At 40.4% G+C, this 144,179-nt stretch overlaps 1 protein-coding gene across 1 annotated transcript; it reads right to left on the bottom strand.

Moving 5' to 3' along the window:
- Nucleotides 1–39,799: 39,799 nt before the first annotated feature.
- Nucleotides 39,800–125,872, bottom strand: LOC128657557 (ADP-dependent glucokinase). Its single transcript, XM_053711933.1, has 7 exons — nucleotides 125,794–125,872; nucleotides 125,137–125,363; nucleotides 90,038–90,197; nucleotides 88,431–88,621; nucleotides 69,590–69,686; nucleotides 67,310–67,446; nucleotides 39,800–40,737 (listed from the first exon to the last, which is right to left on the bottom strand). Exons 2-7 carry the CDS (start codon nucleotides 125,318–125,320, stop codon nucleotides 40,070–40,072), a joined length of 1,437 nt encoding a protein of 478 aa, XP_053567908.1. The 5' UTR covers nucleotides 125,321–125,363; nucleotides 125,794–125,872; the 3' UTR covers nucleotides 39,800–40,069.
- Between the last annotated feature and the right edge of the window lie 18,307 nt (nucleotides 125,873–144,179).

Here is a 144,179-nt window from a genome sequence, read left to right as displayed (position 1 = left end):
TGGCGGCCCTGCTTACTAATGTGTGCTTTGCGGTTATCATGTCATCATGTTATCAATGTCTAATGATGAGTTTTGTATGTAACATTTTTTCAAACTTTCAATAAAAATTATTTAAAAAAAATATATATATATTTATCCGGGGCGGAGCCAACTACCAAAGGAGCCAGACGTGTACGTGCAGAGCTCCTGGCTCTTATATGTTATATTCAATGTTTTTTAGCATCTAAAATAAATTTTGAAACTCTAAAAAGGGACACTTCCATATATAGCATTACCAGAGTCACTCAATACTATTGGATCGACATTTTTTGGCTCTGGGAGTGCTCCAGAAATTCCGTTCAGATGTGGGCCTTGGATAACTGGAGGCTGGCTGTGATGCAAATCATACAAGATCATTTTGCCAGCCTAGAGCTGGTCCTACAGGAATGTTATGCTAACATTATGGCTGGAGAGGGCAAACCTGCTTGGTCAGCGGACTGTCGTGTCGCCCCTTCTAATTCTAATTGTGCTGATGCGCTGGCCTCTGAGACCTCGCGTAGCCATCTTGATGCCCTAAAACAAAGGGGTGCCCCCACCTATTATGATAGAGACTGGCTACAATATGAATTTGGATCTAGGGGCTCTCCTCCCACGATTCCTGTCTCTGGACCGGCTACTGAACTGCATTGTTACCCAAGAGATCCAACCTTGATACCATCCCTACCTTGAAACACAATGGATGTAGCCTCCGCAGAGACCCGACCAGCTTCCTCAGCAGCCGACCAGGTAGCTAGATGGGACATACTCAGGAAAGCTTGCCCTGCACAGTTCTTCCAAACACAAGAAGAAATATGGCCACAAGCGACATGCCTCATACTGATTGCGCAGCAGCCATGGCCCTACCACTGCTTAGACCCAAGATCTTACACGCTGCCAATAGTTGGTGTGGGGTAATAGGGCAGAAAAATTTTACAGGCAGACTTTGGAGAGAGCGTTATCACTTAAAGGGACAGTCTACAACAGAATTGTTATTGTTTTAAAAGATAGATAATCCCTTGTTTACCCATTCCCTAGTTTTGCATAACCAACACAGTTATATTTATATATTTTTTACCTCTGTGATTATCTTGTATCTAAGCCTCTGCAGACTGCCCCTTTATTTGTTCTTTTGACAGACTTGCAGTTTAGCCAATCAGTGATGGCTCCCAGGTAACTTCACGTGCACGAGCACAGTGTTATCCATATGAAAAACATGAACTAACACCCTCTAGTGGTGAAAAACCTGTTAAAATGCATTCTTAAGAGGCAGCCTTCAAGGTCTAAGAAATTAGCATATGAACCTCCTAACTTAAGCTTTCAACTAAGAATACCAAGAGAACAAAGAAAAATTGGTGATAAAAGTAAATTGGAAAATTGTTTAAAATTGCATGCCCTATCTGAATCCTGAAAGTTTTTTTTGGACTAGACTGTCCCTTTAAGCCCTTTGCACTGTTTCGTTTATAGATTAAAGGGCCATAATACCCAAATGTTTAAACACTTGAAAGTGATGCAGCATAGCTGTAAAAAGCTGACTAGAAAATATCACCTGAACATCTCTATGTAAAAAAGAAAGATATTTTACCTCAAAAGTTCCTCAGTAGCCACATCCCATTGTAAAGGATTTCTAAGCAGCGTATTAGTGATGTCGCGAATATTTCTCCGGCGAATAGTTCCCGGCGAACATAGCATGTTCGCGTTCGCCGCGGACGGCGAACATATGCAATGTTCGGTCCGCCCCCTATTCTTTATCATTGAGTAAACTTTGACCCTGTACCTCACAGCTGCATTCTTAGTGAGAGGAGGGACAGTGTAGCTGCTGCTGATTTAATAGGGAAATTGATAGCTAGGCTAGTGTATTCACTGTCCACTACAGTCCTGAAGGACTCATCTGATCTCTGCTGTAAGGACAGCACCCCAAAAGCCCTTTTTAGGGCTAGAACATCAGTCTGCTTTTTTTTTTTCCCTGTGTAATCGAATTGCAGTCGCCTGCCAGCGTGTGTGTCAGGCTCACAGCGTATACTGTGCCCACTTGCCCAGTGCCACCACTCATATCTGGTGTAACAGTAGTGTACATTTAAAAAAAACTTTTTTGACTGTGAAATAATAGCAGACAGCTGCCAGTACCCAAGATGGCAGCCAATAAGGCAGATGGGGAGGGTTAGAGAGCTATTTTGGGGGGATCAGGGAGGTTGGGGGCTAAGGGGGGATGCTACACCACAGCATATGTAAATATGCTAAAAAATAAAAAATAATTTTTAAAAAAAAACTTTTATTTTAGTACTGGCAGACTTTCTGCCAGTACTTAAGATGGCGGGGACAATTGTGGGGTGGGGGAGGGAAGGGAGCTGTTTGGGAGGGATCAGGGGGTCTGATGTGTCAGGTGGGAGGCTGATCTCTACACTAAAGCTAAAATTAACTACAAACGTGTGATGAGCAGCAGCATTTAGTGGCCTTCTAATTACCAGAAAGCAACGCCAAAGTCATATATGTCTGCTATTTCTGAACAAAGGGGATCCCAGAGAAGCATTTACAACCATTTGTGCCATAATTGCACAAGCTGTTTGTAAATAATTTCAGTGAGAAACCTAAAATTGCGAAAAATTAATGTTTTTTTTAAAATTTGATTGCATTTGGCGGTGAAATGGTGGCATGAAATATGGCATGAAATATACCAAAATGGGCCTAGATCAATACTTTGGGTTGTCTACTACACTACACTTAAGCTAAAATTAACTCTACAAGCTCCCTACATGCTCCCTAATTAACCCCTTCACTGCTGGGCATAAAACACATGTGGTGCGCAGTGGCATTTAGCGGCCTTCTAATTACCAAAAAGCAATGCCAAAGCCATATATCTCTGCTATTTATGAACAAAGGGGATCCCAGAGAAGCATTTACAATCATTTATGCCATAATTGCATAAGTTGTTTGTAAATAATTTCTGTGAGAAACCTAAAGTTTGTGAAAAAGTGAACAATTTTTTTTTTATTTGATCGCATTTGGCGGTGAAATGGTGGCATGAAATATACCAAAATATATATATATATATATACACACACAGGTAGCCCTCAGTTTACGCCTGGGATAGGTTCTAGAAGGTATGGTTGTAAATTGAAACCTAGTTTATAATGTAAATCAATGGGAAGTGAGGGAGATAGGTTCCAGGCCCCTCTCAAAATTGTCATAAGTAACACCTAATACATTATTTTTAAAGCTTTGAAATGAAGACTTTAAATGCTAAACAGCATTATAAACCTAATAAAATAATCACACAACACAGAATATATAATTTAACTAAGTTAAATGAACAAAAACATTTGCTAAACAGCATTATAAACCTAATAAAATAATCACACAACACAGACTTCACTTGCATTTTTATCCAAACGGTTCTTTCTATGCATTCCAATCTGGACTGATTTATATAAATCTGCTCGATAGCTCAGGTCTGGTTAAACTGATTAATTTCAGCTTACTTGGCTTTGCTGCAACACAAGCGGACTGCTCCACCTACTGGCTATTTTATTAAATGCACTGCTTCCCAATGCTTTTCAGTAGCAGTCACATGACTGGAAAAAAAGGTTGTTATTCTGAAACGGTGTAAATTGAACCGTTGTAAAACGAGGGCCACCTGTATAATATATATATGTATATATATATATATAAAATATATATATATATATATATATATATTTATTGTCTTAAAATACCAGCTATTTGTACAATAAATACAACATATTCTGCTATGCGAAGAACAATGGAATGTGAAATATTCATATTCTCATGTTGATTTAGCGCATTTGAGAATATGCAATCGGGTTTTTGCACAAGTAGGGTGTTAGTCTTTTTCCCCCCACTTTTTTTACTCCATTGACTTCTATGGGGAATACATTAACGCGGTCACGATATTCTATCTTCTGCTTTTTGTGCGCTTTGGGTTAGTGCGCAAGCAAAAACTTTTTAATTTCAACTTGTAAAACCAGCACTACCCGACGCGCACAAAAATCTTACTTCTAGCGGAGTTACCACGTGATCGATAAATGCCGCTCCACTCGTAATCTGGTCCATAGTGTTTAAAAACTTGCTGGACTTAGTGCACTGTTCAGAAGTTTCATTGCTTATATTCAACATTAGATATTATAGCTTCTTTTCCTGAAGTGCTCTTTATATTGGGCTTGAGGCGCCATCTTATGGCCTAATAGTGGAACTGCATAGACTGTTTTATTGCTAAACTTTGCTTATTAAAGATTTCCTGTAGGAGAGTTTTCAAGTCCGTCTTTTTATTCTATCTGGACACCTACAGCCTCTCTTTCTAGCTTTTTCTCACGTTTCCATGAAAGTAAATATACCAAAAGCCTCTCCATCCAGCGGATGCAGCTCCAAATCCAAACAGGCTGACAAGAAGCAATGCCACACTGTGAATATACACATGGAAAAATAATCCAATCTTAAAAACCATTGCCAAGCTTAAACATGTACATTCATATTCCATAAAGGCTGATAGAAACACATTTTCTATGGATTTTTTTATTGCTGTTTATAAGACCACCGGTGGCTTTATGTATTTATGAGCAGTATAAACTATTAAGGTTGATTTAAGGGATTGCTTTTATTTTTTATTTGAGTTTACAGCTTTAACATTTTCCAAACTGTTGGGTATGTTCCCTGATCACCTGCCTTTAGACATCAAGACAGCACATTATGTTGGCCTGGAGCGGCAGATTAACACTGCAGATGGGAAACCTCAACAAGTAATCCTCAAATGCCTGAACTATCGGGAAAAGTTTTAATTACTGCGTGCTTACAGAGCACAAAGAGAAGTTAAATATGAAGGTCACTGTCCCTTGTTGTTTCAAGACTTTACTGCAGAGGAGGAAGGAGTTTGCTCCACACTACTCTCACCTTTATGAGCAAGGATGGTAAGTGGCCCTCCTGTCTGCAGACTTCTTTAAGAGTCAAGTTTTTTCACTCACCTCAAGTCGTACAAACTTAGCTACAGAGTAGAAACAAGGAGACGTTTTTTCAACACTACTGCTGCTGCTATGGTGAAGTTTAATTTGATAGCTGTACCATTGCTATGTTTTGTTTCTTGCAGGTATAATTTGGTCCCAGTATGTTGGTTTTACTGTGAAAAGTGAAATCTTTAATTCCAGATTTTGTAGGAACGCAGCATACTTCTGAATTGCAGGGATTATTCCTGGATTCAATTTTAATTTCAAAAGTCTGTTTTTTTGCTTATTCACTATTAACGTTAATTTTGCCCATTAAGCTCAAAAGGCTGTTTATTGGTAATCTCACCTCTTGAGGCCTTCTTGGTTTACTCCCCAGAGTAGACCTGTGCTCTCCTGGATCCCCATACTGCTCCCCAACCCGAAATACTTTTGTCTGTCTGGATTATTGTCCAGGTTGGACAAACAAAAGATGCTCCCCACAAAATGAATTGGTTCTCTATTCACTAGGATAGTGAATTCCTTAATTATCCACAAAGGTACTCCTATATTAAGGCTCATGGTATGCATAACTCTAAAAGCCTTAGGCTCACAAGTCAATTGGTAGCAACATTTACAATACTGCAAAAGTCCTCAAAGTAGTTACACACAGTTATAAGCAGCCATAGAGACTGGGAGTATATATAACCTTTAAAGAAGTGCAAATCTTTCACCAGATCTTTTCCGTGGATGGAACTTGTCAGAGTTAACTACATACATGGTCTGGGTCCCCGCCACTGTAGATCCCTTTGTCCTCCCTTTGAAAAAGTCATGATGGCGAAACGCATCAGTGGCGTCTCTGCTCTCTCTTTTTAATGATCAAAAGCTAACTCTATGATCTATTTAGAAACCTCTTAGAGGCAATTAATAAATATATGAATATATAATTTTCAGACTGGTACGCCAATGATATTATCCAAAGCCATCTTATGCACCTTAATTTAATGGTTTGTATATATGACTATTTAAAAGTTCTGAATCTCATATATCTTAATATACTTGACTCTAATCCGACTTAGATGATTCATAGAGCACGCTTTTGCGTTTTTCATTTTCACTTAAACTTTATTGTTATGTCTAATAAAGGTTAAGTTTGAACTCCTTTCTTGTATTTATATAAATGATAACATTGTTGCAGACACTGAGTGCTATACATTGTACCTTTTTCTCAGCCTCTTGCTGAAAACGTGCCAGAAGAACAAAAACAGACACACCACAGAAAAAATATGGGTGGGGAGCTGTGGACTCTTTGCATCTGAAGAAAAGAAAATGATCAGGTAAGCATAATTTATCCACAGCTGCATTCAATTACTTTTGGGAAAACAATACCCAAGCTATATAGGGCACTGAATGCTAAAACGGGAGGGTACAAAAGGCGGCCCATTATGAGGGCACCAGGCCTGAAACCCCTACTCATAAAAAAAAAACGCTTCGTCCGAAGCAGAGAAAACTTTGAAAAAGGACACTGACCCACAGCAGATCACAAGCCTTGCTAGAGACCACAGAAATTAGACTCGACTGAGCCAAAATGCCTCCGGGAGACACCATCGCCCAGCAGTCGGTCCCCCACAACACACTGACCCACAGCAGATCACAAGCCTTGCTAAAGATCGCAGAAATTAAACTCGACTGAACCAAAACGCCTCCGGGAGACACCATCGCCCAGCAGTCGGTCCCCCACAACACACCCCTTACAAGAGAAGGGATCAACTACCGTAAACTCCCAAAAGCAAGAGAACACAGAGATCCAGACAAGGATACCAGGAAGACCCTAAATAGGGTACGGCAATTTCAAAGTAAAATTAGGAAAAAAACTCCAGGACCAAGTCAAGCTCACAGAGACCAAAAACCAGTCCTGAGAAACAAGGGGAGGCAACGCCCAGACCACAAAGAGAACAAGATTAGGACTGGGATCTGAAAACAGAGAAGAAAGCTTCTCCTATTACAGTGCAACGCACCCTAAGTAACAACTGAAGACGAAGTCCTCAAGTCGCAAGGAACTCAGAATATCAAGATATTCAGAAACCAAAATACATGCCGCAAACCCAGATAGAAAACACCTGCATCAAGCACACGCAATAGTCATACCAGGATGAATTGTAAACAAAAATACAAGTAAAGAGCAGCTGAAGTAGATTTGATAAAAAACACACTTCCCAGCAAAGGGAATCAAACCTGAGTTGTCGAAAGACCTAAGCTGTTGCTCTAACCAAAATACCAGATCAGGGCACCAACACCACCTTCAAACTGCGAAATATCCACTGAACAGTGGACACATCACAGGCTATCCACAAGCCACCAAGCTACTCGCGTAACTTGAACATGAAGAAGCACCGAAACCTCAAAGAGGCTTACCGTACCTCAAAACCCGAGGACTAACCCCAGATCCCAGATTCTACTCCCAACACCAGACCAGTCCAGCAACAGGTAGATCTGACAAACAGGGGAACAAAAGGATCCCAATCTCCGGCCCCAAAAAAGGACAGAATAGGACGGACCTAGCCACTCCAATAGAGTTCGGGTGCCAACCCACCAACCCAAATAGGTCCCTCAAATAGGAACTCCCAAGAGAACCTCAACCCAGACTTCAATCAGACTTCAATCTCCACAGATGGAGCAGAACAGCCCACTATAGAATAAAATACACATTACCATCACCTGCCTACAAGACAGGACAGCCAACCTCCCAAGAGAGGAATTTCCACCTCCTAAAGGAGAACAAAACTACCCCCCAAGTGGGAGAGCACAGAGTACAACAGCGCACAAGCCCCCAACAGGAAGCCTGATGAAAATAAAAGCTGAATGAAAATCATCCAGACACCAAAAACACAGAAGAACTCCAAATGAAGGAGAGCACTCATTCAAAGGACAGGACAGACCAAAAGGAGATTATCCAAAAACGCACAGATCCTGGCCAAGCTGCAAGCAGCTCAACTAACTAGACCATAAGTCATAGCCACTGTTCCCTGGAAAAACTGGAACGCACTGAACCAGCCACAGGATCATAAGGTTCCGGACATCCAGAAAGATCAAAGACAAAAACTATAGGCCTGAGCCCAGAATGTGTGGAATCAACCACACCCCAGGGAACACAAATACCCTGTCTGAAAACAGACCTCACAGGGGAAGACCGGACTAACTGGGAAAACAAGAGTCACTCGAAAATTCCCAACTCAAAGGCAAAGAACACCCCATGCCGGAGTCTAGCACTCCAAAAGGAGCTAGAGCACAACAGAGTCGCTACAAGACTCTAGAGCCCAAAAAGGCGTGCAGAACAACACCAAGACATCCAAGACCAAGGGAAAACATTGAGGACCAAGTCGTCCAAAGAGGGAGTAGAACAAGGCTAGAGCAAACCACGAGGCCATGCCAGTGTGCCCCTAAATGTCTCTATAAAATCCTCAGAGTACGTAACTAGAGGAATTCACCCAAGGAAAAAGAATGCAAAGCATTCCAACTTTGGTAGAAAACCCCTAAGCAAAGCTTGGAGAAGGAGACAACACAGCCGTCCCGATAGGGAAAAACTAACTCCCAAAAACAGGAAAAGGCCACAGGCCCTCCCAGAAGGCGGCTAAACCACTAAGGATGATGGACAAGGTCCGGAAATCCCTAAAGAAGAGACCACAAAAGGAACAAGTAAAAAAAAAACCTAAAAGGCAAGACTGTCCGGAACCGGCGGCAAGGAGGCCCTAAATCCTTCAAACCTTCACCCACGTGGGAAGGAACACTAAGTCCCAACAGACATCGGAAACAACTGAGTGTGTCACAACGGAACTCCACCGAATCCCAGACGACCAGCTAAAAAGGCTTATGAGGACTGAACCAATCCTTCACACCACACAAACCCTTAGGTCCTTCCAGAATGCGCAGTAGAACTTGTAAATTAAAAACAATAATAATAATAATGTGAAGCACTCTGCGCCTTAACCGGATCAGCCAGGCAGAACAGGCACCACGAGTCTGAAAGAGGGACAGAAGGATCTGAACCCAAGCAGGACTAGCCTGCATCCAAGGGCCCAAGGCCTCATATATCCACCCCCAGAGGGAGATAAACGGCAGATAAACATAGGGCAAAAAACACGTCCTCTAGAACAAACTTCCGTAGAAGTAAACAGTGCGATTAAAATGTTGCGAGTATCTTATTCCAGAAAAGAAAATTCTGCAAGCTATTCGAAGAAGAAGACTGAGAATTCTCAGATCCAATAAGGATTGGATCTTTCAACGATGCCAAAGCTTGCCTCAATAGAACACGAAGGCACGCCAGTCTATACCGAAAAGCAAAGCATACCCCTGCTGGAGCAAAAGACGACTCCGGCCCGAAGGTTGACCCCCTGAACCTTTAGGGACAGTTGTTCCCCCAGAGAACTGAACAGGCCATCCCATGCCTGAGGAGACACGGATAACGGAACACAAACAATATCCGAAGCAACTTTCTGGAAGTTGCAGATTCGCCAGCGCCAAAATTATGGACATGCAACATTGTGCTGAAACCCCCGGTGGGAACAAGCTATCTGTGTAGTAAGAGTTGGTGGAGGGGAACTCGCCACTCGGAGGACAGAAGCCCAGAGGTGGATGGCTCAGCGGCCCCTTGATTCCCCGATCCCGAGGAATTGAGCACTATAATACGGCATTCAGAACATAACTAATAGCCTTGCATCATCCGGGGCAATACGCATTCTGCGCAAGGAGTAGAATCTGAAACAGAGACATCCGTCTCCACAATATCAGATTCCTCCATAACTAGGATATTGAATACAAAAGAGTGGACTAAAAAATCTAAACGGCACCTGACACGCACAATGGCTGGGGCACTTACCACCTCCTATGAACCAGACACCAGCAGACCAGAATTTCTCCGTCGCCACACGGTCTGGAATGCGGAAATGGAGCCCAAAAACATGACCACGCCCAGTCACCAGGTGAACCGTATAGTCCAAAAGAAGCGTGCCCGACCACAAGGTCGTGTCACTTTCCAAAAACCGAAAACGATCGTCTGGGGTTGCTGTGTTCCTTGTTCAGAGAAGAATTGCCTGGTATTTCGGTGCTGGACTGACCGTAATAGGCGGGATCAGACTGATATACTACAGGAAAGTTTTACTCTGTGAAAAGCATTGCTGGGCTAAAAGAATTTGCACCCAGGTGGTAAATCGCCATAGAACAGGCTAACAATAGTATTGAGCTGGATGTTCGTTCCTGTGAGTGCATTTCTCTATGTATGTATTTAGTCTCCCTAAGGGAAAAAGGGGCAACCAGACGTGGACTCCTTGCTCAGTATGCTTAGAGGAATGTGGCTACACCTCACTGACGAGGCCCAATGAAGGCCGAAACGATCGTCTGGGGTTGCTGTGTTCCTTGTTCAGAGAAGAATTGCCTGGTATTTCAGTGCTGGACTGACCGTAATAGGCGGGATCAGACTGATATACTACAGGAAAGTTTTACTCTGTGAAAAGCATTGCTGGGCTAAAAGAAGTTGCACCCAGGTGGTAAATCGCCATAGAACAGGCTAACAATGGTATTGAGCTGGATGTTCGTTCCTGTGAGTGCATTTCTCTATGTATGTATTTACTTTCCAAAAACCGTTATGTTCCACAAGCCATAAGCCGAATAACACTACACATAAGCAGGTTGAATCACATAACAAACATGATTAAACCCCCCCTGTTCAATAACCCCCCTCAGGAGATATTAACCCTTGATTCAAAGATACAAAAGGACACTCACTGAGACCCTGATATAAGTTAGTCCCGCGAGGTGGTAGTCCCTCAGGAAAACATCTATAATACAGTACAATTCATGAAGAAAGTAAAATGAAATGATCTTACCAGAATCTACACCATGGAAGAGGAACACAGCCTTTCAAATTTGACAGATAGTAGCATTGCTTCTGCCATGGACTTGAGAGAAGAAAGCAGGCAGCGAAACTCGTCAACGCCGATTGCTTGTGGAGCTGCTAATATGAGTCGGGATGGTTTCGCAGAAAGACTCTCCCTGCATCTCTGGACTCTAACTTTCATCTATGCTTTCACTGAAAGGCTGACAGGACTACTTAAAACTCCAGTCCCATGCCGAAGAGTACTACCCTCCATAAGAGACTATCTAAAACTTCTGACACTTCTCTGCCAACCTCCTGGGATGAAAGGCAAAGAATGACTGGGGGATGAGGGAGGGGTATTTAAGCCTTTGGCTGGGGTATCTTTGCCTCCTCCTGGTGGCCAGGTTCTGAATTCCAAAAAGTAATGAATGCAGTGGTGGACTCTTTCCATTTATGAAGAAAAGCCTGTTGGTATGAGATATCCTGAGCTCTTATTACAGATAAAAGTGTTCCTAGAACTTTTAAAAAAAAATTGTGAGAGCAGTAGCCAGTCCAAAAGGTAGAGCAATAAATTAAAAATGTTTGTCCTGATTGGGAAATCTCAGGAACTGATGATAGTCTTTGTGGATAGGAATATAAAGTTAAGTATCCTTCAAGTCTATTGGGGACATATTTAGCCCTTGTTGAACTAGAGGTAGAATAGTTTGGATTGTTTCCATTTTGAAAGTAGGGACACTTAAGAACTTGTTTACAGTTTTCATTCCAGAAAAGACCTGAAAGTTCCCTCATTTTTGGGAACTATAAAAAGATTGTAATGAAAACCCTCACCTTGTTCTGATATTGAAACTGGATCTATTACTCACATGAGTTCTAGATCCCAAACACAACCCCTTCCAACTTACAAATACTTCAGTCTAACATTTAGCCGAGCACAGAGGAAGGAAAAGTAACAAGAGCCAACAAACTAGGAGCAGGGTAAAAAGATGTGTGCAAAAAAGGACTTATGGACACTCAACACCATAAATTATGTTTTCTTTCATAAAGGTGGTGAGAGTCCATTATCCATTACTCTTGGGAACTAATACCCAAGCTGTGGAGTTCAAGAGTAATAACAAAAAATGGGTGGGATATAAGGAATAGCTGTTTTCACTGAGAAACTAAATCCACAACTCTAGCAGAACCTAAAGAAACAACAATAAAAAAAACACAACTGCCAAAGGCTGCCTCATAAGACGCAAGAAATTTAAAATGGTAGAAAAAAATATGCAAAGACCAAATAGCTAACCAGCAAAAATTGGTCCACTGATAAAACTTTCTAAAAACACAAGAAGTGACATCTGGTCTGAACAAATGAACAGAAAACCATCTAGATAGAGGCTGACGTGCCTCCAAGAAAACTATATGAATCAAAAGCTTCAATCAAGAAGCTCAAAAAAAATGCAGAAATTGGCTGAATTTCCTAGAACCGTCAAAAGGAACAATCAACCTAAAAGTTTACCTGAAACCTAAGCAGAGTCAACATAACACTACCAAGCTGTAGCAGAATCCAAAACATAAAGAAAGCACTCTGAATAATAAAAGGTACAACAATGTCCCAACTTATATAGACAGAAAACATTACCTTATCCTAAAGAAAAAAAGATTAGGAGGAACACAATAAAGAGTAGAAAACTCTTCTGACAGAATAGCTAAATAAAACAAAAAACTCCAAAAAAAGAACTTTAATATCCACCTGATGCATAGGCTCAAAAGAAAGAACTTGCCTCCAGACCAAATAAAGGTTCCAAGGAGACAAAATTGAATAATAACAAGCTTAATTCTAGGCCAGGCTAGGACTAAACCATGCATTTCAGAAATATAACAACCTTCTTACTGAACATTACTAAAAAAAAGGACAGAAAACTTAGCCTTCAAAAGAACTGGTGGACAAACCATCCAGTATAAATAGCAAGAAATCTGCTAGAAGCTCTGGGAGGCCAAGCATAAAGGATACAACACTATCAGCTTCCAAGCCCCTTTAATATGCAGAGGTGCCAGCTGTGCTGCTCCTTTAATAGGAGGAAGGTTCTGAATCCCGATCAACCTTCTAATCATCAGAAAGTAGTTCACCTTCAGAATTATAGTCTGAATCTGAAAATAATTGCTTAGCAGATATGATCTTAAGAGATTCAGAATGGCTAGATAAATCAACTGTCGGTTGTTTGTCAGAGACTCTTTTGCGCTTACTTGTAGGAGGCATGGACGCCAACATCTCAGACACAGTTGAGCGCACAATTTCTCTTGTAAGGTGTATCCAGTCCACGGATCATCCATTACTTGTGGGATATTCTCATTCCCAACAGGAAGTTGCAAGAGGACACCCACAGCAGAGCTGTAATATAGCTCCTCCCCTAACTGTCATAGCCAGTCATTCTCTTGCAACTCTCAACAAGCTAGGTCGTTGTAGGAGAGAGTGGTTAAATATAGTTAGTTTATTTTCTTCAATCAAAAGTTTGTTATTTTTAAATAGTACCGGAGTTGTGCTATTTTATCTCAGGCAGTAAATAGAAGAAGAATCTGCCTGAGGTTTCTATGATCTTAGCAGGTTGTAACTAAGATCCATTGCTATTCTCACATATGTCTGAGGGGATTACACAGATGAGGTAACTTCAGCGAGAGAATGGCGTGCAGTTTATTCTGCTATCAGGTATGTGCAGTTATAATTTTTTCTAGAGATGGAAAACACTAGAAAATGCTGCTGATACCGGATTAATGTAAGTGAAGCCTGAATACAGTGATTTAATAACGACTGGTATCATGCTTACTCCCAGGGGAAATACCCTTATGATATTGCAATATAAAACGTTTGCTGGCATGTTTAATCGTTTTTATATATGCTTTGGTGATAAAACTTTATTGGGGCCTAGTTTTTTCCACATGGTTGGCTTAAATTTTGACTAGAAACAATTTCCACTGTTGTAGTATAAAAGTTACAGTTGGTGCAGTTAAAATTACAAACTGTGACATCCAGCTTCCCTCAAAGGCCCTCTGAATGCTATAGGACATCTCTAAAGGGCCCAAAGGCTTTCCAAGGTATGGGAAGGTAGGGCCACAGCTTGCTGTGGCAGTTGGTTGTGACTGTTAAAAAATGTCTATTTCGTTTTTTTGATCCGTTTTTGAACTAAGGGGTTAATCATCCATTTGCAAGTGGGTGCAATGCTCTGTTAGCCTATTATACACACTGTAAAAATTTCGTTTGATTTACTGCATTTTTTCACTGTTTTTCAAATTCTGACAAAATTTGTTTCTCTTAAAGGCACAGTACCATTTTTTATATTTGCTTGTTAACTTGATTTAAAGTGTTTTCCAAGCTTGCTAGTCTCATTGCTATTCTGTATAAACATGTCTGACATAGAAGAAACTCCTTGTTTATTATGTTTAAAAGCCATGGTGGAACCCCCTCTTAGAATGTGTACCAAATGTACTGATTTCATTTTATGCAATAAAGATCATTTTCTGTCTTTAAAAAATTTATCACCAGAGGAATATGACGAGGGGGAAGTTATGCCGACTAACTTTCCCAACGTGTCAGACCCTTTGACTCCCGCTTAAGGGACTCACGCTCAAATGGCGCCAAGTACATCTAGGGCGCCCATAGCGTTTACTTTACAAGACATGGCAGCAGTCATGGATAATACACTGTCAGCGGTATTAGCCAGACTACCTGAACTTAGAGATAAGCTAGATAGCTCTGGGGTGAGACAAAATGCAGAGCATACTGACGCTTTAAGAACCATGTCTGATACTGCCTCACAATATGCAGAAGCTGAGGAAAGAGAGCTTCAGTCAGTGGGTGATGTTAATGACTCAGGAATGATACCTGATTCTAATATTTCTACATTTAAATTTAAGCTTGAACACCTCCGTGTGTTGCTTAGGGAGGTTTTAGCTGCTCTGAATGACTGTGATACCATTGCAGTGCCAGAGAAATTGTGTAGACTGGATAAATACTTTGCAGTGCCGGTGTGTACTGATGTTTTTCCAAATACCTAAAAGGTTTACAGAAATTATTAATAAGGAATGGGATAGACCAGGTGTGCCGTTCTCTTCCCCTCCTATTTTTAGAAAAATGTTTCCAATAGACGCCACCACACGGGACTTATGGCAGTCAGTCCCTAAGGTGGAGGGAGCAGTTTCTACTCTAGTAAAGCGTACTACTATCCCTGTCGAGGACAGTTGTGCTTTTTTTTTTTAGATCCAATGGATAAAAAATTAGAGGTTACCTTAAGAAAATATTTATTCAACAAGGTTTTATCCTACAGCCCCTTGCATGCATTGCCCCTGTCACTGCTGCTGCGGCGTACTGGTTTGAGTCTCTGGAAGAGGCTTTACAGGTAGCGACTCCATTGGATGACATACTGGGCAAACTTAGAGCACTTAAGCTAGCCAATTCTTTTATTCTGATGCCATTGTTCATTTGACTAAACTAAAGGCTAAGAATTCTGGTTTTGCTATACAGGCGCGCAGAGCGCTATGGCTTAGATCATGGTCAGCTGACGTGACTTCAAAATCTAAGCTACTTAACATTCCCTTCAAGGGGCAGACCCTATTCGGGCCTGGTTGAAGGAGATTATTGCTGATATCACTGGAGGAAAAGGTCATGCCCTTCCTCAGGACAGGTCCAAATCTAGGGCCAAACAGTCTAATTTTCGTGCCTTTCAAAACTTCAAGGCAGGTGCGGCATCAACTTCCTCTAATGCTAAACGAGGGAACTTTTGCTCAATCCAAGACGGTCTGGAGACCAAACCTGACCTGGAAAAAAGGTAAGCAGGTAAAAAAGCCTGCTGCTGCCTCTAAGACAGCATGAAGGAACGGCCCCCTATCCGGGAACGGATCTAGTAGGGGGCAGACTTTCACTTTTTGCCCAGGCGTGGGCAAGAGATGTTCAGGATCCCTGGGCGTTGGAAATTATATCCCAGGGATATCTTCTGGACTTCAAAGCTTCCCCCCCAAAAGGGAGATTTCACCTTTCACAATTATCTGCACACCAGATAAAGAGAGAGGCATTCTTACACTGTGTACAAGACCTCCTAGTTATGGGAGTGATCCATCCAGTTCCAAAGGAGGAACAGGGACAGGGTTTTTACTCAAATCTGTTTGTGGTTCCCAAAAAAGAGGGAACCTTCAGACCAATTTTGGATCTAAAGATCTTAAACAAATTCCTCAAAGTTCCGTCGTTCAAGATGGAAACTATTCGTACCATCCTACCACTGATCCAGGAGGGTCAATATATGACTACAGTGGATCTAAAGGATGCTTATCTTCACATTCCGATACACAAAGATCATCATCGGTTTCTCAGGTTTGCCTTTCAAGACAGGCATTACCAGTTGTAGCTCTTCCCTTGGGATTAGCTACAGCTCCAAGAATCTTTACAAAGGTTCTAGGGTCGCTTATGGCGGTCCTAAGGCCGCGGGGCATAGCAGTAGCCCCTTATTTAGACGACATCCTGATACAGGCGTCAAACTTCCAAATTGCCAAGTCTCATACGGACGTAGTACTGGCATTTCTGTGGTCGCATGGGTGGAAAGTGAACGAGGAAAAGAGTTCTCTATCCCCACTCACAAGAGTTTCCTTTATAGGGACTCTGATAGATTCTGTAGAAATGAAAATTCACCTGACGGAGTCCAGGTTATCAAAGCTTCTAAATTCCTGTCGGGTTCTTCATTCCATTCTGCGCCATTCGGTGGTTCAGTGTATGGAAGTAATCGGCTTAATGGTAGCGGCAATGAACATAGTGCCGTTTGCACGCTTACATCTCAGACCGCTGCAACTATGCATGCTCAGTCAGTGGAACGGGGATTACACAGATTTGTCCCCTCAACTGAATCTGGACCAAGAGACCAGGGATTCTCTTCTCTGGTGGCTATCTCGGGTCCATCTGTCCAAAGGTATGACCTTTCGCAGGCCAGATTGGACAATTGTTACGACAGATGCCAGCCTTCTAGGTTGGGGTGCAGTCTGGAATTCCCTGAAGGCTCAGGGATCGTGGACTCAGGAGGAGTCTCTCCTTCCATTAAATATTCTGGAACTAAGAGCGATATTCAAGGCTCTTCAGGCTTGGCCTCAGTTAGCAACTCAGAGGTACATCAGATTTCAGTCAGACAACATCACGACTGTAGCTTACATCAACCATCAAGGGGGAACGAGAAGTTCCCTAGAGATGTTAGAAGTTTCAAAAATAATTCGCTGGGCAGAGATTCACTCTTGCCACCTATCAGCTATCCATATCCCAGGTGTAGAGCACTGGGAGGCGGATTTTCTAAGTTGTCAGACTTTTCATCCGGGAGAGTGGGAACTCCATCCGGAGGTATTTGCACAACTGATTCATCGTTGGGGCAAACCAGAACTGGATCTCATGGCGTCTCGCCAGAACGCCAAGCTTCCGTGTTATGGATCCAGGTCCAGGGATCCCAAGGCGACACTGATAGATGCTCTAGCAGCGCCCTGGCCTTTCAACCTGGCTTATGTGTTTCCACCATTTCCTCTGCTCCCTCGACTGATTGCCAAGATCAAGCAGGAGAGAGCATCAGTGATTCTGATAGCACCTGCGTGGCCACGCAGGACCTGGTATGCAGATCTAGTGGACATGTCATCCTTTCCACCATGGTCTCTGCCTCTGAAACAGGACCTTCTACTTCAGGGTCCTTTCAACCATCCAAATCTAATTTCTCTGAGGCTGACTGCCTGGAGATTGAACGCTTGATTTTATCAAAGCGTGGCTTCTCCGAGTCAGTTATTGATACCTTAAGACAGGCACGAAAGCCTGTCACCAGGAAAATTTACCATAAGGTATGGCGTAGATATCTTTATTGGTGTGAATCCAAGGGTTACTCATGGAGTAAGGTCAGGATTTCTAGGATATTATCTTTTCTCCAAGAAGGTTTGGAAAAAGGATTGTCAGCTAATTAAGCGTCTGGCAGATGTTCCAGACGTTCAGGCATTTTGTCAGGCTTTAGTTAGAATCAAGCCTGTGTTTAAACCTGTTGCTCCACCATGGAGCTTAAACTTGGTTCTTAAGGTTCTTCAAGGAGTTCCGTTTGAACCTCTTCATTCCATAGATCAAGCTTTTATCTTGGAAAGTTCTTTTTTTGGTAGCTATTTCCTCGGCTCGTAGAGTCTGAGCTATCTGCCTTACAATGTGATTCTCCTTATCTGATTTTTCATACGGATAAGGTAGTCCTGCGTACCAAACCTGGGTTCTTACATAAGGTGGTATCTAACAAGAATATCAATCAAGAGATTGTTGTTCCATCCTTGTGTTACACAATCTGGACATGGTCCGTGCTTTAAAGTTTTACTTACAAGCTACAAAAGATTTTCGTCAAACATCTGCTTTGTTTGTTGTCTACTCTGGACAGAGGAGAGGTCAAAAGGCTTCGGCAACCTCTTTTTCTTTTTGACTAAGAAGCTTAATCCGCTTAGCCTATGAGACTGCTGGACAGCAGCCTCCTGAAAGGATTACAGCTCATTCCACTAGAGCTGTGGCTTCCACTTGGGCCTTTAAAAATGAGGCTTCTTTTGATCAGATTTGCAAGGCGAAGACTTGGTCTTCGCTTCATATTTTTTCAAAATTTTACAAATTTGATACTTTTGCTTCTTCAGAGGCTATATTTGGGAGAGAGGTTTTACGGGCAGTGTTTCCTTCCATTTCAGTTCCTGCCTTGTCCCTCCCTTCATCCATGTACTTTAGCTTTGGTATTGGTATCCCACAAGTAATGGATGATCCGTGGACTGGATACACCTTACAAGAGAAAACACAATTTATGCTTACCTGATAAATTTATTTCTCTTGTGGTGTATCCAGTCCACGGCCCGCCCTGTCATTTTAAGGCAGGTAATTTTTAAATTTAAACTACAGTAACCACTGCACCCTATGGTTCCTCCTTTCTCGGCTTGTTTTCAGTCGAATGACTGGCTATGACAGTTAGGGGAGGAGCTATATTACAGCTCTGCTGTGGGTGTCCTCTTGCAACTTCCTGTTGGGAATAAGAATATCCCACAAGTAATGGATGATCCGTGGACTGGATACACCACAAGAGAAATAAATGTATCAGGTAAGCATAAATTGTGTTTTCTTTAAATTCAGGAGCAAAATTAGAGGAGCTCCCTTGCGCTAGACAGTGGAAGGACAAACTCCTTTAGAGGCAAGGACAGCAATTGACTGGTTAGTATGCATAAGGTGATCCATACACAAAGTGCATAGTTGAGCTGGAGGAGTAACAAAAGCTAACTTGCAAAAAACACACTTAAATGTATTAAATAAGCGATTCAAAGATTTGCTTTCTAAAGGATCTGAATCACAAAGAAGCAAATAACAGACAAATATAATCACAAATACAGCAATATACTGTAAATTATTTATATAAGTAGGAGGCAAGAGATGTAATAATACCAGGGACTTAAACAGAAAGTCCAAGAATAGGAGAATACAGCAGAAGCAATAATAGTCACAATTATAAGGACCCCTTTAAATTAAATATGTACAGTACATAAGTCGATCCCAAGGATGAATAAAATGCACTGGCTCTTGAAAGTTTTAGAATCTTACCCCTCCACACAGAATATCTGTAAAGACAGAGAAGATACTCTACAGCGTTAGCTTTCCGTTGAGCAAAAGACGGGACTTAGAGTGTGGAAAAAATGATTAATTACTGCCATGCTGCCGACCAGGCCAGGTCACAATACAATATTGAAGCGTGCATCAAAATAAAAATTGTGCATAGAGCGGGTGCGCGTAATACAAGGAAAGTATTGCACTTTAAACTGAAAAAACAGAATTTATGCTTACCTGATAAATTACTTTCTCCAACGGTGTGTCCAGTCCACGGCGTCATCCTTACTTGTGGGATATTCTCTTCCCCAACAGGAAATGGCAAAGAGTCCCAGCAAAGCTGGTCACATGATCCCTCCTAGGCTCCGCCCACCCCAGTCATTCGACCTACGGACAGGAGGAAATATATATAGGAGAAACCATATGATACCGTGGTGACTGTAGTTAGAGAAAATAATTCATCAGACCTGATTAAAAAACCAGGGTGGGCCGTGGACCGGACACACCGTTGGAGAAAGTAATTTATCAGGTAAGCATAAATTCTGTTTTCTCCAACATTGGTGTGTCCGGTTCCACGGCGTCATCCTTACTTGTGGGAACCAATACCAAAGCTTTAGGATACGGATGAAGGGAGGGAGCAAATCAGGTCACCTAAACGGAAGGAACCACAGCTTGCAAAACCTTTCTCCCAAAAATAGCCTCCGAAGAAGCAAAAGTATCAAATTTGTAAAATTTGGCAAAAGTGTGCAGTGAAGACCAAGTCGCTGCCTTACATATCTGGTCAACAGAAGCCTCGTTCTTGAAGGCCCATGTGGAAGCCACAGCCCTAGTGGAGTGAGCTGTGATTCTTTCAGGAGGCTGCCGTCCGGCAGTCTCATAAGCCAATCGGATGATGCTTTTAAGCCAAAAGGAAAGAGAGGTAGAAGTCGCTTTTTGACCTCTCCTTTTACCAGAATAAACAACAAACAAGGAAGATGTTTGTCTGAAATCTTTAGTAGCCTCTAAATAGAACTTTAGAGCACGGACAACGTCCAAATTGTGTAACAAACGTTCCTTCTTTGAAACTGGATTCGGACACAAAGAAGGTATAACTATCTCCTGGTTAATATTTTTGTTAGAAACAACTTTAGGAAGAAAACCAGGCTTAGTACGCAAAACCACCTTATCTGCATGGAACACCAGATAAGGAGGAGAACACTGCAGAGCAGATAACTCTGAAACTCTTCTAGCAGAAGAAATTGCAACCAAAAACAAAACTTTCCAAGATAGTAACTTAATATCTATGGAATGTAAGGGTTCAAACGGAACCCCTTGAAGAACTGAAAGAACTAGATTTAGACTCCAGGGAGGAGTCAAAGGTCTGTAAACAGGCTTGATCCTAACCAGAGCCTGAACAAATGCTTGAACATCTGGCACAGCTGCCAGTCTTTTGTGTAGTAAGATAGATAAAGCAGAGATCTGTCCCTTTAGGGAACTTGCAGATAATCCTTTCTCCAAACCTTCTTGAAGAAAGGAGAGAATCTTAGGAATTTTTATCTTATTCCATGGGAATCCTTTGGATTCACACCAACAGATATATTTTTTCCATATTTTATGGTAAATTTTTCTAGTTACAGGTTTTCTGGCCTGAACCAGAGTATCTATCACCGAATCTAAAAACCCACGCTTTGATAGAATCAAGCGTTCAATCTCCAAGCCGTCAGTTGGAGGGAGACCAGATTTGGGTGTTCGAATGGACCTTGAACAAGAAGGTCCTGTCTCAAAGGTAGCTTCCATGGTGGAGCCGATGACATATTCACCAGGTCTGCATACCAAGTCCTGCGTGGCCACGCAGGAGCTATCAAGATCACCGAGGCCCTCTCCTGATTGATCCTGGCTACCAGCCTGGGAATGAGAGGAAACGGTGGGAATACGTAAGCTAGGTTGAAAGTCCAAGGTGCTACTAGTGCATCTACTAGAGTCGCCTTGGGATCCCTGGATCTGGACCCGTAGCAAGGAACCTTGAAGTTCTGACGAGACGCCATCAGATCCATGTCTGGAATGCCCCATAATTGAGTTATTTGGGCAAAGATTTCCGGATGGAGTTCCCACTCCCCCGGATGAAATGTCTGACGACTCAGAAAATCCGCTTCCCAATTTTCCACTCCTGGGATGTGGATCGCAGACAAGTGGCAGGAGTGATCCTCCGCCCATTGAATTATTTTGGTCACTTCTTTCATCGCTAGGGAACTCTTTGTTCCCCCTTGATGATTGATATAAGCTACAGTCGTCATGTTGTCTGATTGGAACCTTATGAATTTGGCCTTTGCTAGTTGAGGCCAAGCTCTGAGAGCATTGAATATCGCTCTCAGTTCCAGAATGTTTATCGGGAGAAGAGACTCTTCCCGAGACCATAGACCCTGAGCTTTCAGGGATTCCCAGACCGCACCCCAGCCCACTAGACTGGCGTCGGTCGTGACAATGACCCACTCTGGCCTGCGGAAGCTCATTCCCTGGGACAGATGGTCCAGGGTCAGCCACCAACGGAGTGAATCTCTGGTCTTTTGATCTACTTGAATCATTGGAGACAAGTCTGTATAATCCCCATTCCACTGTTAGAGCATGCACAGTTGTAATGGTCTTAGATGAATTCGTGCAAAAGGAACTATGTCCATTGTTGCAACCATCAATCCTATTACTTCCATGCACTGCGCTATGGAAGGACGAGGAACAGAATGAAGCACTTGACAAGAGCTTAGAAGTTTTGATTTTATGACCTCTGTCAGAAAAATCCTCATTTCTAAGGAATCTATTATTGTTCCCAAGAAGGGAACTCTTGTTGACGGGGACAGAGAACTCTTTTCTTTGTTCACTTTCCATCCGTGAGATGTGAGAAAGGCTAGAACGATGTCCGTATGAGCCTTTGCCTTTGACAGGGACGACGCTTGTATTAGAATGTCGTCCAAGTAAGGTACTACTGCAATGCCCCTTGGTCTTAGAACCGCTAGAAGGGACCCTAGCACCTTTGTGAAAATCCTTGGAGCAGTGGCTAATCCGAATGGAAGAGCCACAAACTGGTAATGTTTGTCCAGAAAAGCGAACCTTAGGAACTGATGATGTTCCTTGTGGATAGGGATATGTAGGTACGCATCCTTTAGATCCACGGTAGTCATAAATTGACTTTCCTGGATGGTGGGTAGAATCGTTCGAATAGTTTCCATTTTGAACGATGGTACCCTGAGAAATTTGTTTAGGATCTTCAAATCCAAAATTGGTCTGAACGTTCCCTCTTTTTTGGGAACTACGAACAGATTGGAATAAAATCCCATTCCTTGTTCCTTTATTGGAACTGGGTGTATCACTCCCATCTTTAACAGGTCTTCTACACAATGTAAGAATGCCTGTCTCTTTATTTGGTTTGAGGATAAGTGAGACTTGTGGAACCTTCCCCTTGGGGGTAGTTCCTTGAATTCCAGGAGATAACCTTGAGAAACTATTTCTAGCGCCCAAGGATCCTGAACATCTCTTGCCCAAGCCTGAGCAAAGAGAGAGAGTCTGCCCCCCACCAGATCCGGTCCCGGATCGGGGGCTACTCCTTCATGCTGTCTTGTTAGCAGTGGCAGGCTTCTTGGCCTGCTTACCTTTGTTCCAGCCTTGCATTGGTTTCCAGGCTGGTTTGGGTTGTGAGGCATTACCCTCTTGCTTAGAGGATGCAGAATTAGAGGCTGGTCCATTTCTGCGAAAGGGACGAAAATTAGGCTTATTTTTAGCCTTAAAAGACCTATCCTGTGGAAGGGCGTGGCCCTTTCCCCCAGTGATGTCTGAAATAATCTCTTTCAAATCAGGTCCAAATAAAGTTTTACCTTTGAAAGGAATGTTAAGTAATTTTGTCTTGGATGACACATCCGCTGACCAAGACTTTAGCCAAAGCGCTCTGCGCGCCACAATAGCAAACCCTGAATTTTTCGCCGCTAATTTTGCTAATTGCAAAGCGGCATCTAAAATAAAAGAGTTAGCCAATTTAAGTGCGTGAACTCTGTCCATAATCTCCTCATATGGAGTTTCTCTACTGAGCGACTTTTCTAGTTCCTCGAACCAGAACCACGCTGCCGTAGTGACAGGAACAATGCATGAAATTGGTTGTAGAAGGTAGCCTTGCTGTACAAAAATCTTTTTAAGCAAACCTTCCAATTTTTTATCCATAGGATCTTTGAAAGCACAACTATCTTCGATAGGAATAGTAGTGCGTTTGTTTAGAGTAGAAACTGCCCCCTCGACCTTGGGGACTGTCTGCCATAAGTCCTTTCTGGGGTCGACCATAGGAAATAATTTCTTAAATATAGGGGGAGGAACAAAAGGTATGCCGGGCTTTTCCCACTCTTTATTTACTATGTCTGCCACCACGCTATGGCACAATTATCACATAAATTTAAATGGGGAGACACATTGGCTTTCATACATATAGAACATAGCTTATCTGAAGGTATAGACATGTTAAACAGGCTTAAACTTGTCAACAATGCACAAAAAACGTTTTAAAATAAAACCGTTACTGTCACTTTAAATTTCAAACAGAAAACACTTTATTACTGAATATGTGAAAAAGTATGAAGGAATTACCAAATTTTCACCACAGTGTCTTAAAGCCTTAAAAGTATTGCACACCAAATTTCAGAGCTTTAACCCTTAAAATAACGGAACCGGAGCCGTTTTTCAATTTAACCCCTATACAGTCCCAGATACAGTCTTTGCTAAGACCCAACCAAGCCCTGAGGGGAATACGATACCAAATGACGCCTTCTAAAAGCTTTTTCAGAGATTCTTAGATCCACACACATGCATCTGCATGCCCTGTTCTCAAAAAACAACTGCGCATTAATGGCGCGAAAATGAGGCTCAGTCTATGACTAGAAAGGCCCCCTGACTGAAAAAGGTGTCCAATACAGTGCCTGCCGTTTTATAAACGTTCCCCAAGATTATAAATGTCAATTGTTAGCCTAAATTTGAATAATATGCACAAATAAAGCAAACGATTTAGCCCATAAAAATGTCTACCAGTTTTTTAGCCCATAATAAGCCCTTTATTCTGTTTGTTTTTGAATAAGAAAATGGCTTACCGGTCCACATGAGGGGAAATGACAGCCTTCCAGCATTACACAGTCTTGTTAGAAATATGGCTAGTCATACCTTAAGCAGAAAAGTCTGCTAACTGTTTCCCCCAACTGAAGTTACTTCATCTCAACAGTCCTATGTGGAAACAGCAACCGATTTTAGTTACTGTCTGCTAAAATCATCTTCATCTTACAAACAGAAATCTTCATCCTTTTCTGTTTCAGAGTAAATAGTACATACCAGCACTATTTTAAAATAACAAACACTTGATAGAAGAATAAAAACTACATTTAAACACCAAAAAACTCTTAACCATCTCCGTGGAGATGTTGCCTGTGCAACGGCAAAGAGAATGACTGGGGTGGGCGGAGCCTAGGAGGGATCATGTGACCAGCTTTGCTGGGACTCTTTGCCATTTCCTGTTGGGGAAGAGAATATCCCACAAGTAAGGATGACGCCGTGGAACCGGACACACCAATGTTGGAGAAAAGGAGAGCGTACACACGTTACAAGAAGACCATTAACGCTACCAAAAATTCTTAAAGTTATATAACCCCAAATTAATAGGGAAAGTGTGTAATTATCCTTAAAGGGACATAAAACCCCACATTTTTATTTCAAGATTCAGATAGAACATACAATTTAAAAAAACTTTCCAATGTATGAGAATAAGACGTATTGGGGAAATTTGGAGCGCCTTGTACAGGACCAAGAATTACATAAGTTTAGACCTTGAGTGCAGCAGGAGCTGCGGTTGCTCAGTATGTTTTCATTGGGACTGTGACGTTTTTCTCTCATTAATAGTAGATCTGTGATAGATTTACACATCACACTGATTTATATGACGCATGAACTCCCAGAAGAAAGAATATCCCTATTCTTTATTTTTCTTTCAATTAAACTTGACTTAAGTCCATTGTCAAATTTTCTTTGTTTTTATTGTTATCCTTTGTTGAAAAGCAGGTAGTTAAGTTCAGGAGTGTGCACGTTTCTGCAGTACTATATGGCAGCAGTTTTGCAGCAATGTTATACATTATCAAAAGCACTAGATGGCAGCACTATTTCCTGTCATGTAGTGCCCCAGAAGTGCACACTACCTATCTAGATATCTCTTCAACAAAGCATAACATGAGAACAAGCCAAATTTCATAATAGAAGCAAATTGGAAACTTTTTTTAAATTGTATTCTCTATGTGAATCATGAAAGAGTGACATAATAAAGTCTAGAGTGAATGTGGTAATATATCTGCTGTCTGAGAGAAAGAAAATATGTTTGTGTCCCCAAGGCTATGAGGTATCATGACAAATGTACCTGCTGGATATATGAGTGCAATATGTGAATTTATATACTTACCGGAACTGCACCCATTCTACTGTGCTTACCAGCTGCAGAAATGACTGCTTCCTGTAAAAAGACCATCCAGTGCCGAGCACATTACAGCAGAGGAATAATTTGTGGAGTATACTGAAGACCAAACAGGAAGAGACTAAGGAACCTGTCCCTGTGACACCTGTGGCAGGCTTGTGACCAACTCCTACACCAGGAGTAATTCTGTCACTACCCAATATTCTAATAGCCCCTCTGTTTCTCAGTAGCAGCTCTCATTGGGGAAAAATGGAGCTTACATCAGTCTGAGGACCCCTCTCATTAAATATTCCAGAGCACCTCAAATCTTCACCTACCACCTGGGAGGCAAAGATGAGCTGGGAGGGATAAAGTGCTCTTGGAAGTTTTGGGAATCTTTGCCTCCTCCCAGTGGCTAGGAGTTAAATCCCAGGAGTAATGGATTGTGGACTCGCACCACCTTATGAAACAAAAGGGTGCAGATATCCAGGATGTGCACTGCAAAAAAAGGCAAAAATTGTTTTCAACAATATAAAAGCCTTGAAAAATATTTAAAGGGACAAAAGACACCTCTTGATTTTCTATGAAAATTTACCTTGTCCTACTCTACCTAAAGAGGCCAAAAAGCAAAATTCTGTAACCTAGGTTTTCAAAATTGTCAGGGTTTTAACCTGTTTTGTTTGCCATGTGCTGCTGGCAACCATTTTACTCACCTCTCTTGCAGACTATGGTGCATTGTGGGGGATGCTGCTCATTTCCTGCACTTTCTTTTATGGCCAGACTGGTGTGCATCATCCATGTGAGACAGGATGCAGTCTCAGAATTGTGATGTCATCACTTATTATTTAAAGGGCCTCTGTTCAGTATGCTTTGCCTTTGCGTTGTCTCAGACCTGTTTGTGAGAGTTCCTGTGTATTACCTGGCTATCTGACGTCCTTCCTGGTTCCTGATCCCTGGCTTGTTCCTGACTCTGCTGTTTTCCTTGTTCCTGATTCCGGCTCGTCTGACTACTCGATTTGGCTCCTGACTCGGCTCGTCTGACTACCAGCTCTGGTTTTTGATTCCTGGCTTGTTATTTGACTTGTGGACTTTTTATTATTTTTTTGCTATTAATAAAAGTGTGATTATTTTTGCACTTCTCGTCTCAGTCTGATTCCTGGCACCCTGACAAAAACGATGTCAACGTAATTTCTGTTATTGTTAAGGAACATAAAAGTCAAATTTGAAAAGCACAGCAGTACATTTCTAATTTGAATAGCAGATTCTTGTCAAAATGATTACCGCTATTGGGATAATTTTAAGCGTGCACATGACCTGCCAAGCACACTGTCAAAGGTCATGTCCATGCATATTCCTCCCTTGCATGTAGTATGATGTGACTGGTTGCATCCCACATACTGACATATGCTGTTATGACTTTTACAAAAAGATATATACTGCAAAATAATTATTGTCAAACTTGACGGACTACTGTGCATTTTAGATTTACACTTCCTTTTTATAGTATTTGTATTTTTGTATCTATTTCCGAAAGTAATGCATTTTTTAAACATTGAAAATTGATGTTCCCCTGCTTAAAGGGGCAGTAAAGTCATAATTAGAGACATTCATGATTTAGACAGAGCATACAATTTTAAACAACTTTCCAATGTATTTCTATAATTTAATTTGCTACATTCTCTTATTATCCTTTGCTGAAAGGTTTATCTAGGAAAGCTCAGGAGCGGCAAAGAACATAGGTTCTAGCTGCTGATTGGTGGCTGCATATGTATATAAATATATACACAACGATTGTCATTGGCTCACCCGTGTGTTCAGTTAGATACCAGTAGTGCATTGCTGCTCCTTCAACAAATGATACAAATTTGATAATAGAAGTAAACTTGTAAAATTGTATGTTCTACCTAAATCATGAAAGAAAAATTTTGCATTTTCGCTCCTTTTAATAACGTTGCTTTTTTTGTCATATCTGTAGCAGTGCTCGACAAATTTGTTTTACAAATCAGGAGCCAGTAAGGATATTTAGGAGCCAGACTGTGCTATTTTTATATAGATATATGGAGAACAACCCAGTAATTTAGGATCCAAGGGTAAAATTCTAGGAGCCAGTGGCTCCCTGGCTCCTGGGTTTGTCGAGCCCTGCTGTAGAGAATATAGTCCCTACTGTCAAGCTACTCTGCATCTGTTGTTGTGAACAAACATATATTTCCAGCTCTTTTTAATATCAATTTAAACTGTTTAATTAAAAAAAAAAAAAATTGCATAAAAAAAGGTTAGCATTGCCGCTTGTTTATATATATTACAGAAGATTTTTGAGTTTGTGAAATTGTGAATGTGCACACTTCGGTTAACCTATAACATTTCCACTATGTTTCTGGTGTCATACTGTTCTCAGCAAATGAAGGAATGAAAATGAATCATCAATACCAAACTGCTGGCTGACAACTAGGGTTGCACCGATACCAATACTAGTATCGGTACCGATACCAAGTATTTGCATGAGTACTTGTACTTGTGCAAATGCACCGATACTTAAACCGATACCTCCACTTCCTACCCATATGCTATCTTGTGGCGTTTTTTCAAACTGCATGTTCCCATTTCATTTTAAACTGGAGTGGAGACTAAACTAAAAAAAAATGTTTACTACTGTTCTGCCAATACAAATTGCTTTTATTTGTATTATTGTAGGAGAGATCACTGTACCTCGTTCTGACAAACCCCTGAAGTACTGGGCAGTTAATAAACAGATTTCCAGCTCTGGCTAAAATGCCCGAAAAATATCTTTCTGCCCTATGCAGTAGTGTGGCAAGTGAAAGACTGTTCAACTTAGAGTCAGACCTCCATACAAATGTCAGATTGATGTTATATAACAGCTCAACAACCCAATTGCATCACCCCTTTAAATGTAATATTTTATTGTAATATTTTTTATTTATAAACATATTCAGTGAACTTTGTGACAAATAAAACTGTTTTATTATTTCATAATGTCTTTTGAATTACAGTCCTTTATAATTATAAAGAAGGAATCTTAAATAATTAGTCTGTATTGTGCTTGGTAAACTGTCACATGACATTAAAAAAAAAGTATCGGTAATTGGTATCGGCGAGTATTTGAAAACAAGTATCGGTATTTGTACTTGGTCATAAAAAAATGGTATCGGTGCAACCCTACTGACAACAAACTGTCTCAATCATGTAGTATGGCTTCATTCACTTTGGTTTGCCCTAAAAAACAGAATTTATGCTTACCTGATAAATTACTTTCTCCAACAGTGTGTCCGGTCCACGGCGTCATCCTTACTTGTGGGATATTCTCTTCCCCAACAGGAAATGGCAAAGAGTCCCAGCAAAGCTGGTCACATGATCCCTCCTAGGCTCCGCCCACCCCAGTCATTCGACCGACGGACAGGAGGAAATATATATAGGAGAAACCATATGATACCGTGGTGACTGTAGTTAGAGAAAATAATTAATCAGACCTGATTAAAAAACCAGGGCGGGCCGTGGACCGGACACACCGTTGGAGAAAGTAATTTATCAGGTAAGCATAAATTCTGTTTTCTCCAACATTGGTGTGTCCGGTCCACGGCGTCATCCTTACTTGTGGGAACCAATACCAAAGCTTTAGGACACGGATGAAGAGAGGGAGCAAATCAGGTCACCTAAACGGAAGGAACCACAGCTTGCAAAACCTTTCTCCCAAAAATAGCCTCCGAAGAAGCAAAAGTATCAAATTTGTAAAATTTGGCAAAAGTGTGCAGTGAAGACCAAGTCGCTGCCTTACATATCTGGTCAACAGAAGCCTCGTTCTTGAAGGCCCATGTGGAAGCCACAGCCCTAGTGGAGTGAGCTGTGATTCTTTCAGGAGGCTGCCGTCCGGCAGTCTCATAAGCCAATCGGATGATGCTTTTAAGCCAAAAGGAAAGAGAGGTAGAAGTCGCTTTTTGACCTCTCCTTTTACCAGAATAAACAACAAACAAGGAAGATGTTTGTCTGAAATCTTTAGTAGCCTCTAAATAGAACTTTAGAGCACGGACAACGTCCAAATTGTGTAACAAACGTTCCTTCTTTGAAACTGGATTCGGACACAAAGAAGGTACAACTATCTCCTGGTTAATATTTTTGTTAGAAACAACTTTAGGAAGAAAACCAGGCTTAGTACGCAAAACCACCTTATCTGCATGGAACACCAGATAAGGAGGAGAACACTGCAGAGCAGATAACTCTGAAACTCTTCTAGCAGAAGAAATTGCAACCAAAAACAAAACTTTCCAAGATAGTAACTTAATATCTATGGAATGTAAGGGTTCAAACGGAACCCCTTGAAGAACTGAAAGAACTAGATTTAGACTCCAGGGAGGAGTCAAAGGTCTGTAAACAGGCTTGATCCTAACCAGAGCCTGAACAAATGCTTGAACATCTGGCACAGCTGCCAGTCTTTTGTGTAGTAAGATAGATAAAGCAGAGATCTGTCCCTTTAGGGAACTTGCAGATAATCCTTTCTCCAAACCTTCTTGAAGAAAGGAGAGAATCTTAGGAATTTTTATCTTATTCCATGGGAATCCTTTGGATTCACACCAACAGATATATTTTTTCCATATTTTATGGTAAATTTTTCTAGTTACAGGTTTTCTGGCCTGAACCAGAGTATCTATCACTGAATCTGAAAACCCACGCTTTGATAGAATCAAGCGTTCAATCTCCAAGCCGTCAGTTGGAGGGAGACCAGATTTGGGTGTTCGAATGGACCTTGAACAAGAAGGTCCTGTCTCAAAGGTAGCTTCCATGGTGGAGCCGATGACATATTCACCAGGTCTGCATACCAAGTCCTGCGTGGCCACGCAGGAGCTATCAAGATCACTGAGGCCCTCTCCTGATTGATCCTGGCTACCAGCCTGGGAATGAGAGGAAACGGTGGGAATACGTAAGCTAGGTTGAAAGTCCAAGGTGCTACTAGTGCATCTACTAGAGTCGCCTTGGGATCCCTGGATCTGGATCCGTAGCAAGGAACCTTGAAGTTCTGACGAGACGCCATCAGATCCATGTCTGGAATGCCCCATAATTGAGTTATTTGGGCAAAGATTTCCGGATGGAGTTCCCACTCCCCCGGATGAAATGTCTGACGACTCAGAAAATCCGCTTCCCAATTTTCCACTCCTGGGATGTGGATCGCAGACAAGTGGCAGGAGTGATCCTCCGCCCATTGAATTATTTTGGTCACTTCTTTCATCGCCAGGGAACTCTTTGTTCCCCCTTGATGATTGATATAAGCAACAGTCGTCATGTTGTCTGATTGGAACCTTATGAATTTGGCCTTTGCTAGTTGAGGCCAAGCTCTGAGAGCATTGAATATCGCTCTCAGTTCCAGAATGTTTATCGGGAGAAGAGACTCTTCCCGAGACCATAGACCCTGAGCTTTCAGGGATTCCCAGACCGCACCCCAGCCCACTAGACTGGCGTCGGTCGTGACAATGACCCACTCTGGCCTGCGGAAGCTCATTCCCTGGGACAGATGGTCCAGGGTCAGCCACCAACGGAGTGAATCTCTGGTCTTTTGATCTACTTGAATCATTGGAGACAAGTCTGTATAATCCCCATTCCACTGTTTGAGCATGCACAGTTGTAATGGTCTTAGATGAATTCGTGCAAAAGGAACTATGTCCATTGTTGCAACCATCAATCCTATTACTTCCATGCACTGCGCTATGGAAGGACGAGGAACAGAATGAAGCACTTGACAAGAGCTTAGAAGTTTTGATTTTATGACCTCTGTCAGAAAAATCCTCATTTCTAAGGAATCTATTGTTCCCAAGAAGGGAACTCTTGTTGACGGGGACAGAGAACTCTTTTCTTTGTTCACCTTCCATCCGTGAGATGTGAGAAAGGCTAGAATGATGTCCGTATGAGCCTTTGCCTTTGACAGGGACGACGCTTGTATTAGAATGTCGTCCAAGTAAGGTACTACTGCAATGCCCCTTGGTCTTAGAACCGCTAGAAGGGACCCTAGCACCTTTGTGAAAATCCTTGGAGCAGTGGCTAATCCGAATGGAAGAGCCACAAACTGGTAATGTTTGTCCAGAAAAGCGAACCTTAGGAACTGATGATGTTCCTTGTGGATAGGGATATGTAGGTACGCATCCTTTAGATCCACGGTAGTCATAAATTGACTTTCCTGGATGGTGGGTAGAATCGTTCAAATAGTTTCCATTTTGAACGATGGTACCCTGAGAAATTTGTTTAGGATCTTCAAATCCAAAATTGGTCTGAACGTTCCCTCTTTTTTGGGAACTACGAACAGATTGGAATAAAATCCCATTCCTTGTTCCTTTATTGGAACTGGGTGTATCACTCCCATCTTTAACAGGTCTTCTACACAATGTAAGAATGCCTGTCTCTTTATTTGGTTTGAGGATAAGTGAGACTTGTGGAACCTTCCCCTTGGGGGTAGTTCCTTGAATTCCAGGAGATAACCTTGAGAAACTATTTCTAGCGCCCAAGGATCCTGAACATCTCTTGCCCAAGCCTGAGCAAAGAGAGAGAGTCTGCCCCCCACCAGATCCGGTCCCAGATCGGGGGCTACTCCTTCATGCTGTCTTGTTAGCAGTGGCAGGTTTCTTGGCCTGCTTACCTTTGTTCCAGCCTTGCATTGGTTTCCAGGCTGGTTTGGGTTGTGAGGCATTACCCTCTTGCTTAGAGGATGCAGAATTAGAGGCTGGTCCATTTCTGCGAAAGGGACGAAAATTAGGCTTATTTTTAGCCTTAAAAGACCTATCCTGTGGAAGGGCGTGTCCCTTTCCCCCAGTGATGTCTGAAATAATCTCTTTCAAATCAGGTCCAAATAAAGTTTTACCTTTGAAAGGAATGTTAAGTAATTTTGTCTTGGGTGACACATCCGCTGACCAAGACTTTAGCCAAAGCGCTCTGCGCGCCACAATAGCAAACCCTGAATTTTTCGCCGCTAATTTTGCTAATTGCAAAGCGGCATCTAAAATAAAAGAGTTAGCCAATTTAAGTGCGTGAACTCTGTCAATAACCTCCTCATATGGAGTTTCTCTACTGAGCGACTTTTCTAGTTCCTCGAACCAGAACCACGCTGCCGTAGTGACAGGAACAATGCATGAAATTGGTTGTAGAAGGTAGCCTTGCTGTACAAAAATCTTTTTAAGCAAACCTTCCAATTTTTTATCCATAGGATCTTTGAAAGCACAACTATCTTCGATAGGAATAGTAGTGCGTTTGTTTAGAGTAGAAACTGCCCCCTTGACCTTGGGGACTGTCTGCCATAAGTCCTTTCTGGGGTCGACCATAGGAAATAATTTCTTAAATATAGGGGGAGGAACAAAAGGTATGCCGGGCTTTTCCCACTCTTTATTTACTATGTCCGCCACCCGCTTGGGTATAGGAAAAGCGTCGGGGGGCACCGGAACCTCTAGGAACCTGTCCATCTTGCATAATTTCTCTGGAATGACCAAATTGTCACAATCATCCAGAGTAGATAACACCTCCTTAAGCAGTGCGCGGAGATGTTCTAATTTAAATTTAAATGTCACAACATCAGGTTCAGCTTGATGAGAAATTTTTCCTGAATCTGAAATTTCTCCCTCAGACAAAACCTCCCTCATGGCCCCTTCAGATTGGTGTGAGGGTATGACAGAACAATTATCATCAGCGTCCTCTTGCTCTTCAGTGTTTAAAACAGAGCAATCGCGCTTTCTCTGATAAGTAGGCATTTTGGATAAAAGATTTGCTATGGAGTTATCCATTACAGCCGTTAATTGTTGCATGGTAATAAGTATTGGCGCACTAGATGTACTAGGGGCCTCCTGCATGGGCAAAACTGGTGTAGACACAGTAGGAGATGATATAGTATCATGTTTACTCCCCTCATTTGAGGAATCATCTTGGGCAATATCATTATTTGTGGCAGTACTGTCCTTACTTTGTTTGGACGCTATGGCACAATTATCACATAAATTTAAATGGGGAGACACATTGGCTTTCATACATATAGAACATAGCTTATCTGAAGGTATAGACATGTTAAACAGGCTTAAACTTGTCAACAATGCACAAAAAACGTTTTAAAATAAAACCGTTACTGTCACTTTAAATTTCAAACAGAAAACACTTTATTACTGAATATGTGAAAAAGTATGAAGGAATTGTTAAAAAATTACCAAATTTTCACCACAGTGTCTTAAAGCCTTAAAAGTATTGCACACCAAATTTCAGAGCTTTAACCCTTAAAATAACGGAACCGGAGCTGTTTTCCAATTTAACCCCTATACAGTCCCAGATACAGTCTTTGCTAAGACCCAACCAAGCCCTGAGGGGAATACGATACCAAATGACGCCTTCTAAAAGCTTTTTCAGAGATTCTTAGATCCACACACATGCATCTGCATGCCCTGTTCTCAAAAAACAACTGCGCATTAATGGCGCGAAAATGAGGCTCAGTCTATGACTAGAAAGGCCCCCTGACTGAAAAAGGTGTCCAATACAGTGCCTGCCGTTTTATAAACGTTCCCCAAGATTATAAATGTCAATTGTTAGCCTAAATTTGAATAATATGCACAAATAAAGCAATCGATTTAGCCCATAAAAATGTCTACCAGTTTTTTAGCCCATAATAAGCCCTTTATTCTGTTTGTTTTTGACTAAGAAAATGGCTTACCGGTCCCCATGAGTGGAAATGACAGCCTTCCAGCATTACACAGTCTTGTTAGAAATATGGCTAGTCATACCTTAAGCAGAAAAGTCTGCTAACTGTTTCCCCCAACTGAAGTTACTTCATCTCAACAGTCCTATGTGGAAACAGCAACCGATTTTAGTTACTGTCTGCTAAAATCATCTTCCTCTTACAAACAGAAATCTTCATCCTTTTCTGTTTCAGAGTAAATAGTACATACCAGCACTATTTTAAAATAACAAACACTTGATAGAAGAATAAAAACTACATTTAAACACCAAAAAACTCTTAACCATCTCCGTGGAGATGTTGCCTGTGCAACGGCAAAGAGAATGACTGGGGTGGGCGGAGCCTAGGAGGGATCATGTGACCAGCTTTGCTGGGACTCTTTGCCATTTCCTGTTGGGGAAGAGAATATCCCACAAGTAAGGATGACGCCGTGGACCGGACACACCAATGTTGGAGAAACTAGACAAGAAAAATAACAATTAGTTTAAAAAGAGCTTTTTTGATCTGGACAATGAAAAATAAAAAAAACAGATACGACTAGCAAAATGCATTTATTTCTTATCTGAGGATTCTCTGGTAACATTGCTGGAACGTTGCATTAGTTAAACAAAATTGCCCTTAAGTACAAGCATCATTTTTGTGAAATAAAAACATTTTTAATAAAATAAAGTTGCTAAAGATCAATGCAATAAATTGGAAGAATATTACAATCAATTCAACGGAATAGTTTAAGACATATGGAGTGTTAAATGGACCCGTCACTTAAGAGACAGTAAAGTCAAATTAAAGTTTCATGGTTAAGATAGAGCATGCAATTAAAAAAAAAAATCACAATGTACTTTTTGTTAAATTTGCTTTGTAGTCTTGGTATCCTTTGTTGAAGAGCAAACATAAGCAGATTCATAGCTCAGGAAAGTGCACGTCTTTAGCACTCTTTGGCAGCACTGACTCTAGCAATGTTATATATATTGTTGCAAACACTGCTAAAGACGCATGCACATTTCTGATCCTATCTAAGTTTACTCTTCAACAAAGGATACCAAGAAATCAAAAAAACATTTGATCGACATAAATAGTATTTTTTTATTTAAATATCATAAACTCTATCTGAGTCATGGGAATTTAAATTTGACTTTACTGTCCTCTATATATAAAAAAGAATAAAGAAAAAGAATCAAAATAAAATAAAAGAGGGCTTGGTTTCTAACTTATCTTAAAGGGATATGAAACCCCCAAAAAATTATTTTGTGATTCAGACACAGCATACACTTTTTTTTTAAAAATTTCCAATTTACTTCTATTATAAAATTTGTTTAGTTCCCATGATATTCTGTGTTGAAGAAATACCTAGGAAGGCATCTGGAGCACTAAATGGCAGGAAAGAGTGCTGCCATCAAGTGCTCTTGCAAAACTGCTGCCATATAGTACTCCAGAAATGGGCTGGCTCCTAAGCTTACATCCCTGCTTTTCAACAAAAATACCATAGGAACGAAGAAAATTTGATAATAGGAGTAAATTAGAAAATTGATTAAAATTGCGTGCTTTATCTGAATCATGAAAGAAAAAAAAATTGTGGATTATAATAAACCTTTAATTAAATGGGTAGTTCCTAACAGTCCTAGTGAAAAAAGTGTTTTCTAAATACTCCGTTATTCAGAATGACAAATATTGTATTAAAAAGGGATATTTTACTCCAGAATCTTCAGCAACGCGTTTTACTTCCTTATAAATATATTGCCATTGGGGTCGGTCACAATCCTTTATAAAAATGACGTATCTACAAAAATACCCATAGACTTAGATGGTGGTTTGCTATTGAAAAACATTAGATACATTTTTCAAAGGAAAAGCAGTCTGTATTTTACAAACAAATCAGGTACTCTTACATTCCCTTCACTTGGAAGTGTTTTTCACATTTGAATTATAGGGATACGAAACTCAATTTTTTGCTTTCATGATTCAGATAGAGCATGCAATTTTAACCCCTTAAGGACCAAGGCCATTTTTCAATTTCTTTCCCTTAAGGACCAGGGCTATTTTTACATTTCTGCTGTGTTTGTGTTCAGCTGTAATTTTCCTCTTACTCATTTACTGTACCCCCACATATTATATACCGTTTTTCTCGCCACTAAATGGACTTTCTAAAGATACCATTATTTTCATCATATCTTATAATTTACTATTAAAAATATTATAAAATATGAGAAAAAAATGGAAAAAAACACACTTTTTCTAACTTTGACCCCCAAAATCTGTTACACATCTACAACCACCAAAAAACAACAATGCTAAATAGTTTCTAAATTTTGTTCTGATTTTAGAAATACCCAATGTTTACATGTTTTTTTTTTTTTTTGCAAGTTATAGGGCAATAAATACAAGAAGCACTTTGCTATTTCAAAACCACTTTTTTTCAAAATGAGCGCTAGTTACATTGGAACCCTGATATCTGTCAGGAATACCTGAATATCCCTTGACATGTATATATTTTTTTTTAGAAGACATCCCAAAGTATTGATCTAGGCCCATTTTGGTATATTTTATGCCACCATTTCGCCGCCAAATGCAATCAAATAAAAAAAAATGTTCACTTTTTCACAAATTTTTTCACAAACTTTAGGTTTTTCACAGAAATTATTTACAAACAACTTGTGCAATTATTGCATAAATGGTTGTAAATGCTTCTCTGGGATCCCCTTTGTTCAGAAATAGCAGACTTATATGGCTTTGGCGTTGCTTTTTGATAATTAGTAGGCTGCTAAATGCCACTGCGCATCACACGTGTATTATGCCCAGCAGTGAAGGGGTTAATTAGGGAGGATGTAGGGAGCGTCTAGGGTTAATTTTAGCTTTAGTGTAGTGTAGTAGACAACCCCAAGTATTGATCTAGGCCCATCTTGGTATATTTCATGCTACCATTTCACCGCTAAATGCGATCAAATAAAAAAATCGTAAAATATTTCACAATTTTAGGTTTCTCACTGAAATTATTTACAAATAACTTGTGCAATTATGGCATAAATGGTTGTAAATGCTTCTCTGGGATCCCCTTTGTTTAGAAATAGCAGACATATATGGCTTTGGCGTTGCTTTTTGGTAATTATAAGGCCGCTAAATGCTGCTGCGCACCACACATGTATTATGCCCAGCAGTGCAGGGGTTAATTAGGTAGCTTGTAGGGAGCTTGCAAGGTTAATTTTAGCTTTAGCATAGAGATCAGCCTCCCACCTGACACATCACACCCCAGGATCCCTCCCAAACAGCTCTCTTCCCTCCCCCATCCCACAATTGTCCCCGCCATCTTAAGTACTGGCAGAAAGTCTGCCAGTACTAAAATAAAAGGTATATTTAAAGAAAAAAAATAAAATTGTATAGCATATTTACATATGCTGCTGTGTAAGATCCCCCCTTAGCCCCCAACCTCCCTGATCTCCCCCAAACAGCTCTCTAACCCTCCCCCTCTACCTTACTGGGAGCCATCTTGGGTACTGGCAGCTGTCTGCCAGTACCCAGTTTAGAAAAAAATGCCTTTTTTTTTTTCTGTAGTGTAGCTTGACCCCCCCATAGACAAACCACCACCCCCTCCCAGATCCCTTACAATAATTTTTTTCTGCTGATCCCCCCTGTCTCCCACTTATACTTTTCTCTGTAGTATAGCGGTTCCCACCCGCTCCCTCCCCGTGCACACGCCCGCCCCTCCCCGTGCACACGCGCGCGCGTCCGTGCACGCTCCCGACATCCCCGCCCCCGATCCCGCCCCCTCTCTCTTCAATACTCCATCGATGGCCGCCCACCCGCCTCCCACGTCGGCTCCCACCCACCACCAACGATTGCGGCCATCGATGCCGGTGCAGAGAGGGCCACAGAGTGGCTCTCTCTGCATCGGATGGGGGAAAAATGTTATTGCAGGATGCCTCGACATCGAGGTATCACTGCAATAACGGTAAAGCGGCTGGAAGCGATCAGGATCGCTTCCACCCGCTTTAATCCCCAAAGTCGTACAGGGTACGTCGCTGGTCTTTAAAGACCAGGTTGTGTGCGACGTACCCTGTACGACTCGTGTCGTTAAGGGGTTAAGCAATTTTCTACATTACTCCTATTATAATTTTTTTCTTCGTTCTCTTGGTATCTCTATTTTAAAAGCAGGAATGAACACTTAGGAGCTGGCCGATTTTAAGTTCAGCACCTGGGTAGCGCTTGCTGATTGGTGGCTAAATGGGCCGGCACCTAAGCTTACATTCCTGCTTTTTTAAATAAAGATACCAAGAGAACAAAGAAAAGATGATAATAGGAATAAATAAGAAAGTTGCTTAAAATTGCATGCGCTATCTGATTCACGAAAGAAAAAAAAAATTGGGTTTAGTATCGCTTAAACTGACTTTATTTCCTACCCATGCACGCTGGAACACAGACAGGCCAAGCATGTGCGCAAAGTGAACTGTCAAATATAACACTAAACACTAGGCATGTGCATAAATTTGGAATTTGTTTCACAAACCATTAACGAATATGGCCCCCGGGCAGTGGCATTAGCTATTTTTAGTGCTGGATTTATTAGCGTTAAAGTGCAACACATAAATATTTGTGTGTTGCAGTTTAACACTAATAAATCTGGTGTAGAAAATAACAATACCACTGCCTGCACTGCAGCCATAACCTACATTAATTTGTGAAATATTGCCCAAATATGCACATACCAACTAAACCCTGAATAGCAAGCATGAAGCAGTATCAATGCCTTATTTTGGTGCACAAATACACAACAGTATCCCACAGGGTAACATGCATAGAATTTGTGTACGAGTAATAAACACTGGATCTCAATCATGCAGCCAGCACTGTGGCTTGAATTTGATTTATATGTGTGATAGACCGTTTGGCTCATGTATGGGGCATGAGATACACTCTATAATTGTGTTGCCCATCAAGTCAAAGAATAAAACACTGACAAGTGAATATCCAGATAAAATAATGAGCACTTTGATAAATACAGACTGTGTGTGCCTGCGGTTTGTAAAAAATCAAGTGGTAATATAATTATAAAAGGAAGCAATGCATGAAGTGCGTTTCTGAAGATTATGGAGTGAAATGTTGCTTTAAAAAGAATGGATTCCTTCCCTCAGGTGAGGGCAAACAGGCCCCATTTTATAGAAGTCATTTGTAATGTCTTGTAAAGAGGGTGAACAATACAACTGAATTATAAACCAATAAAGAGTATTTAACAATAAATATTTAAAAACACAACAGGAGAAATGAAACATAAATGGAATGTTTTAACTCAGGAGAACAAGCTGAGATTTCCAGAATGCAGATTACATAAAATATTAAAGTTCTGTTGGAGCAGAACCTATTTCACATTGTTTTAAAAAAAAATCAAGGTAATGGCTCAGATCACTCTTTAAACAAGATTTTTTCTAATTCTCTTCTCTACTTTCAAAACCACCAGCTTCTTAGGACTGTCTGTAAAATTGTTCTACACGAAAGGAGTGTTGACCAACAAATTTCAAGAGCTATCTTATCAAATCTGCAATACAAGTCCTGCAGCAGAGATGTTATCTCCACCACCCGCTGTCTGAAATACCTCAGTACAGACTAACACAGGTGCTAGGCATATCTCATAGTTATCTTCTTCCCAACAAGACACAGGTCGTGATTCGCTAAAAGAAATTCTATGACTGCCTACTTCACGGCTTACAGAGAATGAATCATCCATAATTAGTTTGGCCTTCCTTGTGTCAATCTGAGATGAGCCACACACATGACGATTGGCGGTCAAGGATGCCTTTGCAGTGGCAGACATAGTGTTTTTCCACATGGATCCTTTGGTCACCATCATGACTTGGAAGGCTAAGGTGTGAACATGCAGCCGAGTTAAACGTCGCTGGCCCTCCTTAATATCCCAAGATCTAAGAAGCCGATACAGCTCTCTCATTTGGTCCAGTATGGATGCCACACGAGGATAAGGGTCTGATAGGACCGTGATGTTTCCTCCCTTGATCAAACTAAGTAAGTTGGGAAGCTCTTGTTCATTCATACCAAGGGAATCAGAGTATGGTATTATGTATTCCAGCAGGTCTTTCAATAGGCTTTGCTCAACAAATGAGGCCATCTCAAAGTGGGCGCCTTTATTTGGGTCCATCGATGACAGAAGCTCCTGAAGCACCTTCAATCTAGCTTCGCGCTGACCTGTTTCATATGAAACAACAGTTATAAAAAGATATGCATTGCAACAAACTAACAGATATTTTCAGAAAATAAGCACTCAAAAATGTATGATACAGGCCAGGGGTTGACAAATCTATTTAGAAGCCAGACTTGGGTCTCTATATATAGATAGAAGTACAATATAACAAAATGTTAGGATGCATGAATAAAATTCTAGTAACATTAAATGCATCACTTCCAGGATTTGTAATGCCATTTTATAGTGAATCGCTAAGGGGTCATGAAACCCAAAATAGTTCTTTCATGATGCAGATAGAACATACATTTTTAAACAACTTTCCAGTTTACTATTATCACATTTGCTACATTCTCTATGTATCCTTTGTTAAAGGACCAGCAATGCATTATTGGGAGCTTGCTGAACACATTGGTAAGCCAATAACAAGAGGCATATATGTGCGTCCACCAATAAGCAGCTAGCACCCAGCTTCTGTGTTCACCTGGTATGCTTTTTAACAAAGGATACCAAGAGACCAAAGCAAATTAGATAACAGAAATACATTGGAAAGTTGTTTAAGATTGCATCATCATTTGAATTATGAAAGATTATTCTTTATTACCATGTCCTTTTAATAAGAGACACAATCACACAATAAACATGTTTAGTTTTTCTAAAGAGAATTAAAAAAAGGTGTATGTTGTATAAATTAAGAGTGGAAAAGCATCTTGAACCATGGTTACTGCATTTTAACTTCTGACTTGTAAATATCTCTGTGACTATAAAGTGTATTTACCAATGGACTACATTCCTGGCTTAAAGTTTTTGTTATTCTACAACTAAATACATTTTGATACATGGTTATACTAAATGTACTTCATTACTCCGTCTAGAGGAGGTGACATAACTACAGGATATCACAGGGACGATCATTTTACAACAGATAAATATTGTACAATATACAATCAGTATAACAAACCTGCCTTTTTTAAATGTAAGTCATATTTTAGCAGTTGCATCCCAGAATAGATATTATATAATCAAGCAGTGTGCTCATTTGATTCCTTACTGTATTGTATATGTTCTTTGAGTATGGATTAAGTAAATTAAATGAGACTGCACAAATAGGCATCATTCAAAAACAGAAATCTTTTACCTAATGTTCATTCTTAAACAGGTGTATTTGGAAAACTAATTTCACAAAAATAAAAACATAATTTATGCTTACCAGATAAATTCCTTTCCTTCCTGGCCACCAGGAGGAGGCAGACACCCCAGCCAAAGGCTTAAATATCCCTCCCACCCCCCAGTCATTCTGCTGAGGGAACAAGGAAAAGTAGGAGAAACATCAGGATATAAAAGGTGCCATAAGAAATAATATAAAAAAGGGAGCCGCCCATCAAAACATAAATTTCGGGTGGGGTTGTGGACTCTCTCTGCCAGGAAGGAAAGGAATATATCTGGTAAGCATAAATTATGTTTTCCTTCCATAAGGCAGGGAGAGTCCACAACTTCATTATCTACTGTTGGGAAAACTATACCCAAGCTCCAGAGGACACTGAATAACGGGAGGGAACAAAAAGAAAGAGGCGGACCCTATTCTGAGGGCACCACAGCCTGCAAAACTTTTCTCTCGAAAGCTGCTTTAGCTGCCTTACAAATCTGATCCATTGAGGCTTCGTTCTTAAAAGCCCAAGAGGAAGCCACTGCTCTATTGGAATGAGCCGTTATCCTCTCAGGAGGCTGTCGTCCCGCTGTCTCATAAGCTAAGCGGATGACACTCCTCAACCAGAAAGATAGAGAAGTCGTAGTAGCCTTCTGCCCCTTACGCTTACCCGCATAGATGACAAACAAAGAGGAAGATTGTCTGAATCCCTTAGTAGCCTGAAGATAGAACTTCAAGCCACAAACCATATCTAGATTGTGAAGCAAGCGTTCCTTCGCTGAAGAAGGATTAGGACACAAGGAAGGAACAACAATTTCTTGATTAATGTTATGATTCGACACCACCTTAGGGAGGAACCCTAGTTTAGTGATAAAACCGCCTTATCCGCATGAAAAAACAGATAAGGAAGGTCACATTGTAAAGCAGAAAGCTCAGAAACTCTGCACGCAGAGGCAATAGCCAACAAAAAAAGAACCATCCAAGATAACAATTTAATGTCAACAGTATGCAAAGGCTCAAACGAAGCCTGCTGCAAAACACTAAGAACAAGATTGAGGCTCCAGGGCGGAGCCCCAGATCTAAACACAGGTCTGATCCTAGCCAAAGCCTTAACAAAGGACTGCACATCCGGAAACTCGGCCAATCTTTTGTGCAGTAATACCGTCAGGGCCGATATGTGTCCGTTCAGGGAACTAGCAGATAAACCCTTCTCCAGTCCATCCTGGAGAAAAGCTAAAATTCTGGCAACCTTAACCTTATGCCAGGAAAAGCCACGCTCTTCACACCAGTAAACGTCCTCCACACTTTATGGTAGATACAACGAGTAACTGGCTTATGAGCTTGAACCAGAGTGTCGATAACACTCTCAGAAAACCCTCTCTTGGCTAAGACTAAGCATTCAATCTCCACGCAGTCAGCCTCGGATAATCTAGATTTTGATGACAAGGTAACCATCACTAAGGAGATGAGGACATCCCCACCAGATCCACAAACCACGTCCTTTGCGGCCACGACGGAGCAACCAGAATCACTGATGCTCACTCCTGCTTGAAGCGAGCCACCACACGAGGGAGAAGCGGTAATGGAGGAAAAAGATATATGAGCCTGAACCTCCATGGTACTGATAGAGCATCCCTCTCTATCCTCTAAGGGTCCCTTGACCCGTACCTGGGTAGCTTGTTATTGAGGCGGGATGCTATGAGATCTATCTCTAGTGTCCCCCACTCGCTGCATATCTCTGCAAACACCTCGGGTGGAGAGACCATTCCCCTGGGTGAAAGGATTGCCTGCTGCAGAAGTCCGCTTCCCAGTTGTCCACACCCGGAATGTGGATCGCTAACAGATACTAGAGTGGACTGAGACTCACAGATGTACGCCAAGATACTTCTCTCATCGCCCAGGAACTTTTCGTTCCCCCCTGTTGATGTAGGCAACCAAGGTTATATTGTCTGTTTGGAATTTGATAAACTGGGACAAACCCAGAAGGGGCCAAGCCTTCAAGACATTGAAGATTCCCCTTAGTTCCAAAATATTGATCAGAAGGGAGGGCCTGGAGGGCAAGACATGCAGAAGTTAGCTTGCAACATCTCATGAATATGGAGTCTATTATAGTTCCCTGGAAATTCACCCTTGTACTTGGAGTAAGAGAACTCTTTTCCAAGTTTATCTTCCATCCATGTGATCGAAGAAGACTGAGAAGGGACTCAATGTTCTTCCGCTAGACGAAAAGATTGTAGCTGTACCAAGATATCGTCCAGGTAAGGTGCTACTGTAATACTTCGTGTTCTGGCAACGGCTAGAAGAGCCCCCAGAATTTTTGTAAACATCCTTGTAGCAGTAGCTAGGCCAAAACGGAAGAGCCATGAACTGGAAGTGCTGGTCCAGAAAAGCAAACCTCAGGAACAGAAAAATGTTCCCTATGAATCAGAACGTAAAGGCATACATCATTCAGGTCCACTGTGGTCATAAACTGTCCTTCCTGAACCAGAGGAAGGATCGACCGCACTGTCTCCATCCTGAAAGAGGGAACGCTCAGAAACCTGTTTAGGCACTTTAGCTCCAGAATAGGACGAAAAGTTCCCTCATTCTTTGGAACCACGAAAAGGTTTGACTAAAACTCCAAACCTCTTTCTGCTGTAGGTACCAGGACAATTACTCCTAGAGAGGAGAGATCCCATATGCAACCTAAGAAGGCAGCCCTCTTTTCTGGTCTTGTCGAAAGACTGGAGAGTAGGAATCTGCCCCTGGGTGGATGAGACCTGAATCCTATCCTGTATCCTTGAGATACAACCTCCAGGACCCAAGGATCCTGTACATCCTGGAACCAAGTGCCTGAAAAAAGGGGCCACCCCTTCATGCCGATTTGTTCTTGGCGGGCTTCTTAGTCTGTTTGGACTTAATCCAGGAGTGAGCGGGCTTCAAAGTACTCTTGGGCTGATAGGACTTGGAAGAGCACTGCTGTTGTTGCGACTTGTCAGCACAAAAGGAATGAAAATTAGACAGTTGCCGTCCCTTAGGCCTATTCTTATCTTGCAGTAAGAAGGCACCTTTCCCTCCGTTAACCGTAGAGATAATGGAGTCCAGCCCTGGACCGAATACAATCTTCCCCTTGAAGGGAAGAGAAAGGAGTCTGGATTTAGAAGTCATATCCGCAGACCAAGACTTCAACCAGAGAGCCTGGTGGGCTAGAACCGCAAAGCCAGTAGTCTTTGCATTTATCCGAATAATCTGCATATTCACGTCACAGATGAAGAAGTTAGCAATTCTCAGTGCATTAATTCTCTCCTGAATATCCTTGAGGGGAGTCTCCACCTCAATGAGCTCCGACAGAGTGTCGCCGGTTGAAATAAACTGTGACCCTGTATAGCGTTTTAAAATGTATACATAAAAAACGGTCTCACCCTCCAGGATCCATGCTGTGGAACAGGCACAGCCTCTCAAGTGTGACAGTCTTGCAGCAGCACTTCTGACGTGGACTTGAGTGTGTAGCAGCAAGCAGTGAAATTCGTCAACACTGATTGCTCGGGAGCTGTTGGCGACAGTCTGGATGGGTTCGCAGAAAAACTTTCCCTGCATCTCCAAACTCTAACTTTCATCAATACTCTCACGGAGAGGTTGACATGATTACTTAAAACTCCAGTCCTTTCTCGAAGGGAACATACCCATTACAAGACTATCCAAATCTTCTGACATTTCTCTGCCACCTCCAATAGTGACGAAAGGCAAAGAATGACTGGGGGATAAGGGAAATGGGAGAGATATTTAAGACTTTGGCTGGGGTGTCTGTTCCTCCTCCTGGTGGCCAGGTGTTGTATTTCCCAATAGTAAGGAATGAAGTCGTGGACTCTCCCTGCCTTACGAAAGGAAAACACAAATTCTCATTTTACTTTTTTAAATAACAAAACAATGATGAACTCTAATAGCACAAAAGTTCAAGTGTTTATACATATAAGTTAATGTCCCTGATGTAATTCTCCCTTCATATGTATATGCTTACCCAGGGGTCAAATTATTAGAGCCATTGGTCAAAAATGGTAATTTAGTAAAACTGCTCCTACCACTAAAAGATAACACACAGAGGCACTTCTTAATATATGGAACCATAAACCTAATGATAAAAACAAAGATAGCTAAAATGTATACAGTATGGGGTAGATTTATCATAGTGCGAGCGGACATGATACGATGTAGCGTATCATGTCTGCTGCACATCGATAAATGCCGATAGCATATGCTCTCGGCACTTATCATTGCACCAGCAGTTCTTGTGAACTGCTGGTGCAATGCCGCCCCCTGCAGATTCGCAGCCAATTGGCCGCTAGCAGGGGCGGGTGTCAATCAACCCGATCGGGTTGATTTCTGTCCGCTACCTCAGAGCAGGCGGACAAGTTATGAAGCAGCGGGTCTTTAGACCGCTGCTTCATAACTTCTGTTTCAAGCGAGCCTAAAGGCTCGCGCGGAAACAGGGGCATCAAGCTCCATTCGGAGCTTGATAATTCTGCCCCTATGTCTCCTTGTATAGAGGCACTACTGGCCCCTAAAGGTGGGCATAAAAAAAAAAAAGGAAATTTATGCTTACCTGATTTATTTCTTTTACGATATGACGAGTCCACGGATTTCATCCTTACTTATGGGACATCGCCTCCTGGTCAGCAGGAGGAGGCAAAGAGCTCCACAGCAGAGCTGCATAAATAGCTCCTCCCTTCCCCCCCAACCCAGTCATTCGACCAAAGTTAGGAAGAGAAAGGAAAAGCCAAGGAACAGAGGTGACTGAAGTTTAACAAAATAAAAGCCTGTCTAGAAAACGACAGGGTGGGCCGTGGACTTGTAAAAAAAAAAAAAAAAAATTGTAAAAGAAATAAATTTATCAGGTAAGCATAAATTTCCTTTTCTTTTACAAGATATGACGAGTCCACGGATTTCATCCTTACTTATGGGATACAATACCAAAGCTATAGGACATGGATGAAAGGGAGGGACAAGACAGGGACCTAAACTGAAGGCACCACTGCTTGAAGAACCTTTCTCCCAAAAACAGCCTCGGACGAGGCAAAAGTATCAAATTTGGAAAATTTGGAAAAAGTGTGAAGAGACGACCAAGTTGCAGCCTTGCAAATCTGTTCAACAGAAGCAACATTTTTAAATGCCCATGAGGAATCCACAGCTTTAGTAGAATGAGCCGTAATTCGTTCTGGAGGTTGCTGTCCAGCACTCTCATATGCAACACGGATGATACTCCTCAGCCAAAAAGAAAGAGGTAGCCGTAGCTTTCTGACCCCTGTTTCCCAGAAAAAACAACAAATAATGAAGATGTTTGACGAAAATCCTTAGTTGCCTATAAGTAGAATTTCAAGGCACGGACTACATCCAGATTATGTAACCGACGCTCCTTCTTAGAAGAAGGGTTAGGACATAAGGAAGGAACAACAATTTCCTGATTAATATTCTTATTAGAGACTACCTTAGGAACAAAACCAGGTTTGGTACGCAACACTACCTTATCTGCATGGAAAATAAGATAAGGAGAATCACATTGTAATGCCGAAAGCTCAGAAACTCTGCAAGCAGAAGAAATAGCAACCAAAAATAAAACTTTCCAAGATAATAACTTAATATCTATGGAATGCATAGGTTCAAATGGAACCCCTTGAAGAACATTAAGAACTAAATTCAAACTCCAAGGAGGAGCAATTGGTCTAAATACAGGCCTGATTCTAGTCAGAATATCCAAGAAGCGCCTAAATAGAGGCAAAGGAAGAATCTAACAAATTGAACAAATGGAGATGTCACTTTCCATATACTAATCAAACATTTATTAATATATATTAATATGTATTAAGTATTAACATAATAATTAATAACATGGATCCATGTAACACAATATTAAAATTCAAGTAAAAACAAGTAAAAACAATTGACAATTTGGACAATTAAATCCTAATCATAAATCAATAACAGATATTACTGTAGAATAATAAAATATCGCCAGTTATGGAGATAAACAAATAAGAGTCAGATGAAATGATCTCTAAATGATGGTAATGATTCCAAAGTATGTGTGATATAGTCCCCTTTATAGGGAAAAAAGGAAAAAAATCCAGTGGAAAAATGTGAATGAAAAAACAAAAATAGAAATTGCAAATGTTTAATTGCTCCTGTGTAAAAATATATTAGAAATCCCAAAAAATGACAAAATATGATAAAAAATAATATCAAAACCAAAAACATAAATGTGTGATCGAAAAATGTGATAAAAAAATGAAGTAAATGTTATAATGGGGTTTAGAATATATATAATCCAAATATATAGTGTCAATAACTATATTAGTGAATGATCCTCCTTGTGAATGTCTTGTCTTGAGAAAGGCCTGTTAAAGAGGCCGAAACGCGTTGACAATATTTGGTGAGCATTATTTCAACATTATTTGTATTTTGAAACGTTATTGCACTATGTCACTTTTTTAACCTACAGGAATCACTAAAGGCAATACTGAAAGAAAAAGCACAGTTATTGGGATTTCTAATATATTTTTTCACAGGAGCAATTAAACATTTGCAATTTCCATTTTTGTTTTTTCATCCACATTTTTCCACTGGATTTTTTTCCTTTTTTCACTATAAAGGGGACTATATCACACATACTTTGGAATCATTACCATCATTTGGAGATCATTTCATCTGACTCTTATTTGTTTATCTCCATAACTGGCAATATTTTATTATTCTACAGTAATATCTGTTATTGATTTATGATTAGGATTTAATTGTCCAAATTGTCAATTGTTTTTACTTGAATTTTAATATTATGTGTTACATGGATCCATGTTATTAATTATTATGTTAATACTTGTTAATACATATTAATATATGTTAATAAATGTTTGATTAGTATATGGAAAGTGACATCTCCATTAGTTCAATTTGTTAGATTCTTCCTTTGCCTCTATTTAGGCGCTTCTTGGATATTTTGCTATACAAATTGTTCTATTTAGGGTGAGCTAGGTACCCTATCATCCAGGAGCTATAAGGAAGTTGGTTGAGCGCTGTAAGATATTATCACCCTGATTCTAGTCAGAGCCTGACAAAAAGATTGAACATCTGGAACATCTTCCAGACGCTTGTGTAGCAAAATAGACAAAGCAGAAACCTGTCCCTTTAAGGAACTTGCTGACAACCCTTTCTCCAATCCTTCTTGGAGAAAAAATAAAATCCTGGGAATCCTAACCCTACTCCATGAGTAGCCCTTGGATTCGCACCAATAAAGATATTTACGCCATATCTTATGGTAAATCTTTCTAGTAGCAGGCTTACGTGCCTGAATCAAGGTATCAATGACCGAATCAGAGAACCCCCGCTTAGATAAAATCAAGCGTTCAATCTCCAAGCAGTCAGCTGCAGAGAAACTAGATTCGGATGATGGAAGGGTCCCTGAATAAGAAGGTCCTGCCTCAATGGAAGCTTCCACGGTGGCAGAGAGGACATGTCCACCAGATCGGCATATCAAGTCCCCCCCGCGATCAGTCTGAACATCGCAAGCAAGGCGCACCTAAAGTCGCTGGTAAATATCCCTACAAGCAGACTTAGGAACCGTGAGGATCATGCCAGAGTGTCTGGATAAATAAAATATGTCGGTCTTGTACCCATATCCCAGTGCTTTTAGGTAATTAGACTGCTAGAATGTCTGGATATTTCACTATTAGTTAAAGGAACCTCTTGTTTTAGCCCCTAATATAATAGTGCAAGTACAGTTAATCTTAGGTATTATTGCTGTGTCCCAGAATAAAAAACTGCACTTACCTCCATGCTGAGGAACAGCATGCACAACTTCACAGTGTCAAGAGGTCCACTCTCCCTCCTGAGGTCCTGTGAAGGAAAAAGGGTCTTAGTTACAACTTCCAAGACCACACACAGAAACGCAGCTCAATCATGGGAGGCGCAGTGGAGACAAAAGTCCATCAGTTCCCACAGCCTAAAAAGAAAATCAGAAGCGGCTCTGTAATAAAATAGCACACGTTGGCACCATTTAAAAATAAAAAACTCTTGATTGAAGAATCTAAACTAACACCTCACTTTACCTCACTCCTATCACTAACACAGGCAAAGAGAATTACTGGGTTGGGGGGAAGGGAGGAGCTATTTATGCAGCTCTGCTGTGGAGCTCTTTGCCTCATCCTGCTGACCAGGAGGCGATGTCCCATAAGTAAGGATGAAATCCGTGGACTCGTCATATCTTGTAAAAGAAAACATAATTTATGCTTACCTGTTAAATTTATTTCTCTTGTGGTGTATCCAGTCCACGGACCATCCATTACTTGTGGGATATTCTCCTTCCCAACAGGAAGCTGCAAGAGGATCACCCACAGCAGAGCTGTATATATAGCTCCTCCCCTAACTGCCACTACCAGTCATTTGACCGAAGACAAGCAAGAGAAAGGAGAAACTATATGGTGCAGTGGTGACTGTAATTTAAAAATAAAAAACACCTGCCTTAAAATGACAGGGCAGGCCGTGGACTGGATACACCACAAGAGAAATAAATTTATCAGGTAAGCATAAATTATGTTTTCTCTTGTAAGGTGTATCCAGTCCACGGATCATCCATTACTTGTGGGATACCAATACCAAAGCTATAGGACACAGAGGAAGGGAGGGACAAGGCAGGCGCTTAAATGGAAGGCACCACTGCCTGCAAGACCTTTCTCCCAAAAATAGCCTCCGAAGAAGCAAAAGTATCAAATTTTAAAAACCCATGTGGAAGCTACCGCTCTAGTAGAATGAGCTGTAATCCTTTCAGGAGGCTGCTGGCCAGCAGTCTCATAAGCTAAGCGTATTATACTCCTTAGCCAAAAGAAAGAGAGGTTGCCGAAGCCTTTTGGCCTCTCCTCTGTCTAGAGTAGACAACAAACAATGCAGATGTTTGACGAAAATCTTTAGTAGCTTGTAAATAAAACTTTAAAGCACGAACCACGTCAAGATTGTGTAAAAGACGTTCCTTCTTTGAAGAAGGATTAGGACACAGTGACGGTACAACAATCTCCTGATTGATATTTTTATTAGATACCACCTTAGATAAAAAAACAGGTTTGGTACGTAACACTACCTTATCTGCATGAAAAATGACATAAGGGGAATCACATTGTAAAGCAGATAACTCCGAAACTCTTTGAGCCAAGGAGATAGCTACTAAAAACAGAACCTTCCAGGATAAGAGCTTAATATCTATGGAATGCAAAGGTTCAAACGGAACCCCTTGAAGAACCTTAAGAACTAAATTTAAACTCCAAAGCGGAGCAACAGGTTTAAACACAGGCTTGATTCTGACTAAAGCCTGACAAAACGCCTGCACGTCTGGAACCTCAGCCAGACGTTTGTGCAAAAGAATACACAGAGCAGAAATCTGTCCTTTTAAGGAACTAGCTGACAAACCCTTCTCCAATCCTTCTTGGAGAAAAGATAATATCCTAGGAATCCTGACCTTACTCCATGAGTAACCCTTGGATTCACACCAATGAAGATATTTACACCATATCTTATGATAGATTTTCCTGGTGACAGGCTTTCGCGCCTGTATTAAGGTATCAATGACCGACTCGGAGAAACCACGCTTTGATAAAACCAAGCGTTCAATCTCCAAGCAGTCAGCCACAGAGAAATTAGATTTGGATGGTTGAAAGGACCCTGAAGTAGAAGGTCCTGCCTCAGAGGCAGAGTCCATGGTGGAAAGGATGACATGTCCACCAGATCTGCATACCAAGTCCTGCGTGGCCACGCAGGTGCTATCAAAATTACCGATGCTCTCTCCTGTTTGATCTTGGCAATCAGACGAGGAAGCAGAGGAAACGGTGGAAACACATAAGCCAGGTTGAAGGACCAAGGCGCTGCTAGAGCATCTATCAGCGCTGCCTTGGGATCCCTGGACCTGTAACAAGGAAGCTTGGCGTTCTGGCGAGACGCCATGAGATCCAGTTCTGGTTTGCCCCAACGTTGAATCAACTGTGCAAACACCTCCGGATGGAGCTCCCACTCCCCCGGATGAAAAGTCTGATGACTTAGAAAATCTGCCTCCCAGTTCTCTACTCCTGGGATATGGATAGCGGATAGATGGCAAGAGTGAATCTCTGCCCATTGAATTATCTTTGAAACCTCCAACATTGCTAGGGAGCTCCTTGTTCCCCCTTGATGGTTGATGTAAGCTACAGTCGTGATGTTGTCCGACTGAAATCTGATGAACCTCACTGCCGCTAGCTGAGGCCAAGCCTGAAGAGCATTGAATATCGCTCTTAGTTCCAGAATGTTTATTGGAAGGAGTGCCTCCTCCTGAGTCCACGACCCCTGAGCCTTCAGAGAGTTCCAGACTGCACCCCAGCCCAGAAGGCTGGCATCTGTTGTTACTATTGTCCAATCTGGCCTGCGGAAGGTCATACCTTTGGACAGATGGACCCGAGATAGCCACCAGAGAAGATAATCCCTGGTCTCTTGATCCAGATTTAGTAGAGGGGACAAATCTGTGTAATCCCCATTCCACTGACTGAGCATGCAGAGTTGCAGCGGTCTGAGATGTAGGCGGGCAAACGGAACTATGTCCATTGCCGCTACCATTAAGCCGATTACTTCCATACACTTAGCCACCGAAGGGCGAGAAGTATAATAAAGAACACGGCAGGAATTTAGAAGTTTTGACAACCTGTCCTCTTTCAGGTAAATCCTCATTTCTACAGAATCTATCAGAGTTCCCAGGAAGGAAACTCTTGTGAGAGGGGATAGAGAACTCTTCTTTTCGTTCACTTTCCACCCATGAGACTTCAGGAATGCCAGAACAATGTCCGTATGGGACTTGGCAATTTGGAAATTCGACACATGTATCAGAATGTCATCTAAGTAAGGGGCTACTGTTATACCCTGCGGCCTTAGGACTGCCAGAAGTGACCCCAGAACCTTTGTAAAGATTCTTGGTGCCGTAGCTAACCCAAAGGGAAGAGCCACAAACTGGTAATGCCTGTCTAGGAAGGCGAACCTGAGAAACCGATGATGATCTTTGTGTATCGGAATGTGAAGATAAGCATCCTTTAAGTCCACGGTAGTCATGTATTGACCCTCCTGGATCATAGGTAGGATGGTTCGAATAGTCTCCATCTTGAAAGATGGGACCCTGAGAAATTTGTTTAGGATCTTGAGATCTAAGATTGGTCTGAAGGTTCCCTCTTTCTTGGGAACCACAAAGAGATTTGAATAGAAGCCTTGCCCCTGTTCCTCCTTTGGAACTGGGTGGATCACTCCCATAACTAGGAGGTCTTGAACACAATGTAAGAATGCCTCTCTCTTTATCTGGTCTGCAGATAATTGTGAGAGGTGAAATCTTCCTTTTGGGGAAGAAGCTTTGAAGTCCAGAAGATATCCCTGGGACACAATTTCCAACGCCCAGGGATCCTGGACATCTATTGCCCAAGCCTGGGCGAAGAGAGAAAGTCTGCCCCCTACTAGATCCGTTACCGGATCGGGGGCTGATCTTTCATGCTGTCTTAGAGGCAGCAGCAGGCTTCTTGGCCTGCTAACCTTTGTTCCAGGCCTGGTTAGGTCTCCAGACCAGCTTGGACTGGGCAAAATTTCCCTCTTGTTTTGCATTAGAGGGAGTTGATGCCGCGCTCGTCTAAAAGTTTCGAAAGGCACGAAAATTAGTTTTTTTGGTCCTTAATTTATTAGATCTATCCTGAGGAAGGGCATGACCTTTTCCTCCAGTAATATCAGAAATGATCTCCTTCAGTCCAGGCCCGAATAGGGTCTGCCCCTTGAAGGGAATGTTGAGAAGCTTAGACTTTGAAGTAACGTCAGCTGACCAGGATTTAAGCCATAGCGCCCTACGTGCCTGTATAGCAAAACCTGAGTTTTTAGCCGTTAGTTTGGTTAAATGAACAACAGCGTCAGAAACAAATGAATTGGCTAGCTTAAGCGCTTTAAGCTTGTCAAGTATATCATCCAATGGAGTTTCTACCTGTAAGGCCTCTTCCAGAGACTCAAACCAGAAGGCAGCAGCAGCAGTGACCGGGGCAATGCATCCAAGAAGCTGGAGAATAAAACCTTGTTGAATAAAAATTTTCTTAAGGTAACCCTCTAACTTTTTATCCATTGGATCTAGGAAAGCACAACTGTCCTCGACGGGAATAGTTGTACGCTTAGCTAGGGTAGAAACTGCTCCCTCCACCTTAGGGACCGTTTGCCATAAGTCCCGTGTAGCGGCATCTATTGGAAACATTTTCTTAAAAATAGGAGGGGGAGAGAACGGTACACCTGGTCTATCCCATTCCTTAGTAATAATTTCTGAAAACCTTTTAGGTATTGGAAAAACATCAGTGTAAACAGGCACTGCATAGTATTTATCCAATCTACACAATTTCTCTGGCACTATAATGGTGTCACAGTCATCCAGAGTAGCTAAAACCTCCCTGAGCAACACGCGGAGGTGTTCAAGCTTAAATTTAAATGTAGACATATCAGAATCAGGTTGAAGCATCTTCCCTGAGTCAGAAAAATCACCCACAAAAAGAAGCTCTCCTGCCTCAGCTTCTGCATATTGTGAGGGGATATCAGACATAGCTACTAAAGCGTCAGAGAGCTCTGTATGTTTTCTAGTCCCAGAGCTGTCTCGCTTTCCTTGTAACCCTGGTAGTTTGGACAATACCGCTGTAAGGGTATGATCCATAACTGCCGCCATGTCTTGTAAAGTAAACGCCATGGGCGCGCTAGATGTACTTGGCACCACTTGAGCGGGAGTCCCTTGAGCAGGAGTCAAAGGTTCTGACACGTGGGGCGAGTTAGTCGGCATAACTTCCCCCTTGTCAATTTCCTCTGGTGATAAATCTTTTAAAGACAGAATATGATCTTTATAACTTAAAGTAAAATCAGTACATTTGGTACACATTCTAAGAGGGGGTTCCACAATGGCTTCTAAACATAATGAACAAGGAGTTTCCTCTATGTCAGACATGTTTAAACAGACTAGCAATGAGACCAACAAGCTTGGAAAACACTTTGATAAATGTAAACAAGGAAAAATTAAAACGGTACTGTGCCTTTAAGAGAAACAAATTTTGTCAGAAATTGAAAAACAGTGATAAAAAGCAGTAAATCTTACGAAATTTTTACAGTGTGTATAATAGACTAACAGAGCATTGCACCCACTTGCAAATGGATGATTAACCCCTTAGTTTCAAAACTGGATCAAAAAAACGATATAAACGTTTTTTAACAGTCACAACAAACTGCCACAGCTCTGCTGTGGCCCTACCTGCCCATACAATGACTTTTGAAGGCACAAAAACCCTTTGTAGAGGTCCTAAGTGTTCAGGGGACTCCTTCAGGGAAGCTGGAAGTCTCAAGCTGCAAAAACTACTGCACGATTTAGGCCTGAAATTAGGCCCCTCCCAACCTGTACTCACAGTGAGAGGGCCATAAAAAACTATCCCTAGGCAAAATCTAGCCAGCCATGTGGAAAAAACTGGGCCCCAATAAAGTTTTATCACCAATATGTAGAAAAAAACGTTTAAACACTTCCAGCAAACGTTATCTTATTTTCAGTAATGTGAGAAAGTAATAAAAATATTACCTTTTACAGCAAGCATGATACTAGTCGTTATTAAATCACTGTAATCAGGCTTAGCTTAAATAAATCCGGTATTAACAGCATTTTCTAGCATATTCATTTCTCTAGAAAAATTTAAACTGCACATACCTCATAGGAGACCCTGCACGCCATTCCCCCAGCTGAAGTTACCTCATCTCTTCAGTTATGTGTCAGAACAGCAATGGATCTTAGTTACGACCTGCTAAGATCATCAAAAACCACAGGCAGACTCTTCTTCAACTTTCTGCCTGAGGCTAAAACAGTACAACTCCGATACCATTTGAAAATAAGAAACTTTTGATTGAAGATAAACTACATACAATTCTGCACATCTCTCTAGCTACTTCCTATCATGTCGAGAGCTGCAAGAGAATGACTGGTAGTGGCAGTTAGGGGAGGAGCTATATAGACAGCTCTGCTGTGGGTGATCCTCTTGCAGCTTCCTGTTGGGAAGGAGAATATCCCACAAGTAATGGATGATCCATGGACTGGATACACCTTACAAGAGAAATAATGATTTTTTTTTTACTTCTCAATTTTACTTTTTTACAATAAATATTTTGTAAGCAAACTAGATTTTTTTTTTTTATTCTTAAAAGGGACAGGAATCCCCACATTTTTCTTTCATGATTTGGATAGAACATACCTTTTTAATCAACTCTCCAATTTACTTATATTTAAAAATGTGCTTCATTCTCTTGTTATCCTTTGCTGAAGGAACACCACTGCACTACTGGCAGCTAGCTGAACAAATATAGTTAGCCAACCACAAGATACAAATGTGTGTTGCCACCAATCGGCAACTAGCTCCTACCAAATCGGCAACAATAGCATTTATACTAAGTTATAATCTACGTTAAAATTTATTTTTTAAGATAATAAATTGGCAAAGTACAGTATACATTCATAAATATTTATTTAAGACTGGGGCATCAATTATCTTAAAGTGTGTTGCTTTAGAACTGTGAGTGTATCTCTATTCCCAAATAGATCACTTATAAATTTACGTTTTCTTTTCTCCATCACTGCAGCATTAGCTCTGTTACTTAGACAGTATGTGCACCGAAAGTTGTGTGTTGCACACCTTATCAAATAGGAGATTGGAGGCTACAGACATATGCCTTTTGTCATTGGCTAGACAAGATGTGTTCAAATAGGTCTCAATAATACACTGCTGGGCTCAAAATTTCCACTCGCCCACTAGCAAGTACAAATTGAACTGTGGTGAGTAGTGAAAGAAAGTGAGTGAATGTTAAATCAACATTCACTCACTATTGAAGGCTGGGTATGTAGGTGCAGCAGTAAAATGCTGCTGTAAAGATGGAGCATCAGCTTGAAGGTGGAGCGTCCCCGTGAAGGTGGAGCACAGTTGCGTCGGTGTGGAGGCACTGAAAAGAAGCGTGGGTGATGAGAGGCAGCAGAATACAGAAGAGGCATTGTTAACAGTAGTGCGGATTATGTGAGATAAAAAGGGCCTTAATCGGTCTGGGGGCAATAAATGAGGGGATAGGAAGCCATTTGTTAATAGAGAAGGCCGATTGGTCATCAGTACCAATTAAGTAGCATTTCTGAATTCAGGTGGGAGTTTTGCAGCTGTATACATAAAAACTTCAGCAACAAACAGGTAGTTTAAGAGATTTTGTGGGCTTTTCAGAGATTTTTGCTATCAAATATCCCTAGTCAGGTTGCAAAGTAGGGGAATATGCTTGTAGCATTAATTTAAAGGAATATTGTGAAAAAACAAAATTCATGCTTACTTGATAAATTTCTTTCTTTCCGGACATGGAGAGTCCACAACGTCATTCCAATTACTAGTGGGATATTCAACTCCCAGCAGGAGGAGGCAAAGAGCACCCCAGCAAAGCTGTTAAGTGTAACTTCCCTTACCCATAATCCCCAGTCATTCAGCCGAAGGAAAATGGAAAAACAAGAAACACAAGGGTGAAAAAGGTGCCTGAGGTTTAACAAAAAAACTGCTGAATTATAATTAAAAAGAGGGCGGGGTCGTGGACTCTCCATGTCCGCAAAGAAAGAAATTTATCAGGTAAGCATAAATTTTCTTTTCTGTCCTATGGCATGGAGAGTCCACAACATCATTCCAATTACTAGTGGGAACCAATACCCAAGCTAGAGGACACAAAATGTACAGGGATGGATAAAAAAGGCAGGACGACCTAAACAGAAGGCACCACCGCTTGAAGAGCCTTTCTCCCAAAAGAAGCCTCAGCCGAGGCAAAAGTATAAAATTTGTAGAATTTGGAAAAAGTATGCGAAGAGGACCATGTTGCCACCTTGCAAATCTGTTCCACAGAAGCTTCATTTTTGAAAGCCCAAGAAGAGGAGACAGCCCTAGTGGAATGAGCCATAATTATCTCAGGAGGCTGCTGTCCAGCAGTCTCATAAGCCAAATGAATCAAACTTTTCAACCAGAGAGACAGAGTAGTATAAGTGGCCTTCTGACCCTTACGCCTTCCAGATAAAACAACAAACAGGGAAGAAAAATGCCGAAAATCTTTAGTAGCTTGCAAGTAAAATTTTAGAACGCGCACAACATCCAAGTTATGCAAAAGACGTTCCTTATGAGAAGAAGGATTAGGACAAAGAGAACAAACAACAATTTCCTGATTAATGTTTTGATCCGTCACCACCTTAGGGAGAAAACCCAATTTAGCTGCGAAGGACCGCCTTATCTGCATGAAGAATAAGTTACGGGGAATCACACTGCAGAGCTGGAAGCTTAGAATTTCTGCGAGCGGAAGAAATAGCAAGTAGAAACAAAATCTTCCTAAATAAAATTTTTATATCAACAACCTGAACAAAAGCTTGAACATCTGGTAAATCAGCCAGACGTTTGTGCAAAAGGATAGATAATGTAGAAATCTGACCCTTCAAAATAAAGACCGACAAACCCTTCTCCAGGCCATCCTGAAGAAAAGACGAAATCTGGAGAATCCTCACCTGGCTCCAGGAGAAACCCTTAGATGCGCACCAATAAAGATATTTAAACCATACAAAGTATCAATGACCACTTCAGAAAAACCACGCCTATACAGAATTAGGCGTTCAATCTCCAAGAAGTCAGCTTCAGAGAATCCAGGTTTGGATGGAGGAAAGAACCCTGAATTAGAAGGTCCTTCATCAGAGGTAACCACCAAGGAGGTAGAGATGACATTCTTACTAGATCTGCAAACCAAATCCACGCAGGAGTTATTAGGAAACAGATATGCCAGAGAGAACATCCAAGGAACCGCTAGAGCATCTATCAGAAAGGCCTGAGGATCTCTTGACCTTGAACCGTACTTTGGAACATTGGCATTTTGGCAGGACGCCATCAGATCCAACTCTGGAACCCCCCATTTGAGGGTTATCTGAGAGAACACTTCTGGATGGAGAGCCCACTCCCCGGGATGAAAGGTCTCAGAAAATCTGCCTCCCAATTGTCCACTCCTGGAAAGTGGATGGCAGATAGGAGACAGTCGTGAGCTTCTGCCCACTGCAGAATGCGAGACACCTCCTTCATTGCCATGGAACTCCGAGTCCCTTCCTGGTGGTTGATGTAAGCCACTGAGGTGATGTTGTTCCAACAGGAATCTGAAAAACCAGACTAAAGATAATTGAGGCCACGCTGACAGGGCATTCTCAACTCCAAGATGTTTATGAGAAGAGAAGACTCTTCCTGAGACCACAGGCCCTGAGCCTTCAGAGAACCCCAAACAGCTCCCCAGCCTGACAGGCTGGCGTCCGTAGTCACAATCACCCAGACAAATCTGACGGAGCATGCAAAGCTGCAGCGGTCGCAGGTGGAACCGAGCAAAAGGAATGACGTCCATGGAAGCCACCATTAGACCAATCACCTCCATGCACTGAGCCACTGATGGACGAAAGGCAGACTGGAGGGAAAGGCAAGAAGTTTGGATTTTCTGACGTCCGTCATGAAAATCTTCACAGACAGAGAATCTATGATTGTCCCTAGAAAAATCACTCTTGTAGTTGGAACTAGAGAACTCTTCTCTAGATTCACTTTCCACCCGTGGGAATGTAGAAAAGACAACAACATCTCTGTTTGAGATTTTGCTGGTTGAAAAGACGATGCCTGAACCAAGATGTTGTCTAGATAAGGCGCCACTGCAATTCCCTGGGATCTGATCACTGCCAATAGAGCTTCCAGAACCTTTGCGAATACTCTGGGAGCTGTGGCAAGACCAAACGGAAGAGTAATAAACTGGAAATGCTTGTCCAGAAAGACAAACCTTAGAAACTGGTAATGATCCCTGTGAATGGGAACATATAAGTACGCATCTTTCAGGTCTATGGTTGTCATGAACTGACCTTCCTGAACAAATGGAAGAATGGAATGAATAGTTTTCATCTTGAAGGACGGAACCCTGAGGAATTTGTTTAGGCACTTTAGATCTAGGATCGGACGAAAAACTCCCTCCTTTTTGGGAAACCACAAATAGATTTGAATAAAAACCTAGAACTTGCTCCTCTAGAGGGACAAGTACAATAACTCCCAGGGAGGATAGGTCCTTTATGCAATTTAAGAAGGCCTCCCTCTTTACCTGGTTTGAGGAGTCTTGACAGGAGAAATCTGCAAGACTAGAATCCAATTTTGTAACCCTGGGATACCATGTCCACAGCCCATGGATCTGGGACATCGCATTTCCAAGCCTGTCAAAAAAGAGAAAAAGTCTGCCCCCCACGCGTGATCCAAAACCGGATCGGGGCGGACCCTTCACGCTGATTTAGAGTCAGCGGAAGACTTCTTGTTTTGTTTTCCCTTGTTCCAGGGCTCGCTGGATTTCCAAGTGGACCTTGATTGGTCTGGTTTGGAAGAGGAGGACTTCTGTTCCTTAAAGTTGTGAAAGGAACGAAAATTAGAAGTCTTTTGACCCCTAGATCTATTCTTCTTGTCCTGAGGTAGGAAAGAACCCTTTCCACTCGCCCGTAATCTCAGAAATGATTTCCGCCAGACTAGGTACAAACAGAGTTTTACTCTTATAAAGGTAAAGCCAAAAACTTGGCCTTTGAAGAAACGTCAGCCAACCAAGATTTTAACCACAGAGCTCTGCGGGCTAGCACAGTGAAGCTAGACATCTTAGCTCCCAGTCTTATTATCTGCATGTTGGCATCACAGATAAAGGTATTGGCCAGTTTGAGAGCTTTGATCCTATCTTGGATCTCCTCTACCATAGTTTCCTCTGAAATAAGATCAGACAAGGCAATACTCGCTGCAGGTTGCCACTGTAATTCTTGATGGATATACATCTTTTTTAAGTAAGCTTCTAGCTTCTTATCCATTGGATACTTAAAAGAGCAAATATCCCCTATATGAATGTTAGTTCTCTTAGCAAGAGTAGAAATAGCTCCTTCTACTTTAGGCACAGTGCGCCATGAGTCACGAATAGATTCAGCAACAGGAAAAATCTTTTTAAAAACAGGGGAAAAAGAACCCCTGGTTTATCCCAGCTTGAGAAAGGGGCAGGAATCCCGAAACGTTGCTCCAAATAAAGGTTTAGCCTTTTAAAACTTGTGTGCCACCCTATTCTTTGTTATAATATATATATATATATATATATATATATATATATATATATATATATATATATATACACACACACACAGTATATGTATATATATATATATATATGTATTATATATACTGTATATATATATATATATATATATATAACATAATTTATGCTTACCTGATAAATTTATTTCTCTTGTAGTGTATCCAGTCCACGGATCATCCATTACTTATGGGATATTAACTCCTCCCCAACAGGAAGTGCAAGAGGATTCACCCAGCAGAGCTGCTATATAGCTCCTCCCCTAACTGCCATTACCAGTCATTCGACCGAAAACATGCAGAGAAAGGAAAACCATAGGGTACAGTGGTGACTGTAGTTTAATGGAAAAATTACCTGCCTTAAAGTGACAGGGCGGGCCGTGGACTGGATACACTACAAGAGAAATAAATTTATCAGGTAAGCATAAATTATGTTTTCTCTTGTTAAGTGTATCCAGTCCACGGATCATCCATTACTTATGGGATACCAATACCAAAGCTAAAGTACACGGATGACGGGAGGGACAGGCAGGCTCTTTATACGGAAGGAACCACTGCCTGAAGAACCTTTCTCCCAAAAACAGCCTCCGAAGAAGCAAAAGTGTCAAATTTGTAAAATTTGGAAAAAGTATGAAGAGAAGACCAAGTTGCAGCCTTGCAAATCTGTTCAACAGAAGCCTCATTCTTAAAGGCCCAAGTGGAAGCCACAGCTCTAGTAGAATGTGCTGTAATTCTTTCAGGAGGCTGCTGTCCAGCAGTCTCATAGGCTAACCGTATTATGCTACGAAGCCAAAAGGAGAGAGAGGTAGCCGAAGCTTTTTGACCTCTCCTCTGACCAGAATAAACGACAAACAGGGAAGACGTTTGTCGAAAATCCTTAGTTGCCTGTAGATAAAATTTCAGGGCACGGACTACATCTAGATTGTGTAGCAGACGTTCCTTTTTCGAAGAAGGATTAGGACACAAAGATGTAACCACAATCTCTTGATTGATATTCCTGTTAGTGACCACCTTAGGTAGGAACCCAGGTTTAGTACGCAGAACTACCTTGTCTGAATGAAAAATCAGATAAGGAGAATCACAATGTAAGGCAGATAACTCAGAGACTCTTCGAGCCGAGGAAATCGCCATTAAAAACAGAACTTTCCAAGATAACAACTTGATATCAATGGAATGAACGGGTTCAAACGGAACCCCCTGTAAAACATTAAGAACTAAGTTCAAACTCCATGGTGGAGCAACAGTTTTAAACACAGGCTTGATCCTAGCTAAAGCCTGACAAAAAGCTTGAACGTCCGGAACTTCTGACAGACGTTTGTGTAAAAGAATGGACAGAGCTGAAATCTGTCCCTTTAAGGAACTAGCGGATAAACCCTTTTCTAAACCTTCTTGTAGAAAAGACAATATCCTCGGAATCCTAACCTTACTCCATGAGTAACTCTTGGATTCGCACCAATATAAGTATTTGCGCCATATCTTATGGTAAATCTTTCTGGTAACAGGCTTCCTAGCCTGTATTAAGGTATCAATAACTGACTCAGAAAAACCACGTTTTGATAAAATCAAGCGTTCAATTTCCAAGCAGTCAGCTTCAGAGAAATTAGATTTTGATGTTTGAAGGGACCCTGGATCAGAAGGTCCTGTTTCAGAGGTAGCGACCAAGGTGGACAGGATGACATGTCCACTAGATCTGCATACCAAGTCCTGCGTGGCCATGCAGGCGTTATTAGAATCACTGATGCTCTCTCCTGTTTGATTCTGGCAATCAATCGAGGAAGCATCGGGAAGGGTGGAAACACATAAGCCATCCCGAAGGTCCAAGGTGCTGTCAAAGCATCTATCAGAACCGCTCCCGGATCCCTGGATCTGGATCCGTAACGAGGAAGCTTGGCGTTCTGTCGAGACGCCATGAGATCTATCTCTGGTTTGCCCCAACGTCGAAGTATTTGGGCAAAGACCTCCGGATGAAGTTCCCACTCCCCCGGATGAAAAGTCTGACGACTTAAGAAATCCGCCTCCCAGTTCTCCACTCCCGGGATGTGGATTGCTGACAGGTGGCAAGAGTGAGACTCTGCCCAGCGAATTATCTTTGATACTTCCATCATTGCTAGGGAGCTTCTTGTCCCTCCCTGATGGTTGATGTAAGCTACAGTCGTGATGTTGTCCGACTGAAACCTGATGAACCCCCGAGTTGTTAACTGGGGCCAAGCCAGAAGGGCATTGAGAACTGCTCTCAATTCCAGAATGTTTATTGGTAGGAGACTCTCCTCCTGATTCCATTGTCCCTGAGCCTTCAGAGAATTCCAGACAGCGCCCCAACCTAGTAGGCTGGCGTCTGTTGTTACAATTGTCCAGTCCGGCCTGCTGAATGGCATCCCCCTGGACAGATGTGGCCGAGAAAGCCACCATAGAAGAGAATTTCTGGTCTCTTGATCCAGATTCAGAGTAGGGGACAAGTCTGAGTAATCCCCATTCCACTGACTTAGCATGCACAATTGCAGCGGTCTGAGATGTAGACGTGCAAAGGGTACTATGTCCATTGCTGCTACCATTAAGCCGATCACCTCCATGCATTGAGCTACTGACGGGTGTTGAATGGAATGAAGAACACGGCATGCATTTTGAAGCTTTGTTAACCTGTCTTCTGTCAGGTAAATCTTCATTTCTACAGAATCTATAAGAGTCCCCAAGAAGGGAACTCTTGTGAGTGGAAAGAGAGAACTCTTCTTTTCGTTCACCTTCCATCCATGCGACCTTAGAAATGCCAGTACTAACTCTGTATGAGACTTGGCAGTTTGAAAGCTTGAAGCTTGTATCAGAATGTCGTCTAGGTACGGAGCTACCGCAATTCCTCGCGGTCTTAGTACCGCCAGAAGAGCACACAGAACCTTTGTGAAGATTCTCGGAGCCGTAGCCAATCCGAATGGAAGAGCTACAAACTGGTAATGCCTGTCTAGAAAGGCAAACCTTAGATACCGGTAATGATCTTTGTGAATCGGTATGTGAAGGTAAGCATCCTTTAAATCCACTGTGGTCATGTACTGACCCTTTTGGATCATGGGTAAAATTGTCCGAATAGTTTCCATTTTGAACGATGGAACTCTTAGGAATTTGTTTAGGATCTTTAAATCCAAGATTGGCCTGAAAGTTCCCTCTTTTTTGGGAACCACAAACAGATTTGAGTAAAACCCTTGTCCTTGTTCCGACCGCGGAACCGGATGGATCACTCCCATTAATAAAAGATCTTGTACGCAGCGTAGAAACGCCTCTTTCTTTATTTGGTTTGTTGACAACCTTGACAGATGAAATCTCCCTCTTGGGGGAGAGAATTTGAAGTCTAGAAGGTATCCCTGAGATATGATCTCTAACGCCCAGGGATCCTGAACATCTCTTGCCCAAGCCTGGGCGAAGAGAGAAAGTCTGCCCCCCACTAGATCCGTTCCCGGATCGGGGGCCCTCGATTCATGCTGTCTTAGGGGCAGCAGCAGGTTTCCTGGCCTGCTTGCCCTTGTTCCAGGACTGGTTAGGTCTCCAGCCTTGTCTGTAGCGAGCAACAGCTCCTTCCTGTTTTGGTGCAGAGGAAGTTGATGCTGCTCCTGCTTTGAAATTACGAAAGGAACGAAAATTAGACTGTCTAGCCTTAGGTTTGGCTCTGTCTTGAGGCAGGGCATGGCCTTTACCTCCTGTAATGTCAGCGATAATTTCTTTCAACCCGGGCCCGAATAAGGTCTGCCCTTTGAAAGGTATATTAAGCAATTTAGATTTAGAAGTAACGTCAGCTGACCAGGATTTTAGCCACAGTGCTCTGCGTGCCTGAATGGCGAATCCGGAATTCTTAGCCGTAAGTTTAGTTAAATGTACTACGGCATCTGAAATAAATGAGTTAGCTAACTTAAGGGCTTTAAGCTTGTGTGTAATCTCATCTAATGGAGCTGATTCAAGTGTCTCTTCCAGAGACTCAAACCAAAATGCTGCTGCAGCCGTGACAGGCGCAATGCATGCAAGAGGTTGCAATATAAAACCTTGTTGAACAAACATTTTCTTAAGGTAACCCTCTAACTTTTTATCCATTGGATCTGAAAAGGCACAGCTATCCTCCACCGGGATAGTGGTACGCTTAGCTAAAGTAGAAACTGCTCCCTCCACCTTAGGGACCGTTTGCCATAAGTCCCGTGTGGTGGCGTCTATTGGAAACATCTTTCTAAATATCGGAGGGGGTGAGAACGGCACACCGGGTCTATCCCACTCCTTAGTAACAATTTCAGTAAGTCTCTTAGGTATAGGAAAAACGTCAGTACTCGCCGGTACCGCAAAATATTTATCCAACCTACACATTTTCTCTGGTATTGCAACTGTGTTACAATCATTCAGAGCCGCTAACACCTCCCCTAGTAATACACGGAGGTTTTCCAGCTTAAATTTAAAATTTGAAATATCTGAATCCAGTTTGTTTGGATCAGAACCGTCACCCGCAGAATGAAGCTCTCCGTCCTCATGTTCTGCAAATTGTGACGCAGTGTCTGACATGGCCCTAATATTATCAGCGCACTCTGTTCTCACCCCAGAGTGATCACGCTTACCTCTTAGTTCTGGTAATTTAGCCAAAACTTCAGTCATAACAGTAGCCATATCCTGTAATGTGATTTGTAATGGCCGCCCAGATGTACTCGGCGCTACAATATCACACACCTCCCGAGCGGGAGATGCAGGTACTGACACGTGAGGCGAGTTAGTCGGCATAACTCTCCCCTCGTTGTTTGGTGAAATATGTTCAATTTGTACAGATTGACTTTTATTTAAAGTAGCATCAATACAGTTAGTACATAAATTTCTATTGGGCTCCACTTTGGCTTTAGCACATATAGCACAGATATCTTCCTCTGAATCAGACATGTTTAACACACTAGCAAATAAACTAGCAACTTGGAAATACTTTTCAAGTAATTTACTATAATATGAAAACGTACTGTGCCTATAAGAAGCACAGAAAAAGTTATGACAGTTGAAAAGTTATAGCATCAAATCTTTGTAAAAAACACAATTTTAGCAAAGGATTGCTCCCATTAGCAAAGGATAACTAACCCTGATAGCAGAAAAAAAAAATACAGAAATAAACGTGTTTTTTTTTTATCACAGTCAACTACAATCTCACAGCTCTGCTGTGAGTGATTACCTCCCTCAAAACAAGTTTTGAAGACCCCTGAGTTCTGTAGAGATGAACCGGATCATGCAGGGAAGACAATAAACTTCTGACTGAATTTTTTGATGCGTAGCAAAAGCACCAAAAAAGGTCCCTCCCCCTCACACATAACAGTGAGAGAGATCAGTAAACTGTCATAAATTAAATAAAACGACTGCCAAGTGGAAAAAAATAGTGCCCAAAACATTTTTTCACCCAGTACCTCAGAAAATTAAACGATTTTACATGCCAGCAAAAAACGTTTAACATTAATAAATTGAGTGTTATTAAAAAGCCTGTTGCTAGTCCCTGCAAATTAGGCTAAAGATTTATGCATACAGTATAATTCCAGTGAAGTGCCATTCCCCAGAATACTGAAGTGTAATACATACATACATGACAGCCTGATACCAGTTGCTGCTACTGCATTTAAGGCTGAGTTTACATTATATCGGTATGGCAGAATTTTCTCATCAATTCCATTGTCAGAAAATAATAAGCTGCTACATACCTCTTTGCAGATTAATCTGCCCGCTGTCCCCTGATCTGAAGTTTACCTCTCCTCAGATGGCCGAGAAACAGCAATATGATCTTAACTACTCCGGCTAAAATCATAGAAAAACTCAGGTAGATTCTTCTTCAAATTCTACCAGAGAAGGAATAACACACTCCGGTGCTATTATAAAATAACAAACTTTTGATTGAAGGTATGAAACTAAGTATAATCACCACAGTCCTCTCACACATCCTATCTATTCGTTGGGTGCAAGAGAATGACTGGTAATGGCAGTTAGGGGAGGAGCTATATAGCAGCTCTGCTGGGTGAATCCTCTTGCACTTCCTGTTGGGGAGGAGTTAATATCCCATAAGTAATGGATGATCCGTGGACTGGATACACTTAACAAGAGAAATATATATATATATATATCACACACACACGCTATTTTGCTACTCTTTTCTAAAAGCAATAAAGAAACGCTTACATTAAAACTAGCTTCAACTGCAGCATATCTTGGGCACATTTTTTCCCCACTGACAACGCAAACAGCACCCTGACTCACCTGGTTTGAAAGGGAAACTGTCCATCATCTGAAGCCCACCTACAACAAGCAGATCTGGGTTGAAGCTCTCCAGCTGAGACTTAAAGTCTTCCAGGGAATCAATCATAGGATTGTGAGAATCACTGTGCACAATATATCTGGTAAAAGATAGGTTCAAAAAAGATTAGCAAACTAAAAATAAACTTAAAGGGACAGTCTACAATAGAATTTGTATAGTTTTAAAAGATAGATAATCCCTTTATTATCTATTCCCCAGTTTTGCATAACCAACACAGTTTTTTTTTTATATATTGACTTGCATTTAGTACTGTGTTGTGCTAAATCTTAAATAACTCCTCGAGCGTGAACACATTCTTATCTCTATGGCCCACATGAACTAGCAGTCTCCAATTGTGAAAAGCAAATAAAAAATCATGTGATTAAGAGGCTATCAATGGAGCCTTTGAAACAGGGAGAAATTTAGAAGTTTAAATGTTATAAAGTATATTAAGCTAGCAATGTTGGTTGTGCAAAGCTGGGGAATAGGTAGCATTATCTATCTCTTTTAAACAATAATTTTAGTTTAGACGGTCTCTTTAATTTAAAAACTAATGCAAAGACAGGCGATTAGATATACGCAAATTCTGGTAAAAATGTTTGTTATATGTAACATGCTAAAGCATTTCAGTATTTTATTAGCTTTAGACTATTGTGTACTAAATCATTGCAAAGCAATTTTCAAACAAATGGATCATTAAAGTTATATTCATATGTATATATGTGTGCACATATGTATTTATGTGTTTTACTGTATATTTACTGTACATATATCACATTCCAATGTTCTTCACTTACAGGTTAATGTTATTTTTATCCTTAAATATATATTTCTATTTATATACAGTATGTGTGTGTGTGCTAACCCGACCACATTAAGATCTAAATTTAGAAACACGATGCGCAAAATGCATATTTTACATTTTAATGTCCTTCACATAGAAAATAATCTACTTATTATTATGAAATTTTAAATTTCTATATATATATTTATCTGATACCGTTCATGTAAAATGCATAGCTATACCTATATACATACCCGAGGCCTCATATTTGAGCACTTATAACTTATTGCAATTTTTTTCAATAATTTGTATTAGATAGCGTTATTTAAATGTATTTTAGATAGCTTTTGTGCAGTTTTTTTATTTGTACGTAACAGTTAACCAGAGCTCTGAAAATCGTGCTAACCCAACGTGCGTTAAATTAAATTGCATGTGAGCAAACGCATTCACTTTCAACTTGTAAAACGCACCCTACTTCCAACGCACTCAAACCGGTGCGATAAACTGAATATTTGTAAGGTATTGGTTCTATACCTTTAAATACTCTCCTCTCCCTCAACAGTTCTATCCTTTATAAACTCACTTCCTCCTTCATTCATTGCTTGATTATTTTGTTTACCTCTAGTTGCTTGTTTGGCTAGACGCACTAAGAAATTTCAAGCTACTTTTTGTCTGATAACTTTCAGCCGTAACCTGTCAGCTTTAGATCTGTTCCAGAACTCCAGTGGTAACACTTGCCGTGTTGTGCTCAACCTCCTTCCGGGACTACCTCCACTTCTGGATATCACTCCGCAGTGTTTCACTCTGCCTCTCCTTGTAACGCTACTGCTTCTCGCAGCCACACGCTGTAACCGGAACAGCTCGCTTCCCCGACCTCACCTTCAACGCTCCTGGCTCAGTATTCCTGACTTCCTCATCAGTGTGTTCCGGGTAATCCACCTTAAGCTCCGGTTGAATCCTACAACTTCTAAACGAACTCCGGAACCGCAAGTATCCGCATTTAGTCATATTGATTGCTAACATTTGAGCTGAGTTTATTTTTAACTCTGTTTCACCTTGTTCAACATATATTGGATACTTTGTACTTATTCGCTATACTGACTGAGATCCAGACCTCACAGGCTTCCATGTTCTTAGACTTTAGTCAGAATTGTGTGAAGCACAGAAATCTCCTGACAGGTTGCAAATTGTCGGTCTATTCACTACTTATTACCTATTCATTCCCTTCGATCTGTCTAAGGCCAATCCTAGGAATTTGTTCATTTGATTTCATTTCAAGTGCTAACATACATTCTAATTAACTGCTGATATTAAGGGTATCCATTTTGTTCCTTGTACATTTTGGAAAAAATAAATCAGCTACAAACATCTTTATTAAAGGTCACCATTCTCACTGAGTGATCTTACAATATTGCTTGTGCGCAACTTGTAATCTGGCCCATAATCAGATAGTAAGTACCTGTTAGCTCTCCGGGACATGTGCTCTCCCCATTTGGCTCCAGTTGGGTACTCCATAATTAAGTGTACATCTGCATCCTCTATTGGCTCACCAGCAACTGCAAACATAAAATATTAGTTGTAAGACAGGTACCGACTGAGCTCAGGTACTAAGTCTTCTCTTTAAAATAAGTCATAGTGATTGTGAGATGATAAAACAGGAAGTCAATGTATTCATCTCATGCAATTGTTTATATTGGATTCTATACCTGTATTTATTTTCAGATATTTAAATATAAAAAAACTAGTCCTAAAGCCCGTTCACACGGGCCGTGTGGTTTGTTTTCTCGTTTTCTCTCTCTTTTTCTCTCTCTCTCTCTATTTCTCTCTCTCTCTTTTTCTCTCTCTCTTTTTCTCTCTCTCTTTTTCTCTCTCTCTCTCTCTTTTTCTCTCTCTCTCTCTCTTTTTCTCTCTCTCTTTTTCTCTCTCTCTCTCTTTTTCTCTCTCTCTCTCTCTCTTTCTCTCTCTCTCTCTCTCTTTCTCTCTCTCTCTCTCTCTCAAACACTTGGCCTTTTATAATATAGGATATTTATTAAATATTGAAGAGAGAAAGTTAAATATATATTTTGGATGAAGAAAATAAAAGCAGGAATGGAATAGCTTAGAAAATAAAAGCAGGAATGGAATAGCTTAATTGCCAGGAAATTCTAATCTGAAATCAAATAGAACTGCCATTTAGCCGCATTATTATTAGTTAAATGATAATGTGGAAATTGTGATTAAAAAGCTGATAAAAAAATGTACAGTATACACATATCCTATATAGTATACAAGAAAACAAATGTAGAAAAATCTATTGATAAACTTTTCAACTGCAGCAAACTTTACTCAATGATGAACTATAACAAACAAAACTATATTCAAAAAGGTAAGTGATATGGAACTTTTATCTTTTATCTGGGGAGAAAAAAACTAATTTAAAATTAGCTTAAAAATGAAAGCTTTAATCTCTACTTTAAGTGGATAGATAAATATTAGTTTACCTAACATTAGTTATAGCTCTAACTATATTATAGATGTTCAAAGTGATATAAAATATGAATATATAAAAAAAAAGCATAGCATAGATATCAAATGGATCACTTATTTTTACTTGAAAATACTTTTCTAATGTTGAAATGCAATCTTAAAATATATGATACTAAAGTCTGGACTCCAATGACCTTTAAAAAAACATAAATTATGCTTACCTGATCATTTCCTTTTCTTCTGATGGGAAGAGTCTACAGCTGCATTCATTACTTTTGGGAATTAAGAACCTGGCCACCAGGAGGAGGCAAAGACAACCCAGCCAAAGGCTTAAATACTCCTCCCACTCCCCTCACCCCCCAGTCATTCTGCCGAGGAACAAGGAACAGTAGAAGAAATATCAGGGTGAAAAGGTGCCAGAAGAATATAAGGACATCCCATGTAAAATTACGGGTGGGGAGCTGTGCACTCTTTCCATCAGAAGAAAAGGAAATTATCAGGTAAGCATAATGTATGTTTTTCTTCTTAAATGGAAAGAGTCAACAGCTGCATTCATTACTTTTGGGAAACAATACCCAAGCTATAGAGGACACTGAATGCCAAGACGGGAGGGTACAATAGAGGCCGGAAGGGCAATAACCATCTTCAAGGCCCGAAGCCACCGGCTAAACCGGAAGAAAAAATCCCCCGCAAATGTCCTAGAGAGGACCCCCTCAAAAGTAGCTTGCCCAACAGAGGCACAGCCAACCCATTTGCCTGCAGAGCAGAGAATCCACGGGTACACTGGCAAACTAACAGGGGAATGCAACCCTAAGACGCACCAGAAACTGGAATACAGCGCCAGCAGCTGGGTAGAAACCCACATTCTTGAGGCGCAAGCCACCCAGCTAACCCCAGATGATATGGGTTACTCTGTGGCAAGGAGTAATAAATACTCCGATAAACCGGGCCAACCCTGACCCGGTCCGATAGATGGAGCAAGGACATAGCTCCAGTTCCCACCATCGTGGAACATCCCAACCAGCCCTGAGATCGAAAACAATCCCAAAGGATAAGGATAGGAGTGAAGCCCCAGAAAGAGGAAGACTCAGGAGAAAAACAGGTCTGGGTACTTAATAGTTCAGGCAATTATACCCTGAAACTAAACAGACAAATGGAATGGAGCATATCCAGATAATCTGGACAGCGAAGAGAACTCGAAAGGCCTGACCAAAGGAAGGAACTACCCCTAGATAAAGTCCAACTCTCCAAGGAGCAAGGCTAGAAGTCAAATGAAGGGACTTCACAAGGCCTCAGGACAACAGAATGGATACCTCGAGTTCCCAAAACCCTACTAGCAGGGCTAGTATCCCCATCACCTCCACACAGGCAGAGAACACAGGGGAGAGAAAGGCGCTAAACCTTCCCAGCTCCAGGAAACCCCGAGCTAAGCAAGTCCCTACAGGGATCAACCAACGTCCGGGAACACAGATACCCAAAAGGAGATCTAACCACCCAGAGACAATGGAAGAAGACCCAAAGCTCTCATAACTCAGACAGACCCTACATGGCCCAGAGTAAGAGTCGTATCTAGATACACTAGAAACTGCTTACACGCACCCCCTTAATGTGCCAAAATCTGCAACAGGTTTCAAAATAGAAAACCCTCTGCATGCTGTACAGCTACCTACAAGCTGTTGGATCAAGCCCCAATAGGATCATCCAGAAGGCCAAAACACTCAACCAGTGGTATGCTCTACGCCCGCCAGCCCTCCCCCACATGGAGGAGGAAACTCTAGGTCCTGATGAAATCAAATGTCAGAGAGAGTGACGTAGCGGAACCCTCCCCTGCCCGGTCATCTATGACTAAAGACTATAAGGACTAAAACAATCCTTTCCCGCCTCGCAAACCCTCAGGTCTTCTCGAATGCTTAGTTGAACATAAAAAACAATGATAACTTGAGCACTCAGCGCTACTACCGAACCAGTCCAGCAGAAAACAGCGCCACGTGTCTGAACAGCCACAAAACCGAACGAACCCGACAGGACCAGCCTGTACTCAGGATCCTAACCAGCAAGCTGCATAAATTCTCCCACGTAGGGGAAAAACAGACATTATTAAACATAGGACTAACGTGTCCAAACAACTTCCGGAGAAGTAACAAAGTATCAATCCCAGATGGTTCCCGAAGGAAACAAACACAAATAAAAGACATCCCATCGGATACAAAATAAAATTTAAGGCAACTTGAAGGTTAACACCCAAAAAAAAAAAACACACAACCAGCCAAACGGATCCCTATCTTTAAAAAAAAAAACAAAAAAAACTGTGAAAGATTTCAAACAAATGACAAAAAGGAGATTATCCCCGAAGTATAATGAGGTGCACCATTCGAATTATCAGGCAGAAATTCCCAATATCTGTTAACGATAGGGTCATTCAATAACTGAAAAAGATGTCTAAGCAACACGCTAAGGCGCACAATCCTGTAACGAAAGGCACAACACTCCGGAACAGTTACACCCGCGGGGAACTGTAGAGGCCCACTCCAAGGCGGAAGACCCGGGACAATAAGGCACAAGCACAATCTCAAATAAACGTCTGGACTCTGCAGACGGACCATCGCTAACATTATTTGGAAGTGAAAACGTGCTGCAACCTCCGGGGGGAACACGCCACCCCGCATGGAGGAACCATAAACTGGGTTACCCGCATGTGTAGAAGTATGAATTGGTAGGGAACTCGCCTTCTGAAGGACGGGGCCCCCAGAGGCGGATGGCTCAGCAGGCCCCTGATTCCCCAAGCCTGAGGAACCAGGCACTCTAATATGGCATACGGAACAAAACTGGTTGACATGTGTCAACGAGGCCAATCCGGAGTCATCATCGGACACAGAATCTGAAATCAAAATAATCTCGGTATCAGAATCCTCTGTAGCTGAATCTGAAACTATCACAGTCTCAGAATCAGAATCTTCCATAACTGGATAGAGGAAATATCAATATGGACTAAAATATTAAACAAAAACGGCACCCGACACCCACAATGGCTGGGGCACTCACCACCTCCTATGACCAGACCCCTGCAGACTAGAATATTCCCTTCTCCACACAGTCAGGAATGCGGAAATGGGGAAGGGAACGTAACAACGCCCGAACACAAAGTGAACCATACAGTCCAAAAAAGCATGCCCAACCAAAAGGCTGCATCACTTCCAAAGGCCTCAAAGTTCCAACCACAAGCCCATAAACATCACACATAAGCAGGTTGAATCACATAACAAACATAATTATAAACCCCCTGTTCAAAAAACCCCCTCAGGAGATATTAACCCTCGATTCCAAGATACTAACTAAGACTCACTGAAACCCATATGTCATATAGTAGACCCGCAAGGTGTTGTAGCCTCTCTGGAAAAACATTCACATTACATTGACGATAAAGAAAAATGAAACAATCTTACCGGAATCTACGCCGTGAAACAGGAACACAGCCTTTCAAGTGTGACGAATATTGGTATTGCCTCCGCCATGGACTAAAGAGAAGAAAGCAGGCAGCTGAGCGTTCGACAACGCTGATTGCTTGAGGAGCTGTTAATATGAGTCGGGATGGTTTTGCATAGAGACTCTCCCTGCATCTCTGGACTCTAATTTTCATCCAAGCCCTCACTGAGAGGCTGACAGGACTACTTAAAACTCCTGTCCCTTGCCGAAGAGTACTACCCTCCATAAGAGACAAAAAACAAAAATTATAAATTCTGACACTTCTCTGCCAACCTCCTTGGACGAAAGGCAAATAATGACGGGGGGGATGAGGGGAGTGGGAGGAGTATTTAAGCCTTTGGCTGGGTTGTCTTTGCCTCCTCCTGGTGGCCAGGTTCTTAATTCCCAAAAGTAATGAATGCATTACATATTGATACAATTGTATTTGCATAATATTTTACTATAACTCACTAATCCTAAAAACGTACATAAATGGACATAAAGGTGTAAAAAGAAAATACTTGAATGCATTTCATTATTGCTTCTTTGCTTGCGTATGTGTTTAACCCCTGCAAAGGTCAAAGTCAGAGCTACGATTCAATAAACAGTACAAACCTCTGTATTAAAAGATTTCAAATGCAGCATTTTAAAACTGCAGTCTAACCATTTTAAATGTCGCTTCGCTGGAAAAAAAAAATGTATGCTTTGTGGGGTGTGTGACTGTCTATAAATGGAATTGGGGGTTTTCTTTATGAAGCACACATAAGCTTTAATCCCCACTGGCCAGCTGTGCACAAATATGCACTTCTGTAGTTTAAATATACAGTATATAATAAATAATCTTATGAGAACCTGCAGTCAAAGACAAGGAGAAGGCTTGATAAATCAAGCCCTATGAGTTTGCAGCTTGCCTACTTAAATTTCTAATTAATGTAGACAATGTTCTGGATAACTGCCATTAAAAAGGTGAGATATCATTATAAGCTATGTGCATAGATATCATGTTGATTAATTCCTCTATATATGAAACTATTTTAAATATAACTTCTGTACTGTAAGTTGCATTAAGGCCCTGATTTCAGGATGCCTGAGGTGACCAAATACACATCTCAGAGTTCAAAAACATAATTTATGCTTACCTGATAAATTTATTTCTCTTGTGGTGTATCCAGACCATGGATCATCCATTACTTGTGGGATATTCTCATTCCCAACAGGAAGTTGCAAGAGGACACCCACAGCAGAGCTGTCTATATAGCTCCTCCCATAACTGCCATATCCAGTCATTCGACCGAAAACAAACAGAGAAAGGAGAAACCATAGGGTGCAATGGTGACTGTAGTTTAAAAATTAAAAAATACCTGCCTTAAAATGACAGGGCGGGCCGTGGACTGGATACACCACAAGAGAAATACATTTATCAGGTAAGCATAAATTATGTTTTCTCTTGTAAAGTGTATCCAGTCCACGGATCATCCATTACTTGTGGGATACCAATACCAAAGCTAAAGTACACGGATGAAGGGAGGGACAAGGCAGGTACTTAAACGGAAGGTACCTCTGCCTGTAAAACCTTTCTCCCAAAAATAGCCTCCGAAGAAGCAAAAGTATCAAATTTGTAGAATTTTGAAAAAGTATGAGGCAAAGACCAAGTCGCAGCCTTGCAAATCTGTTCAACAGAAGCCTCATTTTTAAAGGCCCATGTGGAAGCCACAGCTCTAGTAGAATGAGCTGTAATCCTTTCTGGAGGCTGCTGGCCAGCAGTCTCATAGGCAAAGCGGATTATGCTTCTTAGCCAAAAAGAAAGAGAGGTTGCCAAAGCCTTTTGACCTCTCCTCTGTCCAGAGTAGACAACAAACAAAGCAGATGTTTGACGAAAATCTTTAGTAGCTTGTAAGTAATACTTTAAAGCACGAACCACGTCCAGATTGTGTAATAGACGTTCCTTCTTTGAAGAAAGATTAGGACACAAAGACAGAACAACAATCTCTTGATTGATATTCTTATTAGATACCACCTTAGGTAAAAACCCAGGTTTGGTACGCAGAACTACCTTGTCTGCATGGAAGATCAGATAAGGAGAATCACATTGTAAGGCAGATAACTCGGAAACTCTACGAGCCGAGGAAATAGCTACCAAAAAAAGAACTTTCCAAGATAAAAGTTTGATATCTATGGAATAAAGAGGTTCAAACGGAACCCCCTGAAGAACTTTAAGAACCAAATTTAAGCTCCAAGGTGGAGCAACAGGTTTAAACACAGGCTTGATTCTAACTAAAGCCTGACAAAATGCCTGAACGTCTGGGACATCCGCCAGACGCTTGTGCAAAAGAATAGATAGCGCAGAAATCTGTCCCTTTAAGGAACTAGCTGACAATCCTTTCTCCAATCCTTCTTGGAGAAAAGATAATATCCTGGGAATCCTGACCTTACTCCATGAGTAGCCCTTGGATTCACACCAATAAAGATATTTACGCCATATCTTATGATAGATTTTCCTGGTGACAGGCTTTCGTGCCTGAATTAAGGTATCAATGACTGACTCGGAGAAACCACGCTTTGATAAAATCAAGCGTTCAATCTCAAGGCAGTCAGCCTCAGAGAAATTAGATTTGGATGGTTGAAAGGACCTTGAAGTAGAAGGTCCTGTCTCAGCGGCAGAGTCCATGGTGGAAAAGATGACATGTCCACTAGATCTGCATACAAAGTCCTGCGTGGCCACGCAGGCGCTATCAAGATCACCGATGCTCTCTCCTGCTTGATCTTGGCAATCAGACGAGAGAGCAGAGGAAACGGTGGAAACACATAAGCCAGGTTGAAGGACCAAGGCGCTGCTAGAGTATCTATCAGCTTTGCCTTGGGGTCCCTGGACCTGGATCCGTTACAAGGAAGCTTGGCGTTCTGGCGAGACGCCATGAGATCCAGTTCTGGTTTGCCCAAACGATGAACCAATTGTGCAAACACCTCCGGATGGAGTTCCCACTCCCCCGGATGAAAAGTCTGTCGACTTAGAAAATCCACCTCCCAGTTCTCTACACCTGGGATATGGATAGCTGATAGGTGGCAAGAGTGAATCTCTGCCCAGTGAATTATCTTTGAGACTTCTAACATCGCTAGGGAACTCCTTGTCCCCCTTGATGGTTGATGTAAGCCACAGTCGTGATGTTGTCCGACTGAAATCTGATGAACCTCATTGTCGCTAGCTGAGGCCAAGCCTGAAGAGCATTGAATATCGCTCTTAGTTCCAGAATGTTTATTGGAAGGAGTGACTCCTCCTGAGTCCACGATCCCTGAGCCTTCAGGGAGTTCCAGACTGCACCCCAACCTAGAAGGCTGGCATCTGTCGTTACAATTGTCCAATCTGGCCTGCGAAAGGTCATACCTTTGGACAGATGGACCCGAGATAGCCACCAGAGAAGAGAATCCCTGGTCTCTTGATCCAGATTTAGTAGAGGGGACAAATCTGTGTAATCCCCATTCCACTGACTGAGCATGCAGAGTTGCAGCGGTCTGAGATGTAGGCGTGCAAACGGCACTATGTCCATTGCCACTACCATTAAGCCGATTACTTCCATGCACTGAGCCACCGAAGGGCGAGGAATGGAATAAAGAACACGGCAGGAATTTAGAAGTTTTGATAACCTGGACTCCGTCAGGTAAATTTTCATTTCTACAGAATCTATCAGAGTCCCTAGGAAGGAAACTCTTGTGAGGGGGAATAGAGAACTCTTTTCCTCGTTCACCTTCCACCCATGCGACCTCAGAAATGCCAACACTATGTCCGTATGAGAGACTTGGCAATTTGGAAGTTTGACGCCTGTATCAGGATGTCGTCTAAATAAGGGGCCACTGCTATGCCCCACGGCCTTAGGACCGCCAGAAGCGACCCCAGAAGCTTTGTAAAAATTCTTGGGGCTGTAGTTAACCCAAAGGGAAGAGCTACAAACTGGTAATGCCTGTCTAGGAAGGCAAACCTGAGAAACCGATGATGATCTTTGTGTATCGGAATATGAAGATAAGCATCCTTTAAATCCACTGTAGTCATGTATTGACCCTCCTGGATCATAGGTAGGATGGTACGAATAGTCTCCATCTTGAATGATGGAACTCTGAGGAATTCGTTTATGATCTTTAGATCTAAAATTGGTCTGAAGGTTCCCTCTTTTTTGGGAACCACAAACAGATTTGAGTAAAATCCCTGTCCCTGTTCCTCCTTTGGAACTGGATGGATCACTCCCATAACTAGGAGGTCTTGTACACAGTGTAAGAATGCCTCTCTCTTTATCTGGTTTGCAGATAATTGTGAAAGGTGAAATCTCCCTTTTGGGGGGGAAGCCTTGAAGTCCAGAAGATATCCCTGGGATATAATTTCCAACGCCCAGGGATCCTGGACATCTCTTGCCCACGCCTGGGCGAAGAGCGAAAGTCTGCCCCCTACTAGATCCGTTACCGGATAGGGGGCCGTTCCTTCATGCTGTCTTAGAGGCAGCAGCAGGCTTTTTGGCCTGCTTACCCTTGTTCCAGGTCTGGTTAGGTCTCCAGACCGTCTTGGACTGAGCAAAAGTTCCCTCTTGTTTTGCATTAGAGGAAGTTGATGCCGTACCTGCCTTGAAGTTTCGAAAGGCACGAAAATTAGACTGTTTGGCCCTTGATTTGGACCTATCCTGAGGAAGGGCATGACCTTTTCCTCCAGTGATATCAGCAATAATCTCCTTCAAACCAGGCCCGAATAGGGTCTGCCCCTTGAAGGGAATGTTAAGCAGCTTAGACTTTGAAGTAACGTCAGCTGACCATGATTTAAGCCATAGCGCTCTACGCGCCTGGATAGCAAAACCAGAATTCTTAGCCGTTAGTTTAGTCAAATGAACAATGGCATCAGAAATAAAAGAATTGGCTAGCTTAAGTGCTCTAAGCTTGTCAAGTATGTCATCCAATGGAGTCTCTACCTGTAAAGCCTCTTCCAGAGACTCAAACCAGACCGCCGCAGCAGCAGTGACAGGAGCAATGCATGCAAGGGGCTGTAGGATAAAACCTTGTTGAATAAACATTTTCTTAAGGTAACCCTCTAACTTTTTATCCATTGGATCTAAGAAAGCACAACTGTCCTCGACAGGGATAGTAGTACGCTTTGCTAGAGTAGAAACTGCTCCCTCCACCTTAGGAACTGTCTGCCATAAGTCCCGTGTGGTGGCGTCTATTGGAAACATTTTTCTAAAAATAGGAGGCGGAGAGAACAGCACACCTGGTCTATCCCATTCCTTAGTAATAATTTCTGTAAACCTTTTAGGTATTGGAAAAACATCAGTGCACACCGGCACTGCATAGTATTTATCCAGTCTACACAATTTCTCTGGCACTGCAATTGGAACACAGTCATTCAGAGCAGCTAAAACCTCCCTGAGTAACACGCGGAGGTGTTCAAGCTTAAATCTAAATGTAGAGATATAAGAATCAGGTTGCATCATCTTCCCTGAGTCAGAAACATCACCCACAGAAAGAAGCTCTCCTTCTTCAGCTTCTGCATATTGTGAGGCAGTATCAGACATAGCTCTTAAAGCGTCAGTATGCTCTGTATTTCGTCTAACTCCAGAGCTATCTCGCTTTCCTCTAAATTCAGGTAGTCTGGCTAATACCGCTGACAGTGTATTATCCATGATTGCCGCCATGTCTTGTAAAGTAAACGCTATGGGCGCCCTAGATGTACTTGGCGCCATTTGAGCGTGAGTCCCTTAAGCGGGAGTCAAAGGGTCTGACACGTGGGGCGAGTTAGTCGGCATAACTTCCCCCTCGTCAGATTCCTCTGGTGATAAATTTTTTAAAGACAGAATATGATCTTTATTGCTTCAAGTGAAATCAGTACATTAGGTACACATTCTAAGAGGGGGTTCCACAATGGCTTTTAAACATAATGAACAAGGAGTTTCCTCTATGTCAGACATGTTTGTATAGACTAGCAATGAGACTAGCAAGCTTGGAAAACACTTTAAATCAAGTTAACAAGCAAATATAAGAAACGGTACTGTGCCTTTAAGAGAAACAAATTTTGTCAGAATTTGAAAACCAGTGAAAAAAGGCAGTAAATCAAACAAAATTTTTACAGTGTGTATAATAAGCTAACAGAGCATTGCACCCACTTGCAAATGGATGATTAACCCCTTAGTTCAAAAAACGGATCAAAAAAACGATATAGACGTTTTTTAACAGTCACACCAAACTGCCACAGCCTTGCTGTGGGCCTACCTTCCCCAACAAACGATTTTGGAAAGCCTAAGAGCCCTTTAGAGATGTCCTATAGCATTCAGGGGACTCCTGGAGGAAGCTGGATGTCTCAGTCTGTAAAAGTTACTGCGCAAAAAAGCGCTAAATTAGGCCCCTCCTACTCATAGTAACACAGTGGAAAGCCTCAGGAAACTGTTTCTAGGCAAATTTAAGCCAGCCATGTGGAAAAAACTAGGCCCCAATAAAGTTTTATCACCAAAGTATATATAAAAAACAGTGTATCCAGTCCACGGATCATCCATTACTTATGGGATATTCTCCTTCCCAACAGGAAGTTGCAAGAGGATCACCCACAGCAGAGCTGCTATATAGCTCCTCCCCTAACTGTCATATCCAGTCATTCGACCGAAAACAAACAGAGAAAGGAAAAACCATAGGGTGCAGTGGTGACTGTAGTTTAATTAAAATTTAGACCTGCCTTAAAAGGACAGGGCGGGCCGTGGACTGGATACACTACAAGAGAAATAAATTTATCAGGTAAGCATAAATTATGTTTTCTCTTGTTAAGTGTATCCAGTCCACGGATCATCCATTACTTATGGGATACCAATACCAAAGCTAAAGTACACGGATGATGGGAGGGACAAGGCAGGATTAAGCGGAAGGAACCACTGCCTGAAGAACCTTTCTCCCAAAAACAGCCTCCGAAGAAGCAAAAGTATCAAATTTGGAAAATTTGGAAAAAGTGTGAAGCGCAAACCAAGTCGCGGCCTTGCAAATCTGTTCAACAGAGGCCTCATTTTTAAAGGCCCAGGTGGAAGCCACAGCTCTAGTAGAATGAGCTGTAATCCTTTCAGGGGGCTGCTGTCCAGCAGTCTCATAGGCTAGGTGTATTATGCTCCGAAGCCAAAAGGAAAGAGAGGTTGCCGAAGCTTTTTGACCTCTCCTCTGTCCAGAGTAAACGACAAACAGGGTAGATGTTTGACGAAAATCTTTAGTAGCTTGTAAGTAAAACTTCAAGGCACTGACTACGTCCAGATTATGTAAAAGACGTTCCTTCTTTGAAGAAGGATTAGGACACAATGATGGAACAACAATCTCTTGATTGATATTCTTGTTAGAAACCACCTTAGGTAAAAACCCAGGTTTGGTATGCAGGACTACCTTATCTGCATGAAAAATCAGATAAGGAGAATCACATTGTAAGGCAGATAGCTCAGAGACTCTCCGAGCCGAGGAAATAGCCATCAAAAACAGAACTTTCCAAGATAAAAGTTTAATATCAATGGAATGAAGGGGTTCAAACGGAACTCCTTGAAGAACTTTAAGAACCAAGTTTAAGCTCCACGGGGGAGCAACAGGTTTAAACACAGGCCTAATTCTAACCAAAGCCTGGCAAAATGCCTGGACGTCTGGAACCTCTGCCAGACGCTTGTGCAAAAGAATAGACAGAGCAGAAATCTGTCCCTTTAAGGAACTATCTGATAATCCTTTGTCCAAGCCCTCTTGGAGAAAAGACAATATTCTAGGAATCCTAACCTTACTCCATGAGTAATTCTTGGATTCACACCAATAAAGATATTTACTCCATATCTTGTGGTAGATTTTCCTGGTAACAGGCTTTCGTGCCTGTATTAAAGTATCAATGACTGACTCAGAGAAGCCACGCTTTGATAGAATCAAGCGTTCAATCTCCATGCAGTCAGTCTCAGAGAAATTAGATTTGGAAGATTGAAAGGACCTTGTATCAGAAGGTCCTGTCTTAGAGGCAGAGTCCATGGTGGAAAGGATGACATGTCCACTAGGTCTGCATACCAAGTCCTGCGTGGCCACGCAGGTGCTATCAGAATCACTGATGCTCTCTCCTGTTTGATTTTGGCAATCAGTCGAGGGAGCAGAGGAAACGGTGGAAACACATAAGCCAGGTTGAAGAACCAAGGCGCTGCTAGAGCATCTATCAGCGTCGCTTCTGGGTCCCTGGACCTGGATCCGTAACAAGGAAGCTTGGCGTTCTGGCGAGACGCCATGAGATCCAACTCTGGTTTGCCCCAACGATGAATCAACTGAGCAAACACCTCCGGATGGAGTTCCCACTCCCCCGGATGGAAAGTCTGACGACTTAGAAAATCTGCCTCCCAGTTCTCCACGCCTGGGATATGGATTGCTGACAGGTGGCAAGAGTGGTACTCTGCCCAGCGAATTATTTTTGAGACTTATAACATCGCTAGGGAACTCCTGGTTCCCCCTTGATGGTTGATGTAAGCCACAGTCGTGATGTTGTCCGACTGAAATCTGATGAACCTCAGAGTTGCTAAATGAGGCCAAGCTAGAAGAGCATTGAATATCACTCTTAACTCCAGAATATTTATTGGAAGGAGTTTCTCCTCCTGAGTCCACTATCCCTGTGCCTTCAGGGAATTCCAGACTGCACCCCAACCTAGAAGGCTGGCATCTGTTGTTACAATTGTCCAATCTGGCCTGCGAAAGGTCATACCCTTGGACAGGTGTACCCGAGACAACCACCAGAGAAGAGAATCTCTGGTCTCTTGATCCAGATTTAGCAGAGGGGACAAATCTGTGTAATCCCCATTCCACTGACTCAGCATGCATAATTGCAGCGGTCTGAGATGAAGGCGCGCAAATGGCACTATGTCCATTGCCGCTACCATTAAGCCGATTACCTCCATACACTGAGCTACTGAAGGGCGCGGAATGGAGTGAAGAACATAGCAAGCATTTAGAAGTTTTGATAACCTGGACTCCGTCAGGTAAATTTTCATTTCTACAGAATCTATAAGAGTCCCTAAGAAGGAGACTCTTGTGAGTGGGGATAGAGAACTCTTTTCCTCGTTCACTTTCCACCCGTGCGACCTCAGAAATGCCAGAACTATCTCTGTATGAGACTTGGCAACTTGAAAGCTTGACGCCTGTATCAGGATGTCGTCTAGATACGGAGCCACCGCTATGCCTTGCGGTCTTAGAACCGCCAGAAGTGAGCCCAGAACTTTGTAAAGGGCGAAGAGAGAAAGTCTGCCCCATACTAGATCCGTCGCTGGTGGGGGGCCGTTCCTTCATGCTGTCTTAGAGGCAGCAGCAGGCTTTCTGGCCTGCCTGCCTTTGTTCCAGGACTGGTTAGGTTTCCAGGCCTGCTTAGATTGAGCAAAAGTTCCCTCTTGTTTTGAAGCGGAGGAAGTTGATGCTGCACCTGCCTTGAAATTTCGAAAGGCATGAAAATTAGACTGTTTGGCCTTTGCTTTGGCCCTGTCCTGAGGAAGGGTGTGACCCTTACCTCCAGTAATGTCAGCAATAATTTCCTTCAAACCAGGCCCGAATAAGGTCTGCCCCTTGAAAGGAATGTCGAGTAATTTAGACTTCGAAGTCACGTCAGCTGACCAGGATTTAAGCCATAGCGCCCTACGCGCTTGGATGGCGAATCCGGAATTCTTAGCCGTTAGTTTAGTCAAATGAACAATGGCATCAGAAACAAATGAGTTAGCTAGCTTAAAGTGTTCTAAGCTTGTCAATAATTTCAGTCAATGGAGCTGTATGGATGGCCTCTTCCAGGGCCTCAAACCAGAATGCCGCTGCGGCCGTGACAGGCGCAATGCATGCAAGGGGCTGTAAAATAAAACCTTGTTGAATAAACATTTTCTTAAGGTAACCCTCCAATTTTTTATCCATTGGATCTGAAAAAGCACAACTGTCCTCAACCGGGATAGTAGTACGCTTTGCTAAAGTAGAAACTGCTCCCTCCACCTTAGTGACCGTCTGCCATAAGTCCTGTGTAGTGGCGTCTATTGGAAACTTTTTTCTAAATATAGGAGGTGGGGAAAAAGGCACACCCGATCTATCCCACTCCTTGCTAATAATTTCTGTAAGCCTTTTAGGTATAGGAAAAACATCAGTACACACCGGTACCGCATAGTATTTATCCAGCCTACACAATTTCTCTGGTACTGCAACTGTGTTACAGTCATTCAGAGCAGCTAATACCTCCCCAAGCAACACACGGAGGTTCTCAAGCTTAAATTTAAAATTAGAAATCTCTGAATCAGGTTTCCCCGAATCAGAGATGTCACCCACAGACTGAAGCTCTCCGTCCTCATGATCTGCATATTGTGACGCAGTATAAGACATGGTCCTTACAGCATCTGCGCGCTCTGTATTTCTCCTAACCCCAGAGCAATCGCGCTTGCCTCTTAATTCAGGCAACCTGGATAATACCTCTGACAGGGTATTATTCATGATTGCAGCCATGTCCTGCAAGGTAATCGCTATGATATAATTGGCGCCATATTAGCGTGCATCCCCTGAGCGGGAGGCGAAAGGTCTGACACGTGGGGAGAGTTAGTCGGCATAACTTCCCCCTCGTCAGAATCTTCTGGTGATATTTCTTTTATAGTTAAAGACTGATCTTTACTGTTTAAGGTGAAATCAATACATTTAGTACACATTCTCCTATGGGGCTCCACCATGGCTTTCAAACATAATGAACAAGTAGTTTCCTCTGTGTCAGACATGTTTAAACAGACTAGCAATGAGACTAGCAAGCTTGGAAAACACTTTAAACAAGTTTACAAGCAATATAAAAAACGTTACTGCACCTTTAAGAAACACAAATTTTGTCAAAATTTGAAATAACAGTGAAAAAAGGCAGTTACACTAACGAAATTTTTACAGTGTATGTAACAAGATAGCAGAGCATTGCACCCACTTGCAAATGGATGATTAACCCCTTAATACCCAAAATGGAATAATAAAAGACAAAAACGTTTTTTTTTTTTGTTTGTTTGTTTTTTTAAACAGTCACAACAACTGCCACAGCTCTACTGTGGCTTTTTACCTCCCTCAAAAACGACTTTGAAGCCTTTTGAGCCCTCCAGAGATGTCCTGGATCATGCAGGAAGAAGCTGGATGTCTGTGTCAGTAATTTTAGCTACACAGAAAAGCACTAAAATAGGCCCTTCCCACTCATATTGCAACAGTGGAAAGCCTAAGGAAACTGTTACTAGGCAAAATTCAAGCCAGCCATGTGGAAAAAAACTAGGCCCCAATAAGTTTTATCACCAAATACATATAAAAACGATTAAACATGCCAGCAAACGTTTTATATTACATTTTTATAAGAGTATGCATCTCTATTAATAAGCCTGATACCAGTAGCTCTCACTGCATTTAAGGCTTTACTTACATTAGTTCGGTATCAGCAGCATTTTCTAGCAAATTCCATCCCTAGAAAAATATTAACTGCACATACCTTATTGCAGGAAAACCTGCACGCCATTCCCTCTCTGAAGTTACCTCACTCCTCAGAATATGTGAGAACAGCAAAGGATCTTAGTTACTTCTGCTAAGATCATAGAAAACGCAGGCAGATTCTTCTTCTAAATACTGCCTGAGATAAACAGTACACTCCGGCACCATTTAAAAATAACAAACTTTTGATTGAAGAATAAACTAAGTATAAAACACCACAGTCCTCTTACGACCTCCATCTTGGTTGAGGCTTGCAAGAGAATGACTGGGTATGACAGTTAGGGGAGGAGCTATATAGCAGCTCTGCTGTGGGTGATCCTCTTGCAACTTCCTGTTGGGAAGGAGAATATCCCATAAGTAATGGATGATCCGTGGACTGGATACACTTAACAAGAGAAACATTTAAACATGTCAGCAAACATTTTATATTGTAAATATAAAAGAGTATTACCTCAGAAAGTAAGCATGATACCAGTCGCTATTAAATCACTGTATTCAGGCTTACCTTACATAAATTTGGCATCAGCAGCATTTTCTAGCATTCACATCTTCTAGAAAAATCTTAACTGCACATACCTCATAGCAGGATAACCTGCACGCCATTCCCCCGCTGAAGTTCTCTCTCTTCAGTCATGTGTGAGAACAGCAATGGATCTTAGTTACAACCTGCTAAGATCATAGAAATCACAGGCAGATTCTTCTATTTTTCTGCCTGGAACAAAATAGTACAACTCCGGTACCATTTAAAAATAATAAACTTTTGATTGAAGTAAAATAACAGCTACATTTCACCACTTCTCTCTTACTACCTCCATGTTTGTTGAGAGTTCCAAGAGAATGACTGGATATAGCAGTTAGGGGAGGAGCTATATAGACAGCTCTGCTGTGGGTGTCCTCTTGCAACTTCATGTTGGGAATGAGAATATCCCACAAATAATGGATGATCCGTGGTCTGGATACACCTTACAAGAGAAACAGACATTTGTTCCCCAACCATAAGGTATAAACTCTAATTAAAATTAACTTAATATACAGTACATCCTACCCAGATCACCACCCCCTGGCGTGACGGTGGCACAATTCTGTGCTTTAGTTGAAATATACTAAGAATCTTCAAGAAAGTAGTTAATTAGCACTTGTATGATATACAAATGTTGAGACAATGAATTCACTTTGAAGGCCTGAATCTACATATGATGTCTGAAAAGGGACACTGGCAAATATGAAAATACTGGGAGTCAAAGTTTAGACAAATTGTCCATATAGTTTTATATAAATTAATATGTCCAGATTATATGAATAATATATATGAATCCAGGGGATACAATATACATTAAATATGAAGTAGAGTGAACAAATAGTTGTATTGGTGAATTTAAAATGTTTAAGAAACTGTTTCAGAATGAATAAATATCATTTTATTTTGTTTTTCAGACATCTCATGTACAAATAAGGTTCCAAATATGGCTAGTAGATACTGGTATATAAATACCTATGTAATGTGTGCCCTGCATCATATCATATAGTTTATGCACTCAATATTAAAGTGATATCCAGATATGCAATATTTGTAGTAAATAGAATAAGATCAGATACAAAAATATCTAATTGATCACTACAGAATTCCAGTTGCAGGTACGTATGGAATATGGAGAGGACTGGAAAATGTGGTGTACACTAAATATGGAATATACTGTAGTTATATAAAAATGGAATGATGCTCAAATATAGATATGGCTATATGATTTATTACATCTGACTGCTACTTACAGACTATATATAAATGATATAAAATAGTAGGAAATATATATCATATGTATGTGTATATATATATATATATATATTCTAAGTGTACCCACGTTTAGTCTCAAAAATACATGCTAAATTATATTAGATGGGCCATATACTGAACAAATAGTTTATTAAAGCTGGGAAATTATAGATGTATTAAATGTACATTTCTATAAAGATATAAATATATCTTTAAACAGTTAATATATTTGACAAATGAAACTACATTCCTACTCCTGTTCCCCCGGTGTTCAATATGAGAATTGCAGCCAAGGAAATACCATCATGGGGATTGGATAACCAAATTGCAATTCCCCAGTAACCTATGAGAGGTGAGCTCTGACTCAAAGGGCGTATCCAGATTGAAGGAGTGATTTATCACTGATATAACCTGCCACACTATGCAAGAAAGGAGCAGACTCACTTTGTAAAACAGAGATACACACCGTTTGGGCCTACTTTCTCTGAATCCTGGCTGGAAAATGCTCTTTGGACAAGAGAGATACTCTATGACCTGTACATAATTCTGTTATTTACTAACTTATAACAAATTTATTATCCCAGATAGTTTAGTGGGAGTGCATGACTCTGGTTGTGATAAATACATTCATTATAAGCTAAAACTGCTGTATAGACACCAGATATCCCAGTGCCTAGGGCAGCACAAAGACTAGATACACCATTAAATATAGCTCATTGCAAATGTCTGAATTCAGCTTGTTTGTATTGGGTATTAGAGAAGTGCATTCGGGAATTTCGTTCACTTCTGATTGCAGAAGTAGGTTATTTTCAGAGCCAAATATCCTATTGTGCAAGTGAAACAAATTAAGATATGTGCAAATCCAGATCTTAGTGTGTTTCACTTGCAGAAGAAGATATTCGGCTCAGAAAAGAGCCAAATACCAAAAATAGCCTCCTACTACCGCATTCGGGTATTTTGGCCAATATTTTTAAAATTCTAAAATTTCAGTTAAGTTTTTGAAATCAAGCAGGCAAGGCAAACCAAAGTAGCACCTGTACCTGCCAGTTTGATTGGAAAATTGGTCACAATTGTAACCCAAATGTCATAATCACTTGTGCCCAAATTCTCACTTGCACATACTCACTTGTGATACGATCAGAAAGAACACTAACTTCCTCAGTACTGAGACGCCCCCCAAGTAAGACATCGCATCCCTCTGCTGCTAAGCGGTTGGCCATGACTGGCGCATTTCCTCCAAGAGCCCAGCGCATTTCAGAGAGGCTTTTGGAGGTATCCACAAGCTTTCGGAATAAAGTCTCATTCGATACATATCTCCTGAAAAAAAGCAATTAAAAATGGCTCATCTTCTCATTCATATCATTAAAACATTTAAGAACACTATTATATTTAAATACATTTAAAGGGACAGTCTACACCAAAATTGTTATTGTTTAAAAAGATAGATAATCCCTTTATTACCCATTCCCCAGTTTAGCATAACCTACAATATTATTATATATATATATATATATATATATATATATATATATATATATATATATACACACACACACACATACACACACATATACATACACTTTTTACATCTGTGATTACCTTGTATTCAAGCCTCTGCAGACTGCCCATTATGTCAGTTCTTTTGACAGACATGCATTTTAGCCAGTGTGGGCTCATAAATAACTCCACGGTAGTGAGCACAATGTTACCTATATGACACATATGAACTAGCAGTGTCTAACTGTGAAAAACTGTCAAAATGAACTGAGATAAGAGGCGGCCTCGAAGGGCTTAGAAATTAGCATATGAGCCTATATTAAGGTTTCAAGAAATAATACCAAGAGAGTAAAACAAATTTGATGATAAAAGTTTAACCCCTTACGGACCGGGTATTTCAGACAAAAATTTCCTTAAAAGACCAGAGCATTTTGCCATCACTACATTTAAACAGAAATAGAGCCTTTATTTTATATTTACCTATCAAAACTATATATTTTTTTTTAGTAGACAACCCAAAGTATTGATCTAGACCCATATTGGTATATTTCATGCCACCATTTCACCGCCAAATGCGATCAAATAAAAAAAAAATGTTACCTTTTTCACAAACTTTAGGTTTCTCACTGAAATTATTTACAAACAGCACAAATGGCACAAATGGTTGTAAATGCTTCTCTGAGATCCCCTTTGTTCAGAAATAGCAAACATATATGGCTTTGGCATTACTTTTTGATAATTAGAATGCCGCTAAATGCAGCTGTGCATAATACTTGTATTATGCCCAGAAGTGAATGGGTTAATTAGGTGGCTTGTAGGGTTAATTCTAGCTTTAGTGTAAAGATTACCCTCCCACCTGACACATCCCACTGCCTGATCCCTCCCTAATCCCTCTCAAACAGCTATCTTCCCTCTCCCACTCCACAATGGTCACCCTAATCTGCCAGTACTAAAATGAAAGTTTTTTTTAAAAATATTTTTTTTTCGTGGGGCGTGCAGAAATAGCGCAATCTCGCTAGTTTTAGCAAGATGGCGACAGATAGGGGCCCAGGACAGCAGCGTCGTACGGCACCAAAAATTAGAGGGAGGTGCCTGAAATGTACATATAAATGTATTTAATGTTTTATCTATTTAACTGTTTTAGACATTAAAGGAAAAATAATCATTATTAGCATCAATAAACACAAATTTAAAAATATTGGTGATTTCCCTTATCTGTGTAATTATGCCTCTTACTCTGAAGCTGCGCCCGGCGGGAAGAAGTAGGCAAAGCTCTCCGCCAGTTGGGTCTCTGTCTCAATAAAGTTGTGATGAACAGGGTTGTAGCTGGGTTTAATGCCGGCCTCATGCAGGAGTGACACTCCATCTACTATTATATCCAGACAGCCTCCAAAACCTTAACAGAAAAAAAAGAAAAACAGTTTGTGCAATTAATCCAGTATTAATATTGCCATAATGCATTATTAAAAAGCATAACTTTATTAGGATAAGATTGAAGGTTGACAAATGTATATGCAAAGTAAGAGACACACACATATGTATATAAACATTAGGAGATATGCCATCATGGCCTCTAGCTTACTGAAAAAAAGATTACGAGTTTTGCGTTATGAGTGAAAAATCCTCATAACGCTGCTTTTTCACTACCGCTGCTATTACGAGTCTTGTAGGTACAGCTGTACCGCACACCTTTTTGGCCATAACGCAACGTAACTACTGCACCTTTCAAAAAGTCCTTTTTCAATGGGACTTCCATAGCGCCAGTATTACGAGTTTTGCCTGGGAGGCCAAAAAGTGAGCGGTACAGCCTATACCGGCAAGATTCGTACCGCCATCTAAAGTCAGTAGTTATGAGTTTTACGCTACAAAGCTGTAGCATAAAACTCATAACTAAAGTGTTACAAAGTACACTAACACCCATAAACTACCTATTAACCCCTAAACCGCCGCACTCCCAGATCGCAAACACTAGTTAAATATTATTAACCCCTAATCTGCTGCCCCCAACGTCTCCACCGCCTACATACACTTATTAACCCCTAAACCTCTGGCCTCCCACATCACTAACACTAAATAAATATATTAACTCCTAAACCTACTCCTAAGTCTAACCCTAACACCCCTAACTTTAATATAATTAAAATAAATCTAAATAAAAATTACTATCATTAACTAAATAATTCCTATTTAAAACTAAATATACTATAAAATAAACCCTAAGCTAGCTACAATATAACTAATAGTTACATTGTAGCTATCTTAGGTTTTATTTTTATTTCACAGCTAAGTTTGTATTTATTTTAACTAGGTAGACTAGTTAGAGTAAATAGTTATTAACTATTGACTAACTACCTAGTTAAAATAAATACAAAGTTACCTGTAAAATAAAACCTAACCTGCCTCACACTAACACCTAACATTACACTAAAATTAAATAAATTACATTAATTAAATACAATTAACTAAATTACAACAAAAAAATACACACTAAATTACACAAAATAAAAAAGAAATTATCAAATATTTAAACTAATTACACCTAATCGAATAGCCCTATCAAAATAAAAAAGCCCCCCCAAAATAATCAGAATTTAAGGGTAAAAAATCCTATTGGCTGATGCCAATAGAATGTGAGCTCAATCCGATTGGCTGATTGTATCAGCCAATAGGATTGAAGCTCAATGCTATTGGCTGATTGCATCAGCCAATAGGATTTTTTACCCTTTAATTCCGATAGAATTTTATGAGGCAATCAGCCAATTGGAATTCAAGGGACGCCATCTTGGATGACGTCATTTAAAGGAAAGAAGAGGATGCTCCGCGCCGGATGTCTTGAAGATGGAGCTGCTCCGCGTCAGAAGGATGAAGATAGAAGATGCCGTCTGGATGAAGACTTCTGCCCGCCTGGAGCACGACTTCTTGCCGCATGGATGAAGACTTCTCCCGGCTTTGTTGAGGACTTCTTGGCACTTGGATGAAGACTTCTCCCGGCTGGATGAGGATGGATGTCCGGTCTTCAAAAACTGTAAGTGGATCTTCAGGGGTTAGTGTTAGGTTTTTTTAAGGGTTTCTTGGGTGGGTTTTATTTTTAGATTAGGGACTTTGGGCAACGAAAAAGAGCTAAATGCTTTTTTAAGGGCAATGCCCATCCAAATGCCCTTTTCAGGGCAATGGGGAGCTTAGGTTTTTTTAGATAGGATTTTATTTGGGGGGTTTGGTTGTGTAGGTGGTGGATTTTACTGTTGGGGGGTTGTTTGTATTTTTTTTTACAGGTAAAAGAGCTGATCTCTATGGGGCAATGCCCCGCAAAAGGCCCTTTTAAGGGCTATTGGCAGTTTAGTTTAGGCTAGGTTTTTTTTTTATTTTGGGGGGGCTTTTTTATTTTGATAGGGCTATTAGATTAGGTGTAATTAGTTTAAATATTTGATCATTTCTTTTGTGTAATTTAGAGTTTATTTTTTATTTTATTTAGTTAATTGTATTTAATTAATGTAATTTATTTAATTTTAGTGTAATGTTAGGTGTTAGAGTGAGGCAGAATAGGTTTTATTTTACAGGTAACTTTGTATTTATTTTAACTAGGTAGTTAGTAAATAGTTAATAACTATTTACTAACTAGTCTACCTAGTTAAAATAAATACAAACTAGAAACCAGAATATGAAAATAAATACAAACTTACCTGTAAAATAAAAATAAAACCTAAGCTAGTTACAATGTAACTATTAGTTATATTGTAGCTAGCTTAGGGTTTATTTTACAGGTAAGTATTTAGTCTAAAATAGGTATTATTTAGGTAACAATAGTCATTTTTATTTAGATTTATTTTAATTATATTAAAGTTAGGGGTGTAAAGGTTAGACTTAGGGTTAGGTGTTAATATATTTATTTAGTGTTAGTGTTATGGGAAGCCAGAGTTTTAGGGGTTAATAACTTTAGTATAGTGGCGGCGACGTTGGGAGCGGCAGATTAGGGGTTAATAAGTGTAGGTAGGTGTTTGTGATGTCGGGGGCGGCAGATTAGGGGTTAATAAGTGTAATGTAGGTGTCAGCGATGTCGGGGGCGGCAATTTGCAAATTAGGGGTGTTTAGACTCAGGGTTTATGTTAGGTTTAAACATAAATTTTCTTTCCCCATAGGAATCAATGGGGCTGCGTTACGGAGCTTTGCGCTCCTTTATTGCAGGTGTTAGGCTTTTTTTTTTAGCCGGCTCTCCCCATCGATGTCTATGGGGAAATCGTGCACAAGCACGTAAAACCAGCTCAAAGCAGCGCTGGTTTTTGTGTGCGGTATAGAGCTCAGCGCTGCCATATTGCCTGCAAACGCAGGTTTTTGCAAAATCTGTAATAGCAGCGCTATTAAAGGTGAGCGGTGGAAAAAACTCGCAAGTTATTACCGAGCCACTCATAACGCAAAACTCGTAATCTGGCCGTGTATTTGTTAACCGTTATGTATTTCAAACGATACCGTTCAATTTAGGAGTTTAACCGCTTGCGCCATTTGGATGTAGGTACTAAGTCACATAGTATTTTACCCAGAGTACTGTGTTGACCTAGTACCTACATCCAACACTATCGTGCAGGTTGAGGTCCTGCTATCAGCTTTGACAGTGGAAGTCGCAACTGAAGGACAGAAGGCATCTGAAACCAGATCGCTGATACAGACAGTGGCAGAGTAAGGAAAGCACACTGTTGTCAAAGAGATGAAAAACTATATAAAAAAAGTAATTATTAGAAATATAACTTTTTTAATGAGAGTCTGTTGAAGGCTGTAGTCTGTATTGCATTATGGATCCATAGGGGAGCTGAGATCATCATCAGATGTAGATACTGCAGAATACAAGTCCCTGGTGGATGCTTGAGCTGAAGTTATTGCTGCAATGCATGTGGCAAGCAGGAGGAAAGCAGAGAGCACAAGAAGGGATGTTTTATTAAAAATGTGTTGCTGTGGGATATTGTACAGACTGGGCTGTAACCCTTTGTGCACCTGTATTGATTTGCTTGCATATAAGTTTAGTAAAGAGTATGTGAAAGCAAAACAGGTGAGCTGCTGTAATGAGCAAGCAGTCCTAGGGACTGATCATTTATCTAAGAACTCTCGTCAGCACTGTGAGGTCCCTCAAAAAATGTTATAAAGCCAAATTTTACTTTGAGAGCTATTTATCCAGCTGTGCAGGGTTCTGGATGTGAAGGAGATACTGATAAATTACAATATAATCCTAAAAAAAGCCCCCAGAGTTTCTGTGCAATTTCTCTCCCTGCCAGCGAGTTTTTATTTTTTTATCCCTTTTTTTATGTCCCTAATCTTGATGATCTCCTCTGAAGCTGTACAGAGGTATAGAGTATGCTGGTGTGACATAAACAACCTGCACAACTGTAGAATACCAGAACAGGAGAGTTGTAGAAATAGATGGAAACATTACAGCATGCCCTCTAGTGGCCAAAATATGGAAATGAGAGCTTGAATTGGATCTAGACTAGAGGAGAAAAAGTGACTATGGAAGAGTTCAGCATTCTAGATAGTACTGACTGTTGTTATTCATTATTTATCTCTGCTTCCAACAGCATGCAGAAGATATATTGGAAACTCCTGCACAGTACTTGCTGTTAGGGGAAATAGGGCTGGATACAACGTGCCAGTTGTGCAATGCTCATCCCAGGTACTTAACCTACACGGAATGCACTATTAGAGTGTTTGGAAAGAGGACACCCACTAGATAAGGGGAACACACCCATGGGAAAGGTATGTAGCAAGACTCTGTACCAGACTAGACCCTGTTCATAAAAGTAGAAAAAGGGGGTGCTTAGCAACATCCAGATAACGCACGCTTGGACCCTCATAACAGAAAAGGGTCAGATGTATATTTGAATAAAGACAAGACAGGGCCTTGTAGAAAACAGAGAGGGGTCGGAGAGGTGAGTTTGAGGATAAAATAATCAATCTGGTAGTCCGAGAAAGAGAAGGTGAGCAGGATGCAGCCTTTTCCAATATACAATTAACAAACAGGTTAGTGAACAGGTATAGGTAGTTCCTGTGAAATAGTTTGTAAAACATTCCATCTTTGCCTAATTATTCCAAGTGCCAGTGGTATTCTGTACAGCTACAGTATAAAGTTCACCAGTTAAACCCTGTTTTTCAGGTGCTTTTAACTTTCAATTTGTTAACAAATTCGTTTGAAATTTGCCTGGAGGGTAAAGAGTACCTGCAGCAGTTTCCTATAAACCAACTGTAAGAAAGCATCACCTGCTTTATGTGCTGTCATACTGAACCTACAGAACAATCCCTTTGACATATAACCCCTGTTGGATTACAAACCCTCACAGTATCTTAAATAAATAAGAAGTTGATTGCAACATTTTATTACTGCCCAGCCCATGTTTTCCCCATAATAACTTTAACAGACATAAAAGGGATGTGAGATATAGGTTTGTGCATCACTTGCAGTGTCTTGAACGTACATTTGTATACATAAAAAGATTATTTGTGCTGCCACTGTCATTGTTCACTTTGTTATGTTTATAGTAAGGGCAAAGGTATTACACCAAAAACAAGCAAAATAAATCACTCATGTATATTGCAATGTTGTTTCATTTTCATTCATTTATGGAAAACTACATTTTCAGTTTATTGTCCCTATAAAAAGAACATTAGATGCTAGATGTATCATATTCAAAGGAAATATTAGCCAAGGAGAATTATGCAGATTTGTTTTAAATAGTTTCAAACGGTTTGAGCAATGGCACTACAATTGGACAAACTCCCCAATATATACACAATGGTTGATTGTAATTAGTAACAACTTAGTGTTCCAGTGATATTAGAGGGAGGGGGTGCTCTGCACGAAAAATACATCTAAGCCAAATGTGGAAGTAAGAAAGAAACTTCCACGAAAGAATGCGGTATCAGTACTCACTGTCCTGACCAACAGGCGGAGTTTAAATTACCAATGTTAAAACATAACCTTTATTAAATAATATTTTTTACTATTATTTAATACATTGGTAATTTAAACTCCACCTGTTGGTCAGGACAGCGAGTGCTGATACCGCATTCTTTCGTGGAAGTTTCTTTCTTACTTCCACATTTGGCTTAATTGTTTTAAATAGTTGTTGAAATATTAAAGAAATTAGTGTAAAATGTTTAGTCTCAGTAAAGTAATGAGTGGCACCATGTTGCAAGCTAGGTTTCCCTATGTTTAAGTGTACTAATCACATCTGCTGCTAGAGTAACAATATCAGTGCCTAACAGTGTACTGCCCCCCCTTTTAATATGTATCCACTTTACTTGCTTGAGTGTATTACATTGTTTAAAAATAGCCCAATTACCTTTATTACATTATTTAAAATGGCTGCTTTTGTCTGTTGAAACTGTCACCTATACTGAAAATTTCAGGAGAACAGTAGTGGCTACAGAAAAACTATGTAAACAACATGGTTGAAGAAATCACAATCCTGTGGGGGGAGGGGTACACAAAATATCCAAACAAATGTAGCATGAAATTTAGAGAAAACGACTGAATAATGACACTCATCAGTATTCATTTGTTTCCTTTAAATAGTTAAAATATTTACCTTTAGCGCACTAGAGAGCAGAGCTAACCCCAAACCTTCTTCACCCAGCCCCAGGGCACACTAATAGGAAGATTAGAGTGGCAGTCCCAGGGCCCACAGTAAAGGACCTAAGAGAGCCGTCATGCTAAGCCTCTGATTGGCACGGCCGGGGCTCTGTGAAGAGGATGGGATTAGCATAGTTCTCCAGTGCCCTGAAGGTAAGTATTTTAACTATTTAAAGGAAATTAATGAATACTGACAAATTCGTCATTCACTCGTTTTCTTTATATTTCGTGCTGCATTCGTTTGGATATGCGTTTCATAAAAACTAGACAAATACCCGTGTTTTGTTAACGAATGTGCATTTGTATCAAAAACAAATAAAAATGTATAAGATTTTCCTTTTGTGTAACTATTTCTGTTAAAATACAAATGTTTTAGATCAGGAACAATTCTCATGAGTAGTTTACTTTTCTGTAACATACATTAAATCCTAAGTGCATTATTTCTTCTGTTTGTTTAGCCATTAGTCTTTCTATAATTTATCCTAATAAACTAGACACCACTGCATTTTGGGGTCAATTGAGGGATATTTAAAAAAAATTAACCAGCGGTCTGACCTCTGGTTAATGTTTTGAGCTACCGCAAGCTTGCAAAGAGTTTGCCCGTTTGCAGGCGTGCAATAAATTAGCGCTCCACTTGTAATCTAACCCTTAGTGTTTAATCTCATTGTAAGGCAAAATGGATTTAAAAGGGACAGTAATTACAAGGCATTTACGTTGTGTTGCTATAGCATAACATATCAGCCAAGTCCTAATGTTTAAAAAAAAAAAAACACAAACATCCTTTTTACTGCAATTTTTTTTCAGCCAAACTCCATCTACTATTTGCCTTTTTTGGAGGAGCCAATCTGGGCTTTAGTTTTCAGACAAGATGACTAACTACTGTCAGAAAGTTAGCATATAGTGAATTGATTTGCTGTTGTTATCTGATAAAGGGACATATATTAGGGACATATATGTAGCAGAGTTAGCCTTTAGGAAATATACGCCTTTTTGTAATATAACTTCCATTAGCAAAAATGCTTCTAGTAAAACGTAGTACTGTTTTTCAGCAGCATATGTACGTATGCTGAGAAGGCCAGTGCTTCAGTATCTAAACACTATGTCTACTCAAAGAGGCCTATCTATCAAGCTCCGAATGGAGCTTGAAGGGCCGTGTTTCTGGCGAGTCTTCAGACTCGCCAGAAACAGCAGTTATGAAGCAGCGGTCTAAAGACCGCTGCTCCATAACCTTGTCCGCCTGCTCTGATGAGGCGGACAGGAATCGCCGGAATTCAACCCGAACGAGTACGATCGGCTTGATTGACACCTCCCTGCTGGCGGCGGCGTTGCACCAGCAGTTCTTGTGAGCTCCGCATTCAGCGAGGTCTTGCGGACCTGATCCGCACTGTTGGATCAGGTCCGCAAGACCTTTAATAAATTGGCCTTAAAGAGTCAGTAGTGGCCTGTATGACACAAATTAAGTCTTCACAGATGCAATAGACACCACTGCTAGGTTTCAGAGCAGGCATGTGTTTGAATACTAGTGCACAGCCCTCAGAGCATATGTGCATATGCCACTAAAAAGCATTAATAACTTTTACTAGAATTATTTTTGCTAATGGCAGTATAATGCAAGCATGTTTCTATTTAAATGGCCCCAAATTTGACTTTTCTATCCATTTAAGCACTATTTTTGTAGGTTTATAATATAACTAGATTTGTTTCTGGTAGACTTGCGGTTTGTCTTCCACTTCAGATCACTTATTCCTCGTATTAACTGTGTAACATCTGTTAGTTTTTTTAGCTTGCATGAGTAATAGGAAGCTGTCATTATTCACGTTAGCTTACCATGTCAACTCTTTGTGGTCCTAATCACTTTCTGAATCTGTGCATTAGAAAGAAAGAAAACACATAGCTGTTGTACACTCCTGAGAACGTAAGTTCTTTTCAGAATCCTATAATAAAGATAGCAAATGGAATATCAGCTGGTAAAAGAATGTAGGACCTCTCTACATTTTAGTGATAAGGATTCCGAAAATAACATAGGAAATATGAGCGGTTTCTCTTGCAGCACAGAAAGCTCTCAACCTTGTGAATATATTTGGCAGTGTCAATTCTAAATTAAAGGTACAGTAAAGTCAAAATTAAAATTGCATGTTCTATCTGAATCATTAAAGGTTTAACAAAATAATTTATTTCTATTTTATAAGTTGCTTTGTTATCTAGGTATACCTACTGTAGATAGGCTCAGGAACAGCAATGCATTAATGTAAGCTAGCTGCTGATTGATGGCTGCACATATATGCCTTGTCATTGGCTCACACAATGTGTTCAGCTAGCTCCCAGTAGTGCATTATCACATCTTTAACAAAGGAGATCAAGAAAATGAAGAAAACTTGTTAAGTAGTTAATTAGAAAGTTGTCTAAAATGAGTATGAGTCCGGAAAAGGCATAGGATCCTATGACTAAGTGCCTACAGGCACGAAACGCGTAAGGATTATCTTGTTTCTTGTCCACCATACACTGGAGTTTGTTAATTTTTAATCGTTTCAAATAAAGCCTTGGATATTATGAAAATTTTCCCTTGAGTGCTGCCTTTTCCATACTCTTAGACTTTGCTTTGCGGTTTGCTCGGCCGCTAGTGTGCACCGCCTCACAGAGTTTAGTACCTCCCCAAACTTTCTCCAGCTTCTGACAGAGAGGAGAGGCATCATCGGACCTCGGAGCAGTGTATTGGGATAGTTTGTCTAAAATGGCATACTCTATCTATATCATGAAAGAAAATTTCATGTCCCTTTAAAGGAATAGTCTAGTCAAAATTAAACGTTCATGATTTAGATAGAGCAGGCAATTTTAATCATCTTTCTAATTTACTCCTATTATCATTTTATTGTTCTCTTGGTATCTTTAATTTGAAAAAGCAGGAATGTAAGCATAGGAGCCAGCCCATTTTTGGTTCAGCACCTGGGTAGTGCTTTCTGATTGGTGTCTAAATATAGCCACCAATCAGCAAGCGCTATCCATGTGCTGAACCAAAAATGGGCCGGCTCCTAAGCTTACATTCAAATCAAGATACCAAAAGAACGAAAAAAAATTATTAATAGGAGTATGTTAGAAAATTGCTTAAAATTGCCTGCTCTATCTGAATCATGAGAATTTAATTTTGACTAGACTATTCCTTTAAGTATATTGGCATGTGATATACTGGCTCCCGGTTTCCAAATTCAAACATTATGGCAGAAAACTATATGGGCTTGCTATTTCTCATAGCCCAGGCAGACACATTGGGCTAGTTTCCATTGAGTTGGTAAAGATTGGAAACTGGCGGTAACATAACAATTCTCCATAGACTTTAATGGAGATAAATGTTTTTACTACCAGTTTCCAAACCACCTCAATGGAAACTAGGCCCTCTCATAGCCCAGGCAGACACATTGGGCTAGTTTCCATTGAGTTGGTAAAGATTGGAAACTGGCGGTAACATAACAATTCTCCGTAGACTTTAATGGAGATAAATGTTTTTACTACCAGTTTCCAAACCACCTCAATGGAAACTAGGCCCTTTGTCTGGAATTGGGTAAATGGTAAAGGCACTGCTTATATTTTCATAGAACATCTTTACAGATTGTGTAAGACTTATTTTGTCTGTGAAGGTACTAGAGAGTTTTTAAAATAACTTTTTCCATATTTGCATCTAAAATGTTTGTTTTAAAATGTTTTAGCAGGTTTCTGAAATACAGATTTTCTAGTACTGATAACTACTTTTTTGTATTTAGCTTTATGAAGGGGTCTGTGTCCACCAACCACTTGTGGGTGTCATCCTTCTTAAGATGGCAATAATCTATTTGCATTTCCTATTAGCTTCAATATCAATTTAAACTGCTTCTTGAAACCCAAATAACTGTTAATTAAAGTGGATATGAAATGATTTAGATAGAACATGCAATTTTAAGCTACATTTAACCACCAATCAGCAAGCGCTACCCAGGGTTCCTGTTTTTTCCAAATAAAGATAACAAGAGAACTAGGAAAATTTGATAATAGGAGTAAATGAGAAAGTTGCTTAAAATTGCATGCTCTACCTGATTCATGAGCGAAAAAACGTGGGTTTCATATCCCTTTAACTTAAAAATATTCTTAACATGTTTAAAAGGGACATGAAACCCAATTAGTTTCTTTCATGATTAAGATACAGCATATGATTTTAAACAGTGTTCCAATTTATTTATTTTATCTAATTTGCTTTGTTCTCTTGGTATCCTTTGTTAAAAGGAACAATTACTTGGAGCTAGCTGAACACATCTGGTGAGCCAATGAAGAGAGGCATTTGTGTGTAGCCACCAATCAGCAGCTAGCCTCCAGAAGCGCACCGCTGCTCCTGAGCCTACCTAGGTATGTTTTTCAATTAAGGATACCAAGAGAATGAAGCAAAATGGATAATAGAAGTAAATTAGAAAGTTGTTCTCTGACTCATGCATGAAAACAGTTGCTTATTCATATATACAGGTAAGAAAGCATTATGTATTTTATTGTATTCCTTCTCCCACAAATTCTAAAGCATAATAAGAATAATAAGAATAATAATAATAATAATAATAATAATAATAAAAGGGCATTTTTATGCAATTTAGGGTTTTATATGATGTTCTAGGCTTCGTACCAATTAAGTCACAAGACAAAGCAGCAACATTTTATTTTCTTAGCACAAAAGTATAATCTAATCTGTGTGTCTTGTTCAGTAGCAATAACAACTCAGGAATGTTGTAAAGGTCACCTAACGTCTCTGACTTCAGTGCCACATTATAGTAATAAATATTGCACAAGCCTCACTTCACACATACAACTAGCGCAGACAAATGTCTGTGATGCTCACTAATAAGATGTGAAGCATTTTACAAATATTAATAAAGAGCTGAGTTGCAACTGGCACAGATTATTATTTTCTATTAAATCCACTTAAAGGACCATAGTAGTTGAAAAATGACGTTTTAATTTGTTAGAGTGTGTAGCTTTAAGACTAGTGACCCTGCATAGGGGTTAAACCCACAGTAGAAGTACTGATTTGGACCCACAGAGCAGAAGCATGCAATTATTTTACTTTAGGGCTATTTAATGAGTTAGCAACTAAAGTAGTTAGGACAAGATCTTCACAACAAAACAGGATAAAGATATTTGTCAATGGGACACTATAGAGCAACAATGGCATACTTTACTTTTTTAGAGCATGTCATTTAAGCAAATGTGTTAAACACATAGTTAAATCACCACTTGAAAGTCTCGAAGAACATATCGTCCTGAAGGGATACAGCCACTGACCCAATCAGCAGCAGTTGTCACGCAGCTAGATCTTGCTCCACTAAACAATATCCGAGACCACAACCTCATAGGAAAGAGAACAAACTGCCCTTTGAAATAAGGCAATGCATTTCCCCCATAGATGCAAGTGGTCAAAACTTGTTTTGGTTTAGAAACCAAACTGGAGTGTTGGTTGTGAGGGAAAATGACTCTAATGGTGCTCCTATCATTGTTTGGCATAGAAATACAAGTGGTAATTAATTTGAAACGGGAGACACCCCATATTTCAAATAAGGGTCCTACTGTCTGTTAAGAATGCAAGTGGCCACCATGAGAAATAGAGCCAGGTCATTGGTGGAAAATGGTAAACAATGGGGACCACACATTATAAAGAGGGGGGTCCCACCTGTAAAATAAGAGATTACATGATCTTAAACATAGCTGTAATAGGTGACTCATTTTGTCTTCGATATCAGGATAGTGTCTTTCTCCCCCCTGGGCAATGAGCACTTGGGAGGCCAGTGCCATAGATTGCTTGTGCACTTTGACCTCTGATTTGCAGTAGCACCTGCAGCATTTTTTTCTTTTTAAATAAAAGCAGAGAAAGCGAAGGCCAGCTTAAAGGGACATAAAGAAAAAATTTTATTCAGATACAGTATGTGATTGGAAGTAGCACCTGCAGCATTTTTTTTTTCTTTTTAAATAAAAGCAGAGAAAGAGAAGGCCAGCTTAAAGGGACATAAAGACACAATTTTTTATTCAGATACAGTATGTGATGTTAAACAACTTTCCAATTTACAATCTAATTTGTTTTGTTCTTTTGGTATTCTTTGTTAAAAAGAATACCTAGGTAGGCTTAGAAGCCGCTGATTGGTGGCTGCACATGTTATTGGCTCACCTTATGAGTTCAGCTAGCTCCCACTAGTGCATTGCAGCTGCTGCTTCAACAAGGGATACAAAGAGAATGAAGCAGATTAGATAATAGAAGTATATTGCAAAGTTGTTTAAAATTGTATTCTCTATCCGAATCATGAAAGAAAATTTTTGGGTTTCATTTCCTCTTAAGCCTACAGAAATAGGGTGAGGCTCACTTAGAACATACATAATATAAACATGCATACATATTTTAAATTAGTCCTTATTAAAAGTATCATTAAAGGGACACTGAACCCAAATTTTTTCTTTTGTGATTCAGATAGAACATGCAATTTTAAGCAACTTTCTAATTTAAAGGGACATAATACTCATATGCTAAATCCCTTGAAACTGATGCAGTATAACTGTAAAAAGCTGACAGGAAAATATCACCTGAGCATCTCTATGTAAAAAAGGAAGATATTTTACCTCACAATCTCCTCAGCTCAGCAGAGTAAGTTCTGTGTAAACAGTTATACTTCACCTGCTCCCAGCTGCAGGTAAAAATAAAAAAAAAATGAAGAAATGAACAGCAGCCAATCAGCATCAGCAGTGCTGAGGTCATGAACTCTTACTGTGATCTCATGAGATTTGACTTAACTCTCATGAGATTTCATAGTAAGCTTCCTTTACCTGATTGGTGAAATAATATGAGAGTTCACGAGGCTCATCCCCTAAGCTGTCCCAGGACAGACACACTAAAATGCTGCTTAGAAATCCTTTACAATGGGAGGTGGCTACTGAGGAACTTTTGAGGTAAAATATCTTTCTTTTTTACATAGAGATGTTCACGTGATATTTTCTAGTCAGCTTTTTACAGCTATGCTGCATCACTTTCAAGTGTTTAAACATTTGGGTATTATGGCCCTTTAAGCTTTTTTATTATTTCAGAGCTCTGGACAGCACTTTTTTATTGGTGGATTAATTTATCCACCAATCAGCAAGAACAACCCAGGATGTTCACCAAAAATGGGCCGGCATTTAAACTCACATTCTTGCATTTGAAATAAAGATACCGAGAGAATAAAGAAAATTTGATAATAGGAGTAAAATTAGAAAGTTGCTTAAAATTTCATGCTCTGCTAGTATTTTCTCTGGTTCCGGTGGAGGAGGAGCAAGCATGTGCTGCTGAGCTGCCTGCTTCAACCCTACAGCTGCTGGCGGTTTCCTTCGCGCCACATCCCAAGCCAGGGGATAGCTATTGGGATAGCCTAAGACATCGCACCTGAACCTAAACAAGCGACAAACTACACCTCGCTGTTATAGCATGATTATCAGCCCCCTTCTATGTCTGAAATAAAAGGAACAGAGACTAACCCAGGAGACACCTCTCTATCTTTAAAGACCCCTCTGCTCCCCTTTTCGGCACAAACAGACCTATACCCCTAAGATCCATGGAACACGGCAACCATTGAGAATTTACCTGGGGTGGTCTGTACTCTACTCTCCACTGCTGACGAGGACTCACAGCAAGTTACTCAGAGCCACACTCGCCCACTGTGCATTGTTCTTCTTTTCCTCCTGCTCCCGTGAAGTGAGCGAAGCTGAAGCTGGGTCCTGCCTCGACGGAGGACCAAGAACATCAGGCCTATCACAGGCAAGTCCGCCCACCGCAGCCGCTGATTCCCTTCCTGCTTGTTTTGGCAGCGTGCCCGGAGCTCCGGAACTGCTATCCCTGAGTGGTGTGGGACTCCATCCGCCCTCCCGAGGCGGCCTCCCCCTGAGGCTTACCGCCGGATTTCGGCTGCAGCGCTGACTACTCCATCCCTCTCCCACCGGTGCTGCGTGAGAGGGATTGGAGCTAGTGCTACCCCAGGGCCAAGAACCAAGGAAGGAATCCCTGCTCGAGAAAGGCTCGCCCTGCCACCTTCTCCCCTCTCTCCCACCGGTGCTGCGTGAGGGAGGGAGAGCTCGCCAGGTGGCCCAGGCTGAGATCTGGAACTGCTGGAGGTGAACCTGTTGGGAACAGGTTTACCTAGGAGAGACAGCCACTGCAGATATAAGAAGCCCACCTTCCAGGACAAGATAGATCACGGCGTGCAGTGAGCGAGGAGAGGTGAGTCTACTTTGCCCCCCTAAACCCAGAACTGCACATTTCAGTACATAACGTATAATTTAAAGAGCTGTGTGGGCGAAACAGGAAAAGAAGGGAAGAAAAAAGGAAAAAAAGGGGAGCAGACAGGGGAATGGTTTAACTTTTTCAGCACAAACATTAAGCACTCTCCTTCTTGAAATGATAATGAAAATTGAGTAGCTTTATTTCACTCACAGCTCACTCAAAGGAGACATCCCTTTCAGCTTGTTGTTAATTCTACTAACTTTTGCATGAACTCCTGAGAAAACTAACACATACAAGCATGAGCTACTTGCCTTCTATTAAATGTATTTGCTAAAAATGTTGCTTGCTATGCTTTCTGGCTGAGAGATTAACAGATACCTGCTTCTATTACCAAGACTTTGCTACTAATTAACCTGGACAATTTTGCATATGTTGCTTGCAGAATAATAAGCTAATTGCTGGACATCTCTTTTTGCAATACTCTGCCTCATTGACTATCCAAAATATAGAAGCCTTAAGGACAAGATAATAGTTTATAACTTTTCCTAACTGCCTAGGTTTAAGGTTATGCTTTTCTTTTCTTTCCCTTTTCTTTTTTTAAAACTAGTACTAACCTGAGTAAAACTAAGTTTTTTGTATTTTTCTTGCAAACGAACACTTTGACTAAAGATAGACTACAAGTTCAGAGGTGTATATACAGAAAGCACCCCATATCAAAAGCATATCAAAATTTTGTAACAAATAAGGTGTGCAAAATAGTGTGTTATCAACCTTTACTTGCTGATCTTACTTGGTCTTGCAGATTAGTAAAACTGTTGTCTAACTGCATTACTGTCTAATAGAAACATCAATACTATTTGCCTGAAAAATTATTTGATAAGGTTTGTTGTAATTAATAACGTTTTTTTATTTATGTTTCTTTTTTTTTTTTTTTTTTTTTTTCTTATATAAGATAAAGGTGATTTTATTTTTCATCATTAATAGGCAGGCGCACTGTCCAAACACTAACTTGCCCAAGTTGCACAGTTAGACAGTAGGGAAAATAAGACATAGGTTACCCTTTTTCAAGAACTACATATAACGGTTGGATACAATATATCTCAGTCATCAAGATAAAGAAGGTCTAACATAATAATAACCATAGGAGAATTAAAGTATACCTCGACTTGCTCTGATTAAATTACTCTCTTCTTAAAGTTAAAAATTGCAGCCTCTCTGACTGGTGTGGGGACTTCTATACACAGGAAGCCACATCCACTACCTCACTAAAATAAGTTTTTTTTTTTTTGTTTTTCCCCCCCCCCCCCCTCACTCCTTCCTACTTCACTCCATCACCCCCTCACCCTTCACTTCCATATCCCTTTCCCAATAAAAGCACTAAGTTTTTATAGCACAATATTAACTGATCACTACTTAGATTACTACCACATCTTATGGACAAATTTTTTCATAGTCACTCCCGGACTCCCCCGCTAGCCATGACAGCAAAAACAAGAGAAAGAAGAAATAAAAATAGCACAGAAACATCTATGGAGGTACAGCCAACCCCCACTAACCCTTTAGTCACCAATGAAACCTTTAATATGCAGGCCCTGGTGACAAATATTGCAGAAGCCTTAAACCCCAAATTTGAAGCCCTTAGGGCAGAGATTAAGCAAGAAATCACACTGTTGTCCCAAGAACTGAGACATTTCACTAGTAGGATTAATGAAGTGGAACAAAGGGTGTCTGATCTTGAGGACCTTACCTTTACACATAGTACTAGTATAGACTCCAATGCAGCGACTCTATCTAAAATGAAAATTAAAATCGAAGATTTAGAAAACAGGGCAAGAAGAAACAACATTCGTATTATTGGGCTACCGGAGGGGAGACAACCTGAGAATTTAAATTTGTTTATTACAAATACGTTGGTACAACTACTTAAAATCCCCCCCAGTAACCCTCAAATAGTGGTAGAAAGGGCTCACAGAATAGGGAAGCTTCAGGTTGATAACAGGGGTAACAACAGACCCAGGCCAGTAATAGCTAAATTGCTTAATTTCAGTGATAAAGTAACTCTTCTCCAATATTTTCGCAAGAATCAGCCTATTATGTTTAAAGATAGTAAGATTCTCCTATTTCAGGACTACTCGGCAGAGACGTCATCTAGGAGAAGAAATCTTGCTCCAATCTGCTCTAAATTTATTCAGCAGGGTTACCAGTCCCTAATTAATTACCCCTCTAAACTTAAGGTTATTGCCAAAGGAGAAGTCCATTTTTTTGAGAATGCACAAGAGGCAGAAAAATTATTAACCCAATTAAACTCTAGTGAGTAAACTGAAGAAATATCAGTGACTCACTGACTTTGTTGTTACCTCATCTTAAGTTAGGGATGGCAGGGAAAATGGTACGAAGTAATAAAGGTGTCTTGCGGGAGGTTCCCCTTTTCTTTTTTTTTTTTTCTTTTTTTTTTGTTTTGTTTTGTTTTGTTTTTTTTTCAATTCCATCTATCTATCAAAATAAATGGTCAACTTTAAAATAGTATCGTGGAATGTAGGGGGTATTACCACTCCTATAAAGAGGAAATCGATCATTACCCAACTAAGAAAAATGAATACAGATATAGCTTTCCTCCAGGAGACACATCTTAACTTAGAAGAAGTATTAAAATTAAAAACATCGTGGGTTAAGGAAGTTTTTGCTGCACCGGGACAGGGGAGGAAGAGAGGGGTAGCCATTTTGGTAGGAAAAAGGATTAATGCAGAGATACTACATGTTGTGACGGACCCAGGGGGGAGTTCAGTGAGTCTAAAAATAAAAATTAATAATCGTGTGTTTACAATGTGTAATGTTTATGCGCCTAATATCCTTGACCCAGAGTTCTGGAATCAAGTGCAGACTGAAATATTCTCTATATTGGAAGGTAACCTTATTCTTGCAGGAGACTTCAACATGGCCCCACAGTGCCCACTTGACAGGCTGAGACTAAACACAAAACAAAAAAAGCATAAAAAAGATAATCTGGAAACTAAAAATTTTTCTAGGCTTATGCAAAACCTGGGCATTAAGGACATCTGGAGGATGCAAAATCCCGATGTTAGAGAATACTCTTGCTTATCCAAAGCTCATAAAACACTATCAAGAATTGATCTTTTCCTGATAGACGATAGACTGTGTACATATGAGGTTAAAGCAAAAATTTCTTCCTATTAGTATCTCTGATCATGGGCCAATTACCCTAGATCTTCAGGATAAGCAGCCCAAGCTTAAGCTAAATCGTTTCTTTTTTCCTTCTCACCTAGCATCAGATACGAAATTTAAGAACTGGTTGAGAGCCAAGTTCACTGACTACGATCTCTGTAACTCAGAGTATAGAGATCGTCCTGCCATATTTTGGGAGGCAGCAAAGGCTGTAATACGAGGTGAAATCATAGCCTATATGGCAATACTGAATAAAAAAATGCAACAAAGAGAAAAGGAACTAACAAATGCAGTAATAAACGCATATAATAGATTCCTTCTTGACCAAAACTCTGCCAACTGGGCTAAGTATAATAAAGCAAAAAGTAACAAAGACGATTTCTTGTTATACAGAGAAACTCAGAAAGAGTTAAAATTACAGTCTAAACTATATAAGTATGGCAACAAGTCTGGGAAACTCCTAGCTAAATTGGTCAAAAGTGAAAAAAAATCCTCAACTATTGAGAAACTGGTGCTAGGAGACAAAGAAGTATTTAAACATGAGGATATAGCGGAAGAAATGGAAAAATATTATCAAGAATTTTATCATTCCAGACCCTCTGACTTAGGTCAAGCAGAGGACTTCTGGAGCAAAATATCAGTACCTAAGATATCCACTGATTTAGCTGGTACCCTCAATGCACAAATCACAGAGGAAGAAATTAAAAAAACAATCTCTGACCTTGCTCTGAATAAAACCCCTGGGCCAGATGGGCTACCTAATGAACTATATAAAATTTTATCTTCTGAAATATCAGCCCATCTTTGTGAGTTCTATAATTCTATCTATATAAATGGAGGAGAGATGTCGAAACTTTTCACATCCTCCTATACAACTTTGATACTCAAGAGTGGAAAAGATCCAACTTTAAGGGAGTCATATAGACCAATTGCTTTACTAAACTCCGATTACAAGATCTTCACATCAATTATAGCCCAGAGGTTACAAAAAATATTAGGCGATATCATCCATAAAGATCAAGCCGGGTTCTTGAACTCTCGAAACTCTGCAGCAAAAATCAGAGAGATTCTGATAACATCAGAATACTTTTTTAACAAAAGGGAAGGGGGGGAAGGGACCCCACCAGACCTGGCGGTTATCTCGCTTGATGCTGAAAAGGCTTTCGACTCCGTTCATTATAATCATCTTTTTGTCTCTTTAGCAAAGTTCGGATTTACAGGAAGCTTTCTTGACTTTATTAAAAACTTATATAATCAGCCCTACACAAGGTTAACTGTAAATAATTTAATATCCTCTCAAATTGTATTGGATAGAGGAACCCGCCAGGGCTGCCCCCTTTCCCCTCTCCTCTTCAATCTCTGCATTGAACCTCTGGCAATCGCAATTAGGCAACAACTAGAAGGCATTAAAATTGAGAATTACGAAATAAAGTTAGCTTTGTATGCAGATGATATTCTTATATATTTATCAAACAGTAAAATTAATCTTCCTAAGCTACTACAAATTATTGACCAATTTGGCTCGTTTTCAGGCTACAAAGTAAATACTACAAAGTCAGAATTACTCTGGCTCAGGAAAAACAACTCCTCTCCTAGCAATATCCCTTTTCATCTAGTTAAAGACTCATTCAAATATCTGGGTATTAACATTCCTAGTGACCCAAAAGATTTATACAAGCTTAATATTTTACCAATTATATTAACATTTAGAGAAAAGCTCAGAAATTGGGTGGGTTTACCACTCTCTATTTCTGGACGGATAGCACTTTTTAAGATGGTCCTCTTCCCTAAGTTGCTTTACGTGCTACAGAACACAGCGATAATGCTTTTAGAAAGGGATATACGAATAATAAATAGCCTGCTCAGAAGGTTTATCTGGCAAAAAGCCAGGCCTAGAATCTCACTGAATAAATTGTCATCTTCTAAAACCTACGGAGGCTTTGCATTACCAGATATCAGGTTGTATAATTTGGCTTTTCTAGCGCGATTTGTAGCTGACTGGATCTTCTCCAAAGATTATGTCTTGAATAATAAACTTGAAGAAAAAATCTGTTATCCATATATACCCATAGCTCTTTTACACTGCGAACCGAAAGAGTGGCCAGCTAACATTAGAGCACTTAAAATGCTCTCAAACCCCCTGAGGGCCTGGAGGAGAATAGGGAAGCTCATGGACTTAAACTGTCAGATATCTCAATATTTACCTGTAATAGGCAACCCTAAATTTCAGGCAGGCCTTGATTCAGCTGTGTTTAAACACTGGCACACTTTAGGTTTAGACAAACTTATACAACTTGTGGATCAAGAGAGAAAATGTATTAAAACATTTGATGAACTTAAAAATAACTTTAACCTCTCCAACAAAGATTTTTTTCGCATATTTACAGGCAAGGCACTATATCACAGATATCATGAGGGCAGTTAACTGGCGCTGGGACCTAGGAAGTTTGGAGGGCTGGCTCACCCTGGTAAGGAATGGGTTGATGTCAATCACTCCATGTTACCATCTACTGGGGGAAGGCAAAGGGAAGCATCTTCTTGAAAAACTAACCCAGGACTGGAATCTAGTCCTGGTACAGGACCATATTGACAGCCGATTCATAAAAACATCTATCTGTAGGATATCTCAAGCTACAATCTCAGCCACCTGGAGAGAGGATCATCTGAAACTCATTCACAGATATTATTATACCCCTGAGAAAGCATTTAAGTTTAAGAATTTAAATTTTGATAAATGTCCCAAATGCTCTAAGGAGGCTGCAGATTTGAGACACATGATCTGGGACTGCCCACTGATTAGACAGTGTTGGTTTAAAGTTGAATTCTGGGTAAAAACGTCACTTGGAATCTCCCCTCTGGGTCTATCATTGATCCAGATTATATTTTGTTTAAATAACCAAGAAGAACATATCCCCAATGAAAGGTTAATTACCTCAATTATTTTAGCAGTCAGGTATTTAATTTTTAAGAAATGGAAGTCAAGAAATTTACCAACAGTTCCAGAGATTAAAAACTTTCTTAAAAAGCAATGTATCTTAGAGCAGCGAGAAACCAACATTGATAAGGAACTTGATATCCAATCCTTCCTTAAAAAGTGGGCACCATTTATCAAATCACTTACAGCGCCAGAGATTGACCAAATAATATTTCCCTTCCAGAATTCAGAAATGGTACTATTGGGAATATGGTAAAGTGAGGTTTATCCTAATTTCTCTCTCTCTCCCCTTGGTGTGGTGTTAGAGGATCTTCTTTCCTCTTTACAAAATTTTTTTTTTTTTTTTGTTGCTCTCTCGCAAGATTAACCTTGAACATGTTGATATTATCGTGACTTGAGATAGCCTAGGATCTTACCAACAAGATATGAGTCATAATGTATACTCGTATACTCCCTGAGTTAACGATATATGCTTAGAGGAGGAGGGGGAGGGGGGAGAGGGAAAGATTGCTTTTGGACCTGTTCCTGGTCATTGTTTATGTTGTTGTTGATCCCGTTGGGGGGGAGGGGAGGGAAAGGGAATAAAAAAATGGTAAAATATACTCCAACAGAGAAATTATAACTATTAAGGAATGACAGAATGGAATTTAATTCATAATATTTTGCGTTTTGTTTGCTGATGTTTTTTGACTGTTTATTCTTTGTTTTGGAAATCATTGAAAATGTATAAACCTGTTGGAGTTCAATAAAGATGATTTAAAAAAATTTCATGCTCTATCTGAATCACAAAAGAAAAAATTTGGGTTCAGTGTCCCTTTAAATATAGTAGAATTGCATAATAAACAAATACATAGTAAACAGACAATGCAAACGCACTTAAAGGGATAGGAAAGTCAAATTTAAACTTGAATGATTCAAACAGAGCATGCAAGTTTAGGACACTTTTAAAGTGACTTCTAATTTAAAATGTACTGTGTTCTCTGGGGAGCTGCGCTAATTGGAGCATTAGTGCAGCCCTTGAGTCTATGAAGAAGAAGAGGATTAGCGCAACCCCCCTGCGTGCTACAGGTAAATATCAAAGGTGACAGGAGTTGAGAACATTTACATACGTTTTAATGAAATCTAATATAAAATGTTAATGAATATTCAGCATTTGGCTCGTTTTAAACTAACCGAATACCAATAGTGCAGCACACGAATATTCTGAAAAACTATTTTTTCTGAATATTCCTTCCGAATGGTTTGTCCGAAACTAATTATTCAATGCTGCACAGGTCTAGTAAGCCTTAAATTATGACTGGGGAGAGATATGCAGTGCTAGCTGTGCACACCCCTAGTTCATATTGTTTGATATTGAACTGGGCAGATCATTATTTCCTCTGGCTGTTGGGTAAAATATATGTTTAAGTAAATAAATACATCGATTAGCACTGCGGAATCTGTTGGCGCTCTAAAAATAACCGATAATTTAATAATAATAATAATAATAATATATTTATATTTAAAAACCATGACACAAACGTCCAGATTTTTTTTGTACTCTGCCATGATTGTGACTGGCAAACAGATGACATGACTTTGGGTGCCGTTTTCATTTGCTAACCTTGCTGCTTGTCACAATTCTGCCTGTCTGTCCGGCAGTGTGACAGCCAAGCTCCATGCTCTCCTCCTTGTACTACGCTAGCATAAGAAGGCATTAAACATGAAGGGGCTGTAAGGTTAGGGGGTCTGATCAGAGGTTCAATGTGGATATGAAGCTCAGAGGAGAAGAAAAAAAAAGGGGACTAAATTATTATTATTAATACAAAAAAATATTTTGTGTGTCAGGTCACGAAGATTTTTGAAGAGGCAGAAGTAGACTAAGCGAACACGGTTTTGTCCGTTTTTTCCCAAAATCCTAAAATGGAATGCAAATTACAACAAACGTAACCATAATGGGATATGAAACTCCAGTTTTTTCTTTTATGATCAGATGCAGTACACAATTAAAAATGTTTTTTTTTTAATTTATATTATCAAATGTACTTAGCTCTCTAAGTATCATTTGCTGAAAATCATGTAGCTAGCATCAGGTGCACTATATGGCAGCAGTTTTGCAATAATTCTTTTAACAATGTTACCCTTTGAGCAAACACTGCTGCCACCTGGTGCTCTGATTAAGACAGAGCATGCAATTTTAAGCAACTTTCTAGGGCCTAGATTTGGAGTTTGGCGGTAAAAGGGCTGTTAACGCTCCGCGGGCTTTTTTCTGGCCGCACCATAAAATTAACTCTGGTATCGAGAGTTCAAACAAATGCTGCGTTAGGCTCCAAAAAAGGAGCGTAGAGCATTTTTAACGCAAATGCAACTCTCGATACCAGAGTTGCTTACGGACGCGGCCAGCCTCAAAAACGTGCTCGTGCACGATTCTCCCATAGAAAACAATGGGGCTGTTTGAGCTGAAAAAAACCTAACACCTGCAAAAAAGCAGCGTTCAGCTCCTAACGCAGCCCCATTGTTTTCTATGGGGAAACACTTCCTACGTCTGCACCTAACACTCTAACATGAACCCCGAGTCTAAACAACCCTAACCTTACACTTATTAACCCCTAATCTGCCGCCCCCGCTATCGCTGACCCCTGCATATTTTTTTAACCCCTAATCTGCCGCTCCGTAAACCGCCGCAACCTACGTTATCCCTATGTACCCCTAATCTGCTGCCCTAACATCGCAGACCCCTATATTATATTTATTAACCCCTAATCTGCCCCCCTCAATGTCGCCGACACCTGCTTACACTTATTAACCCCTAATCTGCCGAGCGGACCTGAGCGCTACTATAATAAAGTTATGAACCCCTAACCCGCCTCACTAACCCTATCATAAATAGTATTAACCCCTAATCTGCCCTCCCTAACATCGCCGACACCTAACTTCAATTATTAACCCCTAATCTGCCGAGCGGAGCTCACCGCTATTCTAATAAATTGATTAACCCCTAAAGCTAAGTCTAACCCTAACACTAACACCCCCCTAAGTAAATATAATTTTTATCTAACTAAATAAATTAACTCTTATTAAATAAATGATTCCTATTTAAAGCTAAATACTTACCTGTAAAATAAATCCTAATATAGATACAATATAAATTATAATTATATTGTAGCTATTTTAGGATTAATATTTATTTTACAGGCAACTTTGTAATTATTTTAACCAGGTACAATAGCTATTAAATAGTTAAGAACTATTTAATAGTTACCTAGTTAAAATAATAACAAATTTACCTGTAAAATAAATCCTAACCTAAGATATAATTAAACCTAACACTACCCTATCAATAAAATAATTAAATAAACTACCTACAATTACCTACAATTAACCTAACACTACACTATCAATAAATTAATTAAACACAATTCCTACAAATAAATACAATTAAATAAACTAGCTAAAGTACAAAAAATAAAAAAGAACTAAGTTACAGAAAATAAAAAAATATTTACAAACATAAGAAAAATATTACAACAATTTTAAACTAATTACACCTACTCTAAGCCCCCTAATAAAATAACAAAGCCCCCCAAAATAAAAAATTCCCTACCCTATTCTAAATTAAAAAAGTTACAAGCTCTTTTACCTTACCAGCCCTGAACAGGGCCCTTTGCGGGGCATGCCCCAAGAATTTCAGCTCTTTTGCCTGTAAAAGAATAAATACAATACCCCCCCCCAACATTACAACCCACCACCCACATACCCCTAATCTAACCCAAACCCCCCTTAAATAAACCTAACACTAAGCCCCTGAAGATCTTCCTACCTTGTCTTCACCATCCAGGTATCACCGATCCGTCCTGGCTCCAACATCTTCATCCAACCCAAGCGGGGGTTGGCGATCCATAATCCGGTGCTGAAGAGGTCCAGAAGAGGCTCCAAAGTCTTCCTCCTATCCGGCAAGAAGAGGACATCCGGACCGGCAAACATCTTCTCCAAGCGGCATCTTCGATCTTCTTCCATCCGGTGCGGAGCGGGTCCATCTTGAAGCAGGCGACGCGGATCCATCCTCTTCTTCCGTTGTCTCCCGACTAATGACGGTTCCTTTAAGGGACGTCATCCAAGATGGCGTCCCTCGAATTCCGATTGGCTGATAGGATTCTATCAGCCAATCGGAATTAAGGTAGGAATTTTCTGATTGGCTGATGGAATCAGCCAATCAGAATCAAGTTCAATCCGATTGGCTGATCCAATCAGCCAATCAGATTGAGCTCGCATTCTATTGGCTGTTCCGAAGATCTTCAGGGGCTTAGTGTTAGGTTTATTTAAGGGGGGTTTGGGTTAGATTAGGGGTATGTGGGTGGTGGGTTGTAATGTTGGGGGGGGGGGTATTGTATTTATTCTTTTACAGGCAAAAGAGCTGAAATTCTTGGGGCATGCCCCGCAAAGGGCCCTGTTCAGGGCTGGTAAGGTAAAAGAGCTTGTAACTTTTTTAATTTAGAATAGGGTAGGGAATTTTTTATTTTGGGGGGCTTTGTTATTTTATTAGGGGGCTTAGAGTAGGTGTAATTAGTTTAAAATTGTTGTAATATTTTTCTTATCTTTGTAAATATTTTTTTATTTTCTGTAACTTAGTTCTTTTTTATTTTTTGTACTTTAGCTAGTTTATTTAATTGTATTTATTTGTAGGAATTGTGTTTAATTAATTTATTGATAGTGTAGTGTTAGGTTAATTGTAGGTAATTGTAGGTATTTTATTTAATTATTTTATTGATAGGGTAGTGTTAGGTTTAATTATATCTTAGGTTAGGATTTATTTTACAGGTAAATTTGTTATTATTTTAACTAGGTAACTATTAAATAGTTCTTAACTATTTAATAGCTATTGTACCTGGTTAAAATAATTACAAAGTTGCCTGTAAAATAAATATTAATCCTAAAATAGCTACAATATAATTATAATTTATATTGTAGCTATATTAGGATTTATTTTACAGGTAAGTATTTAGCTTTAAATAGGAATCATTTATTTAATAAGAGTTAATTTATTTCGTTAGATAAAAATTATATTTAACTTAGGGGGGTGTTAGTGTTAGGGTTAGACTTAGCTTTAGGGGTTAATCAATTTATTAGAATAGCGGTGAGCTCCGCTCGGCAGATTAGGGGTTAATAATTGAAGTTAGGTGTCGGCGATGTTAGGGAGGGCAGATTAGGGGTTAATACTATTTATGATAGGGTTAGTGAGGCGGGTTAGGGGCTCATAACTTTATTATAGTAGCGCTCAGGTCCGCTCGGCAGATTAGGGGTTAATAAATGTAGGCAGGTGTCGGCGACGTTGAGGGGGGCAGATTAGGGGTTAATAAATATAATATAGGGGTCGGCGATGTTAGGGCAGCAGATTAGGGGTACATAGGGATAACGTAGGTGGCGGCGATTTGCGGTCGGAAGATTAGGGGTTAATTATTTTAAGTAGCTGGCGGCGACGTTGTGGGGGGCAGGTTAGGGGTTAATAAATGTAATACAGGGGTCGGCGGGGTTAGGGGCAGCAGATTAGGGGTACATAAGTATAACGTAGGTGGCGGTCGGCAGATTAGGGGTTAACAAAATTTAATCGAGTGGCGGCGATGTGGGGGGAGCTCGGTTTAGGGGTACATAGGTAGTTTATGGGTGTTAGTGTACTTTAGGGTACAGTAGTTAAGAGCTTTATGAACCGGCGTTAGCCAGAAAGCTCTTAACTCCTGCTATTTTCAGGCGGCTGGAGTTTTGTCGTTAGAGCTCTAACGCTCACTTCAGAAACGACTCTAAATACCGGCGTTAGAAAGATCCCATTGAAAACATAGGCTACGCAAATGGCGTAGGGGGATCTGCGGTATGGAAAAGTCGCGGCTGAAAAGTGAGCGTTAGACCCTTTAATCACTGACTCCAAATACCAGCGGGCGGCCAAAACCAGCGTTAGGAGCCTCTAACGCTGGTTTTGACGGCTACCGCCGAACTCCAAATCTAGGCCTAAGTTTTTCAAATAAAGATACCAAGAGAACTAAGAAAAAATAATAATAGGAGTAAAATTAGAAAGTTGCTTAAAATTGCATGCTCTATCAGAATAATGAGAGTTTAACTTTGACTAAACTATTCCTTTAATAAAAAAAAAAATGAATAAAAAAAATGACAGCATAATTCTTCCTCACCCTGTCTTCACCACTAATGTGCTGTGTTCATAGGTATTAAATTAGTGTTGAAGACAGATGAGGAGGAATAAATATGTTGTCATTCAGGATAGTGATGTAAGTGACCTTATCTTTTATATAAATTGTATTTAAATGGACCAACATCCTTTCTATTTCAATTCTTTAAATAAAAAAAATATTTTGCTGAAAACTCATTTCCTATCATTTAATGTGATTTTTTTTTTCTCCGATTGTGTTTTCAATGGCAAGATACACAGATTCGTATTTTGCTATGCTTGATGAATGCTTTATTGAAATATAAACCTTAAAATGAAGGTCAATTTTCATCAATGAGTGCCCGGTTTTTAAAAATACTTTTAAAAACAGTGGCACTTTCATTGATGAAAATTACTGGCTTCCTCCAATCACAGCCAGGCATCACGAGCTGGACGCTCTGGGGTGCAAGCCATGATTGGAGGAAGCCGGTTTTGTCATTTCTGACGTCAGTACAGAGGAACTGAGGCTGAGATCGGCGATCCGGTTTTGCAGAAGTAAAAGGTATTTCTTCAAATCCAGTGCAATGTAAATTTTCATCAATGAAAGTGCCCCTGTTTTTAAAAATATTTTTAAAAACTGGGCACTCATTGATGAAAATTGACCTTCACTTTAAATGCAAGGGAACGCCTCTGGGCATTGCAAGGCTGTCCACTGTGAGCACTCAGGAGACACCGATACAGTACTCTCTGCAGTTCCTGTAAGTACTGTACCTAAACGCACTTACTTGCAGTCTACTCTTATTTTCTTATAAAATGTGAATTGAGTTATGTTAAGAAGTGTACTAAACATGCATTTTTACAATGTAATACAATGCTTGACTAGATTCCTTGGTTTTGCAAACATAATATGACTGATAGAGATTAAATATCAACACTGGAATATGTTGTAGCTAAATAAAATACGAATAGTTTTTATGTATCTATAAATCTGTGTCCATGTGTGTTTGAGTGAGTAATTCTGTGTATGTTTGTGTATATGTGAGTCTGTCTGTGTTTGAGTGAGTATTTGTCTGTATGTGAGTGTGTTTGAGTGAGTCATTCTGTGTATGTTTGTGTATATGTGAGTCTGTCTGTGTTTGAGTGAGTATTTGTCTGTATGTGAGTGTGTTTGAGTGAGTAATTCTGTGTATGTTTGTGTATATGTGAGTCTGTCTGTGTTTGAGTGAGTAATTCTGTGTATGTTTGTGTATATGTGAGTCTGTCTGTGTTTGAGTGAGTATTTGTCTGTATGTGAGTGTGTTTGAGTGAGTAATTCTGTGTATGTTTGTGTATATGTGAGTCTGTCTGTGTTTGAGTGAGTATTTGTCTGTATGTGAGTGTGTTTGAGTGAGTCATTCTGTGTATGTTTGTGTATATGTGAGTCTGTCTGTATGTGAGTGTGTTTGAGTGAGTAATTCTGTGTATGTTTGTGTATATGTGAGTCTGTCTGTGTTTGCGTGTGTTTGAGTGAGTCATTTTGTGTATGTTTGTGTATATGTGAGTCTGTCTGTGTTTGAGTGAGTCATTCTGTGTATGTTTGTGTATATGTGAGTCTGTCTGTATGTGCGTGTGTTTGAGTGAGTCTGTCTTTGTTTTAGTTATTCAGTCTATGAGGCCCATTTATCATGCTCCGTACGGAGCTTGTGGGCCCATGTTTCTGGCAAGTCTTCAGACTCACCAGAAATAGCAGTTATGAAGACCGCTGCTCCATAACCCTGTCCGTCTGCTCTGCGCAGGCGGACAGGAATCGCCACAATTTAACCCAATCGATTACAATCGGCTTGATTGACACTTCCCTGCTGGCAGCCGATTGGCCGCGAGTCTGCAGGGGGCGGCGTTGCACCAGCAGCTCTTGTGAGCTGGCACACAAGAACTAGCACTGTCTAGCTGTGAAAAAAAGTCAAAATGTACAGAGATAAGAGGCGGCCTTCAAAGGCTTAGAAATTAGCTATGAGCCTACCTAGGTTTAGCTTTCAACTAAGCATACCAAGAGAACAAAGTAAATTGGACAGTTGTTTAAGATTGCATGCCCCATCTGAATCATGAAAGTTTAATTTTGACTAGACTGTCCCTTTAACCCCTTTAAGGACCAACGACGTATAGGGTACGTCCTGCAAAAAACGGTCCTAAACAACCAAGGACGTACCATGTACGTCGTCGGCTATCGAGATCGCTTCCAGCCGCTCTAACAGTATTACAGCGATGCCTCGATGTTGGGACTGTTCCCAACTGCCGGGACCTGGATTGATCACTCCCCCACGAGTGATCACTTCCGGTTTCTCTCCACGTGGAGCCCGGCAGACTAGCAGAGCATCGGAAGCGATCGGACAGACTTCCTATGCTCTGCTTGTGTGCTGAGTGCCTCGGTGGGTCGAGGCACTTAGTTAGTAACCAAAAAAATTTTTTTAATATGTAAAAAAGATGTTTTGATATAAAATAAAAGCCACATATAGCCCCCCTTCCCCATGAGGCTTCAAAGATGGCGATGCCCAGTGCATCATGGGGCCTCTGGGGGTGTCCCTAGCCTGCCTCATCATAGGGGCAGGCTAGGGTCATCCAATCTAAGCTTGCCAAAAAAAAAAAAAATGATAATAAAATATTTCATTTGTCTGATCATGTCAATATTTGTAAATATTGACACTGATCAGTGTGGATCTCCCTCCCTCTACTCACTTGCGAGAGAGAGAAGAAGAAAGAGAGAAAGAGAGAGAAAAAAAAAAAAAAAGAGAGAGATAGAGATAGAGAGATTATCTAATATATTTGATAAAAAAAACATATATGTTTCATATATAACTGTCCTGATTGCCCTGGACAGCCTGGACTCTGCATTGTGGACTGCTTCAAGCGGTATCATACAATGGTCAATTTAAAAAAAAATAATAATAATAATAATAATTGCTGTTATTCTTTTTTTGGTTAGGTTCACTGTTAAGAGTTTTTTTTTTTTTTTTACTTTTACTGTGCCAGATTTTTACATTTCACTACTCAATTTTTTATAAGTTCTAAAATTGGGGCTGCTTTTATTTACAAAAACCCCTGTCAAACCTATGCAGGAGGGCCATAGGTGTACTCAGGATGCCTTGCAGAAAATAATCTGGAGTTTTTTTGCAATAACTTACAACAGTCTATCCTAAATCATAGTCACGGTTGCACACCATGTACAATACCTTGGGGTGTCAACATTTCAAAAATATACACTTTCATGGCAATTAATAAAAATGGGGTATGCAATAGGCCCCAAACTAAAGATAGGCCTATCAGAAGAAATACTCTCACTTTTAACTAAATTTACAAGTCATAAAATTGCAACAGAATCTTCCTAAAATCCTGGCAAACCTATGCATGGGGGGCATAGGTGTACTCAGGAGGTCTTGCAGAAAACAACCTTAAAGGGACACTATACCCAAACTTGAATCTTGAAAAAGGCTGTCCAGCCGAAACATGTTGATACCAGAGCACACCTGCACAGGATTTGAGAAGACAAAGTGAATACCAGCTATACCCAGTTGAAATATTCAAGTTCCCACTGAGCGGCATATATTTAACCGCAAAGATCACATTGATAACTAGAAATCCTTTTTCTACTTATCCTACAAACTTTCTACTTATCCCAACAACCACATTTCAGCACCCACATCGGTCACTGACCAACATCTAAGAAACCTGGGAACAACAGACCGGAAAGGCACGCAAAAATTCCAAATCAGGAGGTTATCCAACAACCATACCATCGTGATCAGTCACTGACCGACAGACAAGCCACAGAATAGAAAAACCGGAGATACTTAAAAAACATCAGCAAACGGTTAGCACTTAACCGCAACGAAGATTCCACCAAGAAACCCTTAAGAGCGCGATCGGTCACTGACCGACAAAGGATAAGGTAACTGAGCGGCCACGACAACTACCGAAACACTTATATAAAAGTGAATTTTCAGATAAGCCCACCTAATAAGAGGAAACCAAAGCGGCATTTATTTAACCGCCAGCAGCTCATATAGAACTGCCACCAGCTTGATCTTGAAACTTAATCAAAACACTGGCATAGCGGCGTTTATTTAACCACAATTATCTCACAAAAGTGATATCAAACAGATACACTTCAAGGTACTAATTTGTATACTTATATTATAGTGTGATAAAAATCGCACCAACATACCTCTACATTTGATATATAGTTGCCTAAGATAAGATCTCAAACTCAATTGCATAGCTGAACTTGAAACAAAGTATCCTATATGAACTATACAGCAACTATTGTTTTATCCACTATAAAATTGTATCTACAAACATTCTGTTAGAAATTACAACTTGTGATAAACCCAAAACTGTATAAATTATAAGATTTCAACGTTATTATTTTAATTTAATTTATTTTTGATATATTATGTACATTTTTATACATAGAGACACCGGTGTCATTTTTTAAACTTTGATGGAATTGTAATAATTTTTGTTTAACTGTACTTTTAGCATCACTACTATTGGGTAAATTTACCATAATCAAATAAAGGATCATATTTATTTCTTAAATAGTTTTGACATCCATTTTTTCCAAAAGAGAATATAAAATTAGGACTCATCAAAACATTAACATATATTGAGCCCACATATTATCACACATATTTACAGTAAGACACATTGGGAATAGCAACTTGTTTTGCGCCACCTACTACAACTAACTATAACACTATACCCAAACATTTTCTTTCATACTAAAGGTAGAGAATATAATTTTAAACAACATTCTAATTTACTTCTATTACCTAATTTGCTTTATTCTTTAGATATACTTTAATGAAGAAATAGCGATGCACACTGTGAACCAATCACAGGAGGCATCTATGTGCAGCTACCAATCAGCAGCTACTAAGCATATCTAGATATGCTTTTCAGCAAAGAATATCAAGAGAATGAAGCAAAATAGATACTAGAAGTAAATTAGAAAGTTGTTTATAATTCTATGCTCTTTCTAAATCATGAAAGAAAAAATTTGGGTTTCATGTCGCTTTAAGTGTTTTTTTGCATTAACTTACAATAGGCTCTCCTAAATCAAAGCCAAAAAGCAATGTGTGTGTAAAAATGAGAAAATACCACCACACATTGTCTCCAATTTTTTTGGCTAAAATAGTTGCATCAACGGCATCAAAACACCCCATATACAATACCTTGGGGTCTCAACTTCTGAAATATATGCACGTTCATGGCGAGCAAATAAATTGGGGTATGTAAAAAAGCCCCCCAAAAGAAGATAGTCAAAAGAAGATATGTTACATTTGAAAAAATCACAAACACATGTCAGAAGTTTGGCATTGCAAACCCCAAACAACCCAACAAACCTATACATGGGTGGTATCACTGTACTCAGGAGATCTTGCTGAACAAATATTGGGGTGTTCTTTGGCAGTAACATATAACAGGAACTAAGAATCCATGCCTAAAGTATAATGTGTGTGAAAAATAACACAAAAAATGAGTTGGAAAACTGCAATGTGCCCCCTAAAAATAAGGCCTTTTAGCCCCCTGAGAATGCAACAAACCTATTCATGGGTGGTCACTGTACTCAGGAGATGTTGTTGAACACATATTGAGGTGGTTTTTTTTTTGCAGTAACAAATAACAGAAACTATGAATTCATGCCTAAAGTACAATGTGTGTGAAAAATAACACAAAAAAAATACTACCCAAAAGTTTGACAAAGACTGGTGTTTGAATTAGTGCATGGAAAGTGTTAAAATACTTGCATTTCAAATACCGTAGGGTGTCTACTTTTCAAAAATATATGGTTTGATGGGGATAAATTACATTGTCTGGCTTCAGAAATGTCCCAAATAGGACATGGGTGCATGATGACAGATGTGAAAATTCCAAGTTGGAAAACTGGAATGTGCCCCCTAAAATTAAGGCCCTTTAGCCCCCTGAGAACCCAACACACCTATACATGGGTGGTATCACTGTACTCAGGAGATGTTGCTGAACACATATTGGGGTGTTATTTGGCAGTATCCCTTAACATTCTCATTAAATGTATTCTTAAATTGCTATTTTGTCAAAAAATCACCACTTTTTTTTTTTCTTTCAAGCTTTGGCATAGATTGGTGGTAAAATGGTTGCATGAAGAGTCAAAATACCCCAAGTTTAATACCTTAGGTTGTCTTCTTTTAAAAAATATATACATGTGAAGGCTTATTCAGGGATTCCTGACAGATATTGGTGTTACAATGTAACTATCGCTAATTCTGCAAAAAAATGGTTTTGAAATAGCAAAGTGCTACTTGTACTTATCGCCCTATAACTTGCAACAAAAAGCAAAAAACATGTAAACATTTGGTATTTATAAACTCAGGACAAAACGTAGAAACTATTTAGAATGGGTGTTTTATGATAGTTGTAGAAGTGTAACAGATTTTGGGGGTCAAATTTAGAAAAATTTAGTTTTTTTCCATTTTATCATCATGTTTTATAAAAAAATATATAGTAAATTATAAGATATGATGAAAATAATGGTATCTTTAGAAAGTCCATTTAATGGCGTGAAAAACTGTATAAAATATGTGTGGGTACAGTAAATGAGTAAGAGGAAAATTACAGCTAAACATAAACACCGCAGAAATGTAAAAATAGCCTTGGTCCCAAACGGTCAACAAACGGAAAAGTGGTCTGGTCACTAAGGGGTTAACTACAGTTTTGAAACAGATATAACTTTTTTTTGAAGCATTTTTGCTAATACATGTATATTACACAAATACTGAAATACACCCGTGTGGATTCCATTTGTGGCTGGAATATCCCTTTAAATTTCAGATTTAAGGATGGCTGAATGTTACCAAATTTATTTCCATTAGGGAATTAATCAATTGTTTTTTTTGTTTGTCTAAAACATCTCTGTTTTTACATTCTAATTGTGACAGTCTGAGCAAGAAAGGTATAGGTTAAACATCAGCCAGAGTAGTCAGTGTCAGCATTAACAGAGAGGGGGGAGTCCATGAGACTGAGTCAACACAAAAAAAATATGAGAGCAGTCACAGTATCAATAGGCAGTAGGATAAATGTGACCTTGGTCAAAGGGCTCAAACAGTATTTTATAGGGTTTTTGACAGTTGAGATTACCCATATGTGCTTTACAAACAAGCACTTTACCACCTGTTTTAACATAATAATTTTATTTTATTGTGCATGTAAATGTTCTAGACCAATTTAATGGGCACACCACCCGGATGATTTTACTGACCACCCAGCTAATTTTTTTTAGCCAATATTAAAAAGGTATATGAAACCCAGAAATGTTCTTTTGCGATTCAGACAGAGCATACAGTTTTAAAAAAGGTTTCCAATTTACTTATATTATCAAATTTGCTTTGTTCCCATGGTACATGGTATTGTTTAAGAGAGACATAAGTAGGTGTCATGGCAGGAAATAATGCTGCTATCTAGTGCTCTTGCAGATGGATAAAGTTCTTGCAAAACGTCTATGCTATATAGTAGTTCAGACAAATGCACGCTCCTGAAGTTACGTCCTTGCTGTTCAACAAAAGATACAAATATAACAAAGACAATTTGTAAATAGAAGTGAATTAGGAAGTTGTTTAAAATCGAATTCTCTATCTGAATCGTGAAAGAAGAATTTTGGGTTTCATGTCCTTTTAAGCTAAAATGAGCCAATATTAAAATTGCCAATGTATGTTGAATAAAGGATCATTAAATCAATTGATGTTAAGCTATCCAAAGCATGACTTAATTGCACAACTTAAGTAACATTTATAAATAACAGAAAATGTTATAATATTGCAAAATATAAATGTTAATGCATAATAATCTTGCACATTTCCTTTCAAATAAATTATCTCTGTACTGTGCATAAATGATCATCTCTGAGTCTCTGTACTGCACAATAGTTGCATAAGATCTCTCTTTAAACAATGGGTGGCCAAATGGAGGCCCAGGGAACCAAATGTGGCCCTCCGAGGCTTTACTTGTGATTTACAATTTCTTTGGGAGAGGAACTATCCTGTTTTTATATTTTATACTGCAAATCACATGCATTTTTGTATTAATTTAATTCACCACATACACATGGCACTTAATTTTTTATTTGCTATGGGCTCAATGTAAATGTACAGGGCGGCCCTTTTGAGGACTTACTTAAATACTCACCCCACCACAAATAACTGAGACACCAACCTACCAATTGCTATGCGTGGGGGGCGATGCGAGTCCAAACCAACTTTTTGCTCAGCTCTGAGAAGTGATGATAGGACAGTGTCCAACCGGCTGTGCAGGCTTTTCTCGTCCACTTGCCTGTACCAATAGGCAACTAGCAGGGCAAGTAAGGACAGGACTGGGATACACAGAAGCTTGGGTGTAGCCATCAGAAAGACTGATACTAGGACTTATCACAACATAAAACATTCACTGTGTAAAATAAAAATACAAAAATATCAGTATAACAACTATATAGGAACACAGTATTAATTATAAGTGATTGTTATGCCACTTCATTTTCTATAGCATTTTTTTTTTTAATTACAATATACAGTAATTTTTTACCATAAATTATGTCACAAGTTTACCAACTGGAATATAATCTACCATTAGCCTACTGCACTAGAGCTTGCAGGAACATTTTAAGAAATGCAGGGTAATAAAGCCTAGTAGTATTTTCAATAATGCATGGAAATATATAATTATATAGAAAAACAAGTAGAGGCACAACCTAACTGGTTTTATAACACAATGTTAATTACCCTGTGTACCATATAGCAGTAATGATCTTCTTTATCTAAGACCCTGTCACTCCCAGCATGATTGGCATAAACACTAGTAAGTATTTATTGCTGCTTACCTCTCACATTCACACAACCCAACATCTACAGATTACACAGCTGCAGCTCTCCCAGCCCTGGCCTCTTCCTTTACTGGAGGAGGAGCAACAAACACACACACGGAAGACTCAGTAACCATGCAGTGCTTTCATCCTATGGAAACAGAATTTTTTTTACTAAGCATTGTAACCCCCGCCCATTTTGAGATGGATGGAAAAGAAAGCAGAGTAGCTAGTAGCTACCGGTTGGGCACAACTGAACTGAAGAGCATTGGCAGTTTAGAAGTTAATGCCCTACCCTGACCCAGTGCAGCTCTGTCATTACTTATTTGCAAAGGATTTTTTGTTTCAGTTTATGCATTGTCATTATTGACACTGTGCATTTTAAAGGATTTATAGTTCTTGTATTAGTATCATCGAAAGGAGAACAGGATGAATTGCTGCCATTGGGCTATGAAGCAGTCGAAGGGTTAACCTAGCATATAGTTGCAAAGAGCACGAGTTAGGATAGTCCATGTGTGTTTGTGTGACGTAGCACAAAAATGTGTATTTAATATGTGTATAGTACTGTCAGAAAAAAATCTGCACACGTGGCATTCCTTTAAGGGAAATGAAACATGATTGTTTTTTTATTTTCAGATACACGAATGCAGAAGAAAAAACAGCTATATAAAAGGACATATGATACCGCAGGCGTTTGAAACGCTATAACAGTTTAAAGCTCTGATATTATAGGTGCTTTATTTCACTCAGGTATACAGTCACGTTTATTATCGAATAAGCTCAATGCAGACCAGTTGGTTCTGCCGCTAACTAGTCCAATCTTGTGGGTAGCAAGAGGAAGAATTCATATAGAATGTGCAGCTTTACCTTTTGAGCTATAAAACTTACTCAGGAACAAGGTGTTGATTGTGTATTAAAAGGACATTTAGTCCAAAAATAATATGCTCTCTGTTTTGTTGAAACAAATGCACTTGTTCTGTGTGCTTAAAGGGCCATTATAGCAGTAAAATGACAGGCTCTAATCCATTAGAACATGTAACTTTTAACTGTAGTGACACTGTGATGTTATATGATTAGCCACTGCAAAAGGGTTAATTACATAGGGCATGTAATTTTAACATTATACTGTCCCTTTAACCCCTGCAGAAGATGCAGCCAGTTGTAGATATGTCTGCTGCTCATCTACAGGCAACCCTCAGTTGCATGATTATTTTGCATAGATTTCCTTTCTGCTCAAAACTGAAGCATACAATCTATTACATAAAGAGAACAAATATCCATACTCTTGACAGGTAGAAAAAAAGTAACAAATAAAAAACACTGAGGTTAAAATCACTAGTGTGGTTGTATCTTAAAGAACTTCCACGGAGTCAAAACCTTAAAATGTGCTGCTAAAAATGAACAGGTTACAGTAATAGAAATTTTAAGAAAAAGAACTTCCTCAAAAACAGAATTTCCAAAAGGAGAAGTGAGCTAACCACCAAAGTGGGAAACATAACTTTTGTCCAACAGGAATCCAAGTCGAAAGTGAAAAGAACAGCCATGAACAAATTTGATCGAAGAAAAGAGAGACTTTTTTTTTAACTTATGATCAGTGTTCTAAGGTCAGTTTTGTGAGCTGCTGAGCAGTAAAAAAGTTAATTAGAATAATTGGCAAACACTACACAGTGCAGACTGCAAGGTGTGATTAACACTGCTGGGACACTCACAAAAATAGCCTTAGAGAGAACACTGCATTATGAGATACCACTATGAGTATAAAAAATTCATAACAAAGAACATGCCTTATGTGCATATCAATCTGTTGTGAGTTGGTAAAAGCAGTTAAAAACATAAATTGCTGCAGCACCCAAATGTGCTGTTTGAAGCATGCTGGAAATTGCAATGTACCAGCTCACTGAGCCAGAGGGACTGGAACTTCCACAAAATTTCTCAGCGGATCTCAAATGGAAAACGATAGGCTGACTTTCATAAAGATAAAATGTCATAAACTTGAGGTGAAAGTTTTAAAAACAACCATTTTATTAACACCTTCATGCAGTAAGGACATTCCATGCCATCCTAACAGCAATGGGCTTTAACACCAAAGGACGGCATGGAACGTCCTACCTTATAAGGCGTCCTTTTGACGAACACAAGAACAGACTGGGGGCATGCCTAGCAAGCAATGTGCTGAATTTTACTATAAAAAAAATTGAGCGACATACAGAATATGTAATTATATTTAAAATCATGACAACACTTTAACCGTGATTGTGATGCAAAAGGAGAGGTGTGGATAACTCCTCTCATCCACCAATCCGAGCAGCAAAAGGAAAAAAAAGTCCTGTATTGGGCTTTTTCCATCTGACCAATCGGATCAGTGGAAGGGAGGGGCCCTGTATACATAAAAATTTAAATAAGACTAAAGGAATGTCAACGCCGATCACGAGAGAAAATCTTGACCATGACCGCTCTCAATAGCCAATCGAGTGCCAGATTACAGGTAGAGAGCTCATGCTCGAGTGTTAACCGCTAGAAGTAAGCTTTTTGCACGTCGGGTTGCGCTAGTATTACAAGTTGAAAGTAAACTTTTCGCTTGTATGCTAACTCATCGGAGGTAGAAAGAACTTAGAATAACGTATTCCCCCCAAAGAAGTCAATGGAGCAAAAAAAAGTTGTGGTGGAAAACACCCTACTTCCACGCAAACAAGATTGCATGTTCTCAAGTGCACTAATCCAACATCAAAATATGAATATACAGTATATACTGTGTATGTATGTATGTGTGTGTATATATATATATATATATATATATATATATATATATATATATATATATATATATATATATATATATATATATATATATATATATATATAGTAAAGGTGAGATACAGTATAAACAATATTGAACAATCTTTGACCCTTAATGGTCAAATGCAGCAGAGTCAATCACCTCATTTAAGCCAGAAGGAAACAAAGACTGGAAGAATCCTCTTTATAGATGAAGGTTAAAGGAACATGAAGCCCACATTTTTTCTTTCATGATTCAGATAGAGAATACCATTTTAAAAAAGTTTACAATTTACTTCTATTAACAAATGTGCTTTGTTCTTTTGCTATTCTTTTTTGAAGAGAGGTAGCGTGCACATGCCTGGAGCGCTACATGAAAGGAAATAGTGCTGCTATCTAGTGCTCTTGCTAATTTATAACGTTTCAAAACTGCTGCCATAAAGTGCTGCAGACACGTGCACACTACTGAACTTAAAGGGACAGTCTAGACCAAAACAAGCTTTCATGATTCAGATAGGGCATGTCATTTTAAACAATTTTCCAATTTACTTTTATCACCAATTTTGCTTTGTTCTCTTGGTATTCTTAGTTGAAAGCTTAACCTAGGAGGTTCATATGCTAATTTCTTAGACCTTGAAGGCCGCCTCTTAAGAATGCATTTTAACAGATTTTTCACCACTAGAGGGTGTTAGTTCATGTATTTCATATAGATAACATTGTGCTCATGCACAAGAAGTTACCTGGGAGCTATCACTGATTGGCTAAACTGCAAGTCTGTCAAAAGAACTGAAATAAAGGGGTAGTTTGTAGAGGCTTAGATACAAGATAATCACAGAGGTAACATATATATATATAAATATAACTGTGTTGGTTATACAAAACTGGGGAATGGGTCAAAAAGGGATTATCTATCTCTTAAAACAATAACAATTCTGGTGTAGACTGTCCCTTTAAAGGGACATGAAACCCAACATTTTTCTTTCATGATTTAGGTAGAACGTACAATTTTTATTTTTTTTTAAATATTTTATTTTCATATCAGCGATAAATCACAAAAAATAGATTATCAGGATTAAGACAAATCAAACTCATCTTGCAGTTAACTCAAACCTTTGAACATTGTATTCTGCTGAATTTTTATCTCTATATAAACAATTTCCTCAAGTAGCAACCAAGGAAGAAAAAAAAAATAGGAAAAGGAAAAAAAAAGAAAAAGAAGGAAGAAAAAAAGAAAAAGGGGGGGGACCCCCTCCCATTCCCTCCCCCCACCCGCCTGATTGGCCATGTGATTCGAGTCTAGGACATCTGGTGAGGCCTATTGAATCCTGTCTCTCTTCCTTAATTATTACCAGGCACCCAAGAGTACTAGTTCGGAATTTCTAAACGGGAAAATCAGGTCATCTATCTCCGTATCGGGCAGGGACTTAATAAACACTGACCATTTACCAAAAAATTGTCTGATATCGGAATCATTGTCTAGATTAGTGTCCCTTTGTTCTAACAAACATTGTTTTTTTAGGCAATTTTTAATCTCTGGTATAGATGGTGTTGTTCTCGATTTCCAGTTTTTGAAAATGAGGTATCTGGTTGCCAATGTGGACAAAAAAAACACTTTATCATTTACATGTTGTGAGTTATGATTTCTAATACCAAATATGATCTGTAACTGTGTTAATTTTAGGAGAAAGATTTTGAGGGTTTTACTAAGCCAGAATTCTAGCTTCCACCATAGGTTCCTTATTTTGGGGCATTCCCAAATCATATGCAGTAGATCAGCTGCAGCCTGCAGGCAACCGACATTTTGGACATTTGTTAAAACTGGAATTGTAGCTTTTGCATCCCTTTTTGGGGGTAAAATAAGAGTTGTGTATGAGTTTGACATGCATCTCCCACCAGGTAGCTGATAACGTAACCTGAGCGACTTTCTGAATTGATTGAATTAATTTAATGTCAATATTGCAATGAGGTATCATCTGGTTCCACAGTGAAGAGATCCTGTCTAGCTCCGGTTCACCTTTGCTAAAATTGATCAGCTGATAGCACAGAGAGATAGACCTATTTCCATTTTTAAACAATATGAGCCAACTTTCCAGTTTACCCAGGGACCAACTCCAGCCTGTCTCTTTCATTAGCTCTGTGGCGAAATGCCTGCTTTGCAAATATGCAAAAAATTCCTTATTGTTTATTTTGAATTCTTTTTTTAGTTCGTCAAAGGACTTGATACATTTTCTCTCTTTATCAATAAGGTGTTCTACCCTATTCAGACCCAGGTTGTGCCATCTCTTAAGTATAACGGAGTTTAAGCCTACAGGAAATTTTGGATTACCCTGTAGGGGGAGAAATTGAGAAATCTTACAATTTAAAGACAAGAGATTCCCCACCTTCCACCAGGCCTTTAATGGGTTGGACAAGGTTTTGAGTATTTTAATTTCCCCTGGTAGCCGGACAGAGCTAAGACACTGTGGCTGAACTCTGTAGCAACTCAAGGGTTGCAGGTTCAATCCCCGACGAGGTCCACTCAACCTTTCATCCTTCTGAGGTCGATAAAATGAGCAGTGCCTTGAGACCCTTACGGGTGATTAGCCGCGCTTTACAAGTACCCAATACATACATACATTAGGTGGGAAATCAATTAATGTTGGTGGGAGGTAGGGGTAGCAAATGTTTTCCTCTAATAAGTTATCTGCTACATAATCACTGTGAAAAATCCAGTCAGCCACTACTCGTACAAAGAATGCATAGTTATATAAGCGGATATCGGATAATGCAAGACTTCCCATTTCTTTTGGAAGTGATAGTTTAGAGACAGAGATATCCTTGGTCTTTTTTCCTGCCAAATAAATTTGCTGAGTGCGCTGTTAAGGAGCCTGACATCCCTTTCCAAGAGAATTAATGGGGTGTTCTGTAATATGTACAGAAGTTTTGGCAATAAAACCATTTTAAATAAGGCTATCCGACCGGATATAGATATTGGGAGGGTCTACCAGTTTTTAAGTTTCTCCCTAATGCTTTGAAGGATTGGAGTAAAGTTGAGGTCATATAGGTCCCCTGGTGTAGAGGGAATAAAAATGCCTAAATATTTAAGAGAGTCTTTCGCCAGACTGAAAGGAATATTGGAGAGAGATTTATTATTCTTTCTGAGCCATAATAATTCTGATTTCATTTCGTTAATTTTATAGCCCGAGAAGGACCCAAAACGAGCAGTGGTTTACAGGAGTTTGGGAATACTAGTTTGAGTGTCTGATAAATATAACAATAGGTCATCCGCATAAAGCGCGATTTTTATAGTCTTTTTACCTACTTTGATTCCTGGTAATTGATGTCTGACCATAATTGCCAGGGGCTCAATTGAGATGTCGAAGAGCAGGGGAGAAAGAGGGCATCCCTGTCGGGTTCCCCTCATAAGAGTTATCTGCGGGGACACAATATTATTCACGATCAATCTTGTATATGGTTCTTTGTATAAATTAGTAGTAAATTTGAGAAACTCTCCCCTGAAGCCAAAGTTGGCTAGTGAAGTAAAAAGGTGGTCGAAGTGGATTGAATCGAATGCTTTCACAGCATCTATGGAGACAATAGCTAGGTCAGGGACACCCTCCTCCCCCCGGCTCCCCGACATCTCCATAGTCCTGAAATATTCAGTGACCACCAAGGCTTCTCTAATTTTTGCTGAGGAATTTCGTTTGTGTAGAAATCCAGCCTGGTCTGGATGGATAATATTAACAAGTACCAACTGTAACCGCCTAGCAATAATGGAACACAGAATTTTATAGTCTCCGTTTAAAAGAGCTATAGGTCTATACGATTCTTTAAGAGAGGGATCTTTCCCACCCTTCAGAATTAAAATGGTGTTAGAGGCAGAGAAAGAGGTTGCCTCTGGATCTCCCTTAACGTACATACTATTGTAAAGATTATTAAGCTAAGGAGCAATCTCGCTGTTCATAATTTTGTAAAACTCATTTGGTAAGCAGTCTGGACCTGGTGTTTTATTCGGGGAAAGATCTGTGATGGTCTTTATAATTTCTGTTTCCGTAATTGGGGCATTGAGAAGATTAGCCATATCGACTGAAATTTTGGGGTAAGAAATTTCGCTCCAAAATTGCATCGCTAGAGCCAAGTTTTAAGTCCTAGAAGAATAGAGGTCCTGGTAATATCTAGTAAATGCCTCGGCAATATCTTCAGGTTTCTCGAGAGAAATGCCATCCTGTTGAATATTCTGAATCAGAGTTTACTTTTTCTCTCTTTTGACCAAATTGGCCAGGAGTTTGCCAGATTTGTCCCCAAATCTGTGTAGTCTGGCTTGGAGTTTTAGGTCCCTCTGTGTCTCCTGGAAAACCGCAAATGTGTCCCCAGCGTTTTTAGCTCAAATGTATTTCGCCCAGTTCCTGGGCGATTTCTCCATTAAAAAGGAATTGTAGGAGTTGATTACTGAATTAGTAATTTCTTTCTCTTACTCTTATTTTCTTAGACCTCAGGGCACTGTAGGCTATAATTTCGCCCCTAAGGACTGCCTTTGCAGCTTCCCAGAAGACCAGAGGGGAGCCTATGTGAGCCTGATTATGTTGAACATACGCAGAGAATTTAAGTTTAAGCCAGTTTTTAAATTTCAGATCAGACTCAAGAAATGAGGGGAAAATAAAACGTGTTGGTCTATCTTTGGAATGGTTCAACTGAAACTCCAGGTAGATTGGACCATGGTCTGACAGAAAGATTGGTAATATGCCTGCTTTTACTTCTGACCTGGTTAATCTTTCATTGATAAGGAATAAATCGATTCTTGAGAACGTTTTGTGTGCCCTGGATAGGCAAGTGAAATCCCTGACATCGGGATTCTGAAGTCTCCACACATCCTTGATTGCAAGGTTCTGCATAATTGATTTCAATAATTTGGCTTCTAAATTGTCCCTTTTGTGTTTGAGCACTCTAGTAGAGTATCTTAATCTATCCAATGGGCAGTGGGGAGACATGTTAAAATCTCCACCGAGAACCAGATGACCCTCGTGGACAGAAAGAATTTTGGCCTGTAACCTGGACCAGAAAACTAGATCAAGTTTATTGGGGGCATAGATGTTACACAGGGTAAAAATCCTTTTAGAAATTTTAATTTTTATCAATACAAATCTTCCCTTCTTTTTCCTATCAGGATAGCCACCCCCCTCCTCCTTCCTAAGCCCGGTGAGAAAAAGATTTCTTTCACCCAGGTCGATCTAAGTTTCAAGGACTCTTCTGGAGTCAAGTGTGTTTCTTGTAGGAATGCTATGTCAGTCCCCAATTTCCTCAGGTGTGGGAGAAAAGATTTTCTTTTGATGGGGGTAGATATACCACCCACGTTCCAGGAGACTACTTTAAAGTTAGCCATCTGGAATATATCCTATAATCGAATATTAGTGGTACCAAAAGGGAAGGCGAGGGGGGGGGAAGAGAAGGCGAGCGGAAGAAGGAAAAAAGGGGAGAGAGGAAAAAAAAAAGGGAAATAAAGGAAGAAAGAAGAGAAAATAGAAGAACAGCACCAAGAAGAAAAAACATATAAATGGCCTATTTTCGGCGTGACAGGTGTGAACTTGAGACATTTGAATCTTTCAAAAATTGTTCAGCTTCTAATGAGTTATTAAACACACGTACATTTTCACCATCTATGATTTTCAATTTTGCAGGGTAGACAATAGTGGCTTGGTAGCCCTGTTGAATCAGTTTGGTACAGACTGGAGCTAACGCCCTCCTCTTAGATGATGTCTCTACTGAGAAATCCTGAAAGAAAAGGATTTTAGATTCACCGAGTGTGATGGGCTGGTTCTTACGAAAAAATTGCATTCAAATGACCTTGTCTTGAAAATTTAAAAGTTTTGCAATCACGGGTCTCGGTCTGTGGTTGCCTTTATTATCTATCCATGGTCTGCCTAGTCTATGTGCTCTTTCCACTATGATCTTAGGGTGATTAGATGGAATTTTTAGGAGTTGAGGCAGAAACTCTGAGATGAAGGTGTTTAAGTCCTCATGAGTCTTGTCCTCTGGGACCCCAATTATTTGTATGTTGTTCTTACGGGAACGATTCTCGAGATCCTCAAGTTTAGCCTGTATTATTGTAATAGATAAATTAGCCGCTTCTAAATTAGCACTATGAAGTGCCGTGAGATCTTCAAGGTCTGAGACCCTCTGTTCGGCTTCATTAATTCTATTAGCAAAGTGTCTTACTTCCTGTGATAAAAGTGTAATGTCTTGTCTGAGCTCCAGTTTAAGTGCATCAAAATTAGGTGCTAGGGCCTCTGAAATTTTAGAGACCAGGATTTGCATATTAACTGTATCAGTCAAAAGGGGTGTGATAGCAGGGGTTGCTTGTGTTTCAGGCAAAGTATCAGGAGAGTTTTTTGCTCTCCTGTCTCTGTGCTTTGCTGCCATAGCTGGCGAGTGGGTATTAGCGTGACTGTGGAGAAATGTATCCATGTGCAAGAATTAAGAAGAGAGTAATCTAAGGGGAGAACCTCCCAGTGCAAAACAATAATAATTTAAGAAGAGGGGGCGGAAAGTGAGGAAGGGGTGTGAGAGGGGATAAGTGCAGGGAAGTGCAAGGGCTAGGGGTGTGCCAATTAACTAGCAGTTTAGTGGCTGGAAAAGAAACACTCAGAACCCCAGAGATTAGGGAGTGAATAAGACTCACTCACCTCGCCACAAGCAACAATAGCAACAGAGAAGAAATAGTTCACAGCAGCCCCTAACCCACACAGAGAACTGTCCTGGAATACGATCCAAGGGCTTTATGCCCTAAGTTAAGTTACTGGCTTCGGATGCTGAGAAGTTTTATAGAGGGAATAGTTTCTAAGGTAAATTATAAAGTAAATCTCCACCTCTATATATTAGAGGGAGGACCAGAAAAGACAGGCCCAGGAGAACTTGTGCTGAGGTGCACTCTCTGCGAGAATCTACTCAAGAATTAAGCAAGATAAATACGGAACTTCAACACCTTTAAGAAGAATACATTTCAAGGGGAATGCCTTAAACTGCGAATAAAGTAAGTTCTATTACTGCACTTCCCTTTACTTTCGCTTCCCCTCGTCCTGGGTCAATAACCTTGATCTCAGGAGGAGTGAGGGATTTAGGGCCAGAGAATTTACTTTGAAAGTTTTAGCAATGTTAACCAATTAATTGCTAGAACCTTAGTTAGTGCCCGTTACTAGTTAACTATTTAAGGTTTAATTGTCTTGGGTTTTCATTAGAAAAAGCCAGGGATTTAAAAACTTTGATCACTGAGCAGCTAAAGGATTAATTAACTTTCAAGGCTTAGGCCTGGAACTATAATATCTTGTGTCACACAGCTGAGTTATGATATTCTAAGACTGAAACCCCTAATCTGTCTATGACTTGATTAGTGAAATAAACCTTAAAAGTCTATTTAACCCTGGCTGGCCGTTACAGAGGAGGAGCTTAGCTGGCATAAATCAGTGAGTAATTTTTTCCCCCTTTTCTCTGTAGAGCCAAAAAAACAAAGAAAAAAAACATATACTAATAAATTCAATACAGCAATAGCAAATAACACAAAGAGAAAAAGGCAACAAGAAAAATGAAGTGTAAATCGGCTTAATGTTGCATTTCCTGTAACAGTTGCAGCCGGGGAAACAAAGTTATACAGAATAACCAGGCCAACAGCTTTGAGTGTGATAACGGGAAATCCTGTATCCTTTAACCTCTCCTCTTTACTTGCTTATTAGCCCTTTCTATGCTTCTGAAATGGGGTTGTGCTGTAACATAGCAGGTGTGTAGTTTAGTTATTGTCCCCGTCTGACTCCCAAGTTATATCCGTTTGTCCTTAAATTGTCCCAACCCGTAGCCCTCCAAGAAACTGAGCGCCACCAGCCCTTATGGATGAAGTTAGTTATTTATCCCCTGTTAATTTCTTCTCTGCGCTCTTCTAAAAGTTCTTCTCCAAACTTACAAGCTGCTGTTTAACATACAGTGTACCAGGATATTAGTGGACTCACCCCCTTGCGATGTCCAGCGACCCGCCACCAACATCGGGAGCCTCCGAGATTCCCAGGACACAGCTCGGTCCAAACGGACACCACCGGCACTTCCCGCCTCACAGTTTCCAGCAACGTCCACACTCGACCCCCACGCAACACCGGTGGGAGGGGAGCGAGCAACACACCAGCGGGCAACACAGACAGCACAGAGGCAGCCCACACACTGGGTCCCCGATCCAAAGCTGGGCCCGGCCCCCTCCCACGCAGCACCGGTGGGGGAGGGAGTGGGGAGAGCGCCAGACAGAAGACTCTCCGACAGAGCGGTAGGTAAAGTTAAGGCTCTGGGTTAAATTTTTAAAGATTGATCGGGCGGGGAGGGGGGAGAAAAGGCTACAGCCGATAAGGATGACAAGACTCTGCCAGGGGGGTAAAAAAGTGTCCGAGATGGAAAGCAGTGCACCTGTTAGTGACCAGGAAAGGCTCCTGGTAACGGCCGGAAAACAGGACCAATTAGCTGGTGGATAGGCTTTGAAACAGTGGGATGACAGACCACTGAGTAGGGTTCCAGAGTAGCTCTTCCTTACTGTCGAGAAAACAGCCCCATAGCTTGGGGCCGGGCGTGAGGAAACAAACCGCCAGTGTTTAGAGGACTGGAGTATCGAGCCAGGCAGCACCTGTGCAACACCTGTGTAGCTCCTCCTCCACCGGAACCCAGAACGTACAATTTTAAACAACTTTCCTGTTTGCTTCTATTATCAAATTTGTTACATTCTTTGTAACTGAACACATGGGTGAGCCAATGACAATCAGTATATATATATATATATATATATGCAGCCACCAATCAGCAGCTAGAACCTAGGTTCTTTGCTGCTCCTGAGCTTACCTAGATAAACCTTTTACCAAGAGATAACAAGAGAATAATGGAAGTAAAATTGGAAAGTTGTTTAAAATTGTATTGTCTGTCTAAATCATGATTGTCAAATTATGACTTTACTGTCCCTTTAAATTCCTGCTTTTCAACAAAGGATAATATGAAAACAAAGAAAATTTGATAATAGTAAATTGGAAATTTGTTTAAAATTCTATGCTCTATCTCAAAAATGAAAGAACATTTTCGATTTATGTCCCTTTAATAAGAGTATTATTCACCCTCAAAGAAAGACAGGGATTTCAGCATTTAAAAAAATATTTTTTTAATAAATATAAATCCATATCCAAAAAATCTTACAAATGTATTTTATTTTTACATTTGTATACCTCTGCATAGGCAGCACCTACCGGAACAGACACCCATAAGCATCACTAAATAACCAAACACCTAATAAAAGCATGGCACGCTTGCTAATTGCATACAGGTTAGTAACATGTTCACTGCAACACCTCTACCAGAGGGTGACTGCATTTCTGCAGAAAGTCTGTCACCGTAGTAATAAGGATCTATGGAGAAAATTCTGATTATCCTAGCTTTGTGAAGGAATAATCTAGATTTTATTAACCCCTTAAAGACAAGGACATTTTTCAATTTCTTTCCCTTAAGGACCAGGGTTATTTTTACATTTCTGCGGTGTTTGTGTTTAGCTGTAATTTTCCTCTTACTCATTTACTGTACCCACACATATTATATACCGTTTTTCTCCCATTAAATGGACTTTCTAAATATACCATTATTTTCATCATATTTTATAATTTACTAAAAAAATATATAAAATTTGAGGAAAAATGGAAAAAACACACCTTTTCTAACTTTGACCCTCCAAAATCTGTTACACATCTACAACCACCAAAAAACACCCATGCTAAATAGTTTCTAAATTTTGTCCTGAGTTTAGAAATACCCAATGCTTACATGTTCTTTGCTTTTTTTGCAAGTTATAGGGCAATAAATACAAGTAGCACTTTGCTATTTCCAAACCACTTCAAAATTAGCGCTAGTTACATTGGGACATTGATATCTTTCAGGAATCCCTAAATATCCCTTGACATGTATATATATTTTTTAGAAGACATCCCAAAGTATTAATCAAGGCCCATTTTGGTATATTTCATGCCACCATTTCACCGCCAAATGCGATCAAATAAAAAAAAAATTGTTCACCTTTTCCCAAATTATTTCACAAACTTTAGGTTTCTCACTGAAATTATTTACAAACAACTTGTGCAATTATGGCATAAATGGTTGTAAATGTTTCTCTGGGATCCCTTTTGTTCAGAAATAGCAGACATATATGGCTTTGGCGTTGCTTTATGGTAATTAGAAGGCTGCTAAATGCCACTTCGCATCACACGTGTATTATGCCTAGCAGTGAAGGGGTTAATTAGGGAGCCTCTAGGGTTAATTTTAGTGTAGTGTAGTAGACAACCCCAAGTATTGATCTAGGCCTATCTTGGTATATTTCATGCCACCATTTCACTGCCAAATGCGATCAAATAAAAAAAATGTAACATTTTTCACAATTTTAGGTTTCTCACTGAAATTATTTACAAACAACTTGTGCAATTATGGCACAAATGGTTGTAAATGCTTCTCTGAGATCCCCTTTGTTCAGAAATAGCAGACATATATGGCTTTGGCGTTGCTTTTTGGTAATTAGAAGGCCGCTAAATGCCGCTGCGCATCACACGTCAGAGTTTTTTCCCTGATCTGTTTGCCATGTGCTGCTGGCAGCCATTTTACTCAACTCTCTTCCTGACTCTGGTGCATACTGTGTGATGCTGCTCATTTCCTGCACTTCCTTTTATGGCCAGACTGGTGTACATCATCTGTGTGAGACAGGATGCAGTCTCAGAATTGTGATGTCATCACTTATTATTTAAAGGGCCTCTGTTCAGTATACTTTGCCCTTGTGTTGTCTCAGACCTGTTTGTGAGAGCTCCTGTGTATTACCTGGCTGTCTGACGTCCCTCCTGATTCCTGATCCCTGGCTTGTTCCTGACTCTGCTGTTCTCCTTGTTCCTGATTCCGGCTCGTCTGACTATTCACTTTGGCTCCTGACTTGGCTCGTCTGACTACCAGTTCTGGTTTTGATTCCTGACTTGTTATTTGACTTGTGGACTTTTTATTATTTTTTGCTATTAATAAAGGTGTGATTATGTTTGCACTTCTTGTCTCAGTCTGATTCCTGGCACCCTGACATTACGCAAGGGCCATGAATCCTGATGGTGCTAATAATCCACCTTTACCTGCCATAATTTCCAGGATGTATGAGCAGGATCACCGTTTGGATCAATTTGCACTATCCCTGCAAACCCTGCTAACTCGCACTGCACATTTGGACCAAAGTGTCCCGCAAGTTATGGCTGCTCCTGTTTCCGCTGCTGCACCTAGTCCTACCAGGAGCATGTCCGGTTCTGCACCTCTACCTCAGTGATATGGAGGCGATCTTAATCAGTGCAGAGGGTTTTTGAACCAGGTGGGCATTTACTTCGAGATACCTCAGGCGTTTCCCTCTGAGAGAGCTATGGTGGGATTTCTCATCTCGTTACTCTCTGACACAGCTCTTGCCTGGGCTAATCCCTTGTGGGAGACTAATGAACCTGTGATTTAAAATTACCCTGAATTTGTTGCCTCCTTTCGAAGGGTATTTGATGTTCCGGCTCGCTCCTCCTCTGCTACTAAACGACTCATGTCCATTTGACAAGGTACAAGATCTGTTGCTCAGTATGCCATTGAGTTCCGTATGCTTGCCGCAGAGGTAGGTTGGAAATATGAAGCCCTTGTTGCCACCTTCTTTCATGGGCTCTCTGATGCGATTAAGGACGAATTTGCTGCCAGAGATTTACCAGAAGATCTTGAGGCATTGGTGTCTTTTTTGATCCTAATTGGCATCAGACTGAGAGGCCCTCTTTCAAGGAGCGCTTGCGGAAGCCTCCTGTTCCGTTGTCTCCTACGTGTTCATTCCCACCCATGCCTCCCTCTCCTCCCATGTCTCCTGGTCCCGAGTCACCAGGTACTGCTGAGCTGATGCAGTTGGGATTCACGCGTCTCTCCGCGGCGGAGAGGGCCTTTAGGAGGAGGAAGGGGCTCTACCTCTATTGTGGGTTACAGGGCCACCTTTTGATGTCTTGTCCTACACAGCCGGGAAACGCTCACACCTAAGGTCCTGTCGGGGGCAGACCTTGGGTGGTTTATCCTCGTCCCCGGAACCGCTAAAGGAGAAACCTTTGGTCACGGTTGTCCTTTCCTGGGTGGACTCCTCCATAGTCACCCAGGCTCTTGCTGACTCCAGTGCTGCAGGCTATTTCATTGACAGTGCTTTTGTATCAAAGCACTCCATTACTCTTTTGCCTCAGTCCATTCCACTTGCTATTAAGGCCATTGATGGCAGGTCCCTTCAGCCTGCACTCGTTACTCACGAAAGTGCTCCGTTATCCATGGCTGTTGGGGCTCTCCATTTTGAAACCCTCCAGTTCCAGTTGATAAACTCTCTGCATTTTCCGGTTATTCTGGGTTATCCCTGGCTCCAAAAGCACAATCCCAGTCTCGACTGGCGCAGGTCTGAAATTTTGTCGTGGTCTCCGCAATGTATTTCCACTTGTCTTCGGAAACCAATTAAAGTCTTGTGCACGTCTTCGGTATCTAAATTGGCAGAGGAGTACCGAGAGTTCCTAGACATTTTTTACAAGGTGCATGCCGGTACGTTGCCTCCTCACCGGTCTTACGATTGTGCCATAGACCTGCAACCCGGAGCCATTTTTCCTCGGGGCTGGGTTTACCCTCTGTCTGTTGCAGAGAATTGTGCTATGGAGGAGTATGTTGCCGATGCTCTGTCACGGGGGATCATCCACAAATCCTTCTCTCCTGCAGGGGCTGGCTTCTTTTTTGTGAAGAAAAAGATTATAGGGGTCTTAATCGTCTTACCATTAAGAATGCTTACCCTATTCCACTCTTTACGGAACTCTTTGACCGCCTCAAGGGAGCTACGGTCTTTACTAAACTTGTTTTGAGAGGAGCGTACAATCTCGTTAGGATCAAGAAGGGCCACGAATGGAAAACAGCATTTAACACCAGGAGCCGGCATTATGAGTATCTTGTAATGAACTTTGGCCTATGTAATGCTCCTGCTGTTTTCCAGGAATTTATTAATGATGTCCTACGAGATATGTTGCAACAGTGTGTTGTGGTGTACTTGGACGACATCCTCATACACTCACCCACACTTGAGGCTCATCGTTGTGATGTTACACAGGTTCTTCAGAGACTACGTGAGAACGGCCTGTTTTGTAAACTCGAGAAATGTGAGTTCCATCAGACTCAAGTAACCTTCCTAGGTTATGTTATCTCCATTGCAGGGTTCTCCATGGATCCTGACAAGTTATCTGCAGTTCTGCAGTGGCCTCGCCCAGTTGGTCTTCGGTCTATTCAATGTTTTTTGGGGTTCGCAAATTACTATAGAAAGTTTATTAAAAACTTTTCTTCCTTGGTCAAACCTATCACAGTCATAACCCATAAAGAGAATGATCCACTCCATTGGTCACCTACTGCCATTAAGGCCTTTGATAGTCTTAAGACTGCCTTTGCTGCTGCTCCAGTACTGGCTCATCCTAACCCTGTCCTGCCTTTCGTTCTTGAGGTCGATACGTCTGAGACTGGAGTAGGTGCCCTCTTGTCTCAACATCCTACGCCTGACGGTTCCTTGCATCCGTGTGGTTTCTTCTCTAAGAAATTGTCTCCAACGGAGTACAATTATGAAATTGGCGACAGGGAATTACTGGCCATAATTTTGGCACTCAAGGAATGGAGGCATCTTCTCGAGGGTACTAGCGTGCCAGTGCTCATTTTTACTGACCACAAGAATTTAACTTATCTATCTGAAGCAAAACGTTTGTCGCCCCGACAGGCCAGATGGGCGCTATTTTTGTCTCGGTTTAATTATGTGGTCTCCTGGTAGTAAGAATGTTAGGGCTGATGCCCTCTCTCGACAATTTTCGCCTATGTCCAAGGAGGAGTCTGTACCTACTCCAGTTATACCTCCTGACCATATTTTGGCTACCATACGTACTAATTTGACTTCTCCCTTGGGGGAGGAGATCCTGGCTGCACAAACCAATGCACCTCCTGAGAAACCTAGTGGTAAGGGTTTTGTTCCTGAGAATCTTCAAACTAAACTTTTGCACACTTACCACTATCCTAAAGCCGCAGGTCACCCAGGCAAGAACCAAATGATTTGGTCTGTCACTCAACAATTCTGGTAGCTAGCTCTTCATTCTGATGTTGCTGCATATGTTGCCTCCTGCTCAGTTTGTGCACAGAATAAGACTCCTCGACGTCTTCCTGTGGGTCTTCTTCAACCTATTGCTAATGGTGAGCATCCTTGGACACATCTTTCCATGGACTTCATTTTCGAGCTCCCTGTTTCCAATGGCAATACTGTTATCCTTATGGTAGTTGACCGTTTTTCTAAAATGTCACATTGCATTCCCTTGAAGAAGTTGCCTACTGCTTAGGAGCTTGCTTCAATTTTTGCCTGGGAGGTCTTCCGTTTACATGGGTTACTCAAGGAGATAGTGTCAGACCGGGGTAGCCAGTTTGTCTCCAGATTTTGGCGTTCCTTTTGTGCTCAAATGGGGATCCAGCTTTCCTTCTCCTCGGCATATCACTCTCAATCCAATGGGGCTGCGGAACGGTCTAATCAAGCTCTGGAACAATTCCTCCATTGCTATGTCTCAGATCACCACAATAATTGGTCTGAACTGTTACCTTGGGCAGAGTTTGCTCGTAATAGTGCTATTAATGCTTCCTCTAAGTTATCCCCGTTCATGGTGAATTATGGGTTTCAACCATCCTTGTTGCCCGATTCATTCATGTCTCAGGGTATTCTGGATTTGGAGGAGCATCTCTGGCAACTCCGTTCCACGTAGGTGCAGATTCAGGATTGCCTTCATCGTTCAATGCAGCGCCAAAAGTTCCAGGCTGATAGTGGCGTCTGCCCTTGCCTTCCTACCAGGTTGGTGAGAGAGTTTGACTGTCCTCCCGCAACTTGAACCTTCGTGTGCCTTCCAATAAACTGGCTCCCCATTATGTTGGTCCTTTTCGAATACTCCGACGGGTCAATCCTGTGGCCTACGCTCTTGACCTTCCTCCTGCAATATGCATCTCCAATGTTTTTCATGTCTCCCTCTTGAAACCATTGGTTTTTAATCGGTTTACCACTGTGTTGCCTCGTCCCCGCCCTATCTTTATTGACAACCATGAGGAGTATGAGGTCAGCAGCATTATTGACTCTTGTATGTCCAGGGCCCCCGTACAGTATTTGGTTCACTGGAGAGGCTACGGTCCGGAGGAGTGTTCATGGGTTCCCTCCTCTGATGTTCATGCTCCCGCCCTCCTCCATGCCTTCCATGCCCCTTTCCTCAATAAGCCTTTTGTCCTCCTGTGGGGGAGGGGTCATTGAGGGGAGGTTTTTTTTCCCTTATCTGTTTGCCATGTGCTGCTGGCAGCCATTTTACTCACCTCTCTTGCTGACTCTGGTGCATTGTGGGGGATGCTGCTCATTTCCTGCACTTCCTTTTATGGCCAGACTGGTGTACATCATCTGTGTGAGACAGGATGCAGTCTCAGAATTGTGATGTCATCACTTATTATTTAAAGGGCCTCTGTTCAGTATGCTTTGCCCTTGCGTTGTCTCAGACCTCTTTGTGAGAGCTCCTTTGTATTACCTGGCTGCCTGACCC

Source organism: Bombina bombina, chromosome 4 (genome assembly GCF_027579735.1).
Source record: "Bombina bombina isolate aBomBom1 chromosome 4, aBomBom1.pri, whole genome shotgun sequence".
In the NCBI taxonomy this organism is placed as follows: domain Eukaryota; kingdom Metazoa; phylum Chordata; class Amphibia; order Anura; family Bombinatoridae; genus Bombina; species Bombina bombina.
This window is presented reverse-complemented; position numbering and strand designations above follow the sequence as displayed.

Coding starts and splice junctions, on each gene's coding strand:
- LOC128657557 (XM_053711933.1), bottom strand. CDS start 125,320: ATGGCTACACCCAAGCTTCTGTGTATCCCAGTCCTGTCCTTACTTGCC. Junction 90,198..125,136: donor CCCCCCACGCATAGCAATTG/GTAGGTTGGTGT, acceptor TTTTCTGTTAAG/GTTTTGGAGGCTGTCTGGAT. Junction 88,622..90,037: donor CCGCCGGGCGCAGCTTCAGA/GTAAGAGGCATA, acceptor GCTTTTTTTCAG/GAGATATGTATCGAATGAGA.